General features: G+C 39.7%; 3 protein-coding genes, 1 long non-coding RNA gene and 2 pseudogenes across 9 annotated transcripts; 3 read left to right on the forward strand and 3 right to left on the reverse strand.

Annotated features, from left to right (window-relative positions):
• Positions 1-16,181: 16,181 nt before the first annotated feature.
• LOC117796349 lies at positions 16,182-16,812 on the forward strand (annotated as a pseudogene).
• A 19,698-nt stretch (positions 16,813-36,510) lies between these two features.
• On the reverse strand, positions 36,511-39,066 carry LOC100472074 (cytochrome c). Of its 2 annotated transcripts, none has more exons than XM_002912863.4 (3): positions 38,919-39,066; positions 37,670-37,846; positions 36,511-37,553 (listed from the first exon to the last, which is right to left on the reverse strand). In XM_002912863.4, the coding sequence occupies exons 2-3, from the start codon at positions 37,836-37,838 to the stop codon at positions 37,405-37,407; spliced, it is 318 nt and encodes a 105-aa protein (XP_002912909.1). In that variant the 5' UTR covers positions 37,839-37,846; positions 38,919-39,066; the 3' UTR covers positions 36,511-37,404. The 2 variants fall into 2 exon arrangements, with proteins under 2 accessions (XP_002912909.1, XP_019654158.1); XM_019798599.2 differs by lacking the exon at positions 38,919-39,066 and adding an exon at positions 38,455-38,904.
• A 124-nt stretch (positions 39,067-39,190) lies between these two features.
• LOC105237171 lies at positions 39,191-93,991 on the forward strand. 5 transcript variants are annotated; one of them, XR_004628210.1, is made up of 7 exons: positions 39,191-39,343; positions 47,388-47,498; positions 87,742-87,869; positions 88,254-88,352; positions 88,470-88,976; positions 91,837-92,271; positions 93,836-93,991. It is a non-coding gene; the product is annotated as an uncharacterized LOC105237171 (long non-coding RNA). The 5 variants fall into 5 exon arrangements; XR_004628206.1 differs by having other exon boundaries at positions 88,254-88,976; XR_004628208.1 differs by having other exon boundaries at positions 88,254-88,976; positions 91,842-92,271.
• On the forward strand, positions 45,174-46,697 carry LOC100471824 (annotated as a pseudogene).
• C1H7orf31 (chromosome 1 C7orf31 homolog) lies at positions 51,822-87,290 on the reverse strand. Its single transcript, XM_034669375.1, has 9 exons — positions 87,157-87,290; positions 75,764-75,940; positions 67,632-67,703; positions 65,493-65,522; positions 63,347-63,528; positions 61,633-61,721; positions 55,822-55,996; positions 55,437-55,528; positions 51,822-52,640 (listed from the first exon to the last, which is right to left on the reverse strand). The coding sequence occupies exons 1-9, from the start codon at positions 87,288-87,290 to the stop codon at positions 51,822-51,824; spliced, it is 1,770 nt and encodes a 589-aa protein (XP_034525266.1).
• A 19,671-nt stretch (positions 93,992-113,662) lies between the features above and the next one.
• Positions 113,663-116,918, reverse strand: NPVF (neuropeptide VF precursor). The gene is made up of 3 exons (XM_002912860.2): positions 116,781-116,918; positions 115,127-115,530; positions 113,663-113,696 (listed from the first exon to the last, which is right to left on the reverse strand). Exons 1-3 carry the CDS (start codon positions 116,916-116,918, stop codon positions 113,663-113,665), a joined length of 576 nt encoding a protein of 191 aa, XP_002912906.2.
• Between the last annotated feature and the right edge of the window lie 27,261 nt (positions 116,919-144,179).

Consider the following 144,179-nt stretch of genomic DNA (forward strand, 5'->3'; position numbering starts at 1 on the left):
TAATTGAATCTTTCAACAGCATCCCAATCAAAAATCTACAAACTGATTCCAAAAGTTATAGGGAACTACACAGGATCTAGAATAATGAAAATGACTTTGAAAAAAACAAAAACCAAAACCTGAAGAACTCATTCTGATTTGAAGCTGTAATGTCAAGCTACAATTATCAAGATAGTGCGTTACTGGCAAATGGCTTGATTCTGGTAGTAGTCTACGGGAAATCAACCTTTGGAGATTGCAAGAGCTTTCACCATAAATAAGCCACCATAAAATCTGTTAACATCAGTCCTCCCTTTAAATTGTCCTTTTGTCTTTTAAAAATGTTGCAGTACTAAACTGAAAGGAGCAGAGCAAAAGTTTCAAAGCAAATGGATAGAAAGGGCTTCTAAAGACTCCTTAGGCAGGAACAAAGAGCTCAAGATTGACATTTAATTGCACCAACTCCTTCACAGAGCCATTTTATGACAGTGGATCTTTTAGCCAATACACAGAATCCTGCTTCTCCTGGGGGGGCACCCACCCCACCCCATCTCATGCCATCTCACCCCCTGGCAGGAACATTTACCCAGGAGATTTTTTTCCCTTACCTTTTAACAACTGTGTAATTAACACATAATCTAAAAGATTAAGAACCACCTACACTTTTATTTACTTGTTTTCCAAAAGAACAAACCAGGTACAATAGTTAATTGTATTGTACAAAGTGTTGCTTGTCTTCTGGCTATGAGGTCATACTACCTTACTTCCAAGTTACACGTTTGCAGGTTAATGGTGACTCCCTCACTTCAAACAAGTCAAAGTAGTTTGTACTTTTTTCGTTCTTGCCTTTTTGTCTTATTTGATATTGCCTAAAAACCACTGATCGTTATGTAATAATGGACAAGTTCCCTTACCCCAAGGAAGGTCACATCCATAGATATGAAACAGACTGAGGCTTGAGGATGAGAAGAGAGAAAGGGTTCTCCCAACTGTAAATCCTAAGATGCATAAGTCAGGGTAGAGAAGATTCCTTAGGACATTCTGGGGCTTCAATCAGTAACCTTCTGTGGACCCAGCCACCCCGGCAGGGATGCAATGTCTCCGGGGAAAATGTCTGTGTTTACACCTGAAGAGCTATGTCATTAAAGGACTCTAGTGTTGGCTTGGAGCTCCCAGAGTGAGCCAGGAGACACATCTTTTTCTGACTGACTCAGGACCCAGAGGGATGTTGATAGACCAGCAATTATGAGCTCATCAATGGTTTAGCTCATCAAAACCTTTCACTTCGATGAGCAGAGATCGTTATCAGACGATAGGATCAACAGTGGTGAAATCGGCCTCATCACCGCAGATGATCTGACAGTGGATGGAAAGAGGGTAGCAGATGACTGGCTGACCCATCTGTAGGAATCATTTTTACCCTAGACAGGAAGCTTTGAAAATGTTCGGGGTGATAGTTTAAGGGATATTATCAGTGGGTTTGTAAATCATACCAAAAACAATTGTGTATTTATAAGAAAATCAATTAAAATGGTTTTCAATTGACTATTAACAATAATTAAATATTTAAATACAATAAATTTTGTTGATTTTGTAAGGATGTTTTGTAAGATGCTGTCATATAACCATGGATGCTGGTTGGCTGTTGGAACTGTCAGTCTGTGAGAGGATTTAAATGTTGGAAGCATTTGGGGCACCTGGCTGACTCGGTTGGGCTTCTGACTCTTGGTTTTGGTTCAGGTCATGATCTCAGGGTTGTGGGATCAAGCCCTGCATCCCACTCAGCTCAGAATCTGCTTGTCTCTCTCCCTCTGCCCCCCCCCCCCCGCTCGTGCTTGCGCTCACTTTCTCTCTCTCTCTCAAATAAATAAATAAATCCTTAAAAATAAATAAATAAATGTTGGAAGCATTTGGGGTGCCTGGCTGGCTCAGTCAGTAGAGCATGAGACCCTTGATCTCAGGGTTATGAGTTCAAGCCCTACGTTGGGTGTAGAGATTACTTAAAAATAGAATGTTAAAGATAAGTAAATAAATAAATGTTGGAAACATTTGTGAGTGGCACTAAGAGAGTACCTGGGGAATACATAAAATGACTGGCTGGGTTCAGAGGCCCAGGCACAGTATAGGTCACCACCTAGTAATGCTCTGGTTAACAACACAGATCAGTATATCCTGACGGAGCCTTAAATTCCAATTCTAACAGTCTGTCCCCACTTATAGCCAGTTGCCCTTCCATTCATTGCTGTGGTAAATATCTATCGACTGGCCTTTCTATCTCAGCTATTAGTCTGGGCGCTGGAGACAGAGCCTCAGCAAAGTCCTGACTGATGTGAGAAACAAAGGCAGAAGAAAAATTATTAAATTTCCTTATTACTTACAGCCCATTGACAAGTCCTTGAAACAGGCAGAGTGACCTTCTTCTAGGAACTCAGCTGCCTCGATGTTAATACTTTGCTAAGGGGAAAAGGCAATCTTAGCCTGACACCCCAGGATCCCGTTAAGTCTACTTTAACATACAGAACTTCCTTTAGAAGCTCCCTTTTTCTTTATCCGCCCCCCTCCCCAAGATACATGTCAGGAATCATCTTCTAAGCATGTGGGCCACTGATATAGTCTGAAGGGTCTCATGACTGAGAGTTTACTAAACAATAATAAATGATCTTTTCCAACAATAGCTAGACCCCTCAGGGTCCTATAAACCTTGTTTCCAAAATACCTTGGAAATTTGTGCTGTCCCTAACCCCCTCCCAGCATGAAAGTATATAATGGACCACCCCTCATGACCCAGTACAGCTCTTTCTGCCCACGGGTCCTGTCCCAGTGATAAAACCACCTTTATGCACCAAAGATGTCTTAAGAATTCTTTCTTGGCTGTTGGCCTCAAACCCTAACATCTTTCCTACATCACTGACGTCATGTAACTTCTATTTGTAGCAGAACAAAGCAAACAATAAACAAATATGTTAACATATAACCTAATGTGAGGAGGTGATGGGGGCTAAGAAGAGAAATAAAACAGGGCAGTGGGGAGGGGTATGTCATCTTAGATAGTATGACAAGGGAGGCCTCCCTCAAGAGGCCGCCTGAGAGCCAAGCCCTGAAGGGGAAAAAGGATTCTGAGCAGGAGTGGCCGGTGAAAGGCCCCATAGTGGCTCCTGGAGCTGCTGGGACCACTATGACTGGAGTGAGGTGAGTGGATGAAAGAGCCGTGAGAGCTGTAGTGGAAGAGATCACAGGAGCAAGGCCAAATAGGGCGTGGGTGGTGTCTCATGGTGAGACACTTGGGATGTTGTCTTCAGTGAAATGGAAGCCATTGGAACGTTTTGAAGAGGGGAGAGAGCAACCTGATCTGATTTACTTTGTTATATCAGTTTTCTGGAAACAGTTTCCTTTGTTTGCCATGCAAAGAATGGCTCACACTTGGTGGGCAGGGTCAGGGCAGGGCAGCCGGTACCAAGGGTAAGATGGTGACACATCTTGTGGAGGTATGAGAATGGAAATGGTGTAGGAAACACAGGCAGAAGGAAATGTAGGTAAAATTAAATTTCCTTATAACCTGCAGCCCATTGACAAATACTTAAGGCGGGCAGAGTATAATGTTCCTCCTGGAAACTCCCAACTGTCCTAATGTTAACGCCTTGCTAGAGGGAAAGAGAACCTTAGTTTGACAATAGCCAGGCCCGAGTATCCTGTGAGTCTTCTTTAGCATATGAAAATCCTTTTGGAATTTCCCTTATCTTTACTTCCCCCAACCCCAAAGGATATAATCAGTTTTTCCTCACAATCTGGGACCGCAGCTCTTTCTGCCCATGAGTCCCGTCTCCATGCTTTAATAAAACCAAAGATGTCTCAAGAATTCTTTCTTGGCTGCCGGCTCCAGACCCCAACAACACTACTCCCAAAAAACATACCAGAGATGGTGAGCAATTATCTGTTTTGAAGCTGAAGCCAATAGGAGTTGCTGTTGGATTGGATTTGGTGATGGAATATGGGAGAAAAGAGTGTAGAATGACTCTACAGTGTTTGACCTGAGCAAGTCGGTGAATGTAGATGCTTTTTATGGAAATGGGTAAGACTTGAGGAGGAGCAGGGTCTGAAGGGAAAGTAAGAGTTAGTTATTGGTAGGCTAATAGACTAAACTTGAGACAACTGTTAGACGACAAAGTGGAGATGTCAAACGAGCAGCTAGATATGGAGGCTGGGGCTGAGGGAGACATCAGGGATGAGATATTAATTTGGGAATCATAGTGTATAGATGGTATCCAAAGCCACTGGGCTGGATGAGATGACGTACAGAGTGGCCTTGGCTAGAAAAGATATCCATGGCCCAGCACTCCACAGTGAGGGAACGTGAAGGTGAGGAGGAGTCAGCTAAGACTGAGAGGCCAAGGAGGTCAGAGGAAAGTCAGGAGTGTGCAATCCAGAGAGGAGAGGATTTCAGCAGGAAGTACAGTGATCAACCCTGGCAATTACAATCAAGATCAATGAGGACCATGAGTCAACCGCACATTGGATTTGGCAACGTGAGGGAAAAGAGTTTTTCAGGGTACATAGCAGAAATAAAACCTGATGGGAAGGAAAATGGGAGGAGAGGAAGTAGAGACAGTGAGTATAATCAACTCTTGAATTCTCCTCTGAATAGAAGCAGGGTAATCAGACAAAAACTGGAGGTGATCTGGGGCCAAGGGTGGACTTTTTTTTTAAATGGGAGATATTGTTGCATGTTTGTTTGCTGATAGGAATGATTCAGTAGAACAGAAAAAAAGTGATGATGCAAGAGTCCAAATGAATCCCAAAACAAATAACCCAGTTACTCAAAGCTTTTGGATTCCAGGTTGTATGCCCCCTTCCTTCCTCATCTGTTTTGCTAACACCTGGGCTGTAAATTGGTAAAAGGGTCCCAGATCCAGAGCAGGTAGATGGCAACAGTAGGTAATACATGTACTTGGATGTTTAAATTTCTCTTGTAAATTATTACCTCATTATATCTTGACATTTAACAACAGGGTTTTACATTTATGTTTACATTCTTCAATCTATTTGTTTTAAAAAATCTCTTAAAACAAGGAGAAAAAGTGAATTGGACCCGTGTAGGGTGGATAACTCAGGTTTCAATAGCGACACCTAGTGGCAGTAAGTAGCACTAGCTGAAAAGAATTGAATTTCTCACCGCCAGTTTTCCCTTTTTTTCTTCCTCAGGGTAGTAGTAACTGAGACTGACCTTTGTATTAAATAAACTCCCTAAAGTTTCTTGAAGTGGTCCGAGGAGGGAAATCTCCAGAAAAGGGAAAAATCAACTTGCCTGGTGGATAGGATGGGCGTCCAGAGCCATAATTTAATTTGAGTAACAAGGACAAACTATTCATCTTCTGAGTTTAAATGCTCTTTGAGTAATTTGGGGGGTTGGGTTCTCCCCGACCTGAATTTTCTGAGGAGTGGTTTGGGCTATTACATACAAATCTTTTGCTGAATAAACTGAAGGGAGGGTTGGAGTAGACTCCGGTCGACGGATGAAGGTCTCACCTTTGAACTATGGTGTAAGGGCAGTAGCAGGTGTTCACTTCCAATGAATTTTGGTTGACTCTTAATTTATAGCTTCTCCCAAGACCCGTAGAGGAGGGCTATAGTCAATTTTATTTTATTTTTTCAAGGATATATTTATTTATCTAAGAAAGCATGGACACACGAGTGGGGCAGGGAACGGGCAAAGGGAGAGAGAGAATCTTAAGTAGGCTCCATGCCTAGTATGGAGCTCGATTGGGGGATCAATCCCAGGATCCTGAGATCATGACCTGAACCAAAATCAAGATTTGGTTGCTTAACTGACTGAGCCACGCAGGCGCCCTGCCCCAGTCAATGTTAAAGGCAGCTTTACATTTCATCTTTTTTGCCAATAGCTTGATGCTGCTGAATGTCTTCAAGAATCCATGATTCCCCAGATACGAGAGCTCATGCAATTCATTAGTGTCACAGGCACATCAAATTCTCAGTCTTTATTTTAAATAATGAAAAGAATAAACTGTGCAAATAGATGAAAACATCCAAAATGATAAAGGGAGAAACTTACACAGCTGAAAAAATGTTTCCACCCTGAAGTATTTACCATAATAATATCATAAAAGATCATGACAAATATGGGAATATTATAGGGATTAGGAGAGAAATAAAATTCATTTGGATTCTGAGGCAAAAAAAAAAACAAAAACAAAACCAAGAGGCAAAGCGCTGGTAACTGTAGATTTGCAGTCATTTGGTTTTCAAATACTTTGTGAAAATAGATTTCTTCCCATCCTATTCCGCCTGGTATGTATTTTCTTATTAGCTTTGTTCTTGACACTTTGAATGTGTAAGGAAAAATTTGTGTTTGGTTGGAAATTATACATTGTTTATACTCTAGAGGACACCCCTCTGGATGTTATGTGATTCCAGTGACATGGAAGCCATTTTGTAACTTTGTAAATTGTAGTTTACTGAGAGCAATGCAGAATAATTCCTGTGTATAGACATGCAAATTCCATCCCCTCTGATAGAGGTTCAATTGACTTCCTTCTCCTACAGTGAAAGGGGTCAGTTTTGCCTCTATTTGTACATTCAATTCAATATTCCTGCTCTTTATTCATTTTTTCAACTTCTCCTTTAAACTGATTGTGAGACTCTTCCCAATTTCATGAGTAAAATAACACATTTTTACATTATATCTGTATTTATGTCATGATTCTACCTACCCTATTATGAAAATATCATTTTTGAAGTTATCAAATTATTTTGAAAGTAATCTTTTAAAATTATCATTGTTTCTGTCTTCTTTTTTCTAAAAGTTCTTACATTACTTCTATTTTATATTGCCTTACGATGCTTTATATGGTTTTGAAGTTGCCTTAAACTTTTTCCGAAATAAGTTAGGGTATAAATGAATGAAGAGTAAGTGCTTAACAATCAAAATTTTTGTTTATTTGAATGTTTTTTTAACAAGCAAAATGTTTAGGGGATCTCTAAAGTTCTTTCTTTGATATTCTATTCATCTGGGAACAGGAAGCTAAGGGTAAAGCTTTTTATCTCATATGACTTTTTTTATTCTGGTAAAAAATATATATAACATACAATTTGCCATTTTAATCATCTTTTAAGGCATTTGCTTTTTTAAAAGGAGGGTATGATAGTTCCATGAGAAAATACAATTGATCCAGGGGACAGGGATGTCTTAGCCATGTCTCAGATTCAGAATTTGATCCCCCCTGATTTGCCATTAGGATGCTCCACCAGCCCATTTTCACGAGTTGGAACAAAGGGCATCAATACCATGTTGTGGTTGGGTAGAGAGAGCATGGGTTACCCCACTTCCTACTGTCACTGTTGGAAACCACAAATGCTTGATTTTAATAAATTTTTGAAGACAGAATTCAGCTATGAAATTTCCTGTGATAACCATGCTTCCTGTGACAATAATTGGGTGGGGGGGACCAATCAGAGTAATCAACTTCATGCAGGAAACTTGTCATATATGTTCACTGTTGGTTTTGCTTAAGGAAGTTGGGAAAAAATGAGGGAGAGACTAGCTTGTCATTGGCCAGGGTTTTAATCATCTGTATAATTCAAGATAGAAGAAAAGTCTTAGTGGTTTTAGAAAAGACTTTTATGATCTGTCAAAATTGAGGTGTTTTCATTGCCTGGGACAGATCCTTCATCTCTGTTGTCATCATTGTCATCATTATTTACGAAGAAACTCAAGTGTCAGGACACTCTGAGACACAGGATGGGCAAAGGATGCTACTATCCCTTTTTGCGTTGGCAAAATACAAGACTGAACATGACCCTGAGGTCATCCGCATTGCTTCTGCACCTCTGCCTGAAGGAGCATGTCTTAATTATCCAAACAATCCAGAGCACCAGAACCCTGGGCATATTGGGCAGGTCACACACAGATGTGGTTGTCCCCACTCGAGGCCACCGAATCTGCCAAGGGGAACAGGCAACTGTTCCAAAAAGGGAAGGTGTCCTGAAGGCTTTCATTGCTTTCTTTGGGATAGAAAATGTGAACTAGAAGCACTGAGTCATAACTCTCAGAGACAATGATGGGTGAGATTTTTTTTTTCTTAATAGAAAATTTTTTTAAATAACCAGTACAGTGTTTTAATAGAGACATTCTTCAGAGGAAAATTGCAAACATTACAAATACCCTTCTGAAGAAAAAACTCATAGTCTGTGTTCTGGGAAGATACACACAGATGCTGATAATACTTCCCTTGAGAAAAATAGGTAACAGTGGGTTAAATGTCTGCCTTTGGATCAGCTCATGATCCCAGAGTCCTGGGATGGCGCCCCACATAGAGCTCTCAATGCTGTCTCCTCAGCGGAGGTCTGTCTTCTCCCTCTCCCTCTGCCTGCCGCTCTGCCTACTTGTGCTCTCTCTGTCAACTAAATAAATAAAATCTTTAAAAAAAAAAAAAAAAGAATTCTATTCCAAAGAAGCAATTTTAAAGCTGGGAAAGTTTATGAACTAAGATGTTCTATGCATCATTATCCATATTAATGAAAGAGAAATTAACATAGCCTAAGTGAAAAAGAACATTTGCTTGTTCAAGAAAATACTAAAGGGGTCCTGGAACCGAGCCCCATGTTGGGCTCTCTGCTCAGCAGGGGGCCTGCTTCTATCTTGTCTGCTTGTGCTCTCTTTCTCTGTCAAACAAATAAAATCTTTAAAAAAAATTTTTTTTCAATTATATAAATGTCATAGAAAGTACTTATTATAAAACAAGTCAAAAGGATATAGAATTATAAATGGAATATGATTAAAATTATTTTAAGAACATGTATTGAAAAATAACAAGGGAATTCAATTAAATATTAATGGGAGTTCTTTTTGTTAGAAATTTAAGTGATTTTTTTTCTTTCTTTTACTTTTGTTTTCCTATTTTCTTTGTGATAAAAATAAATACTATTTTTAAAACTAACATCTCAGGGTGCTGTCTGGCTCAGTTGGAAGAGCATGTGACTCTTGATCTCTGGGTGACTTTGAGCCCCACGCTGGGTATAGAAATTACTTAAATAAAAATAAAACTTTTAAAAAATTTAAAAACTAACATCTTTTTTAAAAAAGATTTTATTTACTTGAGAGAGAATGAGTGAGAGAGAGTGCACAAGCAGGGACGGGGAGCAGAAGCAGAGGGAGAAGCAAACTCCCTGCTGAGCACGGTGACCGATGCGGGACTCAAGCCCAGGACCCTGGGATCATGACATGAGCGGAAGGCAGCCGCTTAACCGACTGAGACACCCAGGCGCTTCTAAAAACTAACATCTTATCTTTATTTAGCACTTTCATGTTACAAATGTCTTTCATAAACTGCATATCATACTTTGAAATGCAGTGATCCTACACGATAAGTAGGGCAGAAAATATTAGTCCCAATTTACAAAAGAAGACACTGAGGCTCACTGATTTGTCCAATATTACAATACATTACATGTCCAAGTTTCTGCATAATGGATGCGTGAAAAGTAAATAATGTTTTCAAATGTCCGTGAGGGGTGCCTGGGTGGCTCAGTTGGTTAAGGGTTTGCCTTCGGCTCAGGTCATGGTCTCAGGGTTCCTGGATTGGGTCCCCAAGTCGGGCTCCCTGCTCAGTGGGGAGCCTGCTTCTCTCTCTCCCGCTCGCCCTGCTTATGCTCTCCCTCTCTTCAAAGAAATAAATAAAATCTTAGAAAAAAAAAATGCCTGTGAAACCGCATCTCAAATTACAACCATGTCCATGAATTCCTTATGATTAAACCTATGTCCATGAAGCTATTTGGATTGTCATCAAACAGGAAATGGAACAATTGTATTAAAAACCGTTAATTTTAATGCAAGACTTATGTGAACAATGAGCAACCTCAACATACAACTCAGCATTGTGGGCTCTTGTGTCTTATTTAGTTTGCACAACTTCATATGATGTGTGTAATTATTCCCATTTAAGAGGTAAGGAAGCTGAGGTTAAGACAGCTAAGCAGTTGCCCAAGTTTGTACAGCTAATAATTGGCAGCTGGGATTTGAGGCTAGCTCTTTTGACTCCAAGCTTGGAGGTTATTTTGTTACACGATAGCTGCCCATCGCAGCCACATATCCTCTCCTCTCTTCTTCCAAAATACTAGCACGCGGCTTTCCATTATCCGGGCTTATTGCTATCTATTGAGGACTATTCCCCTCATCACTGAGGTGGACTCAGCACCCAAGATGGTTCTGGCATTGAGAAAACATAGGCTGAGAAGAGTATGACCAGCATTTCCTGCTGACCTCTTGCTTGAGGACCTGAACTAATGACTCCAGGAACTGCTCTAGCCTTTTTCGTCCTACCAAGCCCTTTAGGGGGTCTACTCACTATCTCTGTAACATCCATGACCTTCTTCACTGGGAGCCTCACTTGTAGAGCATATCAGAACCTAAGAAAGAATTTTTAATATGTTTTAATTATTTAAAAAATTACTAAGTAGTAACACATAATAAAGAATAATTGCTAATTACTCATTTATAATCAAATACAGATTTTTAACATTTAATTTAGTTATAAAAAGTAATATTTGTTCATTAAAAGTACAAGCCAAATGTATAAAACCAAATATTAATCCTCTCCAACTTTTCTCCATTCTTCACACCTGAGGTAACTGAAGTTAATAGCTGATGTAGAATCTTATAATTATGCACAAATATGTACAGGTTACTTTGTGGTTTGATGTTTACAAATATAGGATCATAGTGTACATATTGATCAGCAATATGTTTTTTTTTCACTCAACAATATTTCATATATATATATATCTCCAGGTCAATGGATATATTTGTTTGGATATAAGTTTAGTTGCTATAACAAAGGGATTACAAATTACAGAAACTTAAATGAAAAAAGTTTATCTAGTCAACCTAACTGGGCTAACACAGCTATTATAACTATGCTCCGTGAGGTAAAGGTAAACATACTTGAAATGTATGGAAAGATAAAAATCCTCAGCAGAGATATAGAAGCCATGTAAACTTCAGAACTAAAAAAATATAGTATCGGAAATTAAAAATTCACTGGATATGCTTAATGTCAGGATGGAGAAAAGAACCAGTGAACTTGAAAGTACATCAATAGAAATTATCTACTTTAAAGAGCAGAGGGAAAAAAGAAGAGTGAAAAAAAAATTAAACAGATTCAGAAACCTGTCAAAAGGTTGGGCACACACATCAATGAAGTCCCAGAAAAAGAGGTGAAAAATTTGGCTTAGACAAAAATATGGAAGGAAAAAGATGGCTAAAAACTGCTCAGAATTGCTGAAAGACATATATTTAGAGATTCAATAAGCTCGGCCATCCCCAAACAGGATAAATTAACATACAACCATTCCTAGCCACTTCATAGTCAAATTGCTGTAAAAAAGAAAAAAAAATCACCTTAAAAGCAGCTAGAGAAAAAGGACACATTACATACGGGGGGGATCACTATGGAATTCTCATCAGATAGCCATGAAGTTTTTACTCATCAGAAGCCACAGACAATGGAGGAACATATTTAAAGTGATCAAAGAAAAGAATTGTCAACCTAGAATTTTGTAGCCTAAGAAAATTACCTTCCACAGTGAAGGTGAAATAAAAGACATTCTCGAAGAAGGAAAACTAATAGAATTTGTCTCTAGCACCCCTACTCTAAAAGAAATGTGAAAAGAAGACCTTGGGCTGAAGAGAAGGGATCCCAGAAGGAAATCTGTGTCTTCAGGAGTGAAAAGAGCAACAGAAATGGTAACTATTTGTTCATATAAATATGAAATATATATACACATAAAAGATTATTTTTTTCTTCTTGAGTTCTTTAGAATATGTGGGACTGTTGAAAGCAAAAATTATAACATTATCTGGTGGGGTTTTCAATATATATGCATGTATTATAAATGACAACTATAACATAAAGGTTAGTGAGAGGAGAGTTAAAGGAAGCATATATACATAGGAAGCATATATACATATGCATATATACATAGGAAGTATATATATATATACACATATATATATACACACATATATATACACATATATATATACACATATATATATACACATATATATATACACATATACACATATATACACATATATATACACATATATACACATATATACACATATATACACATATATACACACATATATATACACATATATATATACACATATATATACACATATATATACACATATATATATATACACATATATATACATATACACATATATATATATAGTAATAACGCTTCTATATTTTACTTAGACTGGTAAATATTAACTCTTCTATATAGATATATATATATATATATACACATATATATATATAGTATTAACGCTTCTATATTTTACTTAGACTGGTAAATATTAACTCTAAATTGTATAAGTTTAAAAATGTACACATAATTCTAGGGCAATTATTAAAGGGTAAAAAAGCCAATAGATAAATTAAAATGGAATAAAAAATGTTTCTAATAATCCAAAAGAAGGCAGAAAAGAGGAACAGAGAAATGAAAAACATGTCAATAATTACATTAAATATAAATGGCCTGAACATACTAATTAAAAAATAGACATTGTCAGATTGAATAAACAACAAGACCCAACTATATGCTATTTATGAAGAACCTATTTTAAATATGACACATACATAGGTTAAAAGTAAAGGATGCATAAAGATAAACCATGCAAACACTAATCAAAAGAAAGCTTGAAACTTACACCATTATCAGACAAAGTAAATTTCAGAACAAGGGATACTACCAAGGACAGGAGTGATATTATACAATGATAAAAGATTAATTCACCAAGACAACATAACAATCATAACTGTGTATGTACCTAATTAGGGCTTTAAATTGCAAGAAGCAAGAGTTGATGGAATTACCAGGAGAGAGAACACTTTCCCCCAACCCTAACAAAATACACACTCTTTTCGAGTGCACAAGAAACATTCACCAAGATAAACCATTTTCTGGGCCAGAAAACAGATCTTAACACATTTAAAAGAATTGAAATCATACCAAGTGTGCTCTCTGACCATAATGGAATTCAACAAGAAATCAATAACAAAGATGTCTGGAAATCCAAAAAACTTTAAATGAAAATGTAATAAATATCACCTGAGTGTTTTCCCATGTTTTAGCAAAGCAATTCCCCATGTAGGAGAATGTTTGTTTCCTAGGGAGAACTTCTTTCTTCAAAGGTGATTTGGAGGGCAAATGAGACTCAGGAATGACCTCTGGTACAAATACCTTAGAAGAGGGAGTATATGAATAGAAATAGCATGGGGTCTGGGACTAACTGTCTATGTGACATTAAGGAAAACACTCCACCTCTGTCTCACTTCCGTGTGGCAGAGTCACTACTGAAGACTCTCGAATCTGAATACTGGGCTTCCAATCCTGACGCCATCACTCACACGTGATCTTGGACAAATTAATTGACTTCCTGTGCTTCAGTTTCATCACTCGTGTAATAACAACAACAACAACAACAACAACAACAACAACAGGTATATATTATTTATTAATTTATATTTTTGTTATTAATATATATCAATAAATAATATAATATATAATAATAATAACTATCATTATTATTCAGGTCATTATATGTCCTGGTTTGTCTGGGATAGTCCTGGCTTATGTTTGTTATTTGGTTATAATTAGTAATAGTGTCCTAATTTTGGTGATAAATTGTGTGCTCACTCTAATAATAGTACGTATGTATTACAGGGTTGTTGAGAGGATTGAGTTTGTCATTGTGCACAGTGTTTTAGAATGATGCAGGCAGTCAGGCTCATATCCACCGTTTCGGTATATTTGATTGCCTGCTGTGGTCCAGGCGCTTTCCTAGATGCTAGGCTATGGTGCAGACACCACATTCAGAGTCGGGGGCCTGGCATAGTGATTAAGTGCACAGACTCTCATGCTAGACTACCTGAGTATGAATTCTGGCTCTGCCCTCTGCTGTGTGACTTTGAGCAAGTAATTTTAGTTTACACTTGTCATGTGAGTTGTTATGAAGATTGAATGGGTTAATATTTGCAGACCACTTAGATCAATACCTGGTACATAGTAAGTGCTATATAAATACTTGTTAAATAGAACTTATATTCCCAATGTTAGGAAGATTAAATGCATTGGTATATGTAATGTTTATATGTATTTGTACTGATATTTACCTCTCATTACTAAAGTTGTCCATTCTGGTATTTTTCTTGAAACAAAGGAAATCTGCAAAGATGAATTGATGGCTCCTCCACTTCTAGAGACAGTAGACGTCCAGGAACATTTTTTTTCCTAACTTAAAAAAACATAGTCCTGTTATATTCTCACAACAACTGTAGTATTATTAATATGATTCTTATAAGGAGACAGGCTTAAAGACTTGTCAAGGTCAGAGAGCATTGTGTCTTTTTGATCAAGTCTTTGGCAAAACTGCTAAGGTGAGTGTTGGATTTCAGTGCCTTTCCAGAGGACAGCAAGCAAGCTTCTTTGCTGAACGAGGCCAGAACAAGTTCAAGTAACACATTATTAAAACCAACATGATGAAACCAGATTGTTCCATTATCAGAGATAGAAAAGCTGTAATAATGAAACCTTAATTCAAACATAGGCGGTCTAGCTCCAGATACCATAGACAGAAAATTGCTGCAATAGAAAGAGAAGAGATCCTGAAGTTGCTGAGTGCTATAAATACACTAGCCGGCCCTTCCCTGTCATGGGATGGGGCAACACCTCCTCCGAAGTGTGTCTCCTGCAGCCTAACTATATCTGCCACAGGTGAGGGACTCTTCCCACCCCACCAACCCTGAGCCTTTGACGGATTTCACCCATCACGGTTCCCAAAATCCATACTCCCAGGGAGCGCTTTATTTTCTGCTAAGAGACTCCAAACAATTCCAATGGCTAATGCTTGTGGGTCTAATTCAGGCTTTGCTGGCTGTAACCTGACTACAGTGACATTTATATGCCATAATATATGTAACCAATCCATTCAGCAATGCTCCCTCCTCACCCCCAGCCTCTTGGAATGTGCAAAATGTGCCTGTTAAGTAGCATAATCCTTTTTACTTGGAGTGCCTTTCCCCCCCCAGAGCCTTGCAAGTGCTCTCCATTAATGGCCTATTTTTAAGGATCTCCTTGAGACCAGAGATGGCACCCGGGCCTTAAATCTAATAGCATCAGAGCCTGTCCCCGTTTCGAACATTTCTAATATGCTCAGAAAGAGGCCCTGAAAAATGGACTGTCTTTACCCTTGGCTTCTCAGGTGCCCTAGGGAAGTCCTGATTTAGAAGATGCCCCTCTCGCTTAAGCTGAAGCTGCTCCTGCTGATGGCACATCTGACTGCGAGCTGGTGTCTAATATCCCCGAAGCAGGCCATCAGCCTTTGACCCGTGTCCCAGCCTCCTCTGGATAAATGTACGCTGTTTCATGGATCTAAAGGGAGAGGAATAAAGAGCATGGACTAAAAATTTCAGAATGGTAAAAAAGAGGAAGAATCAGACATTTTTCTCTTCAAATATTAATCATTTTAAATGTGCAATTTTAAGGATGCATTGACCCTGCTTGGCAGTCCTTGCAAGGAAAACTTCCTTTCCTTTCCTCATTCTCTTCCTGCACTCCCTTCCAGCTATTAGCTCAAGCCAGAGGTGAAGTCCCGTAGAGTGAAACTGCTAGAAATCCTATGATTCACTCAGTGGGTGGTTCTGAATTAATTGTTAATCTGGTGTGGGTGTTACTTTTTCTACGGGGCTGTGCTTTCTCCCCCGGAGCCCTTTCTGTCTTCGCGCAGCGGGGAACAGCAGCATCATCCACAACCCATATATAATTAGTGGTAGTGAAACCAGGAGCTTTAGGGAATATCAGTCCTGAGCAAAGGCAAGAGTGGCAAATTTTTTTTTTTTTAAGATTTATTTATTTGACAGAGAGAGACAGCCAGCGAGAGAGGGAACACAAGCAGGGGGAGTGGGAGAGGAAGAAGCAGGCTCCCAGCAGAGCAGGCAGCCCGATGCAGGGCTCGATCCCAGCACCCTGGGATCACGCCCTGAGCTGAAGGCAGACGCTTAACGACTGAGCCACCCAGGTGCCCCAAGAGTGGCAAATCTTGATGCATTTTGCAAAAAACACCCGATTTTAAAAAGTGGAAATACAGAGTGTCATATGTTAGTTGTTAAACTCATATGGCTCTACTTAAGGTGATTTTTGAAAGTAAATGTTATGCTTTCAATTGTGTTCGCAGCCGTTGCCGCGCCGCTGCCGTAGCTCGCCGAGCTCCAGCCGAAGGAGAAAGCAGGTAAGTGAGAAGGTCTCCGTACCACGGCTCATACGGAGCAGACTGCCGGAAAACCAACCGGTCGTAAAGCACCAAGGAAGCAACTGGCTACAAAAGCCGCCCGCAAGAGTGCGCCCTCTACTGGAGGGGTGAAGAAACCTCATCGTTACAGGCCTGGGTACTGTAGCACTCCGTGAAGTTAGATGTTAGCAGAAGTCCACTGAACTTCCGATCCGCAAACTTCCTTTCCAGCGTCTGGTGCGAGAAATTGCTCAGGACTTCAAAACAGATCTGCGCTTCCAGAGGGCAGCTATTGGTGCTTGGCAGGGGACAAGCGAGGCCTATCTGGTGGGCCTCTTTGAAGACAGCAACTTGTGTGCTATCCATGCCAAACATGTCACAGTTAGTTAAGAGACATCCAGCTAGCGCGCCGCATATGTGTAGAACGTGCTTAAGAATCCACCATGATGGAAAACATTTCATTCTTTAAAAAAAGAAAAAAAAATTATCTTCTTCCTGTTATTGGTAGTTCTGAATGTTAGATTACCCCCCCGCCCCGGGGTCAAAAGGTACCTACCTAAGTATATGATTGCAAGTGGAAAAATAGGGGACAGAAATCAGGTATTGGCAGTTTTTCCATTTTCATTTGTGTGTGAATTTTTAGTATAAATGAGGGAATATTTTAAAGCATTAATGCAGGTCAAAATGTTTCAGTGAACACATTTCAGCAGTTTAACTTTATAACAATTATAGATAAGCCTGCTAAATTTTTCTGGACAATGCCAGCATTTGGATTTTTTTTAAACAAGTAAATTTCTTATTGACAGCAACTAAATTGGTGTTTGTAGCATTTTTATTATACAGTAAATCCATCCATTTGTCATACTTTTCTGAGTTGTCCTACATGCAAGTACATGTTTTTAATGTTGTCTGTCTTCTGTGCTATAAGTTTGCTTTTAAAATACATTAAACTATATAAAAAGGTAAATGTTATAATGTTATAAGGGAAAATTGACTTTAAATTTAAAAAGAATATATATCATATATATCATATATATTTACATTGATTGATTGATTGATAGGAGTGACCTTTTATTTGGGAAACTGCCAGAACCACAACATGTTACTGGTCTACATCATGCTGATTAATGCCTGCTCAATGAGAGAAATTCAAGGGTGAGGTATTCAGTGTTGTCAGTCAACTCACCACATTGGGCTCGAGGATTTTCCCCAGGGCATTAAGTTCTTACTGTCACCTAATGTAGCCACCAAGGAGAAACTTGTACTATCTCTGTGCTTCTTCACCAGGGGCGGAGAGGACGCAATCAGAGTACATGTTTCCCTAGCTATCTGAAACTAGAGTGTTCTTATGAAAACTTCTGAAAGCAGGAATGGCATAAATTGAAGAAGCTATTACCATTAATTTATATGGTAAATTTACTGAGCATCCCCAGACCAAAAACATAACCTTTCTTCAGCTTTTCTGATACCTGAGGACACATCTTGCTAACAGATGCGCAAAATAAATCAAGATAAAGCACAGATGCTCACAGACACAGTTCAGAGCTAGGCAGCTTGCAGAGACGTGGCTCCCAGGGAAGAAGGATGGCAGGCCACTCTCGCTGCTTGGGGCATGCTGCCACTACAAGCCTCACCGCAAAACAAATGCTGAATGCTATTTTCACTTTTTGCCTTTTTCCCTAAAAGCAAAAATCCTTTCCAATTCTGTTTAGTTAGCAAAAAGCCATACTTACGTAGCTCTTTCGTAACAGTGGTGTGCTGTGCAAGGTTCGAACAGCTGGAGATCCCTGCGTTACAGGAGTGGTGGCAGGAGCTCTTCACACAGGGACTTGAGTGGAGCCAGCAGGTGAACTCAATCGGAGGCTGCCTCTGAGTTCTTTATTAGACTTGTCTTCCTTCTCAGCTCCAGCACCTCCAGTGATGCAATTTGGTTTTCTCCGTTTCTGCAATGAGATCCATGCAATGGGTCACAGGGTATTTACTGAATTTACTGCTCAAATGCAGGCAGATCAGCCCATTTACCTGCTCTGAAAATACTGTGAGTTAAGGGGAACCTGGATGGTGCAGTCAGTTCAGTATCCAGCTCTTGATTTTGGCTCAGGTCTTGATCTCAGGGTTGTGAGTTTGAGCCCCACAATGGACTCCATGCTGGGTTTGGAGCCTACTTAAAAACAATAACAACAACAACAACAATAACAACTGTGATTTAACATTGTGCTAATAGAACATGTAAGTCTCTGGAGCTTCCTGGCATTCAGAAGCAGAGGAATAAGTCATGCCATACTTAATAATCAGGTTTTTATGATATAGCTCTGTACTGTTTACAACATTATTTTTCAGTGCTTGCTTCGGCAGTACACATATTAAATTCTTTTTACCAGCATCATATTAATTGGCAGGCAGCCCTGTTTGGTGGGGAAGACATGCTTTGGAGTAAAGCAGAGCTATGTTTTAACTCTGGTGCTTCTACTCAGCAACCTGGAACCTCAGGGGCTGAACGCTTTACCCCTCTAACCTCTGTTCCTCATTAGTAAAATGGGTGATGCTACCCAGCTATAAGGAGTGAAAGTGATACCACATTCAACTTCTTAGTAGAGTGCATGGTCTGAGGAACACACTTTGAGAACCAGAGACCTAGTGACTATTATCATCTTACGTATTTTGTTTTCTTAAACAGGACATAAACCTCCCATTCACACCAATGTATCTTGCTTTTATTCTTTTTATGACTACCAGAATTTTAACATTACTTCCTTAACAAAATCTCCTGTCTTTAGTTATTAATGTTTTTTTCTCTGTTATGAATTGAGTTTTTTTTAAGTTTATAAATTTTAACTTGACGTAGGAATGCAATTGATTTGTGTGGATTTCTCTTATATTGCGTGACTCACTAATTTTTCATTTCCTTCATTTTGTTGTTGCATTTGTTGACTCAACTAAGTTTACAAATAACAGTGTAACAGGTACACGAGGGAGCTCAGGCTGGAAAGTTTACCATCTGGTCCAGGAGTACTTATGTATTTTGGTGATTGGTTCAGCCATACTGATGTAGATGAGCTCAGGATCAGCCTTATTCTTAAGTAATAAAAAATCCACTGGTCATGTCTAGTGCCAAGTTGCTGATTAAAACTTTATCACATTTATTAGGAAAAATGCTAAACTTCATTTCATATTAAAGCTTCTCCTCTTCCCCAACTAAGGAAAGAAGGAAAAATCAGTTTCTTTCTTTCCTTGCTGTACCTTCTTCTCCCCTCTTTCCCAGTCACCAGAATGACTCTGGCGACTCCACAACCAACAGGGTTGGGGGCCAAGGAGGCAACTGATTAGAACCAGAAAATGTGGAACTTCACAGGCACAGATGTAATCTGGAGCTGTTGTCTTTGATGTTGGCAGTATAGAAGACTGTGAAAAGTAGATAGCTACTGCCTACATTTCTAGGACTGTAACAAATCGGAGCATTTGTTAACGGGCTGTGGTTATGAGGATATAGGTGGCAGGTGGGATTGAATGTGGATATTGCCACCCACTGGGCACAGAGTGTAATGCAGCACTTTCTCAGAGCAAAGTGGACAACAGTCTATGCTTTTAAAAAAGACCATTAAAAAAAGTGGCTGAGGCAACATGTCTACACCTTTTTAAAATAGTTTGGTAAAAAGATGAAGAGAGAATGCAGAGTAGCTAAAATGTGTGTATGTGTATTTACAGTAATCTTCACTGATCAAACCACATTACCAAGTAATGCAATGCACATAGAAAAAACAAAGAAGAAAACAGAATCCCTCCACCCTATTAAAATTATGGTTAAAAGTTTGGTGTATTTTCTTCTAGCATTTTTCCTGTAACAGTATTAATCACTAGGTAGGGGCATCTGGCTGGCCTAGTCAGTGGAGCATGTAACTCTTGATCTTGGGGTTGTGAGTTCAGGCTCCACGTTGGGTGGAGATAACTAAAAAAAAAAAAAAATCCCTAAAAATAATTACTAGGTGACATTCAGCATGCTCATATTATATACCAAATAGTTTCTTTTAAAGATTTTATTTTATTTTATTTTATTTTATTTTATTTGAGAGAGAGAAAGACAGACAGCAGGACCAGGGGAGAAGGAGGAGGAGGAGCAGACTGCCCACTGAACAAGGAGCCTGACACGGGGCTTGATCCCAGCTCCCAGAGATCATGACCTGAGCCAAAGGCAGATGCTTAGCTGACTGAGCCACCCAGGTACCCCATGCCACATACTTTAAGAAATGCTTTCAAAATATTCTCTCCACAGTGGCACCTGGGTGGAAGAGTTGGTTAAGTGTCCGACTCTTGGTTTCAGCTCAGGTCATGATCTCAGGGTTGTGGGATCGAGCCCCGTGTAGGGCTCTGTGTACAGTAAGGGAGTCTACTTGAGATTCTTCCTCTCCCTCTGTCTCTCGCCCCATGCTCTCTCTCTAAAAAATAAATAAATCTTTAAAAAAATAAAATATTCTCTCAACAGATGAATGAATAAATAAAATGTGTGTGTGTACACACACACACACACACACTGGAATATTATTCAGCCTTAAAAAGGAAGGAAATTCTGACACATGCTATAACGTGGATGAACCCTGAAAACATTAGGCTAAGTGAAATAAACGGACACCAAAGGACAAACATTGAATGATTCCACTTATACGAGGCACCTGGAATAGGCAAATTCACAGAGAGAGAAAGTAGAATAGAGGTTGCCAGGGGCTGGGGGAGGGGGAATGGGCAGATTTTGTTTAATGAGTAGAGGTTCTGTTTGGAATGCTAAAAAAAGCTTTGGAAATGAATAATGGTGATGGCTGCACACTATTGTGAATGCACTTAATGCCACTCAATTGTACACTTAAAAATGGCTAAAGGGTAAATTTTATGTTATGCATATTTTACCACAAAAACATGTTCTCTTCTTATAATCCTATGAGTTACACAATAGATGGATTTGGCCCAGGCCATCTAACTACAGAGCCTGGGTTCTTTGCCCGTATTTTTAAAAAGAGAGAACGGTATAAAGAAACCTCCATGTACACATCACCCGGCTTCAACTGTTCCCTGCTTATGGCCAAACTTGTTTTGTCTATTCCCCCACCTATCCCTGCCCTACCCCTAGGCTATTTTGATGCAAATCCAGACATCATATCATTTAATCTGCAAATATTTCCTGTATACCTCTAAAAGAATAATTTTTTAAAAACAGCACTGTAGCACCTAAAAAAACCCCCTAACAATTGTTTAATACTGATTATGCTATTATTGTTCACATTTCTCCAATTGCCTTATAAATTAGGACCCAAATAAGACCTACACATCACAATTGGTTGAGGTTTCTAAGTCTTCTAACAGTAAGTTTCCCTCCATCTTTTGTTGTTGTTCTTATAAGGTTTTGTTAATATTGGTTGGTTGGTTTTGTTCTGTTTTGTTTTGTTTTATGGTGTGTGTCATTTGTACTGTGGAGTTTCCCAGAGTTCGGATTTTGCTTATTGCATCTTACAGACTTGTTGAATGTGTTCCTTTGTCCCCCATTTTTCCTATAAACTGGTGGTTGGATCTGGAGGCTTCACCAGTTTTAGGATCTGCTGTTTTGGGAAGAAGAACTCATAGGTGGTGCTCTATAGTCTTGTCAGGAGGCACAGAGTATCCAGATGTCTAATGCATTTTTGTGATGTTAGCTGTCATTGACAATTACTGTTCAGATCCATTAATTCAAGGAGGATTGGGAAATGATGGTGTTCTGTCTTAATGTAATAGCTGGAATACTTTTATAAAGAAAAAATTTCCTTTATTAACTTTTTGGTTACCAAGGTACAGTTTATACAAGAAGGTCAGGATGAATATTTGATCATTTCCCTTTATAAAATACCATGCCAGTTTCCTGGCAGTGAGCTCTGTTTATCTCAATATCATTTTGAACTTATGCATTTAAGCATATTTGATGTGTTTCAATCTGTTGTAGTTACTGTGGTAGGCCATGTCGCATGTCTATGTCCCGATCCCAGGAACCTGTGAATATGTTACACTACATGGGAAAGAGAAATTAAAGTAGCAAATGGAATCAAGGTTGCTAACCAGTTGACCTTAAAATAAGGAGATATCCTGGATTACTTGAGTGGGCCCAATGTATTCACAGGGGTCCTTAAAAGTGGAAGAGGGAGGAAGAAAGAGGAGGTCAAAAGTAATGGGATCTGAAGACTCTACCATTGCTAGCGTCGAAGATGGAGGAAGGTCGTCGTGAGTCAAGGACTGCAGGAAGTACCCTTGCATTTCTTGGAAAGTCATGCTGGAAAAGACAAGCTGGAAAAGGCAAGGAAACAGATTTCCGCCTGAGGCTTCCAGAAAGAAATGCAGTCCTGTTGACATCTTGATTTTAGCTCCGTGAGACCTGTGTTGGCCTTCTAACCTATAGAACTGCAACTTTGTGTTGTTTCAAGCAGCTAAAGGGTGGTAATTTGTTATAGCAACAATAGAGAACTAGTATAGTTACTATCCTTATTGATGCTCATGTTGATTTGTCTTTGGCCAGTGCTATCCTTTTCAAACTAGCTTCCATATCTTTGAGTTTTCTGGTATGACAAGATGTTTCCGGCCCACGTACTGGTAAACTCTTGGAGTTTGACTTCTACCTAAACTTATCTTGTTCTCTTGACTGTAACCAGTGATCTTAAATAGGAAAATCCAGCCCTTACAGTTTGTGTCTTCTCTGCAGCACTTGACACTATTCCTTTCCTTTCCAAAAGACTTCTGTCGTCCCCTATGACATCACCACATGATCTTGTTCCATTGCCTTTTTTGGGTCTTGCTTCCTAACCCCCTAAGGCTGTCCTCAGGCCCCATTTCTTCTTTCTCCACACTGGTCCTTACTAATCCCACGCATGCAATAATCCCCCCCATGCCAGTGGTTCCTTAACCTGTACTTCTTCCTCATCTCTCCTGGTACCAATACAGGACCTCATTTCCAACTGCTTGTTGTTGATAGCTGTCACCTATACGAATGGCCTGTACCTCAAATTTGTGGCAAAATCTTAACTGCTATAGCCCCCCATCTCTTTTTTATTTCTAATGATGCTCTCTGACACTCAGATTCAAACTTGGGGTGCTATTTTAAAATCCTCCTTGTCCTTTGACCCTCCTAAAACAAGAAATGTAACTGCCACTAAATAATTATATTTTCACTTTTGTTTTGCCAGAAGAAATAAGAATTTTTAAGGTTTGTTTTGCCCTTGAGCATCAGTTTATGGACACAGACCTCACATGAGAAGATAATCTCCAGGGGTTGCTTTGCGAGCATGGAACTAGAGCATGGGGTTGGATGGTTTGAAGAGTTAATGGTGTTCAGCTAGGATGATGTGAGTATATGGATCTTCTCATTGGATTGCAACATTTTAAGTCTTTGCTAAGCCTCCCTCTTCACTGAGAAAGCTTAGGGGGTTCCTACCAAAGCTTCTGCAACCTTTCTATGCCCCCATGCCTGACCAAACTTCTTTTGATATCCTTAGAAATATTAGTATCTTCTGGGCATAAAAAAATCACCAAATTAACTGGGATGGCATCTACTAAATTAGGGGTAGATATAGCTATAAGTCTCTGTTTAACACTTAATATAACTTTTAAGAAATATCACTTGAGGGGCACCTGCATGGCTCAGTTATTTAAGTGGCCGACTCTTGATTTCGGCTCAGGTCATGATCTCAGCCTCCTGGGATCAATCCCTACCTCAGTCTCCCCACTCAACGGAGTCTGCTCAAGGATTCTACCTTTCTTTCTGCCCCTCCCCCTCTAGCTCTTTATGTCTCAAGCAAACAAACAAACAAACAAACAAATCTTAAAGAGAGAGAGAGAAATAATCACTTGAAAACTGCTATTTGTATGTATGCCATGATGCCAGATGCGGGCCTTAGTGGCCTGTGCATCATTGTGGAGCTTAGCGCCCTCTTGTGTTCACTACAAAGCCAAGCACAGAGCCTCTCCAGGATTTCCCAATCATATTTTGAACCTCATCTCTTATTTTATGGGGAGTGTAGGAATTTGGCTATCAGTTTTTAAAAGGACCTGTCACCCTGAGAATCATATGTGCACAGAGCCAGCTCTAGGAAAAACTGAGGATGTAAAATTCTTTAGCTCCTTTATTTTCTTTCATCCTATTCTCTCGCTCAATACTTTCTTTTTCCCCCATTTTATTCCCTCCAGAGCTCCCTGATCATATCTGATCCCGTGGCTTATAAAGTCATCTAAGTTTACATATTTTTTATGCTTCCAAGAAATATTTTATATTGGGCACCAAACTATGTTGTATAGATGGAACCAAAGAGAACTCAGGTGCATCAGATAATGAAGAGCACGGGGGAGGATGGGGGATGAGGAAGAGGGGAGCTGCGAGGCAGATCTACTTCTCTGTGACCCCCAAATAATGCCCTGTGTTCTGAAAGAGTCTAGAAAATGACTAAACATAGGTGGGTGGAATGACCTGACTGACAGCCATGGGCTTTAAACCTGTATCACTATACTCGCCAGGTGTGTAAACTTAGACAAATTATTTAACCTTCCTGAACTCTAATTTTCTAATCTGTAAAATAATCATAATATATACCTCACAGGACTGTTAGGAGGACTACATCAAATAATGTATGTAGCATATTCATAGTATACAAAAGGTATACAAAAAATTCATGTTGAATTAAAAAAAAAAAAAAACGACAAGAGATATAAGGCAAACCTAACACCCAAAGGCCAAATCAGGACAATGTGAAATTGCTTAGTTTTGTACTGAATGATTCAGAGAGAGAAAAGGACATATTGCTGTGGTAAATGGTTAAAAATAAAGTGTCATAGCTCTAGGCTCCAATGGGAAAAACGTTTAACCTCAGAAACGAGCTGGCTTTTTAGTCAAAGGCATGGAACTGACTGTGAAGAAAGAGACAGATTCACAAACTCTTCCAGAATCTCAAAATGGCAATGACAGCTACAAATCAAAGAAAAGGACATTTGTACCCTAGCTCAAGGTTAAGGCCCAACCAAATATCCAGGATACACTAAACAGGATTAAATTATACACAGTCATTAAATTCTTCTGGCTCTCCCTTCATATAACTTAAATAAACATTTATTTTGAAATCTGCATAAGGCCCTTAAAGGACATGCCAGTCACAGGGCCTGCCAGGAGCACTAGCTACTTGCTCCTTGAGAATCTCAAGCTAACTGAAGTGGGCCCTTGCTAGATTGTTTTTGGGTTAAGAGAAGACCACCAATTAGGACAGAGGTGGGCATCTGGAAACCTATGAAGTGGCTTGGCTTAAAAAGCTCTACTTATCAGTGACAATTAATAAAGTAATTAGATTTTTTCCCTAAGGTAGTTGAATGGGAAAGAGTTGGGTAGTTGATAACAGGTGTAAACAAGACATAAAAGAGAAGCAATCTAAAACAGGAGTCATGTTAATGTCGGCATATTAGGTTAGCATCTTTAGATCCAGCAATTCCTGCTGGAGGAGGAAACATGTTAATCTGGCCCCTAGAGCTGCCTTAGACTGTGAATGGTGCTATTCTTAGAAGCCTGTATGATATCTGCCTCCCTCCTTGCAATGTTTTTTTCCAGTAAACCCCCACTACTTGAGATAGTGTGAGATCTCTGGTTCATGCAATCAAAGAAGAGTAATTAACAACCGTGTGGACTGAAATTAAAGGAGACAGTCTCTGCCATCATTGACTTAAATTGTAGTTGTGAAGATCATGCATATTAATTCATGGAACATTAAGTTTCCTACTGTAGAGTAGTATATTAAGTGCTAGGGATACAAAGGTAAGTAGAACACAGACCCTCTGCTCCAGGGGCTCAGAGACTCCAATGGGAAATGGACAGTGTGAAGGGGATGCCCAGCATGCAGAAGGGATGGGGGAGGAGCAAATCACTACTGGTTGTACCAAGAATCTGGATGCTTTTTTTTTTTTTTAAGAGATAACAAAGTACTTAAAAGCCTCAATCTTCTTTATGTGTTCTCAGCCACTAACTGGTACTTTGGTGTAATTGTCCTAAATTTTGTTATCAGCGACTAACAAATGTTCTGTGTGTCATCACATTTTAGCTGTTCAGTAGGGTGATGGACTGTTCTGCGTCATCCACAGCCACATTGGGGGTGGTCACAATGACTATACCGGGTTGAGGTTAGAAATTGTTTGTGGCATCAGACACTGTGAATTAGGGGCCAATGGACAGAACTGTGTTAGAAAGAGTAAGGGCTTTGGACTCAGACTTGACTTTGAATCTTAGTTCTACCACTTACTCATGAGCAGTGTAACATTTCTCAGCTTCATTTCCTGATAAAGTGTATTCAGTAATTCTCCAAACCCTGCCCTGCATAGGATTGTTGTGTTAAATGAGACCAGGCATAGAAAACACTTGATACCCATGCAACTGGAGCACAAAATCTCAGAACTATAAAACAGCTACCATTATTGTTTTTAATAAAGATCTTTCACCCTGCTTACCAACATAGTCACAGACTGACTCATTTATAATTTATAGAAGAGAATGCAACCTACAAGAGGGCTATTAAGGCTTTTATTTCAGGAATAATTTGAAAAACAGAAGGTAATGTATCTATGAATGTCAAAATGAGCCTTCTTTCATGCCTGATTTGGAGCTGGCAAAGCGCTTCAGAATTATCAACAAGGAGAGAGAAGGATTTAGAAAGCAGGCAATCCTACTTTTCAGAAAAAAACAAAGAAAGCCTAAGTGTTATTCACTCTGGCCTGGGATGCAGAGTGATGCTGGTGTGGGGTCAAGAACTAAACCAGAGTCAGACACTGGCAGACTGTGGGGAAAGAGGGAGAACGTCGGCCCTCTGTCATTAAAGACAGGCAAGCTCTTCACACGACAGAGCCTAAGGAGAGTGGCTCAGGAGGCCTGGTGCTCACCTCTCACACTTGTAGAGCTACAATGAAGTGGACTGCAGCGGCTGTTTGAAGATAAAGGAGAAGCAATCAGGTCTTGAAAAGATGAAATCCTAGAGAAGGGAGGATTTGAGAGAGAGGTGAACCCACAGTGTGTAGCTGCATTTTCCTTCTGGGCAATTACTCCTGGATGTGGGTCAAAAAGCCTAAGAATCCAGGAGAAGGGCTTGGGCAGAGGGCCTCTACTAAAAGGTAGAGAAACTTCTCAGGGATGAAGAAACAAAAAGTAGAAAATGGAAGGGTGAATGTCTTTAGGAAGGGGCAAAATGTAAACCCAACATCCTGCTCTTAAGACATTTGCCAAATTTTTAAGCTCACCAAGTGAAGCCAAGCAGACAGGCTCTAAAGAGCACAAAGGAGTTTGTGTCAGTCTAGGAGCGCTGAGCAGACAAAGGTAAAGCTCAAGACTCACCCTGGGATAAGCCTGGTCAACTCCCCATGCTCGATCTTAGACAAAAGGCTGAGAACCAGACATAGAAACAGCCTTTCCAGAATTTCAGCTCAGCCTTGAGCCAGCTCAGTCTCTAACTGGACAGAGATAATTAGCCTCCATTCTAACTACCCTGCAAAGAAAGGGTGAACTTCTTCTGGAGGAGGATATCATCCAGATCCACTATAATTTTTAATACTCCATGTCAGCATTCAATTAAAAATTACTTGCCATGTCCCTAGGTGTGTGTGGGGGGGTGCGGGGAGACCACATGATAATCACCTGCGACGAACAAAGAAAAACCAGCCCCTAAAAAGAAAAGTAAGCCATCCAGGTGTTATCAATAGAGATATTAAAAGGATTTAAGTTCCCTCGTTGGCTTGCTATAAAAGACCAACCCTAAAGGCCCTCACTGGCAACCCTGTCCCAACCCTGTTGGGGACCCTCTCACTCTTAAGATTGTTTTCTGTATTTTCACTTAATAAACTTCTTACACACACACACACACACACACACACATATTACTTGGCATGTCAAAATGACTGAAAACTGAGGAGAAAAAAAAGATAATAGATCTATAAGTGATCCAGATATGAAGGACAAAAAAAGAGTCCTATCTTGAAGATACAAAGTGAAGATTGCAATAAAGTAACATTTACAGTAAAGCAAATAAATTTTTTGGTTTCCCAGTGCATACAAAAGTTATGTTTACATTATACCGTTGTCTATTTAGGTGTGGAATAGCCTTATGTCTTAAAAATTTGTACATACTTTAATTAAAAATACGTTATTGCTGGGGCACCTGGCTGGCTCAGTAGGTAGAGTGTGTGACTCTTGACCTCAGGGTGTGGGTTTGAGCCCCACATTGGGTGTAGAGATTACTTACAAATAAAATCTTAAAAAAATATTTTATTGCTAAAAAAGGTTTTCAGTGAGTTGTAATCCTTTTGCTGGTGGAAGATCTTGCCTTCATGTTGATGGCTGCTGCCTGATAGGCTAGTGGTTGCTAAAGGTCAGAAGGCTGTGGCAATTTCTTCAAATAAGACAACAGTGAGGTTTGCTGCACCACCTGACTCTCCCTTTCATGAATGATTTTTTTGTAGCATGTGATGCTGTTTGATGACATTTTATACACTGTAGAACTTTCAAAATTGGAGTCAATCTTCTCAAACCCTCCCACTGCTTTATCAACTAAGTTTATGTAATATTCTAAATCCTTTGTTATCATTTCAACAATCTTAACAGCATCCTCACCAGGAGTAAATAGAGTCCATCTCAAGCTACTACTTTCTTTGCTCATCCATAAGAAGCAACTCCTCATCTTTTCCTTTGCATTCACAACTTGATTATTTGGCACAAGAGGCCTAGCTTTTGGCCTAGCTCAGCTTTCATGACATGCCTTCCTCACTAAGCTCAGCCATTGCTAGCTTTTGATTTAAAGTGAGAGACTGACTCTTCCTTTCACTTGAACATTTAGAGTCTATTGTAGGATTTTTAATTGCCCTAACTTCAGTACTGCTGTCTTGGGGAAAAAAAGGGGCCCAAGGAGGAGAGAGATGGGGAAACAACCAGTGGAGCAGTCAAAATATACACACTTCTCAATTAAGTTCTTCACCTTAAATGGGTGTGGTTTCTGGCACCCCAAAACAATTATAATAGTAACATCAAAGATCACTGATCACACAAATATAATAATATGGTAAAAGTTTGAAATATTGCAAGAATTACCAAAGTGTGATACAGAGATACAAAGTGAACAAATGCTGTTCGAAAAATTGTGCCAACAGATTGCTTGACACAGGGTTGCCACAAACCTTCAATTTGTAAAAAAAAAAAAAAAAAAAAAAAAAAAAAAGTAGTACCTGCAAAGTGCAATAAAATAAGATATACCTGTAGATTTCACCAGGGAATTGGAAATTATAATGCTCATGACTGCGGTGGCTTAATATAGGAGGCAGGGAAACTAGCTTTAAGACTATGGCAGGCTTTCTCAACCTCGGCAGTATTAACATTTTAGGCCAGAGAATTCTTTGTTGTGGGGGCTGTTCAGAGAACTGTAGGACGTTCAGTAACATCCGTGGCCTCTACCCCCTAGATGCCAGCTGACAGTATCCCTGCACAGTGGTAACAACCAAAGATGTCTCCAGGCATTTGTCAAATATCCCCTGCTCCTGCCCAAGGTGGCACATTTACCCCCAGTTGAGAACCATTGTGCTACTGTAAGAATACAGATGGAAGATAATGCAGACAAATTAGGAACTGATTTGAATGACAGCTAATACATAGAAATGAAAATACAAAGTGATGAGTGAAGGATGATAGAGTGGGGCAAATCTAGGATATATGACTAACTTCATTTATTTTAAATTATGGATGCTATAATAATCTAGATAGGAAATATAAAAGGATCAGGTTTTGGGGGAAAGTTAATGAATTTTTGGGGATATGTTAGGTTTGAGGTGCCTGTATCAGTTTCCTATTGATATTGTAACAAACTACCATAAGCTTTATATCTTACAGTTCTGGAGGTCAGAATTCCAAAATGGGTTTCAGTGGGCTAAAATCAAAGTGTAGGAAGGGCTGGTTCCTTCTGGAGATTCAAAAGGGGAATCCATTCCTTGCCTCTTCCAGCTTCTAGAGGCTGCCAGCATTTCTTGGTTTGTGGCCACATCACTCCAATCTCTGCTTCCATTGTCACATTGCCCTCTTCTCTGACTCATCAAGCCCATCCAAGTAATTCAAAATAAATTCTCCATCTCAAGATCCTTAACTTGATCACATTTGTAAAGTCTCTTTTGCCATATAAGGTAGCATTCATAGATTCCAGGGATTAGGGCATGGACATATTTGGGTGGCCCTTTTTCAGCCTACCACAGTGCCTAGGGGGTAGTCCAAATAAAGATGTCTAAAAGGCGGTTGAGCATATGGCTTTTGAGCTCAAGAGGGATTTGGGCTGTGGTTATAGATATGAAGTCACTGGTATGTGTATGGATATGCCAAAGGGAGAAATGTAAAGAAAAATATCAAAGACATAACTCTGTGGGGGGCACTGATATTATATAAGGGCTGGGCATCAGTTAGGATTAGAATCACCTGCATACGAGAGAAACTTAAATAACAATGGCTTAAATAAGAAGGAAGTTTATTAAACTATTAAAGAAGTTAAAGAGGTTAGTATGGCACTTTGACCAAATCACCAATGTGCTAGTTCCCTCTTTCTTTCTGCTCTGCCATCCTAAGGTGTATGGCTTCCATCTTCAATGATGCAACTTAGCCAAAAATGGCTGCCAGAGTTTTGCCATCTTATCTAGTTTCTAGGCAGAAAGAGGAGAAGGGGTAAAAGGGCATTCCTCCAAGCTGAGTCAGATCTCTCTAGAGATTTCTTATAAGTCCCACCCAACTGACTTTCACTTGACCCACTGACCACACCTAGGGAAGTCTTTTATAGGTATATCACCACCCTAAAAAAAAAAAAAAAAGAAAAGAAGGAAGAAGGAAGAAAGAAAAGAAAATCAAGGTTCTGTTACTAAAAATGAAGGGGAGAATGGGTATCAAGTAGCCAAAGAGCAGTCTCTTTGAGAATGGACAACACACACACACACACACACACACACACACAAAACCAAAAAACTCTACAAATGAGGTTGAGAAGGAATGACCAGTGAAAGAGGAAATGAACCAAGGGTGGGGAGTTTGGAGCTGTGTCCTGGAGGGCAGCTCCCTGAGTAGTTGGATTCAGAAATTGTACCTGCATATAGGTCAAGGGTAAAGTCATCAGCTATCTACTTTCAAGATATTCTGCTGGAGAACAAGCAAGGGTAGAGGGGACAACGGCTCTAGCTGAGGGTTTCTTAGAAAATCACATACCTTGACTGATTTCTCTTGTATCTTCCAATAGAGGCCTTGGTTGTGAACTGCTTCATCAACTTCAGGGTGGAGAACAGAAAGCAAGCTATCAGAATTTTCAGGTAGGACATCTACAAAACGAATTTGGCATATGCAGGCTACTTTTTGTGTTGTTATGCTATTAAAGAGCACTGGAGTCTACCTCACCTTGATTTATGACACTTCGTCTTGAGACATACATGGTGGAAGGGGCAAAATGAGCAGGCCCTTCCTGATTTTCCACTAAACATTGGTTCTTTAAGATCTATTTCCCCCCAATACTATGTATGTACCAAGAATCCAAACATCTTAACCCACTCTGATTCAGGAGACTCACAAATTAAAAATCTTTCCCACAGATCTCTTCCCATACTGTCTCTAACCTGGGTACATGTTTGGCTAGAATAGTGATATTTTGTTACATCACAAGACCCATCCAAGAATAATACAAGGTGCTGGTTTCCAGAATCAACATTCTTTAAAAGTACAACTACTGAATATTGCTCATGACAAGTTGCAACCACTATGCCAAGACAGGAAACAGAAGCACTAGTTCTTCACAGGCAAGGGCCTTGAAGGTTGTATCCTACTGTCACCTGGATTAAGCCTCCAGATAAATCCTTCTGGGAGGTGGAACCGTGGAGCACTAGAGTCAGCCTCCTAAACACTGCCCTCTAAGCTCATTATTAACTTGAGAGAGTTAGCAGAAGCGAGAGGGAGAGAGATCTGTGCTGAGCGCGGAGACCGACATGGGTGGGGCTCAATCCCAGGACCAAGAGATCATGACCTGAGCTGAAACTGAGTTAGATGCTTAACCGATAGCCGCCCAGGAGGGCCTCTAAGCTGCCTTTAATGCACATGGTCCCATCTTAATTTGTCTCCTTTCTTGTTGAAATTACCTTTAAAGTTGGCAGACTGGCATAATCCCAGTAAGTAGGGTATTAACAACTTTGTCTTTGTTAGGTTGCTGGGAAAACTAAACACACAAATGTATGAAAATTAGGTGCCCATTTAATCCTTCTCAGACGTCCCTCCAAAAGGCTCAAGGTAAATGGAATTGATGGATGTTGCACTTCAATTCTTGGCCCTGGTCACTAATAAGGAATGTTATCACCGGGTGAGTTACTAGAATTACGGACTGGAGTCATGGATACAAATCTCTAATTCCAGGCACTTCTCTTCCATTATACCATTTCAGTTAGGAGTCCTCTTGGTCTCCCTCCCATGCAATCTGCCCAGCTATTAATTTAACAAATTGTACTGCCCACCCAGTTCAAAATTAGCTATCATTTGAGTGTGTAGAGTGCCAGGCAACATGCTAAGCACATTCTCGTTTTTATCCTTACAACCCTCAGGGCTATTGTAAGTAATGATGTCAATTTATGGGTTAATTTAAGGCACAGAAGTGTTACTCTGCAGGATCCCATTAAGCAGCTTCAGCAGAGGGTTCAGATGTTTGGGCTGTCCTCCTCCAACACTCAACAGAAGTAAAGTTTCATCTGACAATATGACATGCTCCAACTCAGAGCAGGTGACTTAGAAAACCTATAGATTTTCCCTATCCTACCCAAATTGTAAAGATTTTTTATCTCTTGGTCCAGATGTATTACCCATGCTAACCTACAATTTCATTAAACTGAGTAAGAAAAGCTGTAATTTCCAGAACTTAGTGTAATTGTTCTGTTGGAATATGGGTCCTAAAGTGAAGCTCCCACACTGAAATGAAAGCAAGCATTTAGCTCTTCAAACTCCTATGGGAGAGGAGGCAGAAGATAGAGGGTTGGGAATTGGGTGTTACATTGACCATGCTGGAGTAAGTATAACATCTGGAGCTCCTGTTGATAAACTGAACATTCTGAACCATATCTGAATTAAGAACACTGTTGAAGGTGGAGGATGGGAGACAACAAAACACTTCCTTGTACTCAGGAAGTAGAGAACTTTTATCTGAAATGGGAGGCAAGGTCATCCATCTACTGTGAGAACAGAGAAGAAGGGAGAGAGAAGCTCGAGGAGCATGATTTTATAAATTAACCATGAGGAAGACGGGGAAAGAATGGTTATGTAAGGATAGTTGTGCTGGGTGTCTGCTGGTTTAGTTGAATCAGAGGTTTACAACAGTGCTGCCAATTGGCAGGTGTGTGTGATTTTCTCCAGTAACGCTCAGATTAGATGTGGAAGTGGAGAAAGCAGATAGCTGGGCTGCTCCCAGGCTGGGTGTGCGTAGAGCAGATGCCACAAAAAGCAACACAGGTGACAAAGTCAGAGGGTGCAGGCAATGCAGTGATGGAAAAGATACACTAAGAAGTTGGCTGAGGAAGGAAAGCCACAAGGGAATGATCAGGAACTGCAATTTTTTGAGTTCAAGGAAATAGATCAGAGATTGAGAGAGAGATCAGAGTATGAAGTCGTATAATGGGATTTCAAATTTCAGAAGAGAAGTAGTTCTGGAGCAATGACAAGTTTAAGTTGCAACCAGGAGAGTTAAAATCAAGTAAAAAATTTTGAGGTTATAGTGGCATTAAGGACAGGTCACTCACTCACTTCTATGTAATTATTACCAGTATTTTTCTTAAGAGTTGGAACGGAGTACGTAAATTCTCAGTTAATGTAGTGAAGGTCCAAGAGTACAGAAAACAGAGAAGGGTCCACAGAAATATCATCTCACACAGGTAGTTCTGCCTGAGAGGAAGAGTAACGATCTGGAAGATGCCAAGACCACAATGGCCTCTGTTGTAGACAGTGTGAAAGGAAAGCAGGCTCCACTTGCGAGGGCTGCAGAGGTTCTGAGGCCTGGAAAACGAAGTCTTTTTTTTTTCCTTCTTTTTTAAGATTTTATTTATTTGAAAGAGACAGACAAAACACGAAGGGGAAAGGTCAGAAGGAGAAGCAGACTCTCCACTGAGCAAGGAGCCAGATGCAGGACTCAGTTTCAGGACTCTTGGGATCATGACCTACGTCAAAGGCAGAAGCCTAACCGACTGGGCTACCCAGGTGCCCCTGGAGAACGCAGTCTTTCGTAAGAAAAGAAAAGTGTGGGTTCTGTAAAGAGGCTAATAGATGACCTGGTTTATATGGAGTTTTAGAAGACAGTGTAAAAAGGCAGGGTCAGTTCATGTGATATTACTCCAAAGAAATGCCTGTGTCACCTTTAACAGCAACAACCTCTGTGAGTCTGTTCAGATACAAAATAAGAACGATACTTGTTCCATACACCTTATGAGCTAGTGAAGATAAGCTGAGAAGTGAATGAACTTTATAAAGCAATCTGAGTTTTAGGGCTAGAATTTGGCCAACATGTCACATGAAAATATGTATTTGAGTTAGCAACAGATTACAGCTACATGTGCAAAGGTTCTATGACACCTGTGTTTTATTCCACATTGTGAAACTACTTAAACCAAGGGAGATTAGAGTAAGAGCAGTCAAGGGTGTCAAAGTCCTAGAGATCATTAGAGCTAATTGAGAATACAAAAGAACACTAGATATGACAACTGATCACTGCTAAACTTGGAAGAGGTAATTTTTCACTATGACTTCCAAGGAATTTGACATGGATATAAAATGAGAAGTATTCCAGTAGTCATCAGTTAAGTGCTTTCACAAATGTCAATGCTCAACAGCAATTTTATAATGTAGCCATTTATGGTTATGTAAATTTAACCATAATTCAAGGACTTAACTGCCAAATGTGATTAGTGGCTACTGTATTGGACAGCCCAAGTACAATCCATCATCACAGAAAATTCTATTAGTGCTGTTCTAGGCAAAATCCCGAGTGTAGGTGGCACTTGGAAGAAACATTCCTTAAAAACCCGACTCACTTGTGATAGCACCAGGCCACCTATAATGGAGCAATAGAAAGGCATGGGTTAGACAGTGCTTTTTTTGTCCTTTCTTAAGATTTTGTCAGAGAGAGCACACATGAGCTCCCATGACCGGGGGGAGGGGCAGAGGGAGATGGAGAAGCAGGCTCCCTGCCAAGCAGGGACTCTGTTCCCAAGACCTTGGGATCCTGATGAGCCAAAGACAGATGTTTAACTGACTGAGCCACCCAGGTGTCCCTGTCCCTTTTATTTCTAAGACAGCATATATACTTCATAGCTGGGAATCTCACTTTTGAGTTAACTGCAGGATCACTTGTTATATATAAATCACCAGGGGCACGTAACAAGGAGAACTTGACTAGAACACAGCAGGTACTTAGTAATGATCTCTGCCAACAGAGGTTTTAGTTGATGCAGGAAGCACAGAAGTAGATCAACTCCCTAGCCCCCATATCTTCCCATGATGATCTAGAATCCTTATAAGCTAAATTCCTGTACTGTTTCTGAATACCACTAACTTCTGCAGTTACCAAGTTCTGTTACAAAGGCTTTTCCTCTGAATTACAGCAGGCTTTCTTTTGCTTTCCCAAATTGTTTCTGCATGTTTCCTGACTTGTTTGATTACATTTCCCTGATAAGTGAAAGATTGACAAGTTACAAATTGCTTTGTCAGGCCTTAACAGGTTATCTAACACCCCACCACCTTTGAAACCACTGACAAAGCCTCTTCTCATTCTCCTTGTCCCAGAGGTGGCTCTCATCACCACCAGATTTCCTTCACTGCGAATTTCACCATCTCCATAAAACTTCCAGGGCCTACTCTGAATCTTATGGCATAGACCGTGAATGAAATAACTCGGTACACAAATTATAGTTATATACCCCAAAACTATGACTAGAAGCACATTATTCTATCCACATTTGGCATAAACACTCCAGTGTTTATTCTGGCTGAGGAAACTCTGAAGGATGAATTACTGAAGGTACTGTTCTAGTTCAGGGTTTCCTAGAGGACTAAGTAAACACAATCCGGTACTGTGACTAGTAACACTGCTCCACAAGTACTTAGAACTGTTTCACTCAAAATTTTGACATCAGTCATTAAATCAAGCACATTAGAAAAATCATGATCTGTGATTTTGTTTTTAATTATCTTAAGCCTTATCACATAATTTACAAATTTGTGCTGATGATATATCTCCTCCATTTTAACCCTTCTAACGAGTTGGCAAAAGCACCATTATCAATCATAAACATATGGTATTTCCACAGCTGTGTCTTTGAATAGCTGTTTAGAAGACAATCCTAAATTATAATTTAGTCTGACTTAGTAGAGAATTCACCAGCCAAGTCTGCTGCTGTATTTCGTCACACTGAATTTTAAAAGCATCTAACCTTACAGATCATCTATAAAATGTGAGAAGTGTTAAATATTCTTTAATATTATACATAAATACACTAAAATGCCTTCATTAAGCAAAAGGCAACATTTTAGATGCAGGGAATTTAATTAAATTGGCATAGTTAAGACCAAAAAGATAAAGTGGACACTGCCAGCTTATCTTCAACCCTTGCCTTTAAAAGGCTAACGAACACAACTTGAAACACAGCTGAGTCTTGATGGTTCTGAGACAGTGAAGGGGTTTCCTCAGTATTTAAATATATTAATATAACCAGTTATATGTATCTAAATGTAAAACCAATCTCCTATAAGTTTAGAGATAGCATTTACCATCTCTGTTAAAAGCTGAACATTACTAATCAATTCCAATCATATTTTTAGAAGGGGAAAACGTGATAGCACTTGCTGAACCAGAATTACTATCAGAGTTCAAAAGCTGATCATACTCATTTAACCACAAGCCAATCTTATTTAAATCAGGACTGTCCAAAAGAAATATTCTATCAGCCATTCATGATCCGAATTCTGGTGTATGAGAAAAATTTAAATACGGTACACATAAAAAAAAAGTCATGACACATTTTTGTTTTGCAATAAATAAGGCAATGGCCAATTATTACTCCTTAGTAGCTTTTTTGAGATAAGCTATCAAGTCTGCTCTTTCCCCTGTCTTCTTAATGCCAGCGAAGATCATTTTTGTTCCAGGGATGTACTTCTTGGGATTCTCCAAATACTCCATCAGTGTCTCCTCTCCCCAGGTGATGCCTAAACAAGGAGGGATGTATTGTTAAGTATTTCACACTCCTGATAAAGGGCCTACCATTGGTTATATACATGCAATTTGTGCTTCTGTTATTTCAAAACTGCCCCCAGCCCCTTACCTTTGTTCTTGTTGGCATCCGTGTAAGAAAATCCAGGGGCCTGACCTGTCTTTCGGCCAAATAAACCATGGAGATTTGGCCCAGTCTTGTGCTTGCCTCCCTTTTCCACGGTATGGCACTGGGCACACTTCTGAACAAAAATCTTCTTGCCCTTCTCAACATCACCCATTTTTAAATCTAAAAATGGAAGACTCAATTTATTACCCTTTTCCTCCAAGTAAAAATCCAACAGAAACAAAACAGTGGTCACTCTAGTGACTTAATTACTAATCCACTCCAAATCTAGGATACAAGTACCAGGGTGAAATCTGGTTTTACTTAGGACGCTTGCAAGACTCTTTAGTACCAAAACCACTAGTTGGAAGGAGAACTTCCTTAAATACACATCTATGTGTGTTTAAGTGAGGGAATTAAACCCCAAGTAAGCAAAGTGGGAACCTAGTTCAAAACGGTTTCAAGAGTTGAGGTCAAGGTCACAAAAAGTCACAGATCTGAGTAAGTTGAAAACCATGATTACATTAAACCAAAACTACCAAAATTTCAACCTTTAAGAAAGCCTAATCATTTATTCATACTACAAATTGAAGTCACTTCTCTGAGAAGTCAGAATACATTTAAAAAATAAAAGTCGTGCTTGATTCAGCCCGGCAGGTCACTACAAACTGCTTTGCTGTGTGGGTGGGAGGGCAGTGGCGGGCTGCAAGGTCTCCCAGGGCCCCCATCCTCCAGTCTGGGTTCTCAGGAGGCAACCACGAGGTCACCCAAACAAGCCGGTTTCAACCTACCTTCCCGAGATGCCTAGGCACGTTAAGGGGAAAAGCGACAGGTGACCCAGAAGAAAAATGATCCCTTTTTGGAGGATCATCAGTTTTTGCTCCCTCTGAAGGAAAACGTGAGGCGCTATGCGCCCGTCCCTCACGTTCCCGCCCTCATCTCGGCAAGTCCTGTCACTTCCACAGCCCCTCAGCCCGGACTACGAGAGCCTGGGTCTCAGTCGTATTGCTTCCAAGTCTCCTCCGGGCTTTCAGGACCCTGACCGAGTCCATTCCCCCACTTAGTTCGGGTTCCGCCCCATCTCAAGCCGTGGCCCACCGGGTTCTCGCTGGCCACAGGCGGGGGTCGTCACTCTCCGGCCCTCCGTGGGCCCACCCGCGCGCTGGCCTCGACCTGCCCGCACACCCTTCAACGTAGTCACGCGCCCCCGTGGCTCGGCTTCCCGCCCGCTTCTGCCTCCGCGCCGCGCGCTCACCGCTCTTTCGTCGCGCGCGAAACGAAGGTGTCCGCTCGCAAGCCGGACGTCCCGCTCTCTAAGTCCAAGGGCACGCCGGTCCGCACCTAAGTACCGGTGTTGGTGCAACCGAACTCTTTCCGTCCCCTCGCGGCGGGACGTGCGGCTGCGCCGCGTGATACGTAGTAACGCCACCGCGCCTCATTGGCTTCAGTCTCCAGGGCCCGCGCCAAAGACCTGCGCGTATGCCGGCTAGCAGGGTAGGGTGTACCGCGCGGGTGTCCTTCTGCTCTCTTGCCGGCAGTTACGACAGGCCATTGGATGTACGACAACGAGGTGGTGCCGGGAAGGGCTGACATCACCGTTCTGCCGTTGCGTGCATGCGTGTAGCCAAGGGGAGGGTGGAGCGGAGTCGCGTGGTGGATGGAGGGCGTTATCCTGCCAAGGTAACTGCCCTTGTGCTCGTTGACGTAATGCTCTTTGAGGGGGGCGTTTTGCTTGCCCGGAGGGGAACGCCACAACTCTGACGCATGTAGAGGTCTCCTGTCTACCGTGCCTTCAGCTGGCGACCTTTACCCAGGCTCTGTAATGGTTTCAAGGCTAGCGCCAGCCGCACCCAAAAAGCATAGCCGGGAACCAGGAATTGTTAAGTTGGACCCGAGCTCCTGACGTGTTCTTGTTTCGCCTTCACTCTGGTACTTTAAGTCATGTTTCAGATCTCCCCTTGATGGACCCCGCAAGACTGGGGAATGGGGAAGGTGCTGCAGCTGCGGCAGAAACTGGATTGTAGCTCTGGCCCCCCGCCCCGCCGGCCCTTATGCCGACACCGGTCTCTCCCTTGCGTTTCTGTACGGAACAAGGAGGATGTGTAGGCAACATTAGGAAGAAACAAATTTACGTGGTTAGAAAATTGTTGGAAATCTAGAGAGGATTTGCATCTCATCCAACCTAGGTTGAATGACATGTGCAAGTAAGAGAATGCGGTTGGGGTCATAAGAGAAATGCAGGTTTGATAACCACAGCTTCCAGTTAGACTTCTCCTCCACATCTAGCTCCCTTTCCAGACATGCTCAATTCCACTGGCAAGTTGCTTCTCACTCCCTTGTCCCTCTGATTCAGCCCCCAAGTTGTGAATGAATTTTTCCTCCTCATATTCTAGCACTGCCATATTCATTCAGTCAAATGTTTATTGAGTGTGTATTATGTACCTTGAATAAATAATTGAGGACTCCTTCTCTGGTGGAGCTTATATTCTGGCAATCTTGATCCTGCCCCCAATTTAAGCAATAGATAACTAGATTGCCTTACACGCCTTCCAAATCACTAGTACTATGATATCTGCTCTAGACCACCCATCTCTGTATATAACTGGATTATTTTAATTATTTTCTGTGTCCTGACTTCCAGTTCCGTCCTCTCTAACTGCACACAGTACTGCCACAAAAGCATGCTGTGAAAGAGCAGAAATCACACTTATTCAAGACCTTCTGTGGCTTTTGGAAGTGACCAAGATAGTGAGCATTCAGGTGTACTCCTGAGGTAGGCTTATTTGGCTAATCAAATTTTTAAAAGACCAAGCTTTGCAACACCTTGCCAATTTAGCCTGTGCTTTGGAAGCCAAGTACTGATATTCTCACCCATATCCCTCCAAGAAATATGTGGCCTTTAAATAGGTATAGTTCTATCAAAATCTGTTTTGTTCGGTATATCAGAAGTTCCTAGTCTTTGTAGAGGAGTTGACTCATGGGGAGTATCAGCATTGTGCTGATACTGCAGATCATACAGATGCAGCATTAAATCACTTGGCCAGGTGAATTGATTGACATCATTTAAAATTTATTCCCATGAAAGGGAGAATAGAAAGCAGAAGTTCTTAATAGTTTTAATTAAGGACATTGTGGATAAAGAATCTTGTTACTGAAAGTAATGGGAAGATGAGGAAAAGAAATAACAGCAAAAGTAAACACTTGGCACATTCCTTTGGTAAAGCAGATACCATAAGTTATGTCTTATAATATCTGTGTATTCTAGTTTGGAAGAGACACATAGTACTTACAGTTTACTCAAGATTCTTGAGAGAATTAGTTGAAAACAGTAATATTGTGTTTTTTATTCTGTGTTCTATCTGTTCCATCTACCTCCATCTTATCCCATAGGTTTGATAGTGGCTGGTAAGGGGTATAGCTATTATAAAGCAAATGTCTTAGATATTTCCTTCCACCAACATAATGGATGCCATATTTTTAAAGACTCTTCTGATGAAAAAGATCTAATAAGATACCCTCCCCCCAGATCAAAACATTTAACAAGGTCACAAGAAAGTAAGAGAAATCAGGTTGGAGGCAGGGGTGAGGTGGGGAACAAGAACTGAAAATGAATGTGGTAAGCTTAAGCTGACTAGGGCCACCCTGGGGACTTGCTGAAGTAAAAGAACTTTAGGCTTTAACAGCAGCTCAGCAGACTGAAAGTAAATCTCATGAAAGGTGAGAGTAAGGGGGTGAGGAGGTAAGGTTGGCTAAGTCCCCTGCATAATGCTGAAACACTTGAATCCAAAGGATAAGATACAGTCTGTTCGCCGGCAAAGGGAAAAACCAGGTTAGTCTTGTCTGGCTTGGCCTTAGATGATGTAGGAAAGAACATTAGGGTTCAAAGCCAATGGCCAACAAAGAATTCTTGAGACGTTTTTGGTGCAAAAAGGTGGTTTTATTAAAGCAGGGGGACAGGACCCATGGACAGAAAGAACTGCACTGGGGTCGTGAGGAATGACCCATTATATACTTTCAAGTGGGGAGGGGGTTAGGGATAGTGTAAGGCTCTAAGGAATTTGGAAGCAAGGTTTCCAGGACCTTAAGGGGACTAGCTATTGTTGGGAAAAGGTCATTTATTACCGTCTAATAAAACCTTAGTCATGAGACCCTTCAGATGTATTTCGGTGGGTCATATGCTTGGGGTGGGGGTGGTTGCCAACATGTATCTTGGGGGTTTAGAGATAAGGGAAATTTCTAAAGGAATTTTTATATGTTAAGTAGACTTACAGGATCCTGGGGGAGGGCCGGTTGAGCTAGGATTGTCTTTTGCCCTTAGCAAAGTATTAATATCCAGGCAGTTGTGTCCCTAGAGGACTGTCACTCTGCATGTTTCAAGGACTTGTCATTGGGCTGTAGGTAGTAAGAAAAGTCAGTAATTGTTCTTTTGCTTTTGTTTCCCATATCATTAGGTACCGAGTGGAAGGAAAAAGTATCCCCTGAGAATTCATAACTGCAGGTCAGCCCTCATGCAGTTTTAGGGTTTGATTTTACTCTACCCGCATGGTCTGGGAAACCTCTAGCTGAAAAATTAACACAGTAGTTGTGGATGAGCAGTGTGTTCTGGCATCTGGCAGAAGCAAACATAAACCTGCAGAGGAATATTTTAACCCAGGCCATCAGGATTCCCACACTTAAGAAATGCCAAGCATGAGATTATTATGAAAAGCAACAAAGCGAAATTGCACCCACAAAGGGCCATAGGAGTTGGAATTATTAGATGTCAATGGGGAAGTAAAAATCTTACCAAGAAAGAGATGTCTCCTCACTTCACTATGAAAGTAAAGTTGTTTATTATTGAGCACGATAAAGTGGTTGTGTATAAGTAGTCCACAAGAAACTACCCAATCAGAATAAAATCTCACACAGTTTATGCAGGTAAATTAATTATAATGTTTTTATACCATGCTGTTTTTAGCTAGCACATAACAAACGTGACGCTTTAGGATCAATTGTAGCCTATTTCTCTTTTGGCAGCACAATTATTGCTTATTATTTGGATTAATGGTAACCAGTTTTCTGTAGGAGGACTTGTCTTCACAGTTTTTGGCCAGATCCTTCTTTTTTTTTTTTTTTTTTAAGATTTTATTTATTTATTTATTTGACAGAGATAGAGACAGCCAGCGAGAGAGGGAGCACAAGCAGGGGGAGTGGGAGAGGAAGAATCAGGCTCACAGTGGAGAGGAGCCCGATGTGGGGCTCGATCCCATAACGCCGGGATCACGCCCCGAGCCGAAGGCAGACGCTTAACCGCTGTGCCACCCAGGCGCCCCTGGCCAGATCCTTCTTGGTTGAGTGTTTTTTTCACATTCTTTGACCCTAAATTCACTCAGGAATTGGGGTAGCCATTTGTTTAATTAGTTGTTCTCATCCAAAAGAGTAATTAATCTTATTTTCCTGAGAAACAAGTAGTTATACCTACTTTAAACTCCTAAGGTGAAGCTCTGTCTTCCTAGGTGTTTACATACCAAAAGGGATAAAGCCCAGACCTCGGAGAGATCTTTTACATACTTTAAGGCTAGAATGAGGACTTTGGCTTTTGGATTTTCACAGGAAATACTCTTAGAAGGGAGAAACAAGAGAAATGGTGTCATTTTCCTTTATAAATAGAGAAAATAATTTTATTTACCTCTTCAATGTGTAATATGAAATGACATTTAAAACATTCAGACAAAGCAGAAGGCAAAAGCATTTGCAATGAACAGAGACTATAAAAAACAACCAGGCAGATTTTAAAAAGAGCCAAAGCTAACTTGTAGAAATAAAAATTATGATTATTGAATTAAACTGCACATAGTATGATAAACAAACATTAATTTTCTTTAGCTTCTATGGAAGCAGCTTAGCTGGGTTTTGGTTCTGGCTGTGTTTGCAGTCAAACTTTGAACAGAGATACAATTACCTGAGGTCTCAAATAGGACTGGAGAACCCCAAGTCTGAGCTTACTCACATGGTTGTCAGGTCTCAGTTCCTTATTGTCTCTTAGCTGGAGGCCTGTGGATGGGACTGCTTACCATATGGAAGCTTGCTTCCCCAAGACAGAGGGAAGCTAAGACAGATGCCAGTCTTTTATAACCTTTTATAATCTTAGAAGTGATATATCATCACTTCTGTTACTGGTCACTGATCCTGGTACACTGTAGAAGGAACCTGTACACTGTAGAAGGGTGAATACTAGGCTGCAGGGATCACTGGACACATTATTTGTCTTTAGATACGTACATATCTGTATCTGGATGTAGAAATGTATGTGTTTCTATAATATCAGTTCAGGGCTTACAGAGGTTGTAGAACCTGGTACCTGGTAAACAACTCTTGCTTTAGGTTAGCATTTCAAAGAGCTGTAGCCTGGAAGTGAGGGTGAACTGGAAGAAATACTGATCTTACAAGGTCTGCGGCCTGATTCCTTTAGTGGTTGGCCAAGGGAGACCTCAAATTTTGAACTTGGAATAGGAATTCTATTGCCTTTAGGCACCTGGTAGAACCAAATGAAAATTTCCTTTGGAAGAAGATAATATCAGCCTAAATCTCAAATTATTTCTACAAATAAAGTTTTTAAAGTGTTCAGCAAAGGAAGAAATATAATCAGATCCACAATATGAGTGAGAACTAGCAGAAGCAAGAATGAGGTCATAGGGATTCCAGATTTTAAAATTATCAGATAAACCATAAAATATTTATTATGTTCTAGACATAAACGCCTTGAACATTTTAGAAGGGAAAAGGAAAGTATATGTATATAAAATAACATAATGGATTTGAACAAAATCAAATAGAAATTCTAGAACTGAAAAATAAAATGAAGAGGATACTGAGACAATATATAATGTACTTTTTTTTTTAAAGATTATATTTATTTATTTTGACAGAGAGAGGCAGCAAGAGAGGGAATACAAGCAGGGGGAGTGGGAGAGGGAGAAGCAGGCTTCCCGCTGAGCAGGGAGCCCCATGTGGGGCTCAATCCCAGAACACTGGGATCATGACCTGAGCCAAAGGCAGACGCTTAACGACTGAGCCACCCAGGTGCCCCTATATAATGTACTTTTAAGTGGAGTCCCAGAAGGAGAGAAGAGAGAATGGGATAGAAGCAGTATTTGAGTGAAAGATACCAGTCCATAGGTTTAAGAAACCAAGTGGTTCCTAAGACGGTAAAAAAACCAAAGACAAAGACAATAATAATGTAAAAGCAAATTGAGAGAAATAGTGACATTCAAAGAACTCTTAGACTGACCACTGAGTTGTCTACATCAACAGTGGAAACCGGAGGACTATATATGGATATTTTCAATGTACTGGAAGAAAATAACTGTCAAATTCTTTGTCTGGCAAAATATTTCTTTTTTTTTAAGATTTTATTTATTTATATGACAGAGCACAAGCAGAAGGAGCAGCAGGCAGAGGGAGAGGGAGAAACGGGCTTCCCGCTGAGCAGGGAGCCCAATGCAGGACTTGATCCCAGGACCCTGGAATCATGACCTGAGCTGAAGGCAGCTGCTTAACTGACTGAGCCACCCAGGCATCCCTGGCAGAATATTTCTTAAGAAAGAAAGAAAAACATTTCAAACAAAAACCGAGTTTGTCCCCAGCATATCCACAATGAAACTCTAAAGGGTGTTCTTTATACAAAAGGAGAATTATTACAGATTAAGAGATCAAAGATGAAGGAAAAAATCAAGAGCAACAAGATTGGTAAATACGTCGTTGAATCTAAATGGACGTTATTCAAATAACGATAATGTCTTTTGTAGCTGAAATATATACAGAGTGATGCAAGATGGCGGCCACCATGGACTTGGGAGTAAAAGTCCCTTGCAATGTTGGACTGTTGAAAGAACTGGAAGGAGGCCAGAAAGGAATAGGAGATGGCACAGTTAGCTGGGGTCTAGAAGATGATGATGACATGGCATTTACAAGATGGTCAGGGATGATAATTGGGCATCCAAGAACAATTTATGAAAACCACACATAGAGCCTAAAAATTTAGGTCCACACGTTGGACCTAAATACCCAGAAGAACCCCTTTTATAAGATTTGTAACAAAATTTTAATATGAATGGAGTTAATAGTTCCAATGGAGTGGTGGACCAAGAGCCATATCAGTGCTAGCAAAATGGCAGGTTTCATATAGCATTAAAGTTGTCCCGCTAGAACTCTGGCGGCTAATGATGTCTGAAGAAAACATGAAACTCTCTTAGCCGCCTGGAGGACAGTGTTACAGCAATTAATCAAAAAGAAAAACCACAGGACCTCTCCCCCTACACTTAGATTTAAGTAGTCTTCATTTTCCATACTAGTAAAATTTCTAGAAACATCTTGTAAACTTTAAAGTACTGGAAAGGAAGCTCCCATTCAAAGGCAGTTTATCTTAAGATACTGTAAATGATACTAATTTTTTGTCCGTTTAAAATATATGTTATGCTATAACAAATCATCCTGTCAAGTGTAACCACTGTCCACATAGTTGAACTTGTGGGATCAAGAAAGTATATTTAAATTGATTCCCATAACCAGTGGGGCACATCTAACTCAACTATGAAAAGTCACATCACACAATCACCTTGCTGCTGATTACATGGCCTGGGGTCTCTGCCTTCTCCCCTTCCCCCCCACCCTTCTCCCTCCCTCCCTCCCTCCCTTTCTCCCTTTCTCCCTCTTTGCAACAGCGTTCCAGCTTGGAGTGGCTTGCTAGAGTAGGTGTGAAGATTTCAGGTCACAACCTGTGGACTACTGCTCGGTGGGTGGAGGTACTCCATCTGCACCCCTGGTTTCTTTTTTTTAAGTCTTTAATGATACTCTCCCTCTTCCTAGCCATTGTCCCTTCTTCACTTCCCACTACCACACTTGGCCAAAGCATAGATTGTAACCCCCTCTACTCCCCTCTGAAATTGGCCTTTGGTGAGGAATTCAGGGCTTTCCCCATATCTTCTCCTCAACCTTAATCAAGGGGTGCTGCTTTTTCCTTCCTCCTCCTCACGTCCCTTTTTGTACCATCACCACCCAGCACTTTCCCGGATACTTCCTTGCTTTGGCCAGAAGCCATCAGGTAAGGTTGGAAAGAGTTTCTGACTTCCTTCATTTAGTTTTGGAACCACATGTACTCTCCACCAGCCCAGGAATGAATATTGGGTCCTCTGCCCTCCCGTCCTCTGCTGTCATCATCTGCTGATGGCAGTTTTTTAGCTCAGGTTTTGATAAAGTGAAAAGTACAGTCACCAGGAGTCCTCTGACCTGCCAGCTCTCAAAATTCTTGGTGGTTAAACTGGGAGAAAAGACCACAAAAGACACTTGTAAGCACACACAATCCCTCTGAATGAATTGTTTTCTTTTCCTGTAATTGCTTTTGGTTTTAAAACTTGAAGAAGTTTTAAGCAGCGTTCTCATTTTGTCATCTTGTAATCCATTTGGGTCTAGTTGAGTCTGACAACTGGAACAAAAGAACCTTAAATTTGGTGCATGTTTTAGTTTTGGTGCTGCTGTTTCTCATGATCCTCAGCAGAGATTAAGAAAGAACTCAGTTTGCGCACCAGATTCCTGAAATTGGCGGGCTTGACTTCCTGGCAAATTGCTGGGCTTTTCCACTTTTCTGTTCAGGACCACTAAATGCTGAGATATAGATGCATACCAAAATAAAAGTGTTTCATTGTGTTCTAAAGTTGTTTTGTTTTTTGTTTTTTTTTTAATGTAGTGTTCGTGTAAAACCACCTTTTGAAGCAGCAGCTATCATGTCTGAAAAGCAATTGATGTTTCCATTAATCTTTTTCTGGGGGAAACCTTAATTCTAAGGATTTAACATCCTGTAAGTAAAGTTTAACCTAACAGTTTTCCCATAAGCAGCCTTTTTATTGTCAGACCATTTTAATATAGTAAAAAAGTATACATTAATATTAAAAAGTATATATACATAACAACTATAGCATATAAATCAGAAAAAACGTAGTACACTGGTAACGTATGGCAGATTTAATCCGTTCATACAGAATGTAATGGTTTGGGTTACAGTAAGGTATATGTTGGGGTTTTAATGCCAGCTGTCTCCAGTACAAATCTTCCGTCTTTTTAGTATCCGTGATTTTTGGAAATGTTCTTATGTCACAAGTGTTAGTCAGATCTTTTGTTGGGTAACAAGGTGGGGATGCATAGGTAGATAGCAAGTTTTGTTCTTGCTTAATCTTATATTCTGGATGTTTGTCCTTTTTAGATATGTGGTTTGCAAAATATTTTCTCCCAATCTGTAGTGTAGCTTTTCATCCTCTTAACAGGCTCTTTCACACAGCAAAATTTTTAAAGTTTTGATGAAGTCCACTTCATCAGTTTTTTCTTTAATGTATCACATTTTTGGTGTCAAGTGTAAGAACTCATGTCTGAATGAAGCACATCTAACATTTTCTCTGTAAAGCACATCAAAGACTTCTTGCACTTAGGAATATTAGCACTTCAGCACTGTGCTTGGGGACCATCTTAAACAGTAAAATCACCAACAAAAAATACAAAAATGTGAAAAACATGGCAGGAAGTAGACCTTGAAAAGGATACTTTTGGTTTTTTAATTTTTTTAAAGATTTAATTTATTTTTCAGAGAGAGAGAGAGAGCACACAAGCAGGGAGAGTGGCAGGCAGAGAGAGAGTAGGCTCCCTACTGAGCAAGGAACCCTTGCAGGACTCGGTGCCAGGATCCTGGGATCGATGACCTGAGCTGAAAGCAGATGTTTAACCGACTGAGCCACCCAGGCGTCCCAAAAGGACACTTTTTTTAAAAAAAAGATTTTATTTATTTATTTGACAGAGAGAGACAGCCAGCGAGAGAGGGAACACAAATGGGGAGTGGGAGAGGAAGAAGCAGGCTCCCAGCGGAGGAGCCCGATGCGGGCTCAATCCCAGAAAGCCGGGATCAGCCCTGAGCTGAAGGCAGACTTTTAACAACTGAGCCACCCAGACGCCCCCAAAAGGACACTTTTAATATGAGAACTAAAATAAGAGAATAAGACGGCAGTGTGTAGCCTTCAACCCCAGCTGTGAGTTATCTTTCTCCTGGAGAGTTGATGTATGTCAGTTTTCTGGTAGCCTAGCGTGGAAGGACCTGCGTCTCTCAGCACTGAGGAGTTGGTATTTATAAGATCAATGTGCTGGTTATTTTCTTCTTGCCTGTCTACATCCATTTTCCACCTTTCTTTGCCTTAGTACACTGGAATCTAAGGACTACATCACCTGAGCCTCCTTGCTCTCTGGCTTCAGGTTGGGTATATCAGTGGGAGGCACCGAAACACTGGACTGTCACCTGTTCTAAAGGGTTGGGAGTGGTAAGGCTTCTTGCTGTTGCTGGTTCCTGGCTGCCCCACTATTGGAGGTTCCCTTAACCCTGCCCACATTTTTGTAAATTGTTCCTTTACTAAACTCCTCTCAGTGGAATCCTTTGAGGATCTGTTTCCTGCTGGGACCTGACTGATCCAGGTACTTACTCCTCCTGGTTTCAGAACAGCATCCAGTTCTCAGCTATGCCTGGTATTCTCCATGCCAGAAATCCTGTTTAACCTTTCTTCAGGTAATTATCCTCTGGACTTCTGCCAGGGTGAGGGAAGGCAGTTGCCTCGCACTATGGAGTGGGGCAGGGCAGGGAAAGGATCTAGGGAGCCAGCTGTGTCTTAGCTTTCGTTGTCTTCCTTATTTAGCAACCTCTCACTCCAGCCCCACCCCCTGCCTTTACTCCCAGACCGAGAAGCTCTAGGTACTGATTTCCTAAACCTTTTGAGGAGTCTGCTGTGTAAATCAGGCTGTTTTCCCCACTACCAGTTTAGAGTTCTTAGTGTGTTCAGCCAGTTAGGATCTATCTTTGATTTATCTCCTTTCCAAAATGTCCTGATGTCTTGCCTGGCTGGTTTATACTTTTGTGTGTAGGATAAAACAAACAAAAAAACAGAATAAAAACCCAAAATAATTTACCATAGTTTTAATGTGCTTTTTAGAGTAAGTGAGATTAGATGCATGGACTCAATATATCTTAATCTGGAAGGCTCCATAAATATTTGTCAAAATTGAGCTTATGGTGAGCATACTTGGAGGGTGGGTATTCGCTGTCACCTAGTAAGGCTTTACCAACCAGAGAGGTAGGAGTAGGTCTGACATCTTCTTAGGAGTATTGTGGAAGGTGACTTAAGACCCAATTGTGAAGAGAAGGTTGTGTCATTCCTGCACAGAGGTGGGTGGAGTGAATGCCCATAGTCCTAATACAATTCTGTGTCCCTGCAACCCAGGGGAAAATGTGGAATTAAAGCCCCCAATTCCTATACTGCAGACTTGCATCTTCCGGAGTTTTTCAGAACGGTAGTCTGATGATAACCTCTATGAGAAAAGGATCAAATTAATTTGAGACATGTGTATGTATCTCCCCTCCACCTCACATTCCCAAATGTTTCATATTAAAGGCTATGGAGAATCCTGTGATCAAGTAATGTGATTGGCTTTGTTGCTCTCAGTTTTCTCCAGTATCATTTTACCATGTAAATTTTTGCATCCCATAATACCTAACATAACTAATATAACTAGTACTCTAAAATAGAGATTGGAAAAAATTTCATAATTGTAGTCCAGAATAGTGTGTGTGTGTGTGTATATATATATATATACTTTTTTTTTTTTTATTTGACAGAGACAGACAGCAAGAGAGGGAACACAAGGGGAGTGTGAGAGGAAGAAGCAGGCTTCCCACCCAGCAGGAGCCCAGTGCTGGGCGGATCATGACCTGAGCCGAAGGCAGACACTTAATGGCTGAGCCACCCAGGTGCCCCCAGAATAGTTTTAAAGGAGGTGTAATTAAGTGACATGGTCATGAAACATAAAAATCAAGAGAAATCTCAACAAAACACTTAGAAATTCCTTATGAACTTTCCATGATAAACTATGTCTAAAATGTGCCTGTTGGCACATTAAATGAGTTGACTTGCATTTGAGGGTTAGCCAAACTGTTGGTAGACAACCTTCCAAAAGTATTTGGCTTTAGAGTAATTGATATCAAGCCATCTGCTATGATGTGCATGTTTATGTCCCCCTAAAATTCATATGTTGAAATCCTACCCCTTAAGCTTATTAGAAGGTAGGACCTTTGGGAGGTGATTAGTTCATGAAGGTGGGTCCCTCATGAATGGTATTAGTGCCCTCATAAAAGAGGCCCCAGAGAGATCCCTTGCCCCTTCCACCATGTGAGGTTACAGTGAGAAGATGGCCGTCAGTGAGGAAGCAGACACCGAATCTGCCAGTGCTATGACCTAGGACTTCCCACCCTCTAGAACTGTAAGAAGTAAGTGTTTTTGGTAAGCCACGTAGTTTATGGTATTTTGTTTAGCAGCCCAGACAGACTAAGACACCATCCTTTCTTGCCACAATTAGAACTCACCAGTTACTAATTAAAGCCATTGTTAGGTCTTCACAATAAAATAATTTTTTCCCCTGCATAAAAGAAATGGTTATGTTTCTCTTTCAGAGGGCTAAAGGAAAGGAAACATCCAACTTTGCATGCATGTGTGCAAAGCATTTTTGGTTTCATTTTTTTCTGCCAACTTATTTTGTCCACATGTTTACATAAAAAAAACCAGGGCCCATATATTTAATTTATTAAGTTAATGTAATTTATAGCACTGTCTCTCAGTTAACTGGGCATTTGAGTTTTGTCTTTTGTATTTGGTATTATTTTGTACAAACATTTACAGAATGGGACAGTGTTCACGTATTTATTAAGGTACTATAGTTTGTATAGACATTTGTCTATTGGGCATATAAATTTCAAATACTCGTTTTTATAAAACAATGATGTAAACTTTGTCATACATATTGTTTTTCAAGATTTTGGAAAATTTCCTTGGAGCATAATTTGAAAATGAGATTAAAGACTATAAATTTTTCTGGTTCTAATATTTTATTGAAATTGTTAAACTTTTCAAGAAGTAAGAACATCCACTTTTCTGCATTCCTCTGACCAGATCCTAACTTAAGTTCCTGAAAACATAAACTTCATTAGCAAGATCATTATGGCTCTTCCAGAAAACAGAATCCAGCAACATGGAAGAAGTTCTGTTATATTTTTACTTTCCTTGCAAGAAGCTGGGTTTTGAAGGAAAGGATGAATATCTCAATTATAGAAATAATAGGAATTATGGCCATAGAATTGGTGTTTCATCCCTGAATGCTCCTTATCCCTGAGGTCTTTATGGTCTTCTAGAATTGATTTATGGAAACGTTTTTGTACACCAGTTTTTGAAAAAGAGTTCTTAAGCTCCAGCAGGTCAGTCTGAGGCTTGGCCACTCCAGCTCTAGGAATCCAACCCAGAATAGGTCTTATTTCCTCGTTTTCTGTGTTCAAGGACAACTGTTCTTCTCGCTTACTTAAAAAATGTTCTAAATCAAAAGCTTCCAAGTCTGGTTTACTTTCTAATATACTGGGCTGACTAAAGCTAACAGAGTTTTGACACATAGTACACTGGTCACCTATGACAGATTTAAATGGCTCATACGGAATGTAATGGTTCAGGTTACAGTAAGGTGTATGTTGGGGTTTTAATGCCAGCTGTCTCCAGTTCAAATCTTCCATCTCTTTAGTATCCGTGGTTTTTGGAAATGTTTTTATGTCACAAATGTTAGTCAGATCTTTTGTTGGGTAACAAGGTGGGGAGGCATAGGTCGATAGCAAGCTTTGTTCTTGCTTAATCTTGTCTTCAATTTCCTGTTTTTTATGGGTGACACCAGCCAGTGTGTTGTCACGAAGTGCCATCATTTCTGTAGAACTGGGTACAAAGGTATGAAAAGTACACAAAACTCTAGGGGTACAATCTGGACAGGAAGGTGGTCTTTGCTGGATAGTAGCCTCCAGAGGACGTCGGTTCTGAATCAGTCGAGCAATTCGTCCTTCCAAGGGTCTGGGAGGTTTTAAGACAGGATGGAATTTTTCTTGCTGTAGTGGTGGGATAAAAAGGAGAAAATCAGTTAATAAATCTGGCCTTGTAAGTTTATCGCTACAAATGGCAGGTCAAAATTCATACCCATTTTCCCCAAGTAAACATGGGATGGGTATAGGAGTGCATATTGCAATATTTGTTTGTTTGTTTATTTACTTATTTATAGACATTGACATTTGTGCCCTAATAAACACATGTTTTTCTCTTCTACTGGTTTTTGCTAATATGGAAGGGAGATAGATATTTTTACTTGGCTGTAGAAAAATTCCTACATATAGGAACTCTTTGTTTTCAAACATTCAGAGATATTGAAAGAATCTCAGGAGCAAGGCTTCTGCCATCCCCAACAGACGATGTTAACAGTTATGTGCAGTTATTTAAATCTCAGTGAAAGCCTTTCTTATTTGGCCAACCCAAGGGTTCTTAAACTTTGGTTGAATCAAAATCAGCTTTGGAGCTGGGAGAAAATGAGATTCCTAAGCTTGATCATCTGAGATTGTATGATTCAGAGGTTCTGTAGTGGGATTCAGGAATCTGCTTTTTTAACAAGCATCTTGGGTGATGCTGAGGCTAGTGATGGTGCTGGTCTGTGGGGAGCGTGTCATATCTGTGCTTTTTGAGATGTTTTACAAATATTGTGGATCATGTCTGGTAACTGTAAAAGTAGTGTGTGTATTTAAAAGGTTATTAATATATTATTTAATATATGCCTGTGGTGGTGGGACAGGAGGAAGAGCAAGGAGTTGATGAGGAAAGGGCATGTGGAAATATTCTGGGATGATGGTAATGTTCAATATATCTGTAGGTGGTTGGGTTGCAAAAGTTGTGCATTTATCAAAACTCATTGAATGTGTACTTAAAATTTGTGCAATTTCGTTGAATGTGTATTTTGCCTTAAAAACTGCAACAAATTGAACTCTGTTTAATGATATGCATGCTGAATGTTTAAGGCTGAGTATCCTGTTGTCTGCAATTCACTCTGAAATGCATAAAACATAATAAAGTGTGTTGATGGATGGTTGGAGGGATTTGGAAAGATGGATAGATTATGTGATAAAAGAAGTATAGCAAAATGGTAATGGTAGAATCTAGGTGGTGGATACATGGATGTTAATTGTAAAATTATTTCAACTTTCCATATGTTTGAACATTTTTATGACAATATGTTGAAGAAAAACTAAAAAAGAATGGATGGATGATGAGGATGGAATTGATAGTAGAGATAAAATAAATAAGAATGGTGAGAAGATTGTAACTGTAGTTTGGATTTAGAAACAAAATGGACTTAGGAGTGTCTTCTTGGATGCTAATTTGCTCGAAGTTGGAGGAATTTCCATCTGTTATTGACAAATATGTTACAAACGTTAGCCAATCAGGTTTGAGTAGATACTATGAAGAAAAAAAGAAACCCCAGCTCTTTGAATACTGTGTTAAATTTGTCATAAAGAAAAAGTCTAGAGGGTATCATATCCTATTTTGCAGTATCCTTTTTTGCAAGAAGTAGTTTTTAGTATCTTTATTTCATTCTACTACAACAAAATATTTCAACACTTATTATCACTAAAACATGCCTTCCCAGAGTCCATTATTTGTGTTTTAGAAACCAGCAAGATTCACTAAAACTTACTTTTAAACTTTAACTATTTTAGGCATATTTTATCTTGTTATTAATAAAAATTTAGTTGATGATTTACTTGTAGAATAATTTGCACATAATATACTTGACAAGCGTTCTTTGTATAACTGTATGTGTATTTTTTTTGTAAACATGATAAAGCTGCTTCCTGAGGGGCTGGACCCAGAGGGTCAAATCTGTGGAAATCTGGATAGCGGCTGAAGATGCCTGACAATGTCAGTATATGTATGGTGTTTTCTAGTATTAGAGAATATTTTCTGCAAGTGAAACATAAAAAAACACTCCAGTGAATGATAAAGCACAGTGGAACTACTTCAGGTGTTACGATTTTTTTTTTTATCACCTTGGGAAATACTGAAGCTAATGTAAAATAAATGAGTTCAGTCTAAAAAGAGTTCATACTGAAATATCTTACAGTCACTTTTTATGGGTCTTTCCACAATTTATATCTTTGAAAATACTAATTTTATTTTATAAACTTTGTAGTTTTATAGGATAAAATCTAGGCCCTGAATAAAACAACATATATGTATACTATTACATTATTTTATTTCATGTATATAAGTAAGCCAACAGATGATAATTTCTGTCACTAAGGGCTTGATCATTTCTTTCAAGCCATTTCACATAGCCGATTAAGAAATCTGTATTGAATAACAAAATAAAAATTATTAAAAAAAAGAAATCTGTATTGATATTTGCAGAGAATTTATTGGCTTTCAATTGTAATTTGGCCAACTCTCAATTATTTTTTGTGGATATCAGGAAGAAGTCTTTATCTCTTCCAAAATGGTGATAATGTACAAGATATACAAATATATAAAGATTCATAGAGTTTCATTAAATTAAAGGGTAAGCATTTGTAAACCAACTCCTTTGTAAACTTTAGAAGAATAGCATAGTAGAAAATCTTTTTAAAAAAAAAATGCAAAACACCGGAAATGTGAATAGGAACTGTTCTTTGAAATAGTGGACAAGGGTATTCAGACCATTTCAGATCAATTCAGAATTAACTTCTAAGACGAGTTAAATTTTTCCTTTACCAGCTTGGTCACCACAACTCATGAAGCAAAGAAAAAGTGGGCAAAGCAAGAAGGAGCCTAACACCTGGATGCTTTCCCCCTAAATAACTTGAGAGTTGACTGCAATTACTTACAGGCTCTGGGTCAAATCCTATCTGTCCAGTTAACTCTGCTACCTCCTTTTCATGGTAATCATCCAGTTCAAGGGGGTTCATGGGCCCCAGACCTTAATGGAAACATCACATCTTATTACTTTGTTAGAGTAAATGAAGGATGATACTTAAATGACCTTTTATAGAAAAATTTACCCATTTCCTTTTGTAATATGATTAGAATGAATAAATTGAAAACAAATTTTACCTCCCAGTTTCTCACTAAGAAAAGCTTACTACCCACCCTAACTTCTATTAGTACTTAGATTAAGAAACAGGGAAGAACACTAGAACATGCAAGCTTGTAACAGCATTTGTCAAATATTCTAATTTTGTTCTTTTTACTTGGATTAAAGTAAACTCATACCTGTAAAATCATGAGTGTACGAAGTGATCCAGTGGGACCTCTCAAGATTTCTTTGTATGTTGGCTTCTTTTAGAGAGCTAATAGGGTCCCACGAATTTAAAGAAGTGTTAGGAGCGAAGGTTTTAGGAGGTTTTGGGTAGAATACGGGCTTGTTTTTCTCAACACACTTAGGAAACTAGAACATGAACATAAGAGGTTATTGTCGTTAATGTTATCTAGTAGAGTAAGGGCTGTTTCACTGTCAGCAGAAAGGAGGGTCAAGAAAATTCCAAGCTGAAGTCAGATACTATTTTTTTTTCTTCATTAATTACTAACATTCTGCAACTTAACTGTATTTAGATTTAAACACAATATTTTATCAAAGGAATGGTGAGGTCTTTTCTAAAAGTTTTTCGCTTTAGTAAAGACTCTGTCTGATAACATACATTGGAGAAATGTCCCTGGGAATACTCTACCTGCATGAACCTCTTATTAGAGATAAGGGCTCTGAGGTACTCCTTTGGCTAAGTACAGACAAAGTTGTGTGCTTCCCACTTCTCTTTCCTTGCCTGAAATGGCACCATTTGATATATTTTATGGATTTCTTTCTTTGTTTTTTTAAGAGCGGGGGAGGAGGAGATGAGGAGAGGGAGAGAGAGAATCTTAAGCAGACTCCAAGCCCAGGGCAGAGCCGGTCACTGCTCAGTCATGACCCTGAGATCATGACCTGAGCTGAAATCAAGAGTCTGATGCTTTACCAACTGAGCCATCCAGGTGCCCCCATTTTATTGATTTCTGATGAAGTTGAAGTCACTCAAATTCAAATAAAATTTTTTATGCTGTTGACATAACTGTTTACTATCGAGTTTCTTTTGTATTTTCAAAAGGTATATATTAAAGTAAATGAATGAGTGAGTTTCTTTGCAGTCTTGTTGGCTATTTAGAAATTCACTTTTTCTCAGATTGATGACACTCAATACTTATTTACTGAGTACCTATATGTGCAAGGTAGTAGTGGCAGGGAACAAGGATGGATCAGAAGTCATCCAGGAATACTGACTAGAGGGGAGATAGGGCATGAACATAAATGACTGTAAGATGGAAAGTAACTCTTTGTTATAAAAGAGGTTAAGAAAGAATTATTTGTTAAACAAAAGGAAAAAAAGAATTATTTGTAAATTCAGAGGAGGAAGAGATTGATTCCAGGTGAACAGGGAAGTAGGGCTGGGAGCAGAGAAGAAGGGAGAAGACAAGAGGCCATGTTATGTCATGTTACAGAAATAGGCCTTTAAGGACATGCAGAGATGGGGAAGCCAAAGGAACAGTAAGAGCCGAGGTATCGATGGTGGTGGAAAGTATGGAATTAACTTTCTTGAACACTATGCACTTGTCCTGACAGGCCCGCCCTTAACATTTGCAGGTCCTGGGGCTAGAGTATAGTGAGAGCCCACATTCCATTAGTCTAACTAGTTTAATTTATAAATTAAGCAAATAAGCTGTTAAATAAGATGTGTTCCATTCTCCCACCTTGACAAAATACCTTCATGACAACTTGGAAGACCAAGTTCAAATTTAAACTTCTTAGACTATCCTAATTCTGTATTGGGACATGGTAGTTCAGAAAGTGCTAGTTGCTGGCCCTTGGCCTCAACATCCCATATGGCTTTCTTCCTACCCCCAATTCTATCCCAAATTATGAAGTGTCTTGGATATGAGAGTACCCTGACTCTCAGGTTAAAGCTCCATTATACCTGTTACCTCTGCTTCCAGCAAACAGCCATCCCTTGGCCACCCCTTTGACCTAGAGGTATATACTAGCTTGGAAGCAGTGTCAACCCCTGGTAGGATGGACCCGAGGAAGAGACCTCATGAAGGCCCTAGTACTGGTACTGGGTTCAAAGCCATTTTGTCAAGGATTTCTGCAGTCCAACATCAGGCTGGGGCAGGAGACTGGGGAGTATGGTCTCTTCATAGACGTATTCTTTTGTTCCCGTAAGCATCCTGTGCCATAGGGAGGGATATAGCCAGAGGAAGGCCAGAGCTGGGTTTTCTAAAGGCATGGGGCCTTCTGAAGTTCCTGGATCTAAGGGTGATGCTGAATATAGCAACCCTGTGAAGTTGAAGTGCTCCCCATTTTCCATGTATGGAATAGTCATGGTAAAAGGCACTTGACAGAAGACTGTTTCAAGTATTAAGTAACCACCTCTATAAACCTTTAGTGAATACATGGCTTGCTTATTCTTTGTTCTCTTTATCATGATTTGCAAAGCCAACTTAGAAATAAGGACTTTTGGGGCACCTGGGTGGCACAGTGGTTGGGCGTCTGCCTTCGGCTCAGGGCGTGATCCTGGCATTATGGGATCGAGCCCCACGTCAGGCTTCTCTGCTGTGAGCCTGTTTCTTCCTCTCCCACTCCCCCTTCTTGTGTTCCCTCTCTCGCTGGCTGTCTCTATCTCTGTCAAATAAATAAATAAAATCTTTAAAAAAAAAAAAAGAAATAAGGACTTTTTTTTTTCAAATATTGTTCCAACAGGCTGGATTAATCCTGTGTCTTAATCTAGTTTAAATAACAGCAATGATGGGGTGCCTGGGTGGCTCAGTCATTAAGCATCTGTCTTCAGCTCAGGGTGTGATCCCAGAGTCCTGGGATCGAGCCCCATGTTGGGCTCCCTGCTCGCTGGGAGCCTGCTTCTTCCTCTCGCACTCCCCCTGCTTGTGTTCCCTCTCTCTCTGGCTGTCTGTTTCTCTGTCAAATAAATAAATGAAATCTTAAAAAAAAAAAAAACAGCGATGATGTACTGAAATGCAGGCAAGGGCACAGAGGAAGAAAATAGGGGATGTGAGATTTTGCTGTAACCTCTGGTGTCTTGGGAAGAGTTTAAAGAGTCAGGAATAAGGATGCTTGGGTGGCTCAGTCAGTTAACTGTCTGCTTTTGGCTCAGGTCATGATCCCACAGTCCTGGGATCGAGTCCCATATCCAGCTCTTTGCTCAGTGGCGAGCTCGCTTTTCCCTCTGTCTACCACTACCCCTGCTTGTGCGCTCTCTCTCTGACAAATAAACAAATAAAATCTTTAAAAAAAAAGTCAGGAATATTTGAGAGTAGAGAGCTGGCCAATTTTCAGTATGTTAAGGTAATAGTATTCTGAGAAGATAGTGAGAGAGGGGCTGCTGGTAACCATCCACTCAATAGGAATTCATTGATTAAATGTACTATTCACAGGGTCAAGTTTATGTCTGATATGCAAGATAAGTACAAAAGCAGGAAGGAATTCCGGTTCCTGAGATCTTAGTATCAGGCAGATGCTCCAGTTTACAAAGGAGTGACGTTAGTTGTTTTAAATTTGGGATACATTTTCAGAGGAGTAGTGCCATATAAATTGTAGTTACATTCCCCGGTAGACCATAAAAATCATTGTAATTCGTAAGTTGCTTAATAAACATTTACTGAATACCTAGTACATGCATGACTATGTGCAAGCTTCTAAGGGCCTGTGGTAAGCATCAAAACTGTGAGTTGCCACAAAATAGCAGAAATTAATACTAGTGTAACACATTTAAAAAATCAGGAAATTAAATAGAGTTTTTTGTTTTTAGTCTTGAATGATGGTGCTTAATTAGTTTTAATAGGGGAACAAGAACAGGTATATTTTGGAGACCACTTTGCCCTTTGGACAGCGTAGTACTAGGTATGCTGGTTCCTTAGTGGATCATTTTTACATTAAGAAGCTGTGATTAGGAATTTTTTCATTTACATACGAAATGAATAGAGAGCATGAAAGAGAGAGAGAGTGTGTGTGTGTAAATAAGAGATGAGAGACTGGCAGAGATACTTTCCTTTGGTATCAAGCTAGGACTTGGGAAGAGAGAGTTGAAGGGAGAACAGGATGCACAATGGGAGGAAAGGCTGCCTGAGATGGAGGAGGAAGAGTGGAGGGGCAGGGTGAGACCATAAATGGGGAAGCGTGCAGGGTAGAGAAGAGAGAACCTACCAGTTTATTTCCCATTCTGGATACGTTGGTTGTTGCTGGAGATGAGCAGGTGGGAGGGTGGGGCCCAGGGTGCTGGCGGTGATGGAGAGGTGAACTGTGGGCAGCCGGTTATTTGACAACACATTTCTAAAAGAGGTACCTGTGTCCTTGCCAAATCCATTGTGGTTATTTGAGGATGAGTGTGGATGATGGGTGTTCTTGTGGAGAGAAAGAACTGTCCTAGGAATGAGGAATGTATCTCTAGGAGGGGGATGGGCACTTCAGATTAGAAAGATGGCTGATGGTTCAAGAAGGAAACTACACTCTTCTGTAAGGGTGATATGAGTGGATGCTCTTTCCAAGGGATGCCAGCAATCTTTCCAAATATTTACAGTTAAGGAAAATTGGATAGTAGGCTCAGTTAGGCTTTGAAAACGGTTTGTTAAAATATTTTAAATAGTCAAAGGTTGGAGAGGTTTATAGCACTTGATCTCTGTGGTTATTATATCTCATCTTTCTCAAAAGATGATTACAAGGGGCACATGGGTGGCTCAGTAGATTAAGTTTCTGACTCTTGATTTTGGCTCAGGTCATGATCTCCGAGTCATAACTCCAGGAGTGGGATATGGCTGTCCACCTGTTCAAGGACCAGTGAACTAAGCCAGGCTGTAGGGAGTAAGGAAGGCCAGACTCTGAAGGGTCTCTAGAGCTCAGTTAAAGCCTTGGGATTTACACTTAGGTAAAGGGCAGCTAGTCAAGATTGTTGCACAGGGGCAAGATATGGAGACAGCAGCATTTTCCTAAGCAGTACGAAGGGAGGGAGATTGAAAGAAGAAACTAAGCCATAGAGCTGGAGACTGTGGCTATAATGTGAATGGTCTTGAGAATAACTTATCGTATTTCTGGGTCGTTTTGATATAGATTTTTCTTGAAAGAATGAAAGAAGTCCAGTAAGCTAGATGATTCTTCAAGGATTATTCTTGGTGTATAACTTTACAAAGAACAAACACGAAATTGCTTCCTTGGGAGTTGACCATATGACACTGCAGGGACCACACTCCGGCCTGCCACAGTGGTCGTCCCAAGTAAAATTAAAATGTTTCTAGCCTTGCATAATTGTTTCTTGCCTACCTCATAGATTCTTAGATGCAAGAGGATAATATATGGAAAATGCTTGGTACTGCCTCTCACAAAGTAATTGGTCAATGAGTGTTAGCTGTTATAATTTTCAAATGTGTAGATCTTTTCCTTCATGATTAAAATTTTTCTTCCTATCCATGTGGAGTCCTGGTACAGAGATTAAGAGCAGAGACTGGAGTCTGACAAGCTTGAGTTCTATGATTATAAGATAGCCACAAACTCTCTGAGCCTCAGAAATGGGAATGATGATGCTAACCTTTAGGAGTTATTGTATGGGCTAAGTGATACACTGTATCTAAAGTGCTTAGTGTGTAGCAATTGCTCAATGCACAGTGGCCACTGCTTTATTTTTGATTCTACACAAATATAATGGTTGGGACAATAAATTGCAAATCTTTCTGAAAAATTTTCATTTACTCGGTGTATATTTGGAGTTTCTCTGAATTATAAGAATAGAGTTGCGGGATTCACAGTGAGTGAAACACAGCCCTCCACCTTCTTTCAGTGGGGAACCTTTTTTTTTTTGTAATTGTGGAAATGTTACATAACTGCCCAAAGTATGTGAAATCAGCTAAGAAAACAAAAAATGTGAATCGTGGTCAAAATCTCAAGTTTTTTAACCAGATAGAAAATAAAACAATCCATCTTTTGGGTTTTTATAAATGTGTAGAGCAAAAGCATTTTTTACTTTGTTTTAAACACACATTTTAAAAGATACTTACATCATAATATACACCCTGGCCTGGCCAAGTCAAGGCTTTCTTCTTTGAATCCATTGGAAGATCAAGCAGTTCGTATCTGTAAGGATTACCTGAAAATTTCAGAAGAGTGCTGTTATCCTGAATATGCAAGAATTGTTTTCTATGAATGCGGTTTTGGGGTGCAGTAAATAGAAACGAGATGATAGGAGGTAGAGAGTAATGCAGGTACACATTTTAGCTACTGTATTATAGCTTTGTTTGAATTCTTGCTCCCCTTAATGAGCAGCACGTGGGCCACACACAGTGAGATTGAGTCTCTACCCCTGTGTCTCTAATCCTGCGTCTCTAGCATGAGAGAGCCCTGTACTGCACCTCTCTGATTAATGAAAGGGATTCATAGGTAAGTTGTAACTTTTAAATTTAAATTTTCCTGGCTCCTCTTTCTGGTCTCTGAAGGCTTAGCAAATTCATTTCTATACTGCTTGATTTGGGCTTTTCCTGACCAAATATCAGGACAAAGAATTAGTATTTGCTTACCAGAAAGGTATTGAAAGAGAACATTTTAAAGACTCTAGCTTCTTAGGTATTAGTGGTAGTTTGATAAGCTTTATCAAACACAGCATGGCCTCCTCTGGTCCTGTAATAAGTTCCGCATTAAAGAATGCTCTGAACATCCATCCGCAGGGTAATAAGAATGAAGGTTGGCATTTAGTGAACATTTACCGTGTACCAGTACTGTACTAAGTGTTTTATATCTATCATCACATTACTATGAGGAAGGTACTATTATTTCCACTTTAACAAATGAAACTAGGCATAAAGAAAATATGCAGTTTGCCCAAGACCACACAGCTAGTAAGTGGAATAATTCAAACTCAGGCAGTCTGGTACTAGGGCCTGCACTCTTAACCCGTATACATTGAATTCTATTAAAGAAAAGTTAAAGTAAGTGTGAAAAAAGAGTAGAAAACCTAATGCAGTAGTAGTTTTTGGAAAGGTCTTTTATAAGGGTTTTACAATATACTCATCTTTTTAAAGTCCTCTAAGAACTCAACGGATGTTTTTCTCTGCCGGCCATGCATCTTTTCTGTCACCTTCAGTTACCATTTCTCTAGTATCTTCAATCTTTCTCCATAGTTTTTTTTTCTCTGTTTTAAGGTGTCTAGTGTGGGAGGGTCTTGATGACTAGCGTATGGGCTTACCATCCTAATAAAACACATCTGGAAAGACCCCAAGGTTTGCATCTGAAGAAGATGCCTCAAGGTTTTAAGAGGACCTGAACAAACTGTTCCCATTACCTTCCGAGTTTTATTTCAATGATAGTCTTTCAGTTTCATCACAACTGCTATATCCATGTCTAGACCCTGATGATCTAAACCAAATATGATCCTTGTGCTGATCACTTAAGCTAGGGTGAAATCTTTAAAAGCTAAACTATGAGAGAGAGCAGCAAGGAAATGAAAACAGAAAATACAGGTAAATAAAAACAATTCTACAATGTTTGGCTCTGTATAAAGAACAAAAGTTAAAGAGTACCTGCAGAGAATCTGATGTCTGTGGTAGGATTCCAGGTGATTCTTAAGGGCAGCTACAGTTAAGAACAACTTTCATAATCTACTGGTGGGTCACGCTTTTGTGACTGGAGTCCTTTGCCCTACTTTCTTTAATTTTATTATTGAATAAAATTAAAATATGAGAAGAATCAATGCTGTTCCAATATCAAATCACAGTTTACCTCTTGTTTTCAGAATCGTTGTATCATAAGCCTTCGTTGGCACAGTGGGAGGAAATGGCTGTTGGCTTCGGGCTTTAATGCCAGTGTAGAGATCCTTGGGTGACGTAAAGGTTGGGAACATGGCACCTCGGGAGATGTGTGTGTGGTACGGGTGTTCAATCGGATATGAGGAACAGATTTCTCTGAAATTCAGTTGAGCAAACAAAAAAGAATAGAAAGAAGTGCAATTGAAAAAAAAATAATCATCAAGTATTTATTGGGATCCTTCTTTGTGGCAGGTACTGTTATAATCCCTGAGGGTATGACTGAGCCAGAGTCCCCATTGTCTAACTTGGTGGATTCTGCAGTTAACCATCCCACTTGAATTCACTTCCCCTTACAAATCAGCTTGAAGATAAGTGATCATTTATAGTTTGAGCAAACTATTTGTGTGAATAAAACAGGAATGAACACATTTTTGCTCGTGGAAAAAGTGTCCAGTCTAAGTCAGGAAGGGATGGGCTTTAATGAGGTCTAGTAAAAAGCCCATGTTCTATGGGAAGTTCTTAACACATTCAGAGCCTTGGTGGACTGCAGGTGGAGTGGTCAGGAAATAGGGGACCTGGGCAAGAAAGATAGAGACCTGGGGCCAGTGAAGAATTAAATGAGAAAGGCTGGGTTCAAATATTATTCAACAGTCAGAGACATTGAGTCACAAAACATACTGGAAAGAATGGATGAGTAAATAGAGTATAATGATTGTCTCAATATGTGCTAATTAACTTATCTGGGAAGAAGATTCATCCTGATTCTCTTGGATTTTTTCCCAGTATGTGTCAGGTTGAGCAAAGATGGAAGAATCAGTGGGAATGGGGAATCAATGAGGGATTAATTTTTAAACTTCCAGTGCCATTTCCCATAGACTTGATGAAGTTTAAGGAAATGTGGTATGAATATTTCACAAAATGGTCACATTTGTACACTCTCCCTACAAAATATCTCAGTGGGTAATGTGGGAGGTCCTGAGACATTGTAACTACTGTATGAATAGGAATTATACTCAGAGGACATTGCCTTGAAATAGTTAACCCCAGCAATAACTATAACAACAGGAAACAATAAAGCATTTATGTGCCAGGACTTGTGCTAACTGCTTTATCTCTAATCTTTATCAGAGGGTCACTCAACAAGCTAAGTAAATGCTAGCATGCTCCCAGAGGCCAGGGCAGGGCGGCCCCATTTTCTACTAATCTGATGTTGGTAAGGACTTCCTGACAGAGGCCATTACATTGGTTTTCATTATGTTTTGTTCTCATCACAAAGACATGACTAGAGTGTAGAGATTGACTTCTTAATTTAGAAAACAAATTCTAAAGGCCAAGATCATGTTAAATTACAAAAAAAGAATCCTCAAAATTTCATAAGCCATTTTTTTTTTCCTGGGGATTGGTCCCCTTGATAGAAAGTCAATTGGCAAAATGTGTATACGTAGTTATTGGGTCCTTCTGGTTTTGTCTGTAGCCGGGATTTTGGCTTTGTGAAGAAGGGATAAAAGGTAGAAGTTAGGAAGGTAGGGAGAGGCCTGATTAATTCTGATCATTTGGAATTAAGGCAGAAATTTTTTCCACCTCAGATTCTAGAAACTATTTCCTAGTTAATAGTATTGAGTTATATCTGATAATGATTTAGCAAAACACATTTTACTCTAAGACCTGCAAGGTATGGACTCAGTGTGTCTCGAGTCTATGTATAATATGAGATTTCATTCAGTATCTTGTATATATTATAAAGGTTATTTTTGTTTGTTAAAAAAATCTGAATAAAGTATGGATTTTAGTTAATAGCAGTGCATCAGTATTGGCTCATAAATTGTGACAAATATACCAATACTGATATAGGATGTTGTTTAGTAGGGAAGCTGGGTATGAGGTATATAGGAACTCTGTACTATTTTTCAAATAATTCTGCAGATTTAAACTGTACTAAATTAAAAAGTTTATTAAAAAAGGTTTAGCAGGGTATATAATACCAGCCTCTTCTCCCACTTGCTAAAAAAAAAATTCTTTCTTGAAAAGGCATATTTATCTTCACATTATCTGAGGCATATGGATTGCCAATATTTTTTTCTTGACTGGAACAGGGAAGGGAAATATAAGTATATACTTACCCTACTGTTGAATTAGGTGGTTTGGGCATCCTAGAATAAAAACAGGAAATAAATCCTAATTTTTAATATTAAGGACTTTTTAAAGCATACATACCTATTAGAAATTTGCTTAAGAATAATGATGTATCCCACTTTCAAACTACAGTATCTTTAGATAATACTCTTGATTGACTTTCTGGAACACTGAATATTGACCAGACAGAAAGATAAGATATCCTCATATCTCAGTTCTATCGATCCATCTAACTTCAGTCCCACTCACCACACATTTTGCATTTCCTATTTGCAGTGCAGGTGCAGGACTGACTGCTTCTAATGATAATACGGTTCTGGTTCTTACTGACATTCACCCTCATAATCAGGCAACAGCCAGAGTGCTCAGAGGCAGCCTGACACCATGCATGTGGCGCAATTACGTGACCTAAAGTGACCTAAGTGTGGCCTGGTGGGACAAGATATATAAGTACTGTGTGTGCTTTGTCCCTTTGCCTAGGATTGCTGATCTCTTGTAATGGTAAATATTGCCCAGTTGACAGAAAGGCTACAACAAAACTGAACAAGTTCCTGGAGGCATGTCTTTTCTGAATCAGTTCATTTGAAAGCTGTGTATGTACTAATTACTCTGAGCCCTGCCTGCCCAGAAATAATGCTGAAGCCCAGGAACAAAGTCCACACTAGAGAAGGACTGTCATCTGCTTTTATTGGATTCAACACTTAGTTTCAGCCTATGAAGATATTTCTTGTATTTCAGGCATGAAAAATGAATACAGTGTTACCTGTTGATAGCAAAGATCCATAAAATGGAATATACTATTCAATTTTTGTATGTTTATTTAGAAAGTGGTACATAAACTATATAATTTTTTGAGTCTACAGTGTATTATAAACACATAATTCCCATTAATTTTAAGAGGTTTATATCTTTCTTTATTTAGACTCCAGGTTTGTAGGCTTGGAACTAAAAAAACAAAAAAACAAAAAAAACCAAACATGTCTTCCAGTTCTATTTGTGGTTGAGTTGGGGAAGGGGGGGGGGGGCAATGAATATGAAGAATTCAGGGGTCTTGATTTACTACGTTGGCTATGAAACATTAAATCAGCATCTGAAATTTTTCTCATGTGACAAATTTAGCTATGGTATTGACAAGTGTATACCTAAAATGCATTTGATTCAAAATGGAAAAAAAAAAAATTAAAGGAAAGCTTTTTAAAAAAATACAAGTTTGAAAGTTTGAATAAAACTTAAAAATGCTCAGAGACACTAGTTCCTTGACTTGAACCTGTCCATTATTGTACTGCTGCACTCTACATTTACTTTTCATAGTTTTCTGATCCCAAAAGGATTAAACAGAACCTAGCAACTGCAAAATTCATGTCTTTTTGGCTCCCTCTTGTGGCTGAACTCTATATTAACTTCCTTCTTATAAACATTCCTAATGGTTCTAACAGTTAAAGAAGTGGTATTTTCATTGTTACTTCAGTGTTGTCAGTGTTTTATTTTTATCTGAAAATTAAAAAGTATGCTTTTGTAATATATATTACCAAGCCATTTCAAAGAGCAAAAATAATTTAATATGCTGGAAAATAATTCCTCTAAGCAAAGGATAAATTAAAAACTATTCCTTATCCAAAAAGGAGATTTAGGGAGTAATTTTATTACAGATTATTTGTAGATTGTCATAATGAACCTCTGTCCTCATAAGATCCCGATGAAAAATTTTGCTGAGGGTGCTGGGTCATTTCCTATGAACCTTTTAAGACATTTAACAGATTCTTATTAGATTAATTAGGTCAAAGGCAGAGAAATGGACTCAGGTGACTTGTGTGAACTCTTTCAAACATTACTATTCCATATTTTGTATTTTTTTCTTGTTAAATGCCACAAACTCTTAGTGGGTTTTGGTTTATTTGTTTTATTTCTGTTTCTATGGTCTTGACTGTTAATGATCTCTGTTAAATTATTATTATTAATCTCTGTTTAAAAAAAAATCTCTGCTAAAAAAAAAGGAACACTTTTTCTAAAAGATACCATTTTGGGGCTTTTTTAGCCCCCTATATATAACTCATTTTCATCATATAACTATTTTCACTTAAAAAAGTTATTTGGTCCAATATAAGGAAAAGAAACCCCAAACTTACAAAGAATCATTTCCGTAGATGTCACTTTTGTTATTCTGCGTCAAATAATAGAATTGTTCAATAGGAAGTTTTCTGAAAAGAAAAGATTAAACTGAACATCTTTTTAAATTAACACAGTGATGATCAGATAGTAAAAGACAAATGGACTAATACAACCATGTATGTATGGAAATTCAGTATATGAAAAAAGGTGGCATTTTAAATCAGTGGAAGAGGATTTACTTTTCAATAAACAGTGCAGGAAAATTTCACTAGCCATTTGAAAAAGAGTAGATTTCTATTTCATACTATGCATGAAGATAATTTCAGATGGATTAAAAATCTAAAGAATTGGGAAAACATATGCAAATATTAAAATATACATGAATATGTTTTTTTCTTTGTGGTGGGGAGAACTTTTTTTTTTAGGGAGAGAGAGGGGAGGTGATGGGGAGGAGGAGAGAGAGAGAGAGGGAGAATGTTATGCAGGCTTCCTGCCCAGGGCAGAGCCCGATGCAGGCTCAATCTCACAACCCTGAGATCATGACCTGAACTGAAATCAAGAGTCCAATGCTTAACCGACTGAGCCACCCAGGCGCCCCAAATGGTGAAAACATTTTAAATTAGATTTTTCTTTTAAACTCAAAATCCAAAAGGAAATTTGATAACATCAGAAGAAAAACTTTTGGGGACAGGATGGAATAAAAAAGCTCAAGTAAAGTTTGGAAGAAATTTTTGCAATAAAGATATGTAAAGTATTAATATCTAGAACACAATAAGAATCTATAACTAAAAGACAATAAAATGGGCAAAGAATAAGAACAGAAGAGGGAATATAAATGACCATATATAAGAAAACATAAGTAATCAACCAGAAAAATGCATTTTGATAACCAAGATAACCTTTATACTTACTAGATGGGCAAAAATTATGGTTTGATAATATTACACAGTTGTCCAAGAGTATGGGGGAAATGGATATTTTACTTACTACCATGAGAATATAAAGCATTTGGGCTATATTTCTAAAATTTCATATATTGTGATCTATAACTTTCACTAAGGATTTTCCCTAGAAAAACATTTGTGCATGAGCTCAAGGAGGCCTGTACAAGAATATTCGTTACATATAATTAATGCCAAGGAAAAGAGGAAACAATATGAAAATGGCTAAATAGTCTATGATACATCTATATTGTGGAACACAAAGAGAAATCAAAAAGAATTAAATAGATCTGTGTTTACAGTCTCTAGATTGTAGAAAGAAGAAAAGAACCAAGTTGCCTACTACTATATATCCAGTGATTCCACACATAAACAATATAATACATATATTTTCAATGGGCACATGTATAATTATGTAATTGTGTAACAGAAGATGTGAAAGGAGACATACCAAAGTGATAACAGTGGTTCCCTCTAGGAAGGAAACTGGGATTGGTGGGGCAGTGGTCAAAAGAGACTGGACCTTGTCTTTGATTTTTTTTAGAAAGACTTATTTTTTTAGAGTAGTTTTAGGTTCACAGCAAAGTTGAGAGAAGGTAGAGAGATTTCCTGTATACCCTTCATCCCCACACATGCTAAACCTCCCTCATGGTTAACATCTCCCATGAGAGTGGTACATTTGTTACATCATTACCACCTAAAGTTCATAGTTTACATTAGCCTTCACTGTTGGTGCTTGTAATGTTTTAATATGCACTGTAGTGCTCAACTCTCACTTGTGGCCCCCAGTATCTTTTAAACACCCATCTTTTATCTCATCTGCCCAAGACAGATTCTAAAAAACTTGCTTTCTCAGCCTCTGAGAATGGTCCTAGAGTGTGAGGGTTATTTTTACCCCAAAAGAATGCTAACCAAGGGAGCACTACAGTTGAGGATATGCTTCATAATTAGGTAGATAAAGTGACCAGCTCTGTGAATATCAGGCTTTCTCCAGTCACCCCAGTGCTTGCTCCGTGCCTTCATAAACTAAGTTATCATGGAGGCAAGACAGAAGTTATGGGTATATTCAGCAACGTGAACTTCTCATCAAACTGACCTGGCCACATCTGAGTTTGCCAGCAGAAGTTATTAACCCTGAGTATTTCATAGAGAAAAATCTTGGGTGTTCTAGTCAGCCAGCTGGTGGGGCGTCGATTACATTGGACCCCTTCCATCATGAAAGAGATGATTTATACCCACATGAGTAGATGTAAAGATGGATTTCCCTTTCGTTCTCACTTTACTTCTGCCAGTTACGTCACCAGTGGTTTTACTGAATACCTTCTTCATTGTATGCCATCTTAAAAAATACTACTTTTGACTAAGGAACTCAATTTACCACCAAAGAAATAAGGCATTGATTGAATTTAAAGGACACACTAGTCTTATATTTACAGAATGCAGACCAGCCTAATGAAGACTCATTTGTGGCTGACGCTTGTCCTCCAGAGTATGGCACATGCTCTGAACCAGTGACCAATAAATGGTTTCTCCCATAGCCAGAATGGATGGTCTAAAAAATGAAGGGTGGAAGTGGGAGTGGTACCTCTCACTGTTAAACTTACTATTACGTTTGAGAAAGATTTTACTTCCTTCCCAGCCACCTTGAGTTTTGTTGGTTTTGAGGTCAAGGGAGAAATGCTTCATCAGGAAACACAATGGTCCCATTGAATTGAAAGCTGAACTGATGATGTGGTCATTGGGGCTCCTTACGATTGGGGGAAACAGGCAAGAAGGGATTATATATACCAAGTAGATTGGGATGATTGATCCTGAATGTCAAGGGTAAGAGGAGTGCTGTTATGTAATGATGGGGAAAAGGAGAATCTAAAGAATCTTTTGGACACCTCGTGGTATTGCTTCTAGTGGCATAAAGTTAATGGAATACTGAACAGTCTCACACAGGCAGAACCATTAATTGCTAGATCTCTCAGGAAGAAAACTGGGGGGCACTTTACCAGGTAATGAACTCCTACCAGCTCAGGTGCTGGCTGAGGGCAAGGGAACTTGGATGTATATATATATATAATTATATTATAATTATTATTATATTATTATTATAATTATATATGTGTATATATACATATACATGTATATGTATATATATAATTTTATTATATATACATATATACATGTTATATATAATTATATTAATATATAGATAATTATATAGTATGTTTTTATATACTATACTATATAATTATAATATGAAAAGATTATAACATAAAACATTTATTATATTTATGTGTATTCACTAGTTTTATTTTTTTCATTCACCCTTTCCCCTTATTTCCTTATTACTCTATATGGGGTGTTGGTGGTGGTTTACTTCATTAAGTGCATAACTGTGGACTATCACGACATGATTATGACTGAACTAGAGAGGAGAATATCACCCAGAGATCTTGGGCTTGGAACTGGATGCAGGAACTGATGAGACTCTAAGTTTCCCCTTGTGGGGAGGTGAGTGCATTTTCATTTGTATAAAAATTTCTTGCATTTTCTTACACTGGCAGCAGTTCTCAAACTTTGCTACATGTTACCTGAGGAATTTTTTTAAAATGGGGATTCTGTCTCAGTCAGTCGGGGGTGGGGTCCATGATTTTGCATTCACCATTTCCTAGATGCTGCTGGTCCATGGACATCATGTTGAATTGAAAAGCATGTTATTGTTATTGCTGCTATTATTGACTGGTTGCTACATCTTTATAATACCCTCTCTACATTTTGTTAGTTTCCCACATTTTGAATATCCCACTTGCCCAGGAAGAATCCAGAAAATCTACTTTCCAGTCTTGTGAGCAACCAGGGGGCAAATGTGTGCCCTAAGTTCTGCCAGTCATCCATATCTGCACTAGACTTTGATTTGAATATGAGTAGCCTGAGAATACAGGCTTCTTTCTTTATGAATAAAATAATATAACCAGGTTATATCTCGATGTCAGTAGTTCCACTTCAGTTTTTTTTTTCCATTGTATGGTACGTCCTTTTGATTTTCAGATTCAGTTCTTAATTTCAAGGGAATTTTCTTGTGTATCTGAGTACCTCTTTCTGGTAGATTTACTTATTATTTGTTGTTTTACTTGTTCGATGCTCTACATTTGGGACATCAGTTTTCCTTATGATAAGTAATTAAGCTTGTTCTTCATAGCATAGTTTTTTATTTGTTTTGGCTTTAATATCCTTATCTTTCCCCTCTGTCTTCTCTTTGATTTATTGTCTTTAGACCATTTTATCAATTTTCAGTCACATCTATTCTGTTTCTTGCTGCTGCTTTTTGTACTGGATTTGTGAGTGCTTTTGTGTAGTTGTTTTTCTCATTCTTTCCCTTAGCCCTGTGATCTCCCCTTATTTAATGTTCAATCATTTAATCCTTTTTTTAAAAAATCAGATTCACATACTTATTTTGTCCTTTTATAGAGAATCTACTTTTGTTTCCTGGGCTGTGTTTTTTCTCAGACTAGTTTCTTCATGTGTTTTATATGTAAAAATAAATATATGTATATGTCATATTTTTTCTTTTCTTTTCCTGGTTTACAAAATTGCCTTACCATATGTTCTCATGTTAAGTGTGTTTAATTAGACAGCTCTGTCTAAACCCAGCTATTTGCTATGATAGTGTGAGTGAATTCTTGATTCTGTGGTTTGAAATCAGTTTGTGCCTTTCTGTCTGTGCTACAAGCTTGATGACTGAATATTATCGTCTCCATATTTCTTTAGCCTGATGGGACGGAGGTGGCAGAGAGTAAGCGCTGAGATTGTGTCAGATAGAATACAAGCATCTTGGGCACTACAGTCTAAGATCCTGTTAAAAGTCCTCTATAAGGCTCATTCCTTTCAGTTGGGGAAATAGCCATACCCTTGGGCTTCTGCTCATTCCCTCAAGTCATCACAGTATTCTGGAAGAGTACACATTCTGCACAACTTTGTCTCTCTTGAGCTCTTGCTGTTTTAAGATAGGGGCTTCTATTCTTGAGGCTTTTTTCTATTCTAATAGGATTACCTCCTCAATTTTTTAATCTTCTCTTTAAATTGGAGAATTAATCAGGATTTTTTTGACTCACCTTGTCTCCGTATGCATTTGGAATGTAGGGATGTGGTTAGTATAATGCCTCTCAGCCAATAATGTGGCTTCCCTCTGTACCTCCAGCACTTCCAGGGATGGGCTGGAAATATGTGTGGCTGGTTTTATTTTGGTTGTCACAATGAATGAGACTGGTATTAGGTTAAGGGCCAGAGGTGTTAAGTACCTTACAGTGTATGGGACAAAGAATTGTCCTGCTCCAAATGGCCTCTTGAGAAATATTTAGTTAGAACTGGAATAAATAACATAGAATTTTCTTTCCTTGTCACATTAAAATTAATGGCATAAGGTTGTTCTCCTTGTATTATTTGGGGGCTGCTGGTAAGTTTCCTATTTATTTCACTTTTAGGTAACAGGAGAGGGATATTCTGTGATTTTACTTCATAAGCAATAACCTTCAAGCTTCACTACCACCACCACCACCGCCACTACTACTGCTGTCATTATTATAGAGTGCTAGTTATAGTTAGCAGCAATTTCAAAGTATTCTTTAGTTCACAGAGCACTGTATATCTACTTAACAGCTTTTTAACATTTGCCAGTATGTTAGAGAAAGATCCATTTCCTTTTTCTTAAAGTAAAAACTGCTATTATTTTACCAAACTTATATAAACAAGTGTTCATGGGGGTGCCTGGGTGGCTCAGTAGGTTAAGAGTCTGACCCTTGATTTCAGCTCAGGTCATGATCTCAGGGTTGTGAGATCAAGCCCCACATGGAATCCGTGCTCAGCGAAGAGTTGGGTTGAGATTCTCTCTCTCTCTCTCTCCCTCTCTCCCTCTGCCCCGTCTCTGCTTTTGCACACCCACGCACCCTCTCTCAATAAAGAAATAAAATCTTAAGAAAAGAGAAGTGTTTATGGAAGTGAAAACAAAGTTATAAATTTTTATTACTTTGTAACATCATTCTTCTAAGTGAATGTATGCAGAATTAGAGGGCGACACCTTTGCTTGGAATTTCTGAAACTTGCACCTGTGGTTAAGTAGATGCTGTTAAAGTTCCTTTAGAAGAGATTTACTTAGATATAGTTAAGGCACGAAGCACTGGAAGGAAGAGTGATATTGGAAGGGGGATGTTGCATTGGAACATGCGCATATAAATGTATGTGATTATAATTCCATTAGTAAGCCATGTTCTTTTACTTTCTGAACCTCAGATGACACACCGTAGGACATCTCTCACTAGATGTTTTCCTAAGCAGTAGGTACTCTGAATTTACCGAGTCATATAACGGGAGGGTTGGTGAGGCAAAGGAGAGATCCTGTTCCCGATGAGTGACGCATGTGTGGCACCACAGCGCCCCTGCGAGGCCCCTGCAGGGAAGGGGGAAGGGGGTGATTGGTAGCACAAGCTTTATGTGGACCACATGAGGCCTGACCCCTCAGAGAGCTGGAGAATATTCTGTTATTTTGTGTAAAAGGCCCTTTTGGGGGAGAGGGACAAATACTGTGACAGAAGTTATTCCCTATTAGGAAACAAGTAAAACCAATTCTGTAGCTGTTTGTCAAGGGATGTGCATTGTATCAGAAAATAGGGCTGTGTCCTAGATATATTTTTAAGAGATAAATATGTCAAAATGGTAACATTTGACGTAAGAGGATGTGAAGAGAACAGAACACAGAAACTTGCATTTCTGAGTTGGGGATGATGGGCATTCTAATTGGAACAAGTACTTCATCCCCCAGTGGTCTGCCCAAGGCTGCATTTAGTGAGGCAGCAAACACAGACCTCTCATTTCAAACTGCATTTCCCTTAAGAAACTCCTCGTTGGCCCTCTTTTTGCACTCTGGAATTCCGTGAGTACAATTCTGATCCTTTTAGAATGTTGTGCATTTTTTTAGTACATAAATTTTGAGAACAATACATGTAAACTCCATAAGCAGCTATACCTCTAGTATCTAAAACACCACTTGCTAGACTCAAATTATTGAATAAATTAATAGCTGGAGTAAATGATGAATGGAATGGACAGATGAAAAGAATTTGCTTAGGCTTTGGACTCAAAGAATCATGGACTCCAGTCCCTGATCCACAACTTCATAGTTGTCTGATCCAGGGAAAGGTGCTGAGTCTTCTGAGTCTCCGTGTATTGTAAAACCAGGATAACAGTAGTTTCTTTACAAAGATATTATAAATCTACCTATATTGTATTATAAAGTAAGTTCCATGAGAGTGGGGACTTAAAACATGTGTTGGATGAATGAATGGTCTTGAGGTCCTTGCTATCTCTAATGTGTCGATATCTGCATCTTTCCAATTGTTCTGACAGGACTTCTCATGTGCCTGCTGTTTATTGCTTCCCTGAGGCTTCATTAAGGTTCGCGGTGGCCACATGTCATTATTGTGGCTGTTTCTCTTTTGACTTGCAGCTTGTCTTTCTTAATTTGTTTTTTTAAACGGCTTTAGCTAGATAGTTATAAACTAGGTAAGCAGGATTGTCAGATAAAGCAGGAGTAGGTAGGCTCTATGTGAAGGTTTGACTGTGCTTTGAGTAAATTTCAAAGTTTTAAAGTTTCGTATTTTTAGTAAATAATGTGACATTTAATTTGCTGCTCAGAGTTTTTGCTTTCTCTTCAGTTTTAATGTGTTTTGAATAAAGTTGCTGAAAGAGTGACTTAAAAGTTATAAATGATTATTGCAATATTTTAATACCTGAAAATGGTGCTCAGTAGATTCTAAGGACTACAGAGTGATGAACAAATTAGAAATCAGAAGTTCCAAAAATCGACAACATCTGTACAAATTAGGCCAACTATTTGCTCAAGCAAGAACATTTTTAATTTAATGTCTCTCAGGAATATTCCCATTTAGTTTTAGATAAAATGTGATTAGCAAGAGAATTAATCAAAATTTCTGACCACAATACTTAAAAATCTCTAAGGATAGCAAAGACATCCATAAACACAGAATTTTTTTTACTGATTTCACAATTAGAAATTATATAATTAGTTTTCCCATCTGTGTCTTTTCATAAACAGTAAAAGAAGTAAGTTTGGAGGTAGATTTAAGTTAACAAAGGACTCATAATAGAAATAAAGAAAAATGAAAAATAAAGACCTTTGTGTGAAGGGCAGAAAGTTTACTTACCTCGGCCAGGTTTCTCCACCAAATCCATAATGCTGATGTCCTTTGCCCATGAGACCAGGAGGTTCACATTTTGGTCTATGTTCCTCAGGGAGTGAAATGGGCATTATCCCACCATATTCCCTATCAGCACCCCATCGAAGTCTACAATGTTGGAGCGACTCCCTTAATTCCTGATACCTGTGAAAAAAGAGAGACTTTTGAAATCATTTCAACATGGAATGCTATGGTCAGAATGTTTTTGTCCCTAAAATTCATATGTTGAAATCCTAATGCCCAATGTGATGGTATAAGAAAGTGGGGCCTTTACTCAGTGACTAGGTCGAAAGAGTGGAGCCTTCATGAATGGGGCTAATGCTCTTATAAAAAAGAGACCCCAGAGAGCTTGCTAGCCCCTTCCACCATGTGAGGATACAGCAAGAAGGTGCCAGCTCTGAACCAGGAGAAGGATTTCACCAGAATGTGACCATGCTGGCATCGTGATCCTGGACTTAAGCCTCCAGAACTGTGAGAAGGAAATGTTGTTTATAAGAAGCTACCCAGTCTATGCTATTTTGTTAACAGCAGCCTGAACCGACTAAGACAAACAACTAAAGTTCCTATAGCTTCAAAATTATTTTTGGATTGCATTTTTAAAACACAGAATTCTCCGTGCTGGGTCGATTATGAGAGATACTGTTGAGCTAGGTGATCTTTCATGCCTTCTCACCCGCCCTCTCAGAGACACGGCCTTCCCGCCCCCTATGCACTGCCCTAAACTCTGTCCTATTGGAGCCAAACTATCCAGGAGACCCCAGAATGTTCCCATGTTCAAAATTGGCTCATGGTAACACAGGAAAGAGAAAGCAAGATGGAGATCACTTAAATGCCAAGCACAATACCTAATATATGGTATTTCACTGAATCCTCACAAGAGCCCTAAGAGGTGAAAGTAATAATGATATGCCCAAATAATGGGGCAGTAGGACACAGGGGGAGCCAGCATTATTTCAAGGTTCAGCAAAATCACAGCTCACTAAGAATGATCTGTAGACCAAATAAATAAAAATATATGAATACCACACTACCAATTTTCAAATACACGTGGGCATTGCATACCCATGAAACTTCATTGTAAAGCATTATCAAATTCATAAAAGCTTCTGGTCATTATGGTTTTTTACAGTTTCAATCAATGAATCATGACATATGTGTGGGAGATGAAAACTGTTGACAATGAACAGGAAAACAAAGAGATCCTCATCTTTGAAAAATACTGAGAATCACTGCACTGTAGCACTGTAACTACACTGAACCCACAGCAGGGTCAGTACCTTCAGGACAATGCTTAACTATTTAGAGCAGTAACCTTACTGCTAAAAGCCTACCTTTTGCCATCAAAGTATTTAAAGCTGTAGACAAGGAAGTCAATACACAGATACGAAAGGCATCATCAGATTGCTAAAGGAACGAGGTTAAATTCTCGAGGGCCTATAGATTATTATTATTATTTTATTTTTATTTTTTACAGTTGTAGTCCATGTGCTAATTTCTTTTAAACATCTTTATTGAGATACAATTCATACGCCATATAATTCATCCATTTAAAGTGTACAATTAAATGCTTTTCAGTATATTCACAAATATGTACAACCATCATCACAATAATTTTAGAACATTTTCATCACCTCAAAAAGAAACCTTGGACCCTTTAGCCATCATTTCCCCACTTGTCCTTCCCCACCCAAGCCCAAAGCAACCACTAATCTACTTTCTGTTCTCTCTTTTCTCATATAGCCCTCCTAGTGCCTGTGCAATAGTAGCTCTTTGTGGTTTTGATTTGCATTTTCCTGATGACTGATGATGTTGAGCATCTTTTCACATGCTTATTGGCCATTTGTATATGTTCTTTGGAGAAATGTCTATTATTCAGATCCTTTGCCATTTTTAAATTGGGCTCTCTTTTTATTATTGAGCTGTAAAACTACTAGATAGGAGTCCCTTCTCCGATACATGATTTGCAAATACTTTCTCCTACTTTGTCTTTATGTTGTCTTTTCATTTTCTTGATAGTGTCCTTTGAAGCATGAAATTTTTAATTTTGATGAAGTCCAGTTTATCTGTTTTCTCTTTTGTTTCTTGTGCTTTTAGTGTCAAGAATATAGTGCTGAATCCAAGATCATGATTTACCCGTATGTTTTCTTTTAATAGTTTTTATAGTTTTAGCTCTTACACATTTAGGTCTTTGATCCATGTTGATTTGTTAATTTTGATACATGGTTGAGATAAGGATACAATTTCATTCTTTTGCATGTGGATATCCAGTTGTCCTAGCACCATTTGTTGAAAAGAATAGTCTTTCCCCCATTGAATGGTCTTGGCTAGAGATTGTTTTTCTTTAAATTTAAATTCAATTAAATATAGTGTATTATTAGTTTTAGAGGTAGAATTTAGTGATTCATCAGTTGCATATAACACCCAGTGCTCATTCTGTCAGGTGCCCTCCTTAATGCCCATCACCCAAGTTACCCCATCCCTCCATCCTCCTCCCCTCCAGCAACCCTCAGTTTGTTTCCTATAGTTAAAGAGTCTCCTTTAATTTGTCTCCCGTTCTGCTTTCATCTTATTTTTCCTTCCCTTCCTGTGTGTTCATTTTTTTTCCTGTTTTTTTAAAAGATTTTGTTTATTTGAGAGAGAGCATGAGAGGAGGGAGGGTCAGAGGGAGAAGCAGACTCCCCGCTGAGCAGGGAGCCCAATACAGGACTTGATCGTGGGACTCCAGGATCAAGACCTGAGCCTAAGGCAGTCGCTTAACCAACTGAGCCACCCAAGTGCCCTCTGTTTTGTTTCCTTAATTCCACGTTTGAGTGAAATCATATGATCTTTGTCTTTCTCTGACTGACTTATTTAACTTAGCATAATACCCTCTAGTTCCACCCACGTCTTTGCAAATGGCAAGATTTTATCCTTTTGGTGGCTGAGTAATATTCCATTACACACACACACACACACACACACACACACATATGTATGTATGTGTGTGTAAATATATATAAATTTTATATATATATATATAAATACCACATCTTCTTTATCCTTTTATTTGTCAGTGGACATGGAGATTGTCTTTTGATTTTTAAAAATGGAGAGTCACGTAAAGGAGCGAAGCACTTGCTCCTATGCTTTATCTAGAGCTCCTTTAATAGTGGTTCTCAAAGTGTGGACCATGGACCAGCAGCATCAGCACCTCTCTTTTTTTTAAAGATTTGTTTATTTATTTATTTGAGAGAAAGAGAGTGCACAAGTGGAGCAAGGGGCAGAGAGGGAGGAAGAGAGAGAGAATCCTCAAACAGACTCCCTGCTGAGCGTGGAGCCTGACATGTGGCTTGATCCCAGAACCCCAAGATCATGACCTGAGCCAAAACCAAGAGTTGGTTCCTTAACCGACTGAGCCACCCAGGTGCTCCAAAATCAGCATCTCTTAAAAGCTTACTAGAAATATAAATTCTAAGGCTCTCCCTCAGGGCTAGGAATCAGAATTTCTGGGGGTGGGCCCCAGTAATCTGTTTTAATAAGCCCCCTAGATGATTGTTATACGTGCTAAAGTTTTAAAAGCATTGCTCCATTCAGCAGTTACCTTTCATAGGAATCAGGTCTCATCCCTTACAACTGTACCATTCAGTAGGCTGGAGATATGGAAATTTCATAAATTGGCTGGTGAGGCCTTAGTCTGATCTTGAAAACTGGTAATTTAGATGACTTTTCCTGCTCTTTCTGAACAAGAGTGGAGGGCAGGGAGTCTAACTCCCTGTAAACATAGCTTTGTAGGAAGTACTCAGTGGAGTCTGTTGAATGAGTGCATATGTGAGTGAATGAGTGAAGCCAAAGAGATGTTTGTTTCCTGCACTGTAGCCTGTGACACAGGAATGAAAACTTTTTCCTTAGAAGAAGGCCTCGCAAAACACTTAAGAACATGTGGCAAAAAAATCTGCTTCCTAATTAACAAGGATTTAATGACTTCCAGTTTCCAGTAATGGCAGTCTAGATTATTTGGAGTATCCTTCCCACTGAAAGCAACCAGAAGTGCTAAAAAGGGAGCTTCTGGGTTGGTGAATACTTGGAGATTGGGGGACAGTAGTGCACTCGGAGAACATGGAAGCACCATGCGCCTTTCCACATCCCTTGCCCTGTGCATCTCTTTAATCTGGCTGTTTCTGAGTTACGTGCTTTTATAATAAACTGGTGATCTGTCATCAAGAGATGAACAGTATACTATTGTAGAGAACAAAAAACATTGATTCGTCCCAGTTTCCATAGCACAGCAAAAAAGACAAGTCACTGTGGACAAGGACTCTGCCACACTCACTGTAGAACCCCCAGGATATAGAACAGTGTCTTGCAAATATATGATGCCTAACAAATATTTATTGATTAGGTAGTTTTCCTTGAGAGCAGACAGTGACATGAAAATCTTAAAAAGGGAATCAATTACTTTGGATTAACTCTTCTTGGAGAAGTTGAATTCCGTTTCTATCTGACCTTATTGATTTGCTTGGAGAAGACAGACAAAAAAAAAACAAAACAAAAAACAAAAACAAAACAAAAGCTGAAAAGGAAAAAAGAAAAGCATCTTTTTAAAAGCAATTGGTTGTTAACAAGACTGGAAAGAGTTACCAGAGCTCCATAAGAGAAAAATAGGACTTCAGAGGGGTAAACAAGCAAAGGAGTCACTTTTGCCCTTAGGGCAGTGCCAATTCTTGCAAATTTTATTTCTGTTTTAAGGAGATTGCTGGGTGAGGGGTACAGAAGTCAGCCAGTGAGAAATCTAAAGGAGACCATCTCCATAATAAGCTGCAAAAGGTTACTCTCTCATATTCAAGATAAGTTAGAAGTAAACCACCTCTCTTGTTGTCTTTTGCCCAAATTTGCATCTGCCCACCATCTGACCTTGGTTTGAAGTGGTCCAGGATAGGTAGTATACCTATAGGCAGTATAACTGCCAGGCACCTTGCAGGACCGAGATTCCTTTCTGGAGGAAGGACTCTTGGAGGAGTCACTATCTAAGATGAGTTCTAAAGAATGAGTAGGACATTTAGGTGGGGGAATAACATGTCAAAAGGCCTAGAGGTCAGAAAGGTTATGGAATTGAAAATTCCTGACAGTGTTGGCTCCAGAACCCTTCTTTGGAAAGGATCGGTTTTGTTTGATAAAATATTTTGTTAGGCCACTTGGTGTAGAGGTTGAGATTCTGCAGGTATGGCTGTTGGTAAGACACCGAGCCACCTAAGACTGATTAAGCTGCCCTGCACAGGGAAGGATTTGGTTTTTTACTCTTGTGAGAGCAAAGTTAAAGGGAGATGAAGAAGGGAGAAGCCAGCAAGATATTAGGAGGCTGGGAACTGCACTGGGTGAAAAGCCAGTGGGGAACCCCGGTGACAGCTGGGTTTAAGAATTTTTGAAAATACAGAAGTTACGGCTAAGAAGGGGCTTTAAGTTATCTGTTATATGGTGTGATGTGATTCTTCCTTTTGACCCCAAACTGATCAGGGAAGCTTACCGGGCTCACAAATGCTCTGTGTGCATGCGGTCTTTGGAGGAAACTGGAGAATGACTGTGTTTCACATCCGGGTAGAAGTGTTACTGAATAGAAGCAGCAGAAGTGAAACCAAAGGAAACCAAAGTCAGAAAGTCATTAATGACCACTCCCACCCCTATCCTGGTAATATGGAAAGTTTTGAGGAAGGCTTTGGACTTCCAGAAGGTATGGAATAAAGATTTGAGTGGAGCTTATCTGGATCTTAAGGGCTGAGAAAATGGAGTTGAATTTTTGGCCAAATCGTAGAGATGATATAGAATTCAGGAATGTTGGGGCGCCTGGGTGGCTCAGTCGTTAAGCGTCTGCCTTCCGCTCAGGGTGTAATCCCGGCGTTCTGGGATCGAGCCCCACATCAGGCTCCTCCACTGGGAGCCTGCTTCTTCCTCTCCCACTCCCCCTGCTTGTGTTCCCTCTCTCGCTGGCTGTCTCTCTCTGTCAAATAAATAAATAAAATCTTAAAAAAAAAAAAGCATTCAGGAATGTAAAGCACAGTAGAGAAGAGCTATGCTAAGAGGTGAAGCAAGAGAGGAAGACAGGAACAATAGCTGTGGGCCTTACAAGACCTTTGGACTGTAACATCTGTGCAGTGGGGAGCCAATTAGAAACATGGGAGAGGAGCTCAGAGAGAGGGGTATGGACTGTGGAACTTCTTCGTACCAGTATAGCACTTGGCTTAATGTATTCCCCCTGTAAATACCTGCTGAATGGAATGAAGAACTAACACTTATAAATGCTTATAAATGGAATGCTTTATCTCATGAAGTCACTAGGTAGGGGTTGGCAAACTATGGCTTACAGGCCTGCCTGTTTCTGTTAGTAACTAATTCTGTTGGAATGTAGCCACAACAATTCATTATGTATTGTCTATTATCTATGGCTGCTTTTTGCCCTGCAATAGCAGAATTGAGTAGTTTGACAGAGACCATAAAGCCTAAAACACAGTTGACCCTTGAACAATGTGGGAGTTAAGGGTGCCACCCCTTATGCAGTTGAAAATCAGCATATAACTTTTGACTCCCCCAAAACTTAACTATTAATAGCCTGATGACCAGAAGCCCTACAGATAACATAAACAGTTGATTACACTATTTTGTAATAGTGTACACACATGCGAACACACATATTTTGTATGTGTATTATATACTGTATTCTTATAAAAAGTGAGCTAGAGAAAAGAAAATGTTAAGAAAATCATAAGGAAAAGAAAATACATTTATATTATTGTACTGTATTTATGGAAAAAAATCTGCATATAAGTGAACCCAGGCAGTTCAAACCTGTGTTGTTAAATGGTCAACTGGATTTACTGTCTGGCCCTTTACAGAAGTTTGCCAGCCTCTGCACTTGCTAGTCAAGGAGAAGCTGGGTGACCACTGATTTAGGGTGCTGTGGAAGGCATGGCGGTATTCAGCTCTCAGACCTCTGAGGCCTTTGCCAGCTTTATGGCTATGATCAGTAGATGTGGTATGAAGGGCATGACAAGTGAAAAATATTTAAACACATTTGATTAATGGCAACCTAAGCTTTAATATCTAAGTTTTAAAAAGTTATGTTTAAATTAGATGAGTCAATTTCTCAACATCTGACCTCCATATATATTACATTGTCCTGGGAAGATGAGTCAGTAGAAAATGTTAATCAGCCCTTTGGGTGGGCATCCATCTAAAGCCAATAAGTTGCAGGAAACCATTGAAAATAAAAGGCAAAATCAAAAATAAGTCCTTAGTCTCCTTTATTTTAGTGTCTCACATATTCCTCGTTAGCCTGAATATAACAGCATCTTATAGAAGGAACTAATTAAAATAAATATTGAGGTTTTAGGATTAAATAATTTGAAAGCTTAAATAATACATGTCTCCATAGCAAAGAAAATAACACTAAATTGTTAGTACTGCAATTTGTGGCCACATAAAAGTAAGTGTTTACTTGTTTTTGAGATAGACAGGTTTCCTATGGATGAACCAGCATCTTCCTTTGGAGTCACTATGGAGTTTTGAGCATTACCTTTTTTTTTTTTTTTTAAGATTTTATTTATTTGACAGAGAGAGACAGCCAGCGAGAGAGGCAACACAAGCAGCGGGAGTGGGAGAGGAAGAAGCAGGCTCTCTGCGGAGGAGCCTGATGTGGGGCTCGATCCCAGGACTCCAGGATCACACCCTGAGCTGAAGGCAGACGCTTAACAACTGAGCCACCCAGGTACCCCTTGAGCATTACATTCTACTTGCGGGGCTGAATTTAACCAGTAATTATTGGAAGGAATGATAAAATGAAAGCTCAGAACAAACATATTCTCATTTTTAGTTGGCAGAGGACTTGTAGTAAAAAAAAAAATTAAAAAAAAAATTCAGGAATCCTAAAGCGATGGAATGAATCCAGAAACCAAATGGGAACTTTTAATGAAATCTTAAGCAATTCTCAAGGTACTTCCTTAATTGATGTTTGTTTGCTTAATGAGCTAGAGAACTTGCTAAAGATAAGGAGATGTCAACCAAATGGAAAACAGAGATAGACATCTGTCATGATTTTGAATAGCTGTACCAGCCATTCTTGAATTTTCAATGGAAGAAATATGAAAGAATACCACGTGTTTATTGATATTTTTAAAGGAGATCAAGTCAGAGTATATATAATAGTGACTACTATAATCAGTCCAAAATACACCAGTGAAGAAAGTAACTGAAGGATAAAGAGTAACTCCCCTTTGGCCAGTGGGTAAGCCAGAACCATAATCCTGGTTTTCTTACTGTTTTCAGTGCTTTCTGCTAGACCAGTGGTTCTCAAAGTAAGCCGAAAAACTTCTGAAAATGAAGATTTCCTAGACCCATCTCAGACCTCTTGAGCCAGCATATCTCTAGATAGAGCCTGGGAATCTCTGTTTTCAGAAAGTGGTTCTGATGTGTCCTGTCTGCTCACCAGTGCTGGGTAACAGTGGAGCTAGACTGCCTATTCTGAAAAGAAAAAGTATGCTGATGTGAGGAAGTCATTTTGCATTGTTGTTCAGTGGTTGAGTTCAGAACACATGATATTTAAAAAAGGTATCTTCTTGTACATCCAAGTTTAGAAAGGTAAACTTTTGAGAGCTAACATATGCTAGAATTCATGTTCACTCTTATCATTATGAAGGGTAATCCCTAAAGGCCAGGAGCTTTTTTTTTTCCCCCTAAAGATTTTATTTATTTATTTGTCAGAGAGAGCAAGGGAGCATAAGCAAGGGGAGCGGCAGGCAGAGCAGGCAGAGAGAGAAGCAGGCTCCCTGCTGAGCAAGGATCCCTATGCACAGCTCCATCCCAGGACCCTGGGATCATGACCTGAGCCGAAGGCAGCTGCTTAACCAACTGAGCCACCCAGGTGTCCCAAGACTAGGAGATTTTGTCTTGTTTGGCTCTTGAGATGCCTTGAGGCTTGAGTTGGGAGCCACAGACCCTGACCTTGCTCTGAAGAAGTAAGCCTCAGCATTGACAGAATAGAGGTAACATGTTACCCTGATGACCACTTTTCAGAGCAGTTCAGAAGAAAAAGAGAACTTCTATTTCTCTAAGCTGCCTGGCTGCTTTTTAAGAGAGAGTTAAAAGGAGGAGTTTTGAGAATGCACGATCATCGTGGCTTTCCCATTTGGTAACTATGATAGGAAAAAATTCACATGGAATATAAGGGAGAGCAAGTTTTATTTGTTAGGAATCAGGAACATGGTTGTACCTACCTTTTACTTCAAGTAGTACCTTGCTGTAGTTTATAGGTAACTGAACATATATTGTATTTAATTTTATAATCAGTTAATAAAAAACAGCATTTTATCAAAGATTCTTCCCTTAAAATTTATGCCAGTTAAAAGATTTTGGAGCCAATTACTAACCAACCATAGGACCATTTAGGTAGAAGAGATAAACATTTCAGTAAAAAGCCTTACATAAGTGCTTTTGAGGGAATAGTGAGTTCATTCAGATAGGATAGCCTTAAATTCCTACTCAGATCCCTTTTGGCCAAATAAAACATTTTTTTTAAAGATTTTACTTATTTATTTGACAGACAGCCAACGAGAGAGGGAACACAAGCAGGGGGAGTGGGAAGGGAAGAAGCAGGCTCCCAGCGGAGCAGGGAGCCTGATGTGGGGCTCAATCCCAGGACCCTGGGATCATGCCCTGGGCCGAAGGCAGACGCTTAAGGACTGAGCCACCCAGGCACCCCTTTACATTGTTTTTGAGCCAGGGATAGCTGCCTATTCCCAGATCGTGCACAATCTGCTAAGGGTTCCCTTTGACTCAAGGGAAGCCCTGCTTAATCCGATCCCCTTGGAACTGAGTAGGACTTTAGGGCTGACAGCCACTTTTGGGAATCAGGTAACAAAAGGGGATGTGCAGCAACGACTGACTCAGTAGAAGTGAGCTGAGTCTTCTTTCCCACAAATATGAAACTATTCCTTTTCATTAAGTGAAAATATCAGTTTATAAAAAAAAATAGGTTAAATATGATCTTCAAATTTTAAAAAATGGAGAAAACACATATCTAGGTGTTAACAGTGCTTATTCTGGATAAAGGAAGTACAGAGGTTTTCTCCCGGGATCTTTAATTTCATAACTTTTCTTTCTGTTAGAAAAACGGTAAATTTGTTTTCTTCAGGATTTCCATGATTTCTAAGTTATTTATAAGGAACATGTGTTAGTTTTATCATTAGGGGGAAAAAACTTTCTTCTTTTTCATATAAAGAGCATGTTTACAAGCTAGACTAGATCCACGGAGGACTGATCAAGATGGTGAAAGCCTTGATGGAAGAAAGAGTAAAGACTAGAGAACCAGTGTTTGGTCTGGCAAAGAGAATTCTTACAGAGGCAAAGGATCTTTGAACTCTCGGAGGGCTGCTGTCATGGAGATGATAGATTATTCTTACTTTGCATGGCTTTGGAGAGAACTAGGATCAGCAGGTAGAAATTAGGGGGAGGAAAAAATGTTCTCAGTAGAAAGAAAATTATCTAACAATCAGTAGCTTTCAAAATTGGGATGGATTGCCTGTGTGGTAGTGACCTCCCATTTTGGAAGTGTAAACTGAGGCCAGGTGGCTTTCTATGTTTTTTAAAGAAGGAATTCTTAAATGGGAGATTTGACCAAGTGAAATTATAAACAAAACAAAACAACCACACGGGCTATTTTTTTTTTTACTGTCCTAGTGTTTTGAGAATTTTTTTTTTTTTTTGGCCTCAAAATGATTCAAGTAAATACAGAAAGCTGGCACTAAGATCTTGGAAAATTACTTGTTTGTACCTGTAACTTCATATGTAAAATGGGGATAATAATAGTACTTATAGGGTTGTTGTAAGGATTAAAAGAACTGCTACATTCAAAGCATCTGGTTCAGCGCCCACTTATGTAATTACTCGATACACATTAGGTGCAGTTTTAATAATAATTTGTAATTAATGTGTTACAGGAAATTGGGTAAAGCAAAATTTTAGATAGCAACCATGAACAACAGATTCTGGGAGTGTTTTTGAACAGACGGTGTTAGGGGATGATAGGGAACCACTACACTACTCCTTATAAAAGAAAAAGTTTGATTAAAACAGATTAATTTTCAAATGAAGGAAGTGATCATTCTGGAGTTCCAGAATGTAGTGGATGAAATTGATGTCTGCCTTGTAAAAATACACACTGACTGACTTTTGATCGAGTTCCTAACAGATGTGGACACTTTACAGTTAATTGTCATGTTATGCCATCTCTATGATGTGATAAACAGAAGAGCCCCCAGTTGAATTTTTTTCTCACGTATAAAAATAATGTATTAAAGCCCTTTTTAATTATTTATATTCTCTAGTTTTTGTTTTACCTGTCCTCTGAGGCAGTTGGTCGAACAGTTGTTTGTAGCGGAGTGTGCAATTCATTAGAGTAGAAGGTATTGGACAGTATGTCAGCTCCTTCAAGCTCTCTGCAACAATAGGGCCTGCCATGAATTACCTCCATGTTTCTTGACTAAGATGGCACAGACTGGAAGAGAAAAGGAGGGCACACTTGGTTCAGCAGTTAGGTTGACTTGCTCACTATCACAGTGACCCTCCCTCAGGGAAGGCAGGGAACATACTTTATACTGCTAAATTGTTAAGCTCAACACTGCATAGAAATCACTTCCTTCCTCACCAAGGGGCTGTCTTTGGACCCTCAGATTATCACATCAGTGATAAATAGCAACTTAAATTCTAAGGAAATGAATTTCAACGGAAACAAATCCACAAAATGGAAGATGTTTCTAAGTACAATCTAAACACTATGTGGATGACATGTAGGGCCATATCCATAAAAGGCCACTACTGCATGGACATCGACTGAAATTATATTTTTGCCTCAAATTTTACCATAACTATTCAAGAAAGCTCAGCTGATTCCCCACTCCCTCCCCACCCCATAATATTTCCAGAAAGCAGGCAGAATCATCCAACAGAATCAGCAGCTGTGCTTCTAAAGGTTTCAAGGATCCGGAGTGAGAGAAGTCCTTTGCAGAGAGGTGGAGAAGCAGGGGCGCAGCGTGAGCAGGACCCCAAAAGGGTGAGAATTCCACTCTCTCCCTCAGACTTAGAGGGGGAAGCCACGGAGGCGCCCAGGCTGAGACCGCGTGCTTCCCGGGCCATCAGCGTCCTACCAAGTAGTGACTCGGGGAGTTCGGATGCACCTGGGACATTGGCCTGGGAGCAGCCCTGGACCGCGTCTCCCCTTCCCCTCCCCAGAGCTGGTGGGCCTCTGCGGGGCGTGGAATCCCGCCGTCGTCCGCACCTGCGGGCCGGGGAGCTTGCGGGCTGGAGGCAGGTGCGGGTGGGAGAGAGAGAGGGACCGCGGACAGGCCAGGGGTGGGGTTGAGGGTGCCTGTGACGGCACCTGTGACCGTGGCACTAGGTAATGTATCCTTGCGGGGTGGTGGGCGGCTCTTAACAGGTTTCGCAGGAAGCGAGCCCAGGAGCTCTGCGACCCGACCCGTAGGAATTGGAAGCGGGATTGGAAGTGTGGAGGGAGGGCGAGACGCCCAGTCTATAGGTGAAAGGAACTCTTCCGGCGCCCCAGGCCCCAGCCCCGCCCCCACACCGCCGCACTCTGTCCCCAGGCATCCTGTTGTGGGGGCACAATGTTCTATTCGTGGGCTACCTGTTCTAGGCTTTTCTCCTGGCCCAGGCGTTCCTTCGTGTGGACTGGGCAGAGGACGAGCACAGGGCCAGGATAGAGGGCCAGAGGACACCCTGGTGAGGTGAGAGCGTGCCATGTTCCTCCTCCACTTCCCTGTGCTGGAATGGGGAAGAGTGCGGCCACACCCAGGGTGGGTTCGCAGGACTCTGCGCGCGCTGCTCCCAGGCTCGCACCCTATGAGAACCTCGGCTCTTCCTCCCCGGGGTGGGCGTGGACTTGGCGAAAGGGTAGGTTGGCCCGCGGATGCCCTCTGCAGTTCCCGAGGACCTAGCCCCACTTCAATGACCTCGGTTACCCGCAGCACCTCTGCCCTTGCCCTTTTCCCGCAGCAACAAATGTGAACCACGTTTCTGCACCTACAGAGCCACGAGTTTCTCTGATGACTGAGTACTGGGCTCCCCAGAAGGATGGGGTGTGAGAAGCTTAGGTTTTGGGAGAGGCTAGAACCGAGCCTGCGGAAACACACACGGATGTGGGGTAAGAGTGATCACCACCTCTGAGAAGGGAGATGTGACAGTGTCCTCGGTCTCTGCTTTTTTTTTTTTTTTTTAAACAACGTTCTAATCAGCCGACCAATGAGTATTCATTTTATGCTGTGCCTTCTAGGTGAATGTTTGAGGGAAAGAAATGTGCATTGGAGTAGACAAGGTAGTTGTTTGGTATTCTTGGTCAACTTCTTAGTCCCCGCACCTCGCCTACAACTCCACTAAGCTTGCAAGAGTAAATACTGCTGCAGACAGTTGTGAATTAGGTGGTTTGCCTTTATCTTTTACCCCTTTATACATCTTTCCCCCCACAAAAAACTTCTCATGGAAGTACATCCTAACTTTTTTTTTTTTTTGGTCTTTTTGCTGCTCTCGGGGTTTTCAGGATTTCCCTTTAAATTCCTTCCCATTAAATTCCCTGTCAGCTCTGCCTATTTCCTGTGCCCAACCTTCCAGTAATTTCCATACTCCACCTTTCTCTTGTGGTTTACCTTTGTCCCATTTCCTCATGGCTTGATTCTTCCTGGAGGTAATAATTGAGCATAATAGGTTTAATCAGGCATATCTGCTGAAGCTGCATCACTAGCCACCTGTTTGTATGTATGCGAATGGTTGTGATACCAGGGAAGTTAGGGCAACAGTGGGTTGACTGACCGGGATATGTGGTGATAATTTACAGTTTCTACTGGGTTTGAAATTTTATTTTCTGTCAAATGGGAGTGAAGGTAGGAAAATATAATTACTTATTTTTAACTTTGCTCTTTCCAAATAAAATTTATAGGCAAGAAAAAAATTCATTGTCAGATCTTTATAAAACAAGTGTGCTCTTTGGAAAAACTTCCCTATCTGAAAGGTTCTTGAGGATGTCAAGACTGCGTCTGTTTGACCATGCTCCTTATTCTAGGCTTTTTTGACTTACTCACACCACCTCAGCCATCAGGTGATATAAATGTGACCCCGACAACACAAAGTAGCCACCTACCAAGGGGTCCTCAAAATAATTGACTTCTTAGATATATCGCCACCCCCAGTGCAGTCAGTAGCCCCAGATCTACTACTGTCTACTTCTCCTGACAGGTTGATACCTCCTTCATCACCTCATTTACCTTAATATATTCTTTGAATCACCAGTAATCCTTCCAGCAGGGAAAATGAAATTTGGGAATGAAAAAATGTATCATAGAATATTGTGTCTGGTTGACAAAAATTCCAAACCACTTAAGTTAGACCTTTAACATTCAAGGAAATAGTATACAGGAAGTATATAATAATGTAAATTATTAGTTATACTCTATAACCTTTGTTTTAAATCTGTTACAGAGACTTTTAACTAAGTGGTATTTGATGATCAACCAAATAAGGTTTTGAGATTTCTGGTACTTCTTGGCACATAGGAGTATTTAAAAAAATTCCCCCCCTCCGTTTTGATATAATTGACATATAACATTGTATAAATTTAAGGTGTACAGCATAATGGCTTCATATATGTGTGTATTATGAAATAATTATCACAATAATTTTAGTTGCTAGCATCTGTCACCAGTGATGTTTAGTTACAAAAAAGACTTTTTTCCCTTGCGATGAAATCTTTTAGGATTTGCTCTCTTAGCAACTTCAAATATACCATATAGCATTAACTCTAGTCATCCTTTTGTGCATTACATCCCAGTACTTATTTCTCATAACTGGAAATTTGTACTTTTTGACCACCTTCACTTGATTCCCTCACCTCTTACCCCCTGCCTCTGGCAACTACAAATCTGACCTCTTTCTCTATGAATTTGATTGTTGCTTTGTTTTGTTTTTTGCTTTTTTTGATTCCACATACAAGTGAGATTGTACAGTATTTGTCTTATTTTACTTAGCATAATGCCCTCAAGATCCATACGTGTCATTATGAATGCAGGATTTTTTTCTTTTAATGGCTGAATAGTTTTCCCATGTGTGTGCATGTGCCACATTTTCTTTATCCATTCATCTGTTGATGGACACTTAGGTTTTTTCCGTGTCTTGGCTATTATAAATAATGCTGCAGTGAACATGGGTGTATAAATATCTTTTTGATATAGTGATTTCATGAATATTTTATAAAGATTTTATTTTTATTTATTTATTTGAGAGAAAGAGGGAGGGAAAGGGACAGGGAGAGAGCACTCGCAGGGGGGAGGGGCAGAGGCAGAGGGAGGAGCAGGCTTCCTGCTGAGCAGGGAGCCAGACATGTGCTGGATCCCAGAACCCTAGGATCATGACCTGAGCCCAAGGCAGACGCTTAACTGGCTGAGTCACCTAGGCGCCCTCATGAATAATTTTTAAATGGAAAAAGTTTGAGTCTTATTCCTTGCCTAGAAGATGGGTTGGGAAGTCTCTTTCAGTGACTTTAAAATATACATTTAAAAAAAATCGCAGAACTTAAAACCTCATTGATTCCAATGTATATATCCTACTTACGAGGATGACAATAAAAAATACGTATTCTGCTGGCTTTAAAATTAAACTGATTACAAATGAGTTTAGTGACACTTTAATTAATATTAAATTGAGTTTTTTGCCTTGAGTAGCTAAGGAACGATGTAGTAATTGAAATGACGTAGATGAAGATGTTTATATTTATAAAATGTGCTTATTTAGTAAATAATGCAGATATTTATATTTATAAAATGTGCTTATTTAGTAAATAATCCCTAGAATGTGTCAGGGACTGTCCCAGTGCCTGCAATCTCAGGGTATGGAACCAGGGACCAGTTATAATTCCAATGTGTAGGTGCAGCCTTGAGAGGCAAACACTCTTGCACTTCCAGCCTCAAGAATTATGGAAACGAGGACTGTAGTCATGTAGTATATTTTATTCCTAGCCTAGGTGGACTAGGCTCCAAAGATGGCCCCAGTGAACCACAGCTCCTGCTATTAATGGTCGTGTGTACTTCCCACCTACATTTGTATGAGCTGGTCTGTGACTCGTGTTAACCACTTGAATGCAGTAGAAATGGTGCTGTACCAATTCTAGACCTACTCTTTAAGAGGACTGGCAGCTTCCACTTTCTCCTTCTTGGAACATTTGCTTTTGGGAGCCCTGAACCACCATAAAAGAAGGCTGATTACCTTACTGGAGAGACCCTGTGGAAAGATTACATGAAGAGGGGGAGAGACTCTATTGTCATAATGTCCCTGTTATCTGAAGAGATGACTCCAGTCCCACCTGCCACCTGACTGCAACCATATGAGAGGCCCCAGGGGAGACCAGCAGAAGAACTGCCCACATGATTTCAGTCAATCTACAGAATCACAAGGTAATAAAACAGTTGTTCTTTAAAACAAGTCCTGGGAGGGTTTATCATGCAGTAATAGATAACCAAACACTGGTAAAGTAATGTTTGTATGTATTATATAATTTGTTTTCTTTCTTATCTTGTTAAATATTAGAATGTTTTAATATTTTAATGTTAACTCAGGTGTTTGTTGGTGGTTGACTTTACAATGTAGTATTTAAGATGCAGAATATTTTTATGGCATTGTAACTAAACTAGGAGAGGAAATGAACATTATCCAGAAGTAGACATGGTGACTGTTAGGACCTTCTGGGGAGTGAGTCATAGGATATTCATTTGTATGAAAAATAATTTCATCATTTAGGTGGAAGCATGCCATATTATTATTGCACTGATGTTTAAATATGGGTAGAGAGGTGTCTGTGGATACTGAAGAGCCAAAGGAGTGGACCCTAGGCTAGTTCATTCCACAGTAACATATAATCCCCAAATCTGAGTGGCCTAAAATCTCAGTAGCTTATTTTTCCTTATGCTCCCTAAACCAGTACTATAGGGGGCCTTGTCGTTCAGGGGCCTAGGTTGATGGAAAACCCACTGTCTGATAACTCTGCCATCTCAATATGGGGCCTCAAGATTTGGACCAGCAGAAGGGAGTGTAGATAATTAAGCACCAGCTCTTAACTTTTTCTACTGATAAGTGATTTGCATCAGTTTCTAAACATTTCAGTGGCCACAGGAAATTACAGGGGGTGGCCTGGGATATGTCGTGTTCCTGAGTACCTAGAAAAAGAGGGAACTGGAAATGTTAGTGAGTTCTAGAAACATCAGTCGCAGTGTTCTTCTACTGCTTTGCCTCCCTCCAAGTTTTAGCTTCATCCTATCATTCTCTACACTGCCACCTGGGAGATTTTTGTAAAATGCAAATCTGATATGTTTCTTGCTTGAAATCCACCATGGGTCCCTGTTATTCACAGAATGAAGGCTAACTTCTTAATCTGAAAAAAATTTTCATAATCTAATCTTTCTCAACTCTTTCCCACAGGCAGCCCACCCTTTGATTATATTGAGCTACTTGCAGTTTCTTGACTTAGCCTTTTTCTGGTCTCCATACCTTTCCCTCTGCCATTTCTTCATATCAAGTTTCATTCTTTTTGGTAAACCATATCTGTCAGTCAGGGTTCAGTAAGTAGCAGAAGCCATGCCCATTATTTGAGCAGGACAAATTTAATATAAAGGATTATTAACTAGTAGAAGTTGGGTCACTACAAAAAGAGTGAGATTTAAACTTCTTGGAAGACAGTGTGCCCATCATAGCTACACCCAGCCTTCCAATGGAGAAAAAACTTGCCAGAGGTTTAGGTTGGCACTGTTCTCTAGCATGTGAGTTGGCCAGAACTGGCCTCTAGAAGTGGCCTGCCATTGCTGGGAGGGTATGGGCTGGATACAGCTACTGGTGGAGAGTGAGTGGTCTAATGGCGCAGCTGGAACTCTTCTATGTGGCTGCTGGGCTCTGGTGATGAATAATAATAATAGAGCATCAGTACCTGAAACAGAAATGTCTTACACTGTTGTCGTTGCCTTGCAGGGTCATTCCAGTGCCCTCTATTGACGAAGCTTAAAATTCTGCCACCTGGCAAAGGAGAAGCTTTTGCAGGATCCAAGTCTACTATCACAAAACGTGGGGCAAAGAAGAGTGAATTTAGAATGGAGAACCAATAAATTGATAATTTGCACACCTTAATAATGACAATTTATTTAACACATACTATGTGCCAGGTGCTGTGATAGAGTGTGTGTGTGTGTGTGTGTGTGTGTGTGTAGGTGTACATAATTTTAAATCCCACAGCAGCCCTGTGAAGTAGATATTATTCTCATTTGACATATATGAAAAATGATTCATATTTGTCTGGACATCAAAGCTATGCTCTTCTCTGCTATCCTGATATTCCTTCTCTGTGGAAGGTTAAATTCACCCTCATGTCTTCCCCCTTAGTGCTTGCCTCTGTATTATAACACTTATTTCGCAGTACTTACTGGTTTATATGTCCACCTCTCTCCATAATATAGGAGTTCCTGAAAAGCAGGAATAGTGTTTTTCGATGCATTTTGGGTTCCTGGTGCACATCTTTAGTACCTAGTACCTAACAGGCACTTAAATGCTTATGAAAAGAATAACTGTTTGGGTGTTCCCTCCTTGAAACCAAGGCCAGTGGGCTAAATAATTCTGGAAACACCTAGGTAGGTGCCGAGTAAATCTGTTGAGTTGGGTTGAATATTTGCCATTGGATTAAGCCAGGTGGGTCTTGTTGAGTCTTGGGAATAGGGATAGCCTTTTTTGTTTTTATTTTATTTTATAGTTTGGCTTATTTTTTAGTACTATAATGTGGTGGGAAACTGTCAATTTAAAATCTTTTTGATATGTTTTTGTGCCTAGGAAAGCTTTGATTCCTAAAAAACACTTGGCTCATTGTATAATGGTACAATTTTAGTTCGTACTCATAGGTAGGTTCTGATGTTGGCCATTCCATTAAATTTCCTTCAGGTTCACATTTTACCTCTGTCACTTTTTCAAGTAAGGAACTTTGGAATCATCCTTTGGATTATGTTATTAATATTCAAAGAGTATTGAGTTTTGTTCTGGCAGGCAGTTAAGTTACCAGCATATATGAGGCTTGGTTTTAGGCTTTATTAGGGTAGGTCTTTCAACTTTGCCCCTGACTCTTTGCCCCTTTACAAAAGGGCCTTAACTGAATGGCCAGAGTGTTCACCAGAATCCCTTCACTCTCCCTAAGCCTGAACGCCAGTGTGTCCCCAGCACTGTTCAGTGTCCAGATCTTTGTTCAGCTTTCGTGCTTCCAGCAACTTCTAGTCCTCCTGGATTTTGCTGTGTGTTTGAGACCGTCCCTCACAGGTCAGAGTCTAAGATTCATGGGCTTTCAGGACTTGATAACCCCTGATTTTTCCTCTGCTTCCCCAGCTTATTGTCATTATTATTTGTTTTGTTTTTTTCTGTTCTTGTTTTGCTCTTTCAGTACATCTCTGTAATCACTTTTCTATATAAAATTCCCTCTGCTGAAATGCCTAGTTTGGTTTCTGTTTTCCTAACTATACATATTGTATCACACATAGGAAAGAAAAACTGTTGAATAAAGAAGAAACAGAATGAGATCTAAAGCACCATAGCATTTGTTTAAATTATGCACAACTGATAAAGTGACATAATCAATATGGTTACATAGGCCATTCTTAACTTCATTCCCCCCATAAGAAGATCAACTAGCAACTATCCATAGACAAGACACCATTGTGAAAATCACAGAACCCAGGAGTGATGCTGAAGCACCTCCATGTCCACAGAGATTGAGAAGAACCTCATTAAGAGAGTAAGGGGAGTGACTGCACTCTGATTTTATTGCCCCTCCGTGCTTGGCTGCACTGAAGTCCCCCTAAGGCCTGTGGTTTGTTTTTTTTTTTTTTTCTGGGTAACTTTTTTTTTTTTAATGATTTTTTTTATTATATTATGTTAATCACCATACAGTACATCCCCGGATTCCGATGTAAAGTTCGATGCTTCATTAGTTGCGTATAACACCCAGTGCACCATGCAATACGTGCCCTCCTTACTACCCATCACCAGTCTATCCCATTCCCCCACCCCCTCCCCTCTGAAGTCTTCAGTTTGTTTCTCATAGTCCATAGTCTCTCATGTTTCATTCCCCCTTCTGATTACCCCCCTTTTCTTTATCCCTTTCTTCCCCTACCGATCATCCTAGTTCTTATGTTCCCATAGATGAGAGAAATCATATGATAATTGTCTTTCTCTGCTTGACTTATTTCACTTAGCATTATCTCCTCCAGTGCCTAAGGCCTGTGGTTTTAACAGTGGGGATAATTATAGAGCCCCAGGTGGACGTCCACGCTCTGAGCACTGTGGGATGCTTCCTAGGAAGCCCACTTGGGTCTTCCCTCACAGAGATCGCTGGGAGATTCTGTGGGGCTCAACCACTGGGGATAAGATAGAGATGGAGAAGAGGGTAGGGCTTACAGCAACCAAAGCTCAGAACTTGGCAAGCTACACTCCTGCTTGCTGTGGTGCCTGAGTAGAGATCCTAGCCAGTGCCCCCGTCTGGACAGGGAACTTGGTTGGCAGTTCTGCTTGACTTGGGTCCCTAGCTAATAGGCTTTACTGGCTGTTGAGCCTGTTTTATGCCTCACCCCAGGCAGGGAAGAAAATCTGCATACCCTCCCAATTCTTGAATATAGCTTCCAATCCTGCCTGATTAGGAAATCCGGGAAACCACAGAGTTCATCCTACAGCCATGCACAGACAGAGAACCAAGTCAGCAGTATTGCCCAACTATTAAGTATAGCTCTGGCCCTGCCCCACATAACCAGGGAGTGTGAACAGAGACCTTAGGAAGGCTTGGGAGTCAAGCCTACATTACTGTGGAGCTGTGGAGTCCAGCCTACAGCCCAACCCTATTGCTGAACCCAGTCCATGGCTTTGCCTAACGGAACACAGCCAGTGACCCTGCCAGACCTCAGTGTACACTATCTAGCCCCACCAAAGTGCAGGATAAAGCTGGAGGCCCCTCCTGACCAGAGAGCATTGCCAGCAGCCTACCTAATCATGAAGCATAGCCTGTAGTCTTGCCCAACTTCAGGGCCTGTGGTCTTGCCTGTTCCTAGGAACCAGCCTGAGGCCTGTCCAACCATGAAGCTCTGCCTGCAGTCCCACCTGAGCACAGAGTCCAGTCAGCAGCAGCATCCAGTTGGAGAGCACAGTCTGAGATCTAGTCTAACTAGGAGCAATTGCAGATCTCAGCCCATAGCCCTGCCCAGCTGTGCAGTTCAACCAGTGACGTCACCTATCATGGAATATAGCCTGTGACCTTGCTTCACCAGAGATGATTCCAGAGCCCAGCTAGTGGCCACCTCTGACTGTGAAGACAGCCAATAGCCCCACCCTGTGAGAGAGCCCACCCAGCAACCTTGCCTGACATGTAGCTCAGCCAGGAGGCCTATGCTGGAGCTCAGCCAGTGGCACCCTCCCCCTGCCAACCTCAGAGCATAAGCAGTGGCCTCCTTCAACTAGAGACCCTGGTAGCAAACCACCTGCTCACAGACTGTGCCAGCTGACCTATCCAGTCCGGCTGAGCTACCCAGTAAAGGTCTTTCTCTGTTGAAGTAAACCTATGAAGCATAGAAGAAGAGACTGTTTATTTAAATGCATAGCTACTAATGCAAGGAATCAAGGATCATGAAGAATCAGGGAAACAGGACTAAAGGAAACTAATAAAGGTTCAATAACTGACCCTAAAAAAATGGAGATCTATGAATTGTCTGATAAAGAATTCAGAATATTCCTCGGAAGGAATTCAGTGAACTATAAGAACACACAGACTGAAAGTTAAAATTAGGAAAACAATGCATGAAAAAAATGAGAAGTTCAACAAAGAAATAGAAACCATAAAAACCCCAAAAAGAAATCCTGGAACTAGGATACAATGACTGAACTGAAGAATTTATTAGAGAGCTTCATCAGCCCACTTGACTAAGCAGAAGAAAGAATCAGTGAACTAAAGTTAGGGCATTTGAAATTATCCAGTCAGAGGAGCAAAAAGAAAAAACGAAAAAGAGTGAAGAAAGCCTATGGGACTTATGGGATACCATCAAGAGAAACAGTAAAATGGAAATCCCAGAAGGAAAAGGGAAAGAGAAAGGGAAAGAAAATCTCTTTATTTTTTTTAAAGATTTTATTTAAGAGAGAAAAGAGTGGGTGGGGGGAGGAGCAGAGGGAGAGGGACAAACAGACTCTGTGCTGAGTGTGGAGCCCCATGTAGGGCTCGATCTGATGACCCTGAGATCATGACCTGAGCTGAAATCAAGAGTTGGATGCTCAACCGACTGAGCCACCCACACACCCCCAGAAAGTCTCTTTAAAGCAATAATTGCTGAAAACTTCCCAAACTTGGGGAGAGAAATGGACATCCAGATTCATGAAGCCTAAACAACCCCAAATAAGTTGAACCCATGAAGGGTTACACTAAGATATTATTATTAAATTGTCAAAATTTGAAACAAAGAATCTTGAAAGCAGGAAAAATGACTTGTCCCATACATGGGAGCCCCCATAAGACTATAAGCAGATTTCTGAACAGAAACTTTGTGGTTTAGGAGAGAGAGGTATGATATATTTAAAATATTGAAAGAAAAAAATTGTCAACGTAAAATACTATACCTGGCAAAGCTGTGCTTTATAAAGGGAAGAGAAAGAAAGACTTCCTCTGAGAAACAAAAGCTGAGGGAGTTCATCACTACTAGACATGACTTACAAGAAATGCCAAAGGGCGTTCTTCAAACTGAAATAAAAGGATGCTAATTAACATAATAAAAACAAGTGAATGTGTAAAAGTCATTGGTAATGGTAAACATATAGTCAAAGTCAGATTTCCTAATATTGTAATGGTGGTGCATAATTTACATACAGTTCTTATATAAAAGTTAAAAAGCAAACATTTTAAAAATAGCCATAACTACAATAATGTATTATTGGATCATCATCAATAACCTAAAATATGATAGTGGAGGAGAAATAAAAGTATAAAGCTTCTGTGTACTACCAAAGTTAAGTTGCTATTAGCTTAAAATAGGATATTACAAGTATAAGATATTTTGTGTAAGTCTCATGGCAACTAGAAAGTATACTACCACAAAAATCATCAAGTAACGAAGAGAGCAAGGGAAGAAGCAGGAACAAAAAATCTACAAAGGCTGTCAGAAAAAAATGAACAAAATGGAAATAGTCCTTACTTATCAATAATTGCTTTTAAAATAAATGGATTACATTCTTCAATCTAAAGACATAGAATGAATGGATAAAAAAAAGATCCAGTGATACACTGCTCACAAGAGACTTACTTAACTGCAAGGACACACGTGGACTGAGAGTGAAGGGCTGGAAAGAGATATTTCAAGAAAATGATTATCAAAAGACAGCAGGCATAGCTTTACTTAGACAAAATGGACTTTAAGCTAAAAATGGTCAAAAGGGAAGATCATTATAAAAATGAGAAAGGTGTCAATTCATCAAGAAGAGAGAATAATTGTAAATATTAATGCAACCAACATCAGAGCCCCTAAATACATAAAGCAAATACTAACAGAACTAAAAGGAGAAATAAACAACAATGCAATAATAGCTGGGGACTTTAATAGCTCGCTCTCAACAATGTATAGATCAGACAGAGAATTAATAAGGAAACAGCTATTTGAACAACATCCACCCAACAGTGGCAGAATACACATTTTTCTCAAGTGCACACAGAACATTTTCTAGAATGGATCATATGTTAGGTCACAAAAGAAGTCTTTAAGAAGATTTGAATCATTGAGTATCTTTTCTGATCACAATAATATGAAACTACAAATAAATAATAGAAGGGAAATTGGAAAATTCATAAGTGGAAATTAAACAGAACACTTCTGAGCAATGAATGGGTCAAAGAAGAAATAAAAAATAAAAATAAAATAATAATAAATATAATAAAAAAATAATAAAAAAAACAATATCTTGAGATAAATGAAAATGTAAACACAGCATACCAAAATGTAGGATATGCAGCAAAAGCAGTTCTAAGGGTTTATAATGATATATGCATGCATCAAGAAAAAAAGACCTCAAATGAACAACCCAACTAATTTCTCAAGGAATTAGAAAAAGACCAAACTAAACCCAAAGTAATCAGGAGGATGGAAATAATAAACATTAGAAACAAACTAAATAGAGAATATAAAAACAATAGAAAAGATTAACAAAACTAAGAATTGGTTCTTTGAAAAGATGAACAAAATTGACAAACCTTTAGCTAGACTAGCCAAGAAAAAAGAGAGGATCCAAGTTAACAAAACTATAAACGAAAAAGGAGGCATAATAATTGATACCACAGAAATACAAAGGATCATAAGAAACTACAATAAATAATTGTACACCAACAAGGTGGACAACCTAGAATAAATGGATAAATTTCTAGAAACATGCGACCTACCAATACCGAGTCAGAAAGAAATATCTGAACAGATCAATAGTGAGTAAGGAGATTGAATCAGTAATCGAAAACCTCATAACACAGAAAGCCCCAGGACCAGATGGTTTTATTGGTGAATTTTACAAAGCATTTACAGAAGAACTAACACCAATCCTTCTCAAACTCTTTGAAAAAAAATAGAAGAGGGGTAACACTCTCAAACTTATTTTACGCCAGCATTACCCTGCAACCAAAGCTTGATAAGGATACTACAAGAATGGAAAACTACAGGCCAATATCCCTGGTAGATATAGTTGCAAAAATTCTCAACAAAATACTACAAAACTAAGTTCCACGACACAATAAAAGTACATCAAGTGAGATTCATCTTTGGGATGCAAGAATGGTTCAACAGATACTTATCAACAAATGTGATATATCACATTGAAAGAATAAAGATAAAAATCATATAATCTCAATAGATGCAGAAAAAGCATTTGATAAAATTTAACATTCATCCATAATAAAAATTCAACAACTTAGAAGAAGTATATCTCAATATAATAAAGGCCGTATAAGACAAGCCCAGAACTAACATACTCAGTAATGGAAGGTTGAAAACTTCTCTAAGATCAGGAAAGACAAGATTCCTACTCTCACTACTTCTATTCAGCATAGTGTTGAAGTCCTAGCCAGAGTAATCAGGCAGAAAAAGAAGAGGAATCCAAATCAGAAAGGAAGAAGTAAAATTATCTCTGTTTGTAGATGACATGATGTTATATGTAGAAAATGTTAAAGATTCTACTGAAGAGTTGTTAGAACTAATAAATGACTTTAGTAAAGTTACAGGAAGCAAAATCAACATATGAAACTATTTGCGTTTCTATACACTAACAAATTGCCTAAAAAGAAAGAAAGAAAACCATCACATTTACAATAGCATCAAAAACAATAAAATGTGTAGGAATTAATTTAACCAACCAAGTGAAATATTTGTACTGAAAATTATGAGATGATGAAAAATTGAAGAAGACACAAGTAAATGGAAAGCTAGCCATATTCATGGATTAGAATAACTGATATTGTTAAAATGTTCATACTACCAAATCCATCTATATATTCAATGCAATCTCTATCGAAATTCCAGTGGCATTTTTTAAAGAAATAAAAAAAGCAATCCTAAAAGTTGTGCGGAAGCACAAAAGAACCCGAGTAGCCATAGTGATTCTGAGAAGAATAAAGCTAGAAGCATCACATATCCTGATTTCTAACTATATTACAAAGCTATATAATCAGAACAGTATTGTATAGGCATAAAAACAGACACATTGACCAACTGAACAGAATTGAAAGCTTAGAATTAAACCCATGCATTTATGTCAGCTAATATTTGACAAAGAATAATCAATTGGGGAAAGATAGTCTCTTTAAAAAATGGTGCTGGGAAAGCTAGATATTCACAAAGAATGAAACTGGACCTTATACTACTCACAAAAATGAACTTGATATGGATTAATGACTTAAGACCTGAAACCATAAAACTCCTAAAACATGGAAAAAGCTCCCTGATACTGGTCTTAGCAACAATTTTGTGGATATGGCATCAAAAGCACAAGCAACAAGAGCAAAAATAAATAAGTGGGACTACATTAAACTAAAAAGCTTCTTTCTGCACAGCAAAAGGAATGATCAAGAAAACAAAAAGACATCCAATGGAATGGTAGAAAACATTTGCAAATCACATATCCGATAAGGCGTTAATATCTTATATATATAAGGAACTCATACAGGCTCAATAGCAAAAAAAACAAAAACAAAAAAAGAAGCAATAAATCCCAAATAATCTGATTAAAATGGGCAAGGGGTCTGAATAGACATTTTTTCCAAAGGAGACATTCAAATGGACAACTGGTACATGAAGAAGTGGTTGAGATCACTAATCATCAGGGAAATGCAAATCAAAACCACAGTGAGAAATGACCTCACACCCATTAGAATGGCTATTATCAAAGAGACAAGATAACATGTGCTGGTGAGAATGGAGAAAAGGGAACCCTCATGCACTGTGAGGGGAATGTAAACTGTGCAGCCGCTATGGAAAAGAGTATGGGGGTTCCTCAAAAAATTAAAAATAGAACTACTATATGATTCAGCATTTCCACTTTTGAGTATCTGTTCAAAGGAAATGAAATCATGATCTCAAAGAGATATCTAGACCCCCATGTTCATGCAGCAGTATTTACAAGAGGCAAGACACGGAAATAACGTAAGTGTCCATTGATGAATAGATAAAATGTGGCGTGGTGTGTGTGTGTGTGTGTGTGTGTGTGTATAAAATGGTATTAGTAAAAAGAATTTTGAGCATTTTGGTCATACACATATGTCATACACATACACATACATTTTACCAATCTGTACTACAGTTGACTCTTGGACAGCACGGATTTAAACTGTGTGGATCCACTTTTAACCCATATTGGTGGTAAAATATGCACATTGAAATGAGAGATTTTATATGCTTATATTTATTGCGTACCAGATTTATTCTCTTTTTCCATGACTTCATTTATTCTATAAATGTTAATTGAGCAACTACTGTGTGTTCAACACAGGGGATGCAAAGTTGACAATGTCTGATCCTTGATCTCAGAAAACTCTGCAGTTTAGTAACCTGTTGAATTCCAAAGTGGGGTGAAGCGTTACTAAGATGGTACAAGGTGATCCAATAGGGCATAGAAAAAATATTAGAACCTCTATATTTTTTATCCCAACATTTAAATTTTCTACTTTTACTTATATTTTATACTGGACTTTATTAATTCTGTTATACACATAAAGGAAGTGTATGGGGAAATAGCTTCTCATTTATTTTTCAAGGGAATGTAAATTGGTACCATAAAAATGGAAGGCAATATAATGGAATATATTGGAAGACAATTTACAATATAAATGGAATTTTCCAATGTCTATCAAAATTGTGACTGGATAACATTTTGACTTAGGAATTCCTTTTCTAGGAATTTTCCCTGCCCACGTGCATACCCACAGGGCTCAAGCAGTACAGCATTGTAAGTAACAGGAAAAGATTTGATATAACCTAAATGCCCATCAACTAAGTTATATTACATACATGCAACACAATACCATGCAGCCATTAAAAAGAGTGATGAAAGTGATGATACTTTTCATTTATTGTCTTCAGACAGATATATCTGAGATATACCTGAAGGGAAGAAAAATCAAAGTATAGAACAGTTGTAAGGTATCCTACTATTTGTTAGTAAATGAAATAAATTGATATATTTTCTAATAATTATATATAAATGCATATAAGTATACACACAACATTTCTTATATATGCTTAGAATATTTCTAGAAATTTGCACAAGAACCTGGCCACATTATATTGATTAACCTTGGGAAGGGGAACTAGTAACTGAACTCAGTGGAAGGACAGAGGTGGTTTACCATATTCTCTTTTTGCACCTTTTGAGTTTTGAACCATATTGCCTATTTGCTGTAGATGAGGTTTTCTGGAAGCAGATGCTGAGAGGGAGTTTGGGGTTCAAGATGTTTGTTAAAGACCAACACCTGTGGAAGGGAGGAAAGGAAGCAGGACTGGGCAGAGGGAGAAGCCTGTCTGTGGTCCAGCCTGACAAAACCTTGACTGTTAACCCTCTGGGCACCTTTGGAGCACAAATGGCCTGACATTACTTTTCCTATCCCTACACTTCATTGAGAATTTGGGTGGATATAAAGTCCCAGCAGTGTGAAGGAAGAAAAGTTATTCTTAGATTAGTAAATGTTCAAACAATGTACCTTCCAGGAATCTCTGTCAATTTGTTTAAGTCAGTGATTCCCCACCCCCCCCCACCCCCGCAACCTCATCCCTGTCTTTGAATTCAAAGGTAATTTTTAACTGATGCCAATGTATGGTCATGCTTTTTTGTTTAGAAATTTGACACCATTTAGAAAAAATCCTAAACATGTTGAAAGTAATTGCTTCTGGGGAATAGAAATTGGGAGTGGATGAGGTTGGGCTTAAGACAGTAATTTTTGTCCAGTTGGAACATTTTTATGGGTGAAAGGGGGGCACTATTAAAATTACAATAGGATAATAAGCCTAAATTAGAACTATCCCTGGAAAACTGGGATGCAGTCACTCTAATACAAATCCTGTAGAAATCCTTTGACTTCTTAAACTTTATACACCTATTTCTTTCTGAACATAAAATTAATCTTAAAAGAAGACTCATAAAGTTTGGAAGTCTAATTGGAATTAGTGTAACTTCACAGGCCATGCAGAAGTGATGTCTGTGATATTCCTGATGTATAATCATCCAGTCTTTGCTCACACACATTTCCATAGCTTATGTTAGTCAGATCAATAACTGGGCAGCTATAATTGTTAGAAGTTCCTTGCAAACTTGCCAGTTTGTAACTTCCACCAATAGGTAATAACACAGAAGACTTTCTCTTCTCTGACTAGCCTTGATTTTAGAAGCATGTTGCTTTCATTAGTCTGAAAGAAGTGACACCTCCACTGTGTCCTACCCCTCAGCTTTTCTCTACCACTTTGCTGTGTTTATTAGTATTAGAGTGAACAGCGCTCATAGACCTGAAAAGTGGGAAGAACAGGTTTGCTTAGGGTAAGAAATAAGACTTCAGAAATGATTTAGTGTCTTGAGTAAGGTCATGCATAACCCTACAAGGTAAAAGCCTTACTGGTTTGATTGGCAAGTGAAAGGCTCATGCATCAGAGAAATTGCTGACTTCAGTGATGTATCGTCCCTGGCTCCTTGCCTGCCCCATTCCTCTATCAGGAGGAGTGCCATTGCCCTCTCGCCGTCCTATGATGTAGGACAGGGCCAAGATTGACAAAGAGAGAAGGTTGAGGGGGCGAGTGTTAAAATGTCACCCACCCAGACTGAAATCCAAATGGCTTAATTTAACATGATGCATTTTAATTAATGAGAGTGAAAAAGTGAAGAGGTTGTGGTTTCTAATCAAACAGAGTAATGCTTTAATTACTGAATGCAAATGGCTTAATTGGGAGGGAAACAAAAGTTAATTAGATCAAAAAGATATATTAAGAGGAGACTAAAAACATCTTGGCCAGAAGTAGATCTATAGTTGGTTTGTGGTAAAAGAAGGTACATACAGGAATTAAAGGGTCTTGGGGTGCCTCAGTGCCTCAGTCGGTTGAGCGTCAGACTCTTGATTTCAGCTCAGGTCATGATCTCAGGGTTGTGGGATCGAGCACCCCCCGTTGAGCTCTGGGCTCAGTGCCGAGTCTGCTTGTACCTCTCCCTCTGCTCCTTTCCTGGCTTGTGCTTTCTCTCTCTCTCTCTCAAAATAAATAAAATCTTAAAAAAGAGAGAAAGGGTCTAATGTAAATATTTTAGTATTTGATCACTTTGTGACTTGAGTGACTATTTCAATTTTATAATAAATACAACCTTTGAATTTCATTGCAGATATTTTAACATAGAATCTTGCTGATTCTCAGTGGGTGCTATTGTGTTTTGTTTTGGTTTTTAAAGTACTCTGCTTTTCTGGATGCCTGGCTGGCTAAGTCAGAGTTGCTTGTGACTTTTGATCTCAGGGTCATGAGTTTGAGCCCCATGTGGGTAAAGAGATTACTTAAATAAATAAAACTTAAAAAAAGATAAAGTAGTCCGCTTTTCCTTAAGGATGTACTAATTCTCTGATGCTGATCATCCTTAACTCATAGCTAGACCGAGGCTGCAAAAGTGCTTACTTTTGCCTGCTAAAAACTGTTGAATTGAGGTGATTGTACATTAGTTTAAAACTGTTAGGTTGTTAACTGAGCCTTAAGTGTACAGCATACTGTATGGTATAAAACAAGAGGCTCTTAAAGGCTTTTTGTGGTGGTGGTGGTTGTTTTTGGTGTAAGAATTTAAAATTGGTTAAGTTACAGGGGCGCCTGCGTGGCTTAGTCGGTTAAGTGTCTGCTTTCCCCTCAGGTCATGCATGATCCCTGAGCCCTCTGCTTCTCCCTCAGCCCCTCACCTCGCTCTTAAAAAAAATTGGCTAAGTACAAATGCGGAGCATTTTCTGCCCTCTAGTGGTTAAAAGTGATTTTGCAATATCGGTTATATTTCAGTGCTTTAAATAACATGGGAAAAGCTACATATTTCATGATATTTTAAAAGCGGTTTGAAAATTACGTGGTTGCATTTCTGTAGCTAATTACTATGGTCGCATACATTAAGAAAGAAACAATAGTTTTATGTTTTATTAACCACAATGTACTAATTCCTAGAAATCTGGGGAGAAATAAATTTTGAGAGAATTGATTTTCAGGATTAAAATAATATTTCTCTATCTCTATGAAGAGAGTATTAATTTGACATTGATCTCATTATAATTTAACTCCACTCCTGATTCTAATAGTGGTTTTCCTGTTTAACTCCTTTTATAGGCCTTATATGTAGGAAGAGACTAATGGGTGATAATCCCTTCCATTTCCTAAGCATAGGATTAGACATATTATCTTAGTGTTATATTATGAGAGGAAAACTTCATGATAGATGAAAGACAAAAATAGGCTATTAAGAAGAATGTGTTAGAGCCCTGAGGTTCAAAGAAAAGTGCTATAAAATAGCAAGCATATGGATGACTGTTGACCATTCTTTATTTCTTAGGATAATTTTCATTACTTCTTTGAAATAAATGTCTCCTCATAGCTGAATGCTAACAGAGACCTTTACTGTTCCAGATATTTCCAGAGAAGCACTAGCTCTGGCCCCAGATGAAACCAATATATTATGAGCTGGTGAGATAATAAAGTAGTTCAGGAAGAAAAAAGATTAGCAACAATAACCCCCTTTCAAGACAAGCTTAAAGGGAAGATAGAAAAAACTTAATGTTCTGGTGAAAAATGTGACATTCCTAAATAATGTAAGAGTCTGTCAGAGTCGGCATCTCTAAAAACATCAGTCTTGTTGTTATAGGAGTTTTTTGGCAGGCAAAATCATGCTAAAGCTTTGGTTGCGGCTATTTAGGTATTAAGAGTGTGAGTATAATTAGAGAAGAGTGCCAAACTATTTAAAAAGACAAGAAATGTACTTAATGCCACTGAGTTGTACACTTAAATGCTTAAGCTGGTAAATTTTATGTTGTGTACACTTTACCACAATAAAAAGGATACATGAAAAAGTCAAGTGAAATCTCCCTGATTTTTTTTAATACTTCTAACAAAATACTTCTAACAAAAATGAATAAAACGTGCAGTACCTAAAAAGCATTTTAGGAACTCGGGGCCAAATTAATACATAGTAAGTTAAAATAAACATTGGCTATAATAAAGAGGGACAGACATTCACCACATAATGTTTTTCTAATTCAAGCCTGACTCCAAAAAGCAAAGTGATTAGTAACAAACATCAGTCTAGGTGAGAGGAAGGTCAAGGCTATGACACCCAGATACTCCTGTGATCCATGTCAGTGGGCTGGGTGGGCTGGGGCACACTTCCTCCTGATTGATTTTGATGCCTTTACTGCTTTGTTCTGGTTCACGAATGAGATCTGTGGAGGCGGCAAATAGCCCAGGTAGTGAAAGACCTATCGGGCCAAGTCTACCTGCTAAGGCCTTTTCCCGCACTCCACTTGCCAATGACTACATATGCTAATAGCTCTCTTGACCAGTTCGGTTCTCCCACCGAAGCAGAAACTGATAGTTGAGTTTCATCATCAGCAAGAGCACTTGGTCTGCTATGGGGGAAAAAAATGACTAGTTGATGTTTCTTTAGAGTTTATTCTGTGATGTTTTTACCCTTTATAGTCTTTCATTTGTGATAAGGTAGGCATCTCCTTACCTGCTTTTAAGGAACAGCGAAGTTAAAGCTGTCCAGGCATCTGTGGTCTTTGTGTCTTCCTTCCTTCCCTCCCTCCCTCCTTATAAAATCTGTATATAGTGTTCTAAAACACTGGGGATTTATTCCTGGGCTCCAGTGCACTCGTGATTTCTTTTTTTAAAGCTTAATTCAACAAATGTTTCCTGAATGCTTCAAATGTTTGAGGGCCAGGGGGGGAAGTAGTTGTGGGGTGGTGGACAGGATGGTGGATGGAGGAGGAAGAGCACAAATGTGGAAGTCAGGTCTCAGTTTTGCCCACTTCTCAGCTCATATTTCTTCAGAAAGTTCTTTCTGAGTTTACTTCTCACCTATAAAGATGAACACCACAGAAATAGTTGCAACAGCATTAGATATTAAACCAGACAATCCTAACAGTGAATCGTCACTATTAGCCTGGGAGAGGTACAGAAACATGAAAGTGTGCATTTCTAGGAATAACGTGTAGTTTGGCGTGTTCATTAAATAATAGGATTCATTCCAAAGGAAGAGTGTCACATAACGTCTGCAGGAAGAACTTCAGGACGAACAAAGAGAAAACACACGTGAAGTAAGTGGAGGCCAGTGCTCTCACCTCTCGTGCCTATTTCATTTTGTTGGTCACACTTAGATGAACACTGACCTTTCATTTTTCTCACTGAGAAATTGGTCTCAGAGTCAGTACATTTTTTTTCCTTTTTGTATTTCTCAAGGTCATTGTCATAGTATGATGTATGAAATGTGGACCTGAGATCACATGGAAGTCGCTTTCCATGAAAATCGTTGATGTTGTCAACCCCAGCTTTCCTGAAGCCCCTACACTTTGCTCACGTTTATAGGCTAACTGAGGCTTAGGTCAGGACCAATCCAAATGGAATAGCCTTGGGAAAGAAGGGCAGTGTTGGAAGAGAGGAGGAGAGGTAGAGAATGGGATATTTTGGGGATGTGCCTAGGAAAGCACATTAAGGAGAAGGGCATAGTTACATGTCACTTCCATTTTATGCTACTGTAAAAAGTCAGAATTTGGAGGAAGATCAGGTTAAACCACTTGAGTGATTCTGATTGTTTTGGCATTGCGTTCCCTGCACTTAATTGTCTAATCAGATAACAAGTACTTATAAGCTGAATTAGATGTTAATTTAAAGTAATAGAAACAAAAATCTTTTGCAGTGATTCTTAAACTTTATGGAGATCACAAACACTGCTGAGAATTTACCCAAGAACGCTGAACTCTTCTTCAGAAAAATGCACATATATGTGTAATGATTCAGAGAAAATGTCATTTTTAGCATCTGTAAGCATTCCTTATAAGGAGAGATCCATCACTGTTGCAAAGGATGTCAAAAATAAAGGTTTAACCGAACAACAAAATCTGACAGACTTAAAATTCCAAAGCGAGATCACCATTTGCAGACTCTGAAGGAAGTGTTTGGAAAGAGGTTCCACTAATCCCGAACCCCCTTACCTACGTGGAGACTATAAAGGGGTAGGACCTGGGTTTATGAAGAGATTTCTTTGGAGAGCTTTGTTTGCTCACTCTGAATGCCCCCTTCCCACACCCAGGTGTCGGAGATTACTGTTTCTTACTCGTCACCAGGGAGGGGCTTCCATATGATGAAGAAATGTGTTCCATGTGGTTCAGAGAAACAAAGGGCTGCTGCCCAACTCCAGGCCAAAACGCCAAATCTTCTGGGGGCAGCAGGATAGCACAGGTGTATTGGAGGTGTGGAGGGTGAACCATGTGTGACCAGACTTTGCTAAAGAGAGGTTTGTGAGGGGCGCTTGAGTGGCTCAGTCATTGGCTCAGGTCATGATCCCAGCGTTCTGGGATCCAGCCCCGCATCGGGCTCCCTGCTAAGCCGGAAGCCTGCTTCTCCCTCTCCCACTCCCCCTGCTTGTGTTCCTGCTCTCGTCTCTCTCTCTGTCAAATAAATAAATAAAATCTTTAAAAAAAAAAAAAGAGAGGTTTGTGAGAACCATCTGGAGTCCTATTGAAGAGGCCCTTCAGAGGGGAAATGGGTGTGTGTGGAGTGGGTGGCTCTGTCCTAGGGCGGGAGCTGAGGCCAGCTTGGGGATTGAAAGGTATTATGGGAAACAGAAGTTGGAAGGAGAGGGCTCAGCAATGGGTCCCAGAGGTGAAGCCATCCATCCTGGTAAGAACTGTCCTGTTCTCTTGCCTTTCATCTCAAACTGTCTTCCGACAAAGTAGCCAGAGAGTGAGAGTGAGGAATCAGGTGAGCCTAGAAGAGAGGCAGAAGTTGAGTACAGTCCTGACCCCACACTCAGGCCCTCCGTGGGAACAGTTGAGAACAAATGAATGGATGGCTGAACACAGACTGAAATGCTGATTGCAATGGAATTGAGACACCACGTTTTTGACTTAGACCAAAGGTCTGACATCACTCAAGAGCTGTGAGGTTCATGACATCTGTCTAAGCATCCATCCAGGGCCAGGGGAAAATTGCTGTATGCCCTCTTCCCTGTCCCTTACATTTTAAAGCAGGTAGTGGGATGCAAAAATAAATTTGCATTTGACCACATCTTACAAGTTGTGCAGTTATATTGATACCTGCTGTAGGATATAAGCAGACCTCCCAGGCCCATGTGACTGGCTGGCCCTTGGGTTTCCTCTGGAAAGTGGGAGCTACTCTGATTAATAAGCATGGGGAGAGATGGAATACTAGAAGTGTGGGAAGAGACAGAAGGGACAAGTCTCGGGGAGCAGGACAAGCTACATAATTTGAGGGGTCCAATGCAAAATAAAAATACTGGCCCCTTGTTCAAATTTAATATGAATTTCAAGAAGGTGGCAACAGAGCATTTAACCAAGCGAGAGTCCTGCGTGACTACATGGGTTGCACACCCATGAAGCTACCCTGGGGTGAGGAAGGAGGGGAACCTACTAGTTGTCCAGTTAAAGAGCTACTCCGGAGAAGAGGCTTGTCCAATTGAGACTTTTTCAGAGAAACGCTCTGCAATGTGGTCCCTTCCTCAAGATCCCACAAATCCTTAGCAAAATTGCTAACTCCCTTAATGAATGGTTTCTTGTAGAAGCTGGCGAAGGTCCTGGTGAGTGGTGAGGGGCTAACACAGAGCAAGCCAAGTAGGTAAGGGGACAGCTGGCAGCTGGTTATTTACCTGTCACTTTCCATGTATTTCATGGGTTTAGGTAAAGAACTCCGTGTTACATGACAAGAAATTTCCCCGTGTCATATAGTATCAAGGGATCAAATGGCCTTTTATTTCTTTATTAGTGTATCAGGATGTTGCATGATACTTTTTCTGCTGCTCAGAATTGGCAACTAGGGACCAAACCTAGATTTGGCACAAAGGTCCCCAAATACGTAACATTATAATGAAAACTGTGGATGGAGGGGGCCAGACACCCCTTCAAGGTTTACAAAGAGGTGGTAGAACCACAGCAGCCCCTCCCAGTTGTGTATGAGAGGCTGGCCAGCAGGACGCCCTGCTGCAGTGGCTCCTCACCCTGAAGCCAAACAAGAGAAGTTTCTAGAAAACCCCTATGGAGAGCCGGGGCATGAAGTGGGCACTGGCAGTTCACTTCTGACTGGCTGTTTGCTTAGGCAGTAGACTTACTGATCTGCCCCTGCCCCACCTAAGCAGGGCAAAGAGGGTTGGAGACAAATGGGCACAGCATGGAGCAGCCGAGGGGCAGCATGTCGTCCAGCCCTTGGCATACAAGGATGAATGCATTTTCTGTGGATCAGGTGGACGCTGAGAAGGTAGTTGGCCTTAGCCTTTCCTTCTGGCAAAAGAAGCTGTGGGGAGTACAGATGAGGTAACGGTAGTTGGAAGAGATCAAATAGCATCCAGGTTTCTCAGATCAGCCACACTATATAGAGAAGACAAAAAGGTTGCTCTTGATCCTTTATCCCCATCTCTCCTTTGCCCATTCGGACACCCTGGAGAAGATGGGAGAGGAGATTGTTTTCCAGAGCCCTACATTTTGCGTCTTACCACCCTGCCTCTGAGATGAGGAAGGGAAGGAAGAGAGGAAGAGCAGAGAGATGCCCCTTTCACCAGTTCGGGTCCTTCCAGTCACTGGCCCAGCCAGCGATGGGGGAGGGGAAGCTTTGCCTTGGGTCTGAGGGTTGGCATCTTTAACTGAGCTTGACTGAATTTTTTTTTTAATTCCAGTTAACATACAGTGTAATGTTAGTTTCAGGTGTACAGTATAGTGATTCAACACGTCCATACAACAGCTGGTGCTTATCACAACAAGTACCCTCCTTAATCCCCACACCTTTTTAACCCATCCCCCCCACCCACCTCCCTTCTGGTGACCATCAGTTTGTTCTCTGTAGTTAAGAGTCTGTTTCTTGGGGCGCCTGGGTGGCACAGCGGTTGGGCGTCTGCCTTCGGCTCAGGGCGTGATCCCGACATTATGGGATCGAGCCCCACATCAGGCTCTTCTGCTATGAGCCTGCTTCTTCCTCTCCCACTCCCCTTGCTTGTGTTCCCTCTCTCGCTGGCTGTCTGTATCCCTGTCGAATAAATAAATAAAACCTTTAAAAAAAAAAAGTCTGTTTCTTGTGGACTTGACTGAGTTTTTTAATATCAGGAAGTGACCAAGGAGGTTATAGAGTCTGTCCAGGGTCTCTCATTAAGGGATCACTACCCAGCAGGGAAAGGAGATTCAACACAGCACAGCTGGGGCAGGACAGGAGAAAAATAACACCATTTCTTATTTGTGCCCTATGGACTTGAGACCGTTCAATAAACCAGCTATATCTAATTAGGGACTTCATGTTTTTATGACCAAAGTCAAATAACTATGCATTTGTGTTGTGCTGTACTGTGTTTATAAATTGTTAGTTTAGGAGTGACCAGATTTTTTCTGCAAATCAAAAACTTGACTATTAAATGAGGAGAAAAGAGACACACCAGAAGGCAAATTTCCAGATATAGAAAGAGGAGACACTTAAAGAGGTATCTAATAATTGCCTTAAAAAAAAAAATCTCTACTTTTAGAAAAATTTCAACCTATCATAGGATCACTAACAATTGATGCAATGGAAAAAATGGGTTTATAAAAACATGTCTGTAAGTGATTTGTTATTCTTGTCCATTTGTCAAACATGTTATTCTCTTAAATTATTTAAATTTCATAATAATATTTGTCAGGGTACTCTTCTATTTAATTTTTTACTTCAATGTGGCGGTGTCTATGATTTTTACATCAGATGATGATATGGCTTCAGCACCCCTCTGTGGCCCCCTCTCTCTCCCGATTACCAGAGGCTTCTTAAGTAGTTGCCATGTTCTTTTTATTTAGGCAAAAATTATTTCATCTTTACATTACAATATTCTTTAAATTGTTTTTTTAAATAACTTATAAGATACTAGCTCTAGTGACAAAAGAAAAATTGTCAGTGATAACCCATCAAAAGAGTACAGTGACTCTTCACTCATTGGTGTCTTCACTATAGAGTTGTTTGCAGATTACAGACCACAGCTTTATATCATCTCTAGGGACAAGCTCCAGATTTCTTATTTTTCTTGTTTCAGTTATGCGTCCTCTATTTTCTTGAATCCCAGTCTCCTAAAACATAAGCAGTACAAAATGTTCTCATCCATCATAACAATAGCATGAGTACATATAAAAATACTAGCCATGATCCTAATTGCTTAATTATACTTGAGTTGAATTGTGTTGCACTTCAAATAAATGAAATGTTGATGAGAACCTGAATTTGTAATGGGTACATACTCAGACTTACCACCTTAGCCTTGGCTCATCCCTGTCCCTCATGACTGTCCCACTGCCAACATCTGGTGAGCTGCCGAATTCTACCTCCATGTGATATCTCAGGACCTCAGCAGAAATGTCGGTGGTTCTCCTTTCCTTGATGAGTAATGTCCAAAGTCCTTTACTCAGCCCTGAATGCACTCTCTTCTCTTACCCCAACCTCCTGACTTTCTTTCCTCTCCTCTTCGTACCCCTGCTGCTCTTGCCAAACTGAACCCCAGCTGTTCTTGGCTCATCTTGTTCATACTCCTCTCTTTGCCTGAAAGTATCTTCTCTCCTCCCACCAGTCTCTGAATGTTCAAAACAGAGCCAACTTTCAAAGTCTAACTCATGAAACTTTCCCAGATATCTGCATGTAGAAACACTCACCCCCCTCTTTTTTTCTGGGCATTGGGGATATGCAGTGGACAGAAAGCATGGGATTTATGGACCTGAAATTCTAGTAAAGGGGAATGGACCCTAAACATATGTCAGATAGGGATAAGAGCCATAGTAAAAAATAAACCCGAAATGTTCTGAAAAGGTCTCCCTCATAAGGTGTCACAGCTTGCTGCCTTCCTTTCTACAGGCCGTAATTAAAGTGTCATGTTCTAGTTTATAATAATTTGTTGTTGTTGTTTTTATATATACTCTACTAGAACATAATAAGTAAGTTGCCTATTAATTTTATGAACCTCTTGCTCTCTGATTTGTATATAGTTTATAACTTAATACTTATTAATGCAAACAATGATTGTAATAGAACTCATTTATAAAATGAGATCCAGAAAAAAGAAAAAAACTTTGATTTAAAGTTGAGGAAGAAAACCTTCTGAATTTGAGACCTGGTGTTTTGGGATGCCTTCCTTTGTACTTGCAGATAGCTCCCTCATGCCGGGACCTTTTACATTAAAGAGATCGAAATGTTGGACAATGTGTCATAGACCTAGATTCCCAATCGTGTCATCAAATCTTCCTACTCAGTATGTGGCTGTAGAGTAATGAGATTGATGCTGACGTGGGGCTTAAGGGAAGCCACCTTGTTACTTTCTACCTCTGGTCATGTTTATATCTGGCCTTCTGTAGTTCTCAGTTTAGGTATTTATTTCCCTGTCTTTGCTTTTTTCCTCCTAAGAAACTTAACTTTCTTAGAAACTTCTTTTGAAAAGAGGTAATCCTTTTTAATGTTTCTGGACCAGCTATATATAATGGCCCATGCATTTTAACTGGTTTTCAGGAATTACCATGGGTGTTTTTCATCAGGACTCTGGATTTCTTGAGGCTGGCAGTTCATGGAGTAAAGTAACTCACTGGCAGATGGTGAATGCATGGATTGTTGGAGCAAATCACTCAGTGTCTTGGCGACAGTTTTGGCTGTTGTTCTCCCAAACCTTTGGGGCAGATTAGGAACATGTCTTGAGATGCTTTCCTTTATATTTCTTCCAAATCTCAGAGGCAGGTTGGCCATTACCCCGGTGCTTCTTTCTTCTTCCATGGTCCTCCCAAATCTCAATGGCAAGTTGGCTGCCGAGTGTGGCATTTTGTTGACTGTGGGTGCACTCATCTTAATGACAGTTTTTGGACCCCAGTCTTTTAGTTCTTCAAAACTGAGACTTCTTTCCTTTTCCCCCTTAGGGTCTCCTTCAGGCTATGATTAGAAATGAATATAAAATAAGTTATTGTTATAGGCAATAGGTTTAAACCCCAAATTAACTTAAATCCAGACATTAGTTTGCAGAACTGTTAAAGCCATAAACAGAGTTTATGCTTTCATATGCAGAATTTTTAAATAAATAGTTCGTATTAGGCTTCTTAAAGCAGTCCAGTTTCTCTTTCCCTGGACTACTGTAAGACAACCATAAAGCATTAATAAAATACATATAGCGAGTACAGCAATGTGTTTGAGCAGCAGGAGCATAATAAAGTATCGGAGTGAGGCAAAGGTTAATTTTACTGCAGTTATTCTCCAGTTTTTGATTCATGTTGTTTATGAAATATTTCATGTATTTTTATATTTTGATTTTAGAGAAACCTCCCACTGCCTCTTCACGTCTCTTGTGTCTCCTCTTTTTAAATGCCAACGTGGAGGATACATGGGCACAGAGAGGCTAGCCAGGTTTTGGGGTAACGTTAGAGGAGGCTCTATTGTATTTCTTCCTTACCTGCTCATACTCAGACCTCTGCTCTAAGAGACTGATTGTATTTTTGTTAGTATACAAATTGCATTTTTAGTAAAGCACTGGTTGGTTTGTGGGTTATTGCACCACTAATATACCAACTTTAAAGGAACCATTTAAAATACAGCAAATATTTAATTAGATTTAGCTTTACCATGAAAATTTGTCCCTCTGAAGATTTTTAAATGATTGTTTTTCTGATTGTGAAAAGTAATACGTACTCATTTCAGCAAATTTGGAAAATATATAAAAGCATAAAGAAGAAAATAAAAACTGCAATTCCACCACCTAAGGATAGATACTTTACTTAGATATAGATTTACCCTAAATTTACCGGCTCATCAGTAAGCAGAAAATATAATCCTTGTATTTTTGTTTGTTTGTTTGTAGTTGAAGACAACTCAAATGTTCAGGTGAAATGTATCAGATCCTATTTTTGCAACTATTTATAACAACTGTGTTCTTCTGAGTCAATTGAAAATTATTAATGTACCTTATCTTGCTAAGTATCATATCCTGTACATAAATTGTCATTAGAGAGGCCAGACTGCTGTTGTGTTAAAAAATACAAGTTACATCAACACACTATCATGGAAGGCTGCAGTTGGACAAATAACAAAGCACAAACGAACTGATTCCTTACTCTTCATAAAATACAAAAGCATCAGACTGAGGACAAATATATAGTTAATGCTAGTCATGTTAGAATAAAAAAACGTACCTCAGAATATTTGTCATAATTTTCTTTGCTGTGAAGATTGGACATCATTAATTCATCTGTACACAAGATGTTCGATGTTAGCAAGCTTGAAGTGGCTAAAATCACTAAAATAAAGCATTTTGATGAAATAACTTCCATTTTGTTCAGAATCTAGAATTAAGTTTCTATGTGCAGCCTGATGTCTACAAGGAGGGAAATCGTGGTCTTTTTATACTGTCTAAAAACAAAGGAAAGTTTGATTTATCAGTGAAACCAATCCCACATGTTTTAAGTACTAATATTAATTAGAGTGTTTAACTAAACTATGTATTTAAGGAATGTGGGTAATTCATTCTGGAAAGACAGCAGTGTTCCTGTTTGCAAATTCATTAACTTTGAAAATAATTTTCCTCCTTATGAAGGAGTTTCTAATTAGATAAGTTTGGGGCCATGGTAATTAAGATTCCAAACAAACAGAATGCTTCATTTCTTTGAGCTTGAATGAAAAATATTTTGGTGTTTGCGTCAGTTCTTGAGAAGGAAAAAAAATAGTATTCAATACATGCTAGCTATGTTAAAAAACCATTTTTTTTAAACCCACACAAAAGAGTTAGGCATAGTAGTTTCAAAATGTCAAACAAAATTTAGAATGTAAAAAGAGTTCTAAGTCACATAACACCCAAATAAAATGACATTAATTAACTTTTTGTAAAATGCTATTTGGTTATTAAAAAGCGTCAGGAGTAAATGTCAGCTACGACGTGAAAGGTGGGCATAAGACCATGAGCTAGGCATTTTGACAAACTGGCTGTCTCAGGAGAAGCTGGAGGCAGTTCTAGGCCTTTTGTATCTTCCCCGTGGGCCTTATTTGCCAAAACTGTGTAAATTACTGGGATTGTATTTCTGTGATGATGCCGTATCCTACCTTCCTCCTCAGAGCCCTTAAGACCCCTAGCAGAGGTTTGGTAAGTCACATTAGAGGTTTGCTAATTTTGTTGCTCCCCTGGCCCATATTATTTTGGTAAGTCACATTAGAGGTTTGCTAATTTTGTTGCTCCCCTGGCCCATATTATTTAGGTAATCTCACATTGCCACACGCATACTGACATCATGGCATAAGAAAAGAATTTATAGAAATAAATGCTTATTTCCTGAAATGCCAAAGCAAGTCTCTTTTGGAGCAGATGACTGGTATTAAAGCCCTGCATTATCATTAGACTGCCTGGGTTCTAGAGAAATCATTGCTTGTTCCCATCTGCCCCTTCAATGCACTCAGGTGTAAGAGACCTTACAGTGATTGATTTCTAGCTACTTCTAGACACAGACACTCAGAGGTGAATTCACAAGAGAGCAAGTCATAAAATCTCACCTTTTGTGTCAAGGATTGTACCACCTTGAGCCACTCCCACAACCTACCATAATTTGAGGTTTGTGATGGGCAGAAGTGAAGACCCTTCTCTGTATTATAGATCTCCAGAATAAATTAGAAAAACAACAACGGGTAAACTCTTGGGTACCCCGAGGTCACACTTGCCAGCAGCCTCTCTTAGGGCAGTTGACATCATTGGCCTCATTTGTTTTGGTCTGTGCTAGCCAAGAATCCCCACAGTAGGAGGCAATTAATTCAATTCATAGTCTAGGGTTAATTTTGTAACACTGTTATTGGATTATTTGGGTTTAATTTCCCTGAGGATTTAATGCATTTCTCTTTCAAATTGTTCCTTTGCAAACTGCTGATGGAACTTCCTTTTTTTGTGGTCAATAGATCCAAACTTTTGAGAAATGGGTGAAGCAAGGAGCAAGTTTTGTTGGCCAAGTTCACACCCTGGAAAAAGTAGAAGGAATCAGCCTGGGTCTCTTTCAAAGTATGTTTGTTATCTGGTCATTTCAGAGGTTAGTAGTGCATCAGTTTTCAGTACTGCTACTTGGGGTTTTAGCACATCTGAGCTTTTCTGATTGCAGTCAGCATCTAGCGTAGCCGGTATGACTAATTATTCCCCTGCCTCCACCAGATTCAAACTTCCAAGTTTGGAGTGTAGTTAAAGTTATCTTATTAATATAGGGCTTGGCACTTTTCAACCATATTTTCAGTTAACTTCGAAAACATCGATATAAAACAACCTGACTTGACACACAGTACGAAATCACCATAAATCTTTTAATGAAATGCTCTCCTACGTACATAGCCTATTTAGGGATTCTTGATGAGACATAGGAGCATACAAAAAAATGAAAAAAAAATCTGTCTCCTGGCCGTGTGGCATTTACATACACGCTTCATTTACTAAGACTTCAGAGACTTGAAGGCTACTCATGTCTAAGCCTCTCTCTCCAGCTTGAACACTTCTGCTGAGCTTTAGACCCCTCAGGTCCTTGGCTTCCTACCAGGTGGTACTTTGGGATGCCTCACAGGCATCTCAAGTGCTCTATGTCCAAACTGGAATTTGTCTTTTTCACACCTGTCTCTCTTCCTGTGTTTCCTGTTTCAATGAAGAGTACTGTTTCTGTCAGGGTCCAATCAGGAGATAGAATATACATAGTAATTTGAACAATATAAAGAATTATCAGTTACAATGGGGATTAGCTATAAAATGATAAAATGTCCTTTCCTTGAATAGTCCTTGGAGACTATCCAAGGAAAGGACAAGCTGATTGGAATTCAGACCATGTTGGAGAAAGTATGGATGGCAGAGAAGTGTGCTGGGTTACTCCAGGCCAGAGCCTGTTCTAGTCGTAGGTGGAAGATACTCTTCTGGGGTACGGATGGGTCAAGGCTGGGAAGGCAACTTCTGGACTATCTCTGAGACTCATTGGGAATTGGCCGCTGAAAGCTCATGGGGTTGAGTGCTACCAGATGTCCCCCACATGCACCACTGACAGCCATGTGTAGGGGCAAAAAGAAGCAAATGGAAACCCATTTGAGCCAGAGAGAGATGTCCCTTCCTCCTATAGTATACCCCTCTAGTGCCTTTTACTGACAAAGCTTAAAATTATACCTGCTGCAAAGGATAAATGCTTATGGGGTCCACCTCTATCATCTCAGAGCATGAAGTCAAGAGTGGATTTGGAGCTGAGAAGCAGTAAATAGATTAACTGGCACAGACATCCACCCGTTTGACCAAGCCCAAATCCTTTGTGAGATCCATGACTATTTCCTCCCCTTTTCTCCCTCATCCCATTCTAGAATTAATGAAAAACTAGTTTCTAGTTTTGAGCTATTATACTCAATAAAAATAGACAGTATTTTTTTTTTTGAGCACTTACCACAAGCCAAGAACTGTCCTAAGTACATTGTGAAATAATTTGTTTAGCTTTCATGATAATCTCATAAGCAGGTGCTACTACTACTACTATTATTATTATTATTAATCCTACTTTCCAGAAAGGAAGACTAAGGTGCAGAAGGATGAAGTAACTTTCTCTACAAATGGCAGGCCAGGATTTGAACCCAAGCGTTCTGAACACGTTCTCACTCTACCATTCTGCCCAGTTAAGCCTGGTCTCTTCTAACTTCTAATTAATCTGTTCATATCTCTCCATCCCCAGCGCCAGTACTCAGTTCACTCTTTTCTCTTGCCTAGACCTTTTCCTTGGTGTCCTCCAATTCTTCCTCCACAAGGCAATCAGAAACATTTTTACAAAGTAGAACGTATCTGTGATTTCTTTTTTAAAACCTTTCAGTGGTTTCCCATTTTTCTTGGAATCACCTAGGCCACTTTTCATTACTTGTAGTCTTCTTAATGTCTCCTGCATTGCCTCTCCCACCACTCCCTGACACCTCTGTGCTTTATGACAAACTTATTTCTGTTCTTTTATTTATTTATTTTTTAAAGATTTTATTATTTATTTGACAGAGATAGAGACAGCTAGCGAGAGAGGGAACACAAGCAGGGGGACTGGGAGAGGAAGAAGCAGGCCCATAGCAGAGGAGCCTGATGTAGGGCTCGATCCCACAACGCCAGGATCACGCCCTGAGCCGAAGGCAGACGCTTAACCGCTGTGCCACCCAGGCGCCCCTATTTCTGTTCTTTTAAATGAATGCAATTTCTCTTGCCTCTGCTCATGATTTTCCTGTACATGGAATATTCGTCCACTCCCCTCTCTCCTCTTCATTGTTTGAGTCTCAGTTGAGGCCTCACATGTTTGTAGAAGTCTCTCCTGACTTCCAGCTCCAATAAGTGGCTCTTTGTTCTTGCCCAGTTGTGGCTTTTTCACCCAGACTTGTCCTGTACTGTATCTTGCCTCCCCTCCCCCTGTACTGCTCGGGGAAACCATGTGAGGGCAGAGCCGTGGTTGTGCAGATCACAGTGGCATTTCCATTGTCTATCTCACAGATGCTCAGGACACTTTATTTCTAAATGAGTGAATACATTTTTCATTGGTATTAGGAATAAAGATTAAAACTGAAGGTGCTTTTTTATTGTTTTTCCCAGTTTGGCCAGAATTTCCTCTTTATTGTGACTTATACATTATTAGAGCTTAAGTTTGCTGGCTTATCCTGAAATCTTAACATCTTAACATTTTCCCAGTGAGGATGCACATCGAAGGCTTTCCCAGACTGAGACCCATATGGGGACAGTCAAGTATAAGTAGGTTGAATGTGAGCGTAGGTTTATCCTATTACAGTGCAACATGAAGCTTGGTAAGTTCAGTATGTTCTGATGGATCTTGCTGTGTTAACGGGTCCAAACACCAGGAAGGGTGTGAAAAGGGATGACGCAGCCCTAAGGAGGGTTTCCTGATGATGCTTCAGGGTCGTCCAGTAGGTGGACTTCATAGCTCCCCTGGCTAAGGGCAGAAAAGGTTCTCTGATTGCTTGTCGTTATTTTTCCACGCCTACTAGATGCCCCCAACCTCTGGCAGGCAGTTAGAGTAGGGGACAAATCCTACCAATCGGGAACTGAGCTGACTTGAGTTGGGTTTAGGATTTTGTAAGGTTCTGGTTTATTTGCACCTCTAGGACAATATTAAAATAAGTGGTTGTTTTTGTGCCACAGGCTGCAAATTTTTATTTAAATTTTTATGTAGCAGAGCTAGTTTCCTCCATAAATTGATCTATGCCCCCTAAAGCCGTGGTGAGGTCTACCGAAGAGGTGGTGAATGTTAATGTGCAGAAAAACTTTGTTACAGAACCCTATTCCTCGCCCTCAGCCCAGCAGTGGACTCCCAGGCCATTTGCCTCTTGACAGTTTCTTTCTTCCTCTCCATCCAAGCATAGCCCAGTTGTTGCGCTCTGCAGAAGAATTTACGGGCATTATAGTCTTATTTTGCATTGCATGTTTGCAGAGTATTTTGTAACCAGTTGTTAACTAATTTCAGGCCCCCTTTAGAGGTGGGTGGTGGCATTACTCTATATTGTATGCAGAGACAAAGAAATAGCTTCTTTGGTTCCAAATAAAATCATCCCTGCAAATTGTATAACATTACTATTTTAATGCCTGGTGGTGCCTTTGTTTCAAGATTTATGAGTGGCTTGTTATAATGAGCTTGTCATATTTTGATAGCAGGATTCTCTGCTTTTTATTAAGACAGAGTACAATGCCAGGGCCTTGGAGGTGCTGATGTGAACATGAGACGAAGATGATTCCTCCATGTAGTAAAAGCAGTTGAAATTCAATTCTCGTTGGAGTCACTTAAAGAATCAGTTTGTACAGGAATACACATTAAATAATTATAAAAATTAATTCTTAAGATTTATTCTAGAAGGCAAGGTCCCTATGTCTAAAGGACATATTTTAGAACAATATACTGAAAAAATTTTTCAGTGTTAAATCTTCCAAGCGATATGGAGTGGTAATGTTTTAAAGAATTTTTACAGCAATTGTGCAAGGCTGATTAGGAAGCCGCCTCTCTACAGCACAGCTTTCCAATTCAAGCTTTTACGCTTTTTAATGTTTCATTTATATTGATATTTTTTTTCCTTGCAGGAAAAAATGTGTGATTTTTACTGGCCTGGCAGGGGGTTATGGTACCTCTTGCCAAAGTGTCAAGAAAACTCAGAATTCTCTACATGAGGAACAAAGACCAGATGTTTAGTTAAAACAACACATAGCTTTTATACAAATATAGGTAATGGAAACCAAGACCTTTCCTGGGACTTTCCCCCCCCTCTTTTCTTGGCCAGTTTTGCCTTTGATATTTTTAAAATAAGCAAGCAGCCATCTTGTTATTCTAACCTAAGCAGAATAATTTAGTTTTTTACAAAGTGTGTGTGTGCCTTTTCAGTGTCTTGTTTTTGTTTTATCTTTGCTTTGAAGGATTCTGTTCTAAAATGCAGAATGTGCTCTTCAAATAATAATTTGCTTTAATAAAAAGAAAATTTGAGACTTTTAATAGTCTAGGAAGGATCTAGCCTAATCCACTAGTCTGATTTCCCACTAGCCTGAACACATCCTCACTGGGGAGGAAATTTGTTGCTTAAGCCTCCACTGAAGTGGGTTTTGGAGGATGTTTTTAAGTACAACTGTTTTTCCATCTCAAACAGGAATAAGAGCAGATAGCTAACTAATGAAAATGAGTGTCATCACAAATGTGGACTTTTCTAGATGCTTTTTCATCTCTGATAGAAAGAGATGATAAGGGGCGCCTGGGTGGCACAGCGCTTAAGCGTCTGCCTTCAGCTCAGGGCGTGATCCCGGCGTTATGGAATCGAGCCCCACGTCAGGCTCCTCCACTATGAGCCTGCTTCTTCCTCTCCCACTCCCCCTGCTTGTGTTCCCTCTATCGCTGGCTGTCTCTGTCTCTGTCAAATAAATAAATAAAATCTTTAAAAAAAAAAAAAAGAAAGAGATGATAAGCAGGCTACTTGAGAAGTACACATGAATGGGTTGTGGTTTTTTTTTTTTTCTTTTTGATTAGGGGTCATGTGTCTTTTGTGTTCCTGAGTACTACTGGTAGGAGTTTCTCGAAGGCCCGCAGCAGCCACGCAGTTGCTGTTCTGAGCAGAAGCTGGCCCTTGTGTTAACACACTGGCAGTTGGACTTTCTTTTTCTCTGTTACCAGTCCTTTGGCTTTGGCCCTACTGCCTGCCTCTCTGTTCTAGGTCTGAGCTCATGTGGGTACCTCATACCAATGGGCATCTGCATTCCTTAGATCACAGTGGCTGGATTTCATTACTGAGGAGGGGTTTATACTTTCCTTCAACACCAGTTTTATTGGACCCTCAAAAGGATGTGTCCATGACATAGCCAGGAATGACAACATGGCAGTTCTGCTGGTTAAACTCAACTAATTCCATGACAAAAAAAATGCAACCAATTCCAAGCAAGCAAACAAAAAAACCCTCAGTCATATAGTGGTCTTTGGAGGAGCACTCAAAAGCATACTTTTAAATTTATATTCACTTGGGGCATAAATTTAATTAAAGGAGAAGACTTTCTGTCAATTTCCTGATTCTAAAAGGTGAGATGTAGACAGAAAATTCTGTACTTACTTGAGGTTAAATGAGCTAAATAAATGTTAATACCTATTGGATTTAATTTTATACTGGGTTTTGTACAAGATGAGTTTAAGAAATCAGTTATTTACCCTTTGAGAAACAATAATAAAGAAAACAGACAAAGTTGATAAAGGTTTTAGAACATATTTAGATGTACAAGCAGGCGTACCATCTCTACGGACAATAGCCTATTGTAAACACAGGCTTGAATGACCCAGAGCAGTTTTATGATGGTGGGCTTTGGCTGATGGGGCCCTGTTGGAGCCCTCTCTGATTCATCAGTAAGGAGTAGCTGATGATCATGGTCTAGAAGCATCCAGCTAGGAGATTTATGTGGCTCTTTCAGTGAATACCACCTATGTCCATGCCCCATTCCCTAATATCTAGGTCAAGAGCAATGGAACTGCCCTTCCTGTGCTTCCATATTCTTTGGGTTGATTTGTTTGTTTAAATTTACCCCTTCAAAATTTCTCTTAATGACTATCTTAACCTGATCTAACTTGGATAAAAATAACCAGGGAGGGGCACCTGGGTGGCTCAGTCGTTAAGCGTCTGCCTTCGGCTCAGGGCGTGATCCCAGCATTCTGGGATCGAGCCCCATCAGGCTCCTCCACTGGGAGCCTGCTTCTTCCTCTCCCACTCCCCCCTGCTTGTGTTCCCTCTCTCGCTGGCTGTCTGTCTCTGTCAAATAAATAAATAAAATCTTAAAAAAAAAAAAAACAAAACCAGAGAAGAGGAGTCCTAGAATGCTGGCCATGGTGAGAAATGAAATAGGAGAGAAATCACTGTGGGCTTACTTTGGACCTCCCTGCCTCTTGAGCAGTTTCCTAGTCTTGTAAATGTTTTGTAATTGAGGCTTTTCATATTGGCACAGCCGCAAAACTAGCTCTCCTTTACCTGATATATTGCTCAGAGCTCCTCAGTTGCACATAACTGAAATTTCTAATGTGTTTAAGAAAAATGGAGAATTTATTATGAGGATATGGGGATATCTTACGAACGGGGTTGGGGCCTATAGAACATCTGGAGCCTAGGACTCAAATCACCATTGGGACTTTCTCTTTGATTCTCATTTCTTCTCTCAGTGCATCAGTTTACTTATTCCTTCCTACCACTGTCTTGATTTTTCCACCTCTCAGCCCATTTGTTAATACTGTCTGAGTTCACATTTCCTCAATTTCAGCAACCTCATGAGAAATGCTTTATCTCAGTTCCAGATTCAAAATAACCAGGGGAGGATTCTGATTGGCCCAGTCTAGCTAAGGTGCCCCATCCTGAACCAATCATTTGTGGCCAGAGATGGGTCACATTGCACTAACATTGAAGGTCCTATTGCAAACCTCTGAAAGAGTTGGGGGTAAGTGTTGCTGCTGGGAAGACAATACAAAAGTGCCTAATACACCTGGACAGGTAAGCAGGAGGAAGAATCTGGACTCTTCCTGAATCCAATTCCCCAGGCAGAGGAAAACTGCTTCCCAAGCTGGTGAAAAACTGAAGTTCTGGGTTGCGGTTAGAGGACCACTTGACCATTCTATTGGTGGGCACGTCTCTGTTTTTCTTTAAAGATGCTGAGGAGGTCTCTGTCCTAGCTCAGTGATACTAGTAGATGGTGCTTTCATCTGTGCCATCTGGGTCTTTGTTTTTGCAAGCAGGTGTTCTTGTGAGATATTTTTGTGGCTCATATGGGGCTTTGACAGTAAAAACAAAACAAAACAAATTTGAGATCTTCCTTCCCCAGGGGCAGCTGAGGGCACAATTCCCAGCTATTTCTCCATATATCCATCAAAAGCAGTGCCAACTTTGAGAGCCTGTAAGATTCCCTTTCTCCCCTGGCAGGTAAGAGGCCTGGCTCAGGTGTTTCTCTTTGGCATTTGGAGGCGCTCCTGTTTCCACCATTATGCTCAGCACCAGATATGAAGCACTGTCCTGAGAATTTCAAGACCAGGTGGTTTGGTCCCTAAATGGTCCTAAACTCTTTTTAACTTGAGCCTCTTTCCTAAATGTTTTACACCCTTTATTTTGCTGTGGTGATACTGGCTTTCTTCATTTCTTCCCACTGTGTTTACTAAGGTTGAGTGAGTTCTGTGACCCAGAGTAGAGTGGTTCACTGCTTTTTGAGCAGGCAAGTTTATTTTTCTATTAAGTTGGCAGACTTGCCATTCTCTGTCTGACACTTGGGTTGTCTTTGGAAACACTCCAAAATTCCCTTTCCTTAAATAATGGACTTTCCTTAAATAATAGGTTGGTAAGTGTTTATTTTAGGAATAGGAAAAATCAGACTCTTGTGTATAATTCCAAATATAAGCTTATATTCTTTTGATAATTAGCTTCATTGTTCTCTGTCAATTTTTTTGACAATATTTACACTAAATTAGAAGTAGTAATAATGGGACATCCTAGTTCAGTCCTACAAATATATCTGTCTACAATAAAATATTTGCTTTCAGTGTCAGAAAGTATTTTAGAAGCGTTCATTAAAACAATTTGAGAACTGTGTATCCATTATTAATAACCCAAGACAGGGAATTACATGTTACATGACTCATGTAACCAATAAGGAAGCTGCCATTTCCATAATTATAAAGAATTCATACCACATCCATTTTACTATTCGTATCATTTGACCCATTTATGGCTCATCTTGAAAGAGTAAGATTAAAAAATTTATAAAGTTTTTCGAATGAAAAATCTGCCAGGTAATTTCTCCCTTCCACGGCTTACAGTAGGTGCTCTCCATCTAAGAGGTTGGACCATTTAGTTCCACGTCCCTCTCCTTAACTACACTAGTAAAGGAAGTTCGGGATTCTCTGGGTTATGCCAATCCTTGTCCTTCACTCCCCCCCCCCTTCCTGGAAGCCTTCTGAGGGGTAAATTGTGAAAAAAGTTGGAGTCGGGAAGGATGGCGTGGGTTGGCCACATTCTGGAACAAATGACAGCTGTGGGGTAAAGGGCAGCTAGTAAGTGTCCACGTGTCTCTGTTCATCTGCCCGCAGTTTCTGAATGGCCCATTTGGGGAAAAAGTTGAGCAAATGCTCAGCAGGATTGGCTGAGTCATCAGCTCTGAAAGTTCCTCCAAAATGTCGTTTACTGATCACTGCTACCCCTCTGCTTTTATTCTTACTATCCTCTAGAGTTAATTGTGGGGTGGAAGGAAGATGAAGAGGGATGTGGGCTGGGAGGGAGGAGAGCATCATTGGAAGGCTGGTAGAAGATGAACTTCTAGCTTCAAGGTTTTTTTTCAGGTATGGAAGAAAGAATCAGGCCTAGCGAGTGATTTTGGGCTTGTTAATCTTTTCCTTTACCCTCATCCCAAATCTCAAAAGTAGTTGAATTCAGAGCTTATTGTAATTAGGGTCAAAGAGACCCTAGAACAAAGACCTTAGGACAAAGATCTTTGTCACACCTGAGAACTGGGGCAGCACTGTTGTAAATAGGTGGTAAATTAGTGCCACAAGACTCCAGCTCCTCTCCCGCGTGGTCCAATTACATCACCCCCTCTCCTTTTGGTCAGGCCTGTGAACAACAGTTCCTGAAGTGATTTTGATGAGATGTGACATTTGCAAACTGTGGCCACCAACCAAAGAATCTGAGCTACGGTATCCAACATTTTACAGGCTACAAAATGTAAGCTGGCCAGCGTTTACTGCTTGTACTAGCAGCTCAAGCCAAGTTTCCTAAACCTACAGAGCAGACCTCTTGCTGCTGCTAATTTTACTATCAGCAAACAAAAGGGAAATAGGAAACAATGCAGAACAGCTGAAGGAGAGCGTTTGTGAGAGTGGTACAGACTTACGTGATCTGAAGAGAGAGTGACTTTCTTTTTTCTAAAACCAAAAGGGACTCAATTTGCACAGAAATGAAATGAAAAAAAAATGTAGAAAAAGTTACAAGTAGAGATTCTGCCCTGGTCTCCCAGGATGGCAATGATTTACATATTAAAGCAGCCACCAGGGAAATGTTAAAAACTCCAATGTGACGGATAGAACTTTAATATTAATATAGGCTTCATCATGATAATGTAAGTCATAGATCTAAAGCTCCCTTCATCAATTGGATCAGTCTTTTTCCAGCCTATTATACAGGTGGTAAGTACATGCTTTAAATAGTGTCATGTCACAGGCCTGGAGTCTTTCTTTATCTGCAGTTTCTGAAGTTCTGTTCACAGAAATAGTGACCCCGTGAATCATTCATCTTTTACTATGTTATCTAGACCATCTGTATTTCCCCCATTTTTATTAATATTTAGTACTGCTTAAAATATACTTAATTATACTTTTTTCACAAATAGAGCATAATTCAATATACATGTGCAGTGAGTGTGAAGGGAAGATCTGATTATTAATCTATTTGTTGGTTGTTATACAAAGAAGAAAAGTGATTTCTGGGCTGCTATTTGACTGAGTTATCTCAGACATAATTACCAATCAAATGCATATGTATTGCTCAGGCATTTTACTCTGGGTTTTCTGGTCTTTGAACACTGACACCGAACAAAATGGTAACATAGCCTCTCTAGAATTCTATAAGACGATGACAACCTTCAGGAATGAGAACGATTGTAGTGTTGATGGCAATAAGAATAAATGTTAAGACTTGTCTGGTGCTTTTTCCAACAGGAATTCGAACATTCACTGGTGGAGCATACAATCACCTTTTCTTAGTCGAAAACACACATGAAAATAAATCCATGAGTACAGATCATGAATACAGATGTAAAGTGTGTACACAGACAAGTAAACCCTCAAGTTCTGTAAAGAAAAGGGACTTTCCTTAAGCCTGGGAATCACTGCATATTCTGTCCCTCCTTTCTAGATTCCTGTAATGCTCACTGATTCCACTCCACCCCAGTTCTATACTCATGGAATAATCAATGCTCACACTTGGGTATATCATTTCATGTATTTTGTTGGCATAAGATTTGAGCATGTAAAGGTTCTGAGAAGTCCTGCTGTAAAGGAAACTTTCATGTTGTAGAATCCAGCATTTCCTAAACTTTCTTTGACCATGGAATCCTTTTTTTTCTTTCCCAAATAAGATCTATAAACACATTGGGAAATGCTGGCCTAATAGAGGTATTCATAAACTTGGCCTCTTCTATTTTCAGGTTTTGATTTTCATTGGAAACTTTTCAGTGAACCCCAACTTCTCCCTAAGTCCTGGCTCAGGCATCACTTCCTCTGTGAAGGTTTTCCCACTTGCCCTAGAATAGATATGTAATTGTTCCCTTTTGCCCCCTATCCCCACAGCACTTTTTTTGGTCTGTGTGGAAAATCTATGTTGATGTTTAGATCATGAGCTAATTTATTTATTTTTTATTTTTCCCTTCCAATCTATAATATCCTTTATTTTAAGGAGCATGTCTTTTTTTTTTTTTTCTTTCTTTCTTACTTTTTTTGTTCTCAGTGCCCTATAGAGTGCCTGAATTCTTGTAAGAGTTCAGCAAATATCTGGTGAAGGAATGAATGAACTAGAGCCTGGGAACTTAAGCAGAAAAAATTATCATTCTGGTGTGTTGATATGTGATTAATGAATGAACCCTTTTGAGTTAAGTACTTTTTCCATTATAGTGACTCATTTCTATACAGTTGATTGGATTGAGACTGACTCAGATGTCAAATGGTTAATCATCTAGTCTGCCAAAAATACAAGATCGACTGTCATTCAGTCTGTTTTCCCCCTTGTATAGACATGGGCGGTATATATGAAAAATCCTAGCACCCAGTCATAACAGAGACATTTTTTTTCTATTCACAATCAGTCCATAACTCAGAATTTCCCTATTTTTAAGTGCTAAGGGAAAAAATGGAATTTTTAGACCTTTTCACCTTTCATTAAAAACCTAGCCTTACAGATTTAAAGGATTATAGATTTGACTATATTATACCTGTAGCCTTTTTATTTGTAATATATACTTAAAACATTTTTTTTCCTGATATACTCTAGGTTTCAGGCTTATAAGTTTTATTGTGGTTTAGGCATGTTTTCCTCCCATTTTTCCTTCCTTCATTTTCCTTCCTCCCTCTCTGGCTGTACCCCTCTCCAGTTCTACACCCATGGAGTGACCAGTGTTAACACTTTAGGGTATCACTTCATGTATTTGGTTGGCATAAATTTTGGGGGGGAGGCCAAGGATGGAGGTTAGATAACCCAGGATAACCCAGGCCAGGATAGAGGTTAGAGGCCACATTTATGACATTCTCTTCTGCATTTCCTTGTTCTTTTTTGAAGATGGTTCACAAAGCCACACCCTGATGAGGACTTTAAGTGTAATTAATATGCCCAAGAAACTTAATTATGTTTCTGTCCTGGAGACTAGGCTGGCAAATAAGCTAGGCTTAAGTCAGCTCCTTCTGCGGTGTTGTAAGAATGCAAAAAAGAGGCAGCACATCTGATTGGAACAGGAGGAGGAAAAAAGTTTGATAGATGGGAGTCAGGAATGTCCACTATCTGTCCTGCCTGCCCATCCCTTAATTTTTTTTTTTTTAGCAATGAAGGCTACCACTGCAAATAACACTGATGAGTTTGCCTGACAACACAGAAAGGCCTAAAACTAGAGCAAAAACGATGAGAGGAGTTGGGGATTAGGAGAGGGGAGGGAGGAGAGGAAGACAGAGATAGAGGAAGGAGAGAGTGAGACTCTGATGTAATGGGAAAAGCACTTGATTTGGAAAGCAGATTTCAAAAAGCACTCTATTTAGAAAACACTCAATTTAGAAAATTCTAGTTTCTGGCTTCTGTGCCATCTTGGGCAATTACCTAGCTCATAGTTTCTTCACAGGATAGGTTTGTGGATTGCCAGATGGTCACTAAGGACTCTACCTCTAAAAGTCAATGTTGATGATATGAGATAAAAATTTTGAGAGAGCTGGAGAGAAGAAAGAGAAATGTGTGTATGTGATTGATAAGGGTCACCCAAGTCAAGTGCCCCGGAACTTGTCTGCTCAGGAGCAATTCCTGCTTTCTCAGATCTGGGAGACAGTTGATAAAATCTCAAAGTTTATGTTCATTAGCTGGGGTGGGGATGAGAATCTGACTAATAGAACTGTTATGTAGGCTGTTTTATATATATAACCCCTGCAGGAAGCCAAAAGATGGTGGGCAGTAGATTGAGTCCTCGTTAACCAGGTAAGTCTCACACCTGCAGGTTTATCCCAGGAAACCAAGCATGGAATGGTGGCTGGATCCTCAAACTTTCATCTTTAGATGGGGTAATTTTTGACAGAGCACAAACTTCTTGGCTAAGAACCAAAGGAACCAATCTCCATAGCAGGCATTGGTCTCAAGACTGTTTGAAGGCCAAAACAAAGAGAATGAGTTTCACATTTTCATGAAACTGCTCTCATGTCTGACTTCCAAAGGTGCTTTAGAAACAGAGCTCAAACTTGAACCCTTGACTATCAGAGTTCTCCTTGTGGGCCATTTCAGGGTAAGCTTGGGGACAGTCAGCTGTGGAATGTTAGGAGCGTAGAGAATAAGTTTCCAGGGCTGTAGGCTGTTAGTTGATTCCCCAGAAAGTAGTTCTGTGAAGCCATTCTGATTTTTACATATGGCATATCTGAAAAAGGGGTTATTCGGCAATTGCAACATTTTTTGTTTTATGTGTCTCTGAAGGAAAGATATGTTTCGTCCTCCATCAAGTCTTAAAAAATATTTATCCTGGCATCTTCCCATTTTTCTTTCCACATGGAAACTCTGATATTTTTAAGACTAGTTGTGAAATCATTCCTAGGTATGCACATTATATGGAGATCTTAGAAAAACTTTTAAGGAAAATGAGTATAAGATGGTATTTCTTTTATGTACCAGACATTACAAACCATTCTTTTGTTGGGCTTTTCTTGATGAGCAAGATGTAATAAAATGATGTATATTCTCACCCTGTGGCAGATGCCCTTTATCTAGGGGGACAGAATATTGAAAGCAACATGGAAGATTAAAAAAAAGGGGGGTATTTGAAAAAAATGTCCTCATGATAGCATCGTGAAAGCAATGCTATCTTCTGGTTAAATAAAGCATGAACAATAATTTTGGGTTAGGTATGTTCTTCAATTATGCATTTGATTTTGGTAATAAAAGATGCATGTTTTTCAATAATGTTTGGAATTTAAATACACTGTTCCTTTTTCCCAGTCTTCAGGAGAGCACTTACCAATGCAAAAGCTACCTCTAACCCATTCTTGTCCATTAAAAATTAAATGCTTTTACAGTAAATTATTAAAAGAGCTAGGTTGGCTGCAAATCATCAAAGGAACCATAAACCATTATGCAAGCAAGCGAGAAGTCTGATTAAATCTAAGGGATCAGAAGGCATATACATCCCTCGATATCCATCGCAAATTCTAAACTACAAAAGCCACCATAAAATGCTACATTAAATTACTTTTAAAAACTCTTTCAGGATTTTCAAAATTCAACAGTAACCTGCCTTTTCAATTAAGTATGAACTAAAAACCTTTACTGCAAAGCACAGATAAACCACTATTTAGAGGTTATTTCCACTTCCTTTAAACCTGCAGCAAAATTAGCCTCATTTTTCCAACTGATATCACTCACTTAATGGAATTGAGGCATTCTAACAGTTTGCCAAAAAGCTAGTTATTAATTAAGTCCTGTTTCCCCAAAGTGTCTTTGTTATCTTTTGATTATATTGGAAAAGAAAATAATGGGCCTTGAATGTTGGAAAATCACGTTGAAAATGTTAGAAGTATTTAAATATGTTTAAAGACAAAAAAGATAACTCATGGTTTTGGTTTAATTTTTTTTAAAGATTTTTATTTATTTATTTATTTGACATAGAAACACAGCGAGAGAAGGAACACAAGCAGGGGCAGAGGGAGAAGGAGAAGCAGGCCTCCCGCCGAGCAGGGAGCCCAATGCGGGGCAATGGTTTTGGTTTAAATGAGATAATACATATCAAATGTAGGATGCCTAGCTTAATGCCTCACTCATAGGAGACACTCAATAAATAGAGGCTTTTCTTATTGTTAAGGCCATTTTTCATTTGAAAAACTCAGGCTCCACCAAGGCTAACTTGTCCAGTGTTCCCTGGATGGTGCGAGCCCAGCACTGGTTGATTTTGAAGTCTGTGCTCTTTTCTCTGTCACCCCAGTGTAATGGCCTTCTTAGACTCTCCCCATGCAAGCAACTATCAGGCTACTGGTGTATGCATATATTGGTCTATTGAAACAACTCCTTGACAAATAAAAAGATATAAGAGAAAGAAAAACATAAACATCAAGGTAACATTTGGTCAAATTGTGATAATTGTGGAGAAGGGGAACAGCAGCCAGAATGAGCATTTATAGTTGGGTTTTAGAGCAGGGTCTGCTCCCAAGTCTCCCGCCCATTATTCCCATCTGCCAAGTGTGGTGAGGAGAAAGAATTCTGTAGCTTAGTTGGGGTTGGTTTGGGTGGCAAGTAAATCTGAATGAACAGGTGAAAAGCAGACCTTGAGGGCCAAATGAGAGTCAGGTGATTTCATTTGTCAGTGGTTCTCAAACTCTAGTGTACGTCGGAATCCCTGGAAGCCTTATTAAAACACAGATGGAAGGAGGGGCAACCCCAGAGTTTCTGCTTCTGTAGGTCTGGGGTGGGTCCCAAGATTTTGCGTTTCTAACCGGCTGGCAGGTGATGTCAATGCTGCTGGTCAAAGGCCCTCACTTGAGAACCGCTGATTTAGGTTATCTCATGTAATTGTTGCTGTAGCACTGTGATGTAGATGTTATTAGCCCCATTTTATAGATGAGAAAACAGATGAGTGGTGATTTTGGGAAACTTGTCAGAATAATGGTTTGAATCTTGGTTAAAGAGAAGCTGAGATATTGCCTTCAAAGAATCTTCAGATTTTCTGAATCACTAAGATAGGTGACAGAAATGCAAGACTATGGTTCTTCATTCCTATTCTCCTCTCACCCTCCAGAGGCAAAGACATCATCACAATGAGACAAAAACTGTCACAGATACGTGCCCAGCCCTGAATGGTCTACAGATGACAATGAAAACTGAAGCCATTCTTTCTGAGATCCTTGAGCACTTTAGATGGAGAAACTGAGGTATGGAAAGTTTTAATGATTTGCTTGATTATACATAGTGTATGAGTGGCAGCATAGGGATATCAGATGTCCTGAAACCCGATCAAGGTTTAATTATGAGAGGAAAAATTTGGAGCTTCTGTTTGTCATCTTGATTTGCTATCTGCCATGCCCATCATCCCGAAAGTGACTGAATGCAGAGGCAGCATAATGAGATGGGATAGGTACTAACGCAGGACCCAGAATTCACTTATATATCCTATATTTTATTGACTATCTTTCACATGCTACGCACTCATGGGTGCTGGGGATGAAGGGGTAAACAAGATAGGTGAGATGCTTGTTTTTGCATTCTAAAGGCAGTGAGACAATCCATGAAATAAAATAAATAAATAAATAAAATAAAAGGGAGGCCCTGGAATTTAAGGAGTAATAAATATTATGAAGAAAATTAAAGCCAGATAATGTCAGAGAAAATGACTACAGACTCAGAAATTTATAAGCGTGGGTTTAATGGTTTACTAAAGATGCAGAAAGAAATGTGGAGGATTGACTACCAGTCAGAGGTCGGGACTATCATACCACAGCTCTCAACATTTAAATTTTATACGTTCTCTTTTATCCATGAGTATAGCCCAAGATTTCCCTTCCAGACTTCTCCAGAAATTATTTTAGGATCCTCAGATGAGGGAGGTTCTTTTACTCATAGGTAGACAAACTTTGAAATGCATACCTTTCAACGTATTTCAAAGACAAGGGCAACAATCATAGCAATAATTGATTCAAGCAACAATTATCAATGGATGGTCCAGCTAGCATGTGTGCACATCTTTTCCCAACTTCAACTTGAGTGATATCACAGTGGAAGCTTGAAGTCAGCCACGAGGTAGTATTTAAGTCCGGAAATTGGCAAATGATGCAATGCAGATCTCTGAAAATTACTACTTTCCCCCCAGAGGGCTGGTTGTTATTGAGAAAAACTCCTCCATAAGTTTCTCATGCTTCTACACATCTTAGTGGCTCTACCAAGAATGTAAGTCCCTGACCTCTCTTTACCCAGGCTATTTCTTGTGGTTGTATCTGCAACGAGCAATTTTGAAGATTAAGGTAATGTCTCCCTCTGGGACAAAAGGTAGCCTTGCTTATTGCTTGTTATAAAATTGGTAGATTCTTGAAGATGAGTGTTTCTTTCCTACAACGCAACATACTGCATATACAGGTATCTATCTGGGTCCTCCATGTTGTCCCCAGGTCCCATGGTTCCCCCCAGGGGAACCAACGTAAGCATGCTGATGCTCGTGATGTTTACTGTGCTGTGAGTAACCAAGTCCATGGTCTGTGATACAAGAATCTTGTGTTTTCTACAAGCATCCATGAAACAACAGTCTAACTTCATAGCTTATAAAAGTTGGGTAAAATCAAATTGCAATTTTGACAGTTTTGGGGACAAGGTTGGGTTACTAACAGAGATGTGACTTTCCGAAGAGAATGATTTCATGAACTCGGTTCAGAGAGATAGGAAAACTTTCTTTGATCTGGTAGTGAGTATTCTTGCCCAAGTGTGGGGAGGAGGGCTATGTCTGGGAGGAACGGTTTCTTACTGTCCTGTTAATGAACACAAGTTCAATTGTGCTTAGAGGCTGAGCAACAAAAACTACGCAAATGGTGTTTGATTGTTGCTTATTCATTCCTCTTTTCAGGCAGAGGAAGGGATGTTATCATGACAATGGGCAAGCAAGCTCCATGGCCCTAGCTGAAAGGCAGTATGTCTGTGGTCCTTGAGCCAGGAGTCCCCCCAAACCAAACAATTGGTGTCAGCAAAGAGGACCTTGTAATTTCAATAGAACTTTGGGTGAACCAAAAACATTGGTTTGGATGAATCAAAAGCATTGGTTAAGTCATAAGCAGGAGGCCACTCAGAAAGAAAAGTGAACCCCACCCCTTGCCTAATAGCACAGAGACACTGCACTCATCTATCTGGCCATTTTCACAACTCAACTTGGTTGGTGAGAAGATGGGGCGCCAGGCACGGGGAGACCAAACACCTCAGAACAGCAGGGTGGAACTGTCATGGCATGTGTTCAGGGGCAGAAAGAAAAGGGGTCCTGGGTCCTGATGCTTGCTGGACAGCAGAAGTGTCTGAGGGAGGAAGAAGTTCTGTGCTTAGGCTCTGATCCTAGGGTGAGGGTTGAAAGGGGAGAAAAAGCTTAGCAATGAACTTCCCTTTCTGCTGCCCCTGCCATCCTACCATAGCCTAGATTCTTCTACTACCCTTTACTTCCCACCTGCCCATCTGGGAAATAGCATGATTGGGAATCTTGTGTAGACTCTGATGCGCATCGGGTTAGAGGTGCCTGAATTCAACTCAGGGGATTTGGGCACAGTTCAAAGTGGGGAAGGGAAGCTCAAGTGGCCTACTGCATGGGGCTTCTGGGCCACTTCACTGTACTATTATTGTGGTTTCCACTGCTGAATGCATATTTGGCAAGGATTTTTATATGCTTATACTGTAAATGCCCATAAATGTCAGGGAATTTTCTTACTCAGGGACTACCATATGGACTGTACCCTCCTGGCTGGTTCAACATAAACCATATATAAACCTAGATGGAGAAAAGGATATCTCAGCTTTAGTTAAGGGTGTAATGGTTGTTAGAGTATTGGAGAGGCCCCTTTTTCGTACAATAGACCACCTTTTTAATAGCCACCAATTGGTGTCTCCCCCAACCCCCTTTTTTAAGGTAGCTGATAATCTGCTTCTAAGCTCTTGTTGAAACTGAAAGTCTTGTCAGTGGAGGCCTGTGACTCTCAGGCTGGGTATACCCATTTGGGGATGAGTCAAAATGGACTCAAGAAAACAGGATGGGAAGGGTCCAATAAGTCTGTCTTGTCAAATGGAAATGGGTATTTAATAGTGCAGGTCTAGTGGTATCTGAGTTTTACATGAAAAAGTGGCAGTAATCTCTTTCAGAGGAACTTAAACCCAATTTTATCCCCCATTCTACTGCTGGCATCTTAACCAAATAATAAAAGTTAATATTGCCACGAACTGGACAAATGGAAATTGTGTGCTCTCTGAAAAGATGCAATGGGAGGAACACAACATATATAAGATTCTTGTCAAAAATATATAACTGAATCTAATCTTGAAGAAACATAAGATAAACCTTAAATGGAGAGACATACTGCAAAATAACTGGCCTGTATTCTTTCAGATGCCAAGGTCAGGAAAGATAAAGATATACCGGAAAAAAAAAGACATACTGAGGAATTGTTCTATATTAAAGAAGATTCAAGGAGACTCATGATCCTAGACTAGATTGAGTAGTATAAATTTTTTTCTTTTTCTATAAAAGACATTATTAGGATAATTGATGGCAATTAAATAAGATCTGTATATTACATAGTAGCTGGGTATCAATATTACTTTTCTAGGTTTTAATAACTATACTGTTGTTATGTAAGAACATATCCTTGTTTTTTTGATAGAAATACACTCAAGTATTTATATCTGTAACTCTCTCCCAAACAGTTCAGAGGGAATACCCCATCCCATCCCCACGCACACACAGAGAATGATAAATAAATATGTTAAAATATTAACATTTGGTGAATCTGAATCAAGAGTATATGGGGGTTATTTGTGCTATTATTGAAACTTTTCTATAAGTTTGAAACTATTTTAAAATGAAAAAACTTGAAAAAGAAACGAGGAATCATAATTGACAAGGTGAAATATCCACTGAAAGATTTAGACGTAATTTAAGAAGAAAGGCAGCCACAGTGTTCCTGGTCTTCTTCAGGGGAGTAGGACTTTGAGGAAATAAAATGTGAAGAATATTTTTATTTTAGAATATTTGATAAAGAGTTGTTTTGATTATGGAGGGGCCAATATTATGGGATGGTCAAACAAAGCCTCCTTGACCTGAGCGCGAAGGATGAGCAGATAGCTTTGCATAGCTGTCGGGGCAGTGACAAACTAGAAAAGCCAAGGGGCCCTTTGGGCAAGTTCTTGGTGTGCTCAAGACTCTGCAAGAAGACCAATGAGGCTGGAAGGCCTACATGCTATTCCTGACTCTAATAGCTCGGCTTTGAGCAGGCATTGTACCAAATGTGATGTTACATTCCGAATTTGTAGTGTAACCCAATAGTTCCTGATGAATATATTTTGACCAAATGAGTGGATGGATAAATTAATCTGAAACGAAGGCAAGATATGATATCTCTAAAGACTCTATAGCCCTAAAACTTTATGATTCATGTAATATTTATTGAATGTTTGCAGAATGTCTGCCGTGGGGTCAAATGTTTTAAGTTGGAGGAAGACGGCATGAAACATGCATGGTTCCTGCTTTTGCTATGTTTATAATCCGGCGAAACAAGCATCCAGAAAAAGTGATGCAAAATTCACACAGGAGTCAACTCTCTTCTCTGTTTTTAATAGATATATTTGTCCTCTTGGCATAAGTTAGGTTGTGTGCATTAATCTAGATTTGAAGATGTGTGTAGGAAGATTCGTAGCGAAATATACTTCTACTTGCTATTTAGGTGAGGAGATCAAATTCTACATTTCTTCAACATAGACAAACTTCTTAGCTGAGCCGTCGTGGGCTTCGTGGCTCCAGGGAAGAATTGTCTCTGCAGTGAGAGAGCATTTAATTCTTTTCTCACCAGGCCTGCAAAATACTACTACTACTAATCACCTCTAGAAGGCTACTGTGTTCCAGGTGCTGGGCTTGGCATGTCTATTACAACCCTCTCAACCATGCTGCGAGACAGATATTATTAGGAGAGATTTAAACATTTTTTTCAAAGATGTTAAGATTCTTGCCCAAGTTTCGGAGGTAGTAAGAAGCAAATTCAGGATTCAAACCTAGGTTTTTCTGATACCACTGCACACACCTTTTCCGCCACGCAGTGCTTCTTAGGTAATTTTAAATGTACCTTCTGGTTAGGGCCCCTTATTGCTCAATCATTCCGTGGTTCTCAGAATAGGGCTTCCATGGGCAGCCTGCAGCAGCAGATATGAGCATATGGTAGGTGCTAGGGAAGCGGGTTGACCTGGCATGTGACACAATCTCCAGCGAATTGTTGACTCTCATTTCAGACAGTGCTTCAGTCCCATAGGTGTCGAGCACCGTGCTGCGTTGGTTAGAGTGAAAGCAGATTTGTTGTAACAAAGGCACTATAATACAGTGGCCTGAGGAACAAAGAACTTTATTCTCATTCCCAAAGCAGCCCAGCATGGGTAGGTGGGCCTATTTGATCTGTGCAGTTATCCGGCGTTCCTTCCACCTTGTTTCTTCCCACCCCGTAGGGCACTGTCCTCTACGGGATTGAAGCTCGTTTGTAGGCAAGTTCATGTTCCAGTTCTTGAGAAAGTGCTACAGTACCTGTGGAACGTTTTAAGGCCTAGCGGTGAAGGGGCACATATCACTTCCACCTCGTGTTCCAGGTGGGGAGAGGCAAGTCACCAGACCATGCTTAGTTGCCCAGGAGAGGGTTCATGGGTTGGTGGCTGGCTATTTGCTCAGCTAAAGCTCTATTAATATGGAAGAAAAGTGGAATCAATTTTGGTAAACAGCTATAAATCTTTGTCATGAGTACCCGGTGTAAATCTCTGTCATAATATTTGTAGCATAGTTTTATTTATTTATCTTCCCCCAGTAGCCTGTGAGCTCATGGAGGACCAAGGTCTGTGCTTTCACTTCTGAACCCTCAGTACCTAGCTCACTGCCCTTCACAGATGAAGCACTCGTTATATTTTTCTTGAAGAATGAATAAGGCAAGTTAAGAGTGTGGGTTTGGGGGAGTAAGACAAGGGCAAAGATGAGCGATACTTTCACTACCTAGTTCAGAAAGCAAAGCTGGACCTAGCTAGGGCACTGCACACCAAGTGTGTATAAGGCGTTTGATGAAAAGCTTTGCCATGAAAAGAATGAAGTAATTCAGCTAAAAGCAAAATCAAGGCAAAATTTAAATGTGACACTCTGCAGCTGAGCTCAGAAAAAACAATTGCCTGATTGTCACCAGGTGACCTCACTTTTCTCCGTAGTCATCAGCATGGGAAGATATGAAACAGGTGAACCTGTGAGTTTACACAACTTTTAAACAGAGGTAGAGGATGTAAAAGTAGTTTTGGAACATATGGGAGGAGCTGCGTATACAAAACCTCATTTCCCAACCCCAGGGCGAGATCTGAGCAGGGGCCAGGCACCTTCGTTCTTCTGTAGACCCCAGCCTGCCCTCCTTATAGAAGGAGGGTTTCCAGCTGGACTAAGTCAGCAGAACCAAGCAGGGCTACCCATCTTGGGCTCCTGGAGACAACAACAGATGGCAGATAGGCAAAGTAAATGAATCAAGCCACCAAATGTTCCCAGATTTGGTTTTCAAATTCACTAGGCTAGTTATACATGGCCACCATCGGTACTCTGCATCATGTCTATTTGACAGCATTGTCCAGCCCTTAGATTTCTCTCCCTGGCTCAAACTGAAGAATATATGCATTGTATTTCAATGAGCACTTCCCCAAATTCAAGGGAATTCTGAGGCTAACCGACCTGGTATGCCAGCAATTCATGTGCAAAGGCTATCCTGGGGGGCTGTTTCAGTGTTCTAATGTAGCCTAAAGAGCAAAGGATGAAGCTCAGTCTTTTTGAAACACAGGTTTTGGAAAAATTCCTTGACCATGTTACAAGGTGCCCTGTTGGGAGTCTTGTCCATCTGTCATGACTTTTAAGATCCCTTTCCATGGTCCATGTGAAAATGTGGCTTATTACCTCTGTCCATATCCCCCTCTCTGTGGTACCTACTCCTCCACATGAAAGCCTTTGGACAGTGAGTAGGCAGCCACATGTCAATATGGTACCAAACTCCAGAGGCAGCATTAGTCTACACTGATAGGCATAGGGTATGTTCTGCTCATACAGCATCTGGGTGTGTTGTGTCACTCCTACAGGATATTTTTAGGATTAAAAAAAAGCCTTCTGGAAAGATCTGTCTAGAGGGCAATTTGGTTATAGGCAGGAAGATACGGAGACTGGGTAAAGTTAGGGTATGGGGCCGGGCATGATGGGCACATCTTTAAGCACTATAAAAATGTTCCAGAGACATGTTATGGTATTTGGGTATAGTGACCTCAAGGCAGTGTGGCATACTGGGCTGAGAAGATACAGGTCTGGCCCCATTTCTACTACTATCTCCTGTCACCTCTCTGGGGCATTTTCCTTCTTGTAAAATGGGAGGATAGGACTACCTGGTTGATCCTTAATGGGCCACGTCCACATGGCACGGCAGGTCTAAGCCAAAATTCATGAGGGTGGAGAAGGATGAAAAGATAAGCTGTAGGCAGGGTCAATTCTGGGAACCCCATTTTCACTAATCAAAGGATGTATTTGATGCGGACTTGGCTGGAAAAACCTTAATCAGAATTTTTTGTTTGCTACCAGGAGAGTGAAAACCAGGAAAACCGTTGCCATGATGTCTTTGAATCAGGGCTGGTCTTGAGATGAATTATAATACATTATTTTGTTTATATACCACTTCTCAGTTTATAAAGTACTTTTAAGTCTTACTCTTTGGGAGATAAACGGGGATTACGAATTCATTTTAGAGACAAAGTTTTGTAGATTCTGAGACCTACTAGCAAAGGTTAGACAGCTTAGACCTAATGATGTAATTTAGAAGGCCAAGTGCCTCCTCATCTGTCCCAGAAAATGTTCTTTAACATTGACAAAGTGGAAGAAGTACCTATTCATTAACCCTTTTTATCATGGATTAGTGATCAGACCAAATTGGTTAGCTGCTGTCTAATGAATGTCAAAATCCTGGGAAAATCAAGCAGAGATGAACATTTTGTTGGAGGGAAAGATCTAGATGCCCATATAGTGCTCATGTGAGTAAGGTAGGTCCAGGTTGGAGCGCCAAGGGAGACCAGGGGCAGTAAGAGTGCACTGATAAGCCTTCAGTGCTGTGCCTTCGAGAGAACTGCTTTGAGGACGTACGTACAGGGGCAGAGTTGGGTTTGTAATGCATGGATTCTGATGCCTTTACTTATTCCATGGTTTTGTCTAAGGTGGGACCTGCCTGGAATACAGCATTTAACATGATGAGGGAAGACAGAGTAAATATTTGAAAGGGAGGTTCTTAAATGTTAGCATGGATAAGAATGGCTGCAATGGCTGCTTATATATCTATATTCCAAGGCTCCACCCCAGGGATTCTGTTGGTATAGGTCTGGGATGCTGGCCTAGGAACCTGCGTTTCAAATGATCACGCTAAATGATTTTGATTCAGTGGGTTGAGGGATTACACTTAGGTAAATACTCTTCTGGATTTTCATGCAAATGGACATGTGATATAATATCTGAGTGGTATTTAAGTCTTCCCTTAGCTGTGGGTATTTTGTACACCATTTGTTATTGCTCCTGGGAGGGAGCAGTGCCAGCCAAATCTAGAGGCAATGGGTGGACGCTCTATGGCACTTACACAGCTGGCATGGAAGAGGGGTTTTCCCCCCACAATCCTGTGCTCCATCCTTGGATTGGGAGGGCTGTGGGGAGCTTAACTAACTTGTCACACTTTCTGCCTCAGAGGCAGATCACGAAGTAGTTAGGGGGCTTCTTGGTGTGACTGGAAAGGAGTAGAAACTAGAGAGTAAACAGGGAAAGTGAGCAGGAACCCAAGCCTCCAATACATCCATTAGAAAATGGAAAGAGCCGGCCAACTATGAGTTATGGGGCCATAATTCCATCTCAGGATTCTGGCAATAGCATAAGCCATGTGAATTCTTTATTGTTAGTTTATGAACACTTCCCCCTCCCTAGCCCACCCTACGTCCTGCCTTGGAAGATTAATAGCTCTGTAAATTACATTGTATTAAAATATATGCATTATATCTTTTTTTATGTTTTTTTATTATATTATGTTAGTCACCATAGAGTGCACCCCTGGTTTCTGATGTAAAGTTCAATGATTCATTAGTTGCGTATAACACCCAGTGCACCATGCAATACATGCCCTCCTTAACCCATCACCAGTCTATCCCATTCCCCCACCCCCCTCCCCTCTGAAGTCTTCAGTTTGTTTCTCATAGTCCATAGTCTCTCATGCTTCATTCCCCCTTCTGATTACCCCCCTTTCTTTATCCCTTTCTTCCCCTACCGATCATCCTAGTTCTTATGTTCCATATATGAGAGAAATCATATGATAATTGTCTTTCTCTGCTTGGCTTATTTCACTTAGCATTATCTCCTCCAGTGCCGTCCATGTTGCAGCAAATGTTGAGAATTCGTTCTTATAGCTGAGTAATATTCCATTGTATATATGGACCACAGCTTCTTAATCCAGTCATCTGTTGAAGGGCATCTCGGCTCCTTCCACGATTTAGCTATTGTGGACAATGCTGCTATGAACATTGGGGTGCATATGGCCCTTCTCTTCACTACGTCTGTATCTTTGGGGTAAACACCCAGTAGTGCAATGGCTGGGTCATAGGGTAGTTCAATTTTTAACTTTTTAAGGGACCTCCACACTGTTTTCCAGAGTGGCTGTACCAACTTGCATTCCCACCAACAATGTAGGAGGGATCCCCTTTCTCCACATCCTCTCCAACAATTGTTGTTTCTTGCCTTGTCTATCTTTGCCATTCTAACTGGCGTAAGGTGGTATCTCAGTGTGGTTTTGATTTGAATTTCCCTGATGGCTAATGATTTTGAACATTTTTTCATGTGTCTGTTAGCCATTTGTATGTCTTCATTGGAAAAGTGTCTGTTCATATCTTCTGCCCATTTTATGATTTGTTTATTTGTTTCTCGTGTATTGAGTTTGAGAAGTTCTTTGTAGATCTTGGATACCAGTCCTTTATCTGTGGTGTCCTTTGCAAATATATTCTCCCATTCCGTGGGCTGTCTCTTAGTTTTTTTGACTGTTTCCTTGGCTGTGCAGAAGCTC

The sequence above is a fragment of the Ailuropoda melanoleuca genome, chromosome 1 (assembly GCF_002007445.2).
Source record: "Ailuropoda melanoleuca isolate Jingjing chromosome 1, ASM200744v2, whole genome shotgun sequence".
Taxonomy (NCBI): Eukaryota; Metazoa; Chordata; class Mammalia; order Carnivora; family Ursidae; genus Ailuropoda; species Ailuropoda melanoleuca.

What these genes read in the sequence shown, in the direction of transcription:
- C1H7orf31 (XM_034669375.1), bottom strand. Translation starts at nt 87,290, where the DNA reads ATGGAGGTAATTCATGGCAGGCCCTATTGTTGCAGAGAGCTTGAAGGA. An exon ending in AACGATTCTGAAAACAAGAG is followed by an intron (nt 61,722 to 63,346) that starts GTAAACTGTGAT and finishes TGAAATTTTCAG; the next exon opens with GTAATCCTTACAGATACGAA. An exon ending in GTACACTCATGATTTTACAG is followed by an intron (nt 55,529 to 55,821) that starts GTATGAGTTTAC and finishes GTTTCCATTAAG; the next exon opens with GTCTGGGGCCCATGAACCCC.
- LOC100472074 (XM_002912863.4), bottom strand. Translation starts at nt 37,838, where the DNA reads ATGGGTGATGTTGAGAAGGGCAAGAAGATTTTTGTTCAGAAGTGTGCC. An exon ending in GGATGCCAACAAGAACAAAG is followed by an intron (nt 37,554 to 37,669) that starts GTAAGGGGCTGG and finishes CTCCTTGTTTAG; the next exon opens with GCATCACCTGGGGAGAGGAG.
- NPVF (XM_002912860.2), bottom strand. Translation starts at nt 116,918, where the DNA reads ATGGAAGTTATTTCATCAAAATGCTTTATTTTAGTGATTTTAGCCACT. An exon ending in ATTATGACAAATATTCTGAG is followed by an intron (nt 115,531 to 116,780) that starts GTACGTTTTTTT and finishes TTCTAATCATAG; the next exon opens with CCTGAAGGAGACCCTAAGGG. An exon ending in CCTGATGAAAAACACCCATG is followed by an intron (nt 113,697 to 115,126) that starts GTAATTCCTGAA and finishes CTTATGTTTTAG; the next exon opens with GAGACTGGGATTCAAGAAAA.